This window comes from Grampus griseus (assembly GCF_964374135.1).
Source record: "Grampus griseus genome assembly, chromosome: 9".
Classification (NCBI taxonomy): domain Eukaryota; kingdom Metazoa; phylum Chordata; class Mammalia; order Artiodactyla; family Delphinidae; genus Grampus; species Grampus griseus.
The window spans coordinates 90,199,352-90,343,530 of record NC_139003.1 but is presented as its reverse complement, the minus strand read 5'-3'; the positions used below and the strand labels follow the sequence as shown (position 1 = coordinate 90,343,530).

The following is a 144,179-nucleotide window of genomic DNA, read 5'->3' as shown; positions in this document are numbered from 1 at the left end:
CAGGACCACATTGATCATTCAGAAAATTACAGCTATTTACAGTTCAGATACTTTTTAAATAATGTTTTAGTTAAAGATTATAATCAGGTTTCAGCTCCTCTTATGGGGTGATAAAGTTGTGTCTCTTCATTTCCTCCCCTCCCCTCCTTTCCTCTTAAGAATGTGTGATGATGCATTAGTTTCATGCAAGGTCAAAAGAAACATTGATCATTCTCCTCATTTACGTGCAATAAATAGATACATGTATAACAAATATATTTAAAAACTGCAGATACACCAAAGAAGATATACAAATGGCAAATATATGAAAAGATGCTTCATATCTTGTCATCAGGAAAATGCAAATTAAAACAAAATGATTTTATGGAACCACAAAAGACCCCAAATAGCCAAAGCAATCTTGAGAAAGAAGAACAAAGCTGGAGGCGTCATGCTCCCTGATTTCAAACTATATTACAAAGCTATAGGAATCAAACAGTATGGTATTGGCATAAAAACAGACATATAGATCAATGGAACAGAATAGAAAGCCCAGAAGTAAACCCATATATGTATGGTCAATTAATGTACAACAGAGGGGCCAAGAATATACAAAGGGGAAAGGACAGTTTCTTCAATAAATGGTGTTGGGAAAACTGGACAGCCACATGCAGACGAATGAAACTGGACCACTATCTTATACCATACACAAAAATTAACCCAGAATGGATTAAATACTTGAATATGACCGAATATGAATATGAATATGAAACCATAAAACTTGTAGGAGAAAATATAGGTGGTAAGCTCTTTGACATTGGTCTCGGCAATGGTGTTTTGGATTTGAAAGCAAAGGAAACAAAAGCAAAAGTAAACAAGTGGGAATACATCAAATTAAAAAACTTCTGAACAGCAAAACAAAGCATCAACAAAATGAAAAGTCAGCCTACTGAATGCGAGAAAATATTTGCAAATCATGTGTCTTATCGGGAGTTTATCCAAAATACATAAAGAACTTGTACAACTCAATAGCAAAAGCCCCAAACAATTCAATTGAAAAACAGGCAGAGGATCTGAATAGACATTTTTCCACAGAAGACATTCAGATAGCCAAACAGGTACATGAAAAGATGCTCAACATCACTCATCATCAGGCAAATGCAAATCAAAATCAGGAGATATCACCTCACACCTGTCAGAATGGCTGTTATGTAAAGGACAAGAAATAACAAGTGGTGGCAGGGAGGTGGAGAGAGGGGAGCCCTTGCACTATTGGTGAGACTGTAAATTGGTGCAGCCACTATGGAAAACAGTATGGGGGTTCCTCAAAAAATTACAAATAGAACTACCGTACAGTCCAGCAATTCCAGTTCTGGTTATTCATCTGAAGAAAAAGAAAACACTAACTCAAAAATATATCTGTGCCCCCCCATTCATTGACGCATTATGTACAATAGCAAAGGTATGGGAACAACCTATGTGTCCTTCGGTGGATGAATGGATAAAGAAAATACACACACACACACACACACACACACACACACAATGGAATATTACTCACCCATAAAAAGAATGAGATTTTGCCATTTGCAACAACATGGGTGGACCCTGACTCTGTTATGTTAAGTGACATAAGTCAGACAGAGAAAGACGAATACTGTATGATCTCACATGTGGAATCTTAAAAAAATAAATAAATGAAATTTTAAAAGCTACAGGTTACAGAGAACAGTTTGTTGGTTGCCAGAGGTAGGGGTAGAGGGTGAGTGAAATAGGTAAAGAGAATCAAAGGTACAAAATTCCAGTTAAAAATAAATAAGTCGTGGGAATGTAAGGTACAATGTGGCAACTATAGTTAATAATACTGTCTTGCATATCTGTAAGTTGCTGAGAGTAGATATTAAAAGTTTTCATTATAAGAAAAAATTTCTGTAACTATATATGGTCATGGATGTTAACTAGACTTATTGTGGTGTTTATTTTGTAATATATACGTATATCGAATCATTATGTTGTACACCTAAAACGAATATAATGTATGTCAATTATACCTCAGTTGAAAAAAGAAACAAAGAAACAAACAAAAACACCCACCAACAGCAATAAGACACCACTACATATCTATGAGAATGGCCGAACTCTGGAACACTGACAGCATCCAACGCAAATGAGGTTGTGGAGCAACAGAAACTCTTATATATTGCTGGTGGGAACGCAAAATGGTACAGCCACTTTGGAAGACAGTTTGGTGGCTTCTTACAAAACTAAACATACTCTTACCATACGATCCAGCAGTCGTGCTCCTTGGTATTTATCCAATGGAGTTGTAAACGTGTCCATGCGAAAACCTGCACACGGATGTTTATAGAATCTTTATTCATGACTGCCAAAACTTGGAAGCAACCAAGATGTCCTTCAGTGGGTGAATGGATAAATAAACTGTGGTACATCCAGTCAATGGAATACGATTCAAGGCTAAAAAGAAATGAGCTATCAAATCATGAAAAGATATGAAGAAACCTTAAATTCATATTACTAAGTGAAAGAAGCCAATCTGGAAAGGCTACGTACTATGATTCCAAGTATTCTGGAAAAGGCAGAACTACGGAGAAAGTAAAAAGATCTGTGGTTGCCAGGGGTTGGGTTTGGCGGGGAGAGATGAATAGACAGAGCACAGAGGATTTTGAGGGCAGTGAAAATACTCTGTATATTATAATAATGGATACATGTCATTGTACATTTATCCAAACCTATATCATATACAACACCAAAAGTTGAACCCTAAAATAAACTATGGACTTTGGGAGACTATGATATGGCAATGCAGGTACATCAAGGGTAACAAATGTATCATCTTAGCGGGGGATGCTGATAATTGGGGAGGCTGTACACGTGTGGGGACAGAGGGTACATGGGGAATCTCTGTACCTTCATTTCAATTTTGTCATGAACCTAAAAGTGCTCTAAAAAAAAGTAAAGGCTTAAAAAAAATTTTTTAAACCAAAACACTGTTGATTCTGTCACTAGCCAGTCCTTGTGACCCACGTTTAACTGTCAAGAAAGACACATTTGAGAAATAATGAACTATTTGGAATCAACTTATCTTTCTCTGCATTTCTATGCCAATCATTAACTCGTATTAATTTCTGGCTTTCTAATTATGTATCATCAGACTTATGACTTCTGAGCATTTGCTTGCTCCCTGGCTATTCTAATTCAAAAATAAATTGTATAATGAAATTAATTCTATTTTCCCTTGAGATAATGCATTTTTAATTGCTCAGAAGGGAGTCAAATTAAGAAGCATTTACCCAAAGTAAATGTAGGAGATAATAAAATATTTCCATGGCAGGTTTAATTCAAAACACTCATGTATACCAATTAATTTGGTGTTGCATTAGAGGTATATAGAAGAAGGGGTTGCCCAGAAACACAGCTCTTTTCTTTTGATCTTGTGTATTTCATCTGCCAACAGCTAAGCGACTAGATCCTGGATTTGCCAGTTTTCTTTGTGGAACCATTGGAAATGTGACTAATCCCAGGAGTTTTTGTTCTTGCTTATGTACAGATTGCTCTCGGAAAGTACCCAGATGTGAGCACTGTAAGTCCAGCTTTGTAATACTGTTTATTTGGCAACAGAAGTGCTGTTTGCGGTAGTTAACTATCTTTTTTACATTTGCCATGGTCCAGTGGTGTTGCAGAGCTTTGTGGCATCCGTAGCTAGTGGGTGACAGTCAGCAGATTCTAAAGCCTTTTCAGAACCCTGAAAGAATAGATAATGATAGTGCACAGTGCTGAAATGACTAAAGGGATAATGTTGATGCAATTCAGCGTCCCCAAAACGATTACAGTTCATTTTCTTTAATTAGCTTTTTCAAGTTCTGACTTTAATTCTTTATTGTGTAACTTCTGGAAGATGCCGTTCCGAAAAACATCACCACGAAATCCATCAGAAATGTTTAGACAGTTGTCATCACAAAGAGCCAAAATGTCTGCTTTGTTCTCTACTGTTGACCCTGCTTTGTCCTACACTGATGGTTGCTGATTCAACTTTGTAAGGATATAAATGATTCCTTTTTAAATGTTTGAGGGAGGCGGTTTTTAGCTTTGGGATCAGATAGGAATGGTGTTCCACTGACAGAAACCTGAAAAAGAGTGGGTTAAATGAAGTAGTATTTTCACTTGGAACAGAGACGTCTGGTGGTTTGTGGCTTAGATAACCTTTGTATGTTGACCTTTGAGACTTTGGCATGAAATGGAGTCTTCAAAGTTCGACAAGTTTAATGTATTACCCTACTTGTTATCTAAACCTTCCAAGTTTATTAACATCATACGTTTGCCCCATACGTGGGAAATGCATCTCTTCCTTCAGGAAAGAAGGGACCCCACAATACCATTTTTAGTTTAGTTTAGATTATTACAGTGGTTCTCAAACTTCAGTACATATCAGGATCGCCAAGGGTTTCTTGCTATACAGATTCTAATCCCCCCTTCAGAGTTTCTGGTTAGGTGGAGCTGGGGGTAGGTCCCAAGAATTTGCTTTTCTAACAAGTTCCCAGCTGACGCTGATACTGGTGGTCTGGATACCACACTTTGAGAACCACTCAGAAGAATTTTATTACAACAGGTCAAAGTCCCTGCTAGTATGGAATTCCCAGATAAGGCTCTGAAGCCTTAACTGCTGTGACTTAGCTGTTGACTCGAATTAATTCAGCAATCGTTTCTTGAGTGCCTGCTTCGTGCTCAGCCCTGAGCGACACTGCTAGCCCTGAGACGAGAAACAAAGATAAGTCAGACAAAGACTTCAGAAGCTTACAAACATATGTCAAGTACCTATATAACTCAACCAAGAGGCAGAGAATCTATACTTTTTCTATTTATGCTGTTGGCAATATATGTAGGATTTTTAATGGAAAGCCAAATTTCTTTCATCGTACTATTCCAATTATTCCAATGGTTCTTCTGCATTTTTATTTCAAATAGGAGATTATGTCCTATAACCACCCTGAGTCCTACATAACTTTTGTTACAGGGAAGTCCCAGCCCAATTCACCACATGTGCTATTCCTGTTACCAAACCAAACTTACCAGACACACAGCAAAGCCAATTTCCTGACACCGGCTTGTGGTGAGGGAAATACAGCGTATATTGGAAGGCACCCAAGGTGGAGCCAAGCAAGGAGAATGGGCAGCTTATGCTCAAAATCCCCAACCTCCCAAGTGGCTTTTAGGGAGGGGGCTTAAAAGGAAAGGTTAGGGGTGTGTGTTGCCGGGGGTGGGGGGTGGGGGGGGCCTGATCAGCTCAAGCACAATTCTGTGATTGGTTGATGGTGAGGTCACAGAGTGATTCACAGGGGTCAGCATTATCAATCCTCAGGCTCCAGCCGGTCTGGGGAGGCTACAGGCTTATGGCCATCATGTAGTCAACTTCTTCTACTTGGTGGGGGGTTTTAAGTATCTGCAAAACAACTCAAGGATACGTCTCCTTGGGATGTTATCTATGGCCCTTGAGGAGGAAATAAAGGTCCTTGACTTTGTTTTATGGCTAAACTATTATTCATTTGTCTTGCCTGACTGTTTTCCTTTGTTTCATGCTCTCGCTTCTCTGATTACATTTACTCTTTAGAACTCAGAGAAGGCCTAGGAAGCTAAAGCTTTTCTACAAACAAAAGGCAGAGGCCACGGAGGTGGAGGTGTCTCTCCCCAGGAAGGCCCTGCAGGGTCCTGCTGCATTTCGTTCCAAGCAGGCTGATCTGCACCACCTCCCATCATGCCTCCACCCCAGACAGAAATGGAGAAAAGTCATTACAAGCAATAACAGAGACCCAAGATCTGAATCATAACCCTTCCCTCCCAAAGAAGGCAAGTTACGCCTGCATCTGAGTCAGTAGTGATGGCCCATAGGGTTAGTTATGTGGTGTCTTTTTTGGTGAAGGAAAACACTTTCCCAGCTGTTCTTGGAAAGAGTAATGGAGAACTCCCCCCAGCTCCAGCTAATGGCTAGTTTACCCTGAGAAGCAGTGGTAGCAGTGTGGACAGGTTCTAATGTAATTTAAACGGCTCACCAACCTGATAAAGGCTTCATGTCTCCAATAAATTATACTCTTAAGCAAAGATAAGGGAATACAATAAATGTTTGAATCCAGGTAAAGTGAGACAAAAGTAAACATTTCTTATTGAATCTAAACTCATTGGCATATAGAGACACATTTCTATTAGTTTATTTATGGTTCTCCAAATACTATACTGATGTACATTTTCCATGTGCCATTGAGTAACCATTGCTAATACATGCATCTTAAGGTGAGAAAATGTACTTAGTAAAGATTTTGAATAAAAGAAAAACCTCTTTTATGTGGCTACAAAAATTTCCTATTTAGGATTTCTGAAGATTTAAAAACAGTGTACTGGAACCTCACTAAATAAGTTGTGCCTAAAAATAATAAAAATGACAGATCTGATTGTCTAGATACCACAGTGGAGTGGAAAGAGTGTGGGTCATGGAGGGACATACATCTGACTTTGAATTGCAGTCCTGCCCCTGAATGGCTGTTTGTAAAAAGGGAGTAATGCCTACTTCACAGGATTTGGGAGGATTAAATAAAATAAAGCACATAAAGTCTTTAGAAGAACGTTTGATATATACTCATCACTTAAGAAGTGCTTTCTCTTCCACCTCCTTTCTTTTGTTTTTTTCCTCCATTTCCTGCTCCTCTTTTCCTTTCTTTCCTTTTTCCTCCACTTCTCCCTCCTCCTCTGCCCCCTGCTCCTTTACTCTTCTTGTTTTATCCCTATTGCTTTGTCTCAGTGAGTACTGTCCTGCTCAGAGGAACTACCTCATTGAATCTCTAGCATCCTTTTCACCTCCTGAGATTGAATTTGATCTCTGAAGTGGTCCAGTGTCATTCAGAACCGACACTGTACCTGTGGGTAAGGCTGGTGAACATTGCTCTAAAGCAGTGGTCTGTAACTACTGCTTCTGCAAATCCAGCCCTCTGTCTGTTTTGTATGGCCTGCGAGTTTAAAGGCGTTTTTACATTTTTAAATGTTTGGAGAAGATCAAAAGCAGGATGAAATTTCATGACATGTGAAAATTACATGAAATTCAAATTTCAGGGTCCATGAGAAATGACATTTTGTTGGCTCTCAGCCACGCCCATTCGTTGAGTATCATCTGTAGCTGCTTTTACACAGTTAGGCCAGAGTCGAGTTGTTGCAACAGAGAGGGTGTGGCCGCCAAACCTAAAATATTTATCTGACCCCTTTACAGAAAAAGTTTGCAGACCCCTGTTCTAAAGGAACAGAACACGTGTGGATTTTAATTTGGTTCTGAAGCCAGTTCTGAAAGGGGAGCTTCATGGGAGGAGCCACTGTAGCAGGATTAGAATGAGTTTCGAGCTTCCTAAGGTGGCTGTGTGGAGAGCATTCCAGGAGATGGATGATGAAGTTTCTGGTAGAATTGCCTACACACAGACAAAAATCTCTCTCTCTGCTCTTCTCATGATACCACTAACTCCTGACAAAATTTCGTGAGTGATGACTATATACAAAGGAGTTTTGTTATCAGCTCCCCTGATCTTTCAGACAGTTTTATCTATGAAGCATCCAGGGCGCTGGTCTGGGGGAGACCAGGACAATAAGGTTTCACTCAAACAATCCCTATGAACAGTTTAGACCTACATTTCAGAAGATATCTAATAACAATGTAAACTCCTCCCCTTCTCCCAATTACTCTGTTATCCCTGGGAAATCCGTTGTCTTTTCTGAGCAAGCTGAGAATCCATTGTATCTCTTTTGGAGAAGAACTGACCAGATCAAATATCCACCTTGAAACCCATTATAAAGCCTTTTTTAGAAACAGATTGAAAGTGATCACATATTCCTTGATAGTCCCCCCGATGGAGTCAGTCCTGGCATTTGTGAATAACTGCCTATTGGTTTTCAATTCAACGCAAACAGCTATTCCTGGGAGGATTAGTGATAGAGTGTGTTGCTTTAAAGGAACAAATGACCTGACTAGGAAGGGGTGGGAGGTGGGTGGTGTTCTGCAGCCATGTGGAAGGCACCATGTAACCTGGTCTCCGATGACTGAACCGAGGCAGGAGACAGAGGAACAGAGCCATTAGGTGGACTTAAAGCTCAGATGGTCGAGCCAGACAAGCCCACGAATTTAATAGGTTAATGAACACCATCTGTCAGTTGCATCGGCACTCCTGACTCTTCCTAGGAGCACCCATTTCTCTCTTCTCTCAAAGTCTCACCCCAGCCTCCTGTTCACATCGCTGCTTCAGCCACTCATTGAACAGATGAATGAGCCCTTCTACCACACGACCCTGATTAGCCACTCACTTACTCAGCTGAGTGCTAATTATGTGCCAGGCGCCGTGCTAAGTGCATGAGACACAAAGCAGAAAAAGAAGTGTTTCCTGCCCTCCCCTGGGAGGTGCTAACAGGCTCCCCATGGAGACAGACTTGGAAACGAGTGTCATGGAGTCCGGTGGCCTTCTAATAGATGCCCGTCTGTGCAAGTGAAAAGCTTCTGCTGGGGACAGACCAGGAAACTAACCGTTGCAGTTCCGTATAAACCATGAGTTGGCTGAGCTAGTGTGGGATCCTAAGGGCTATAGGTGCTAAGTGGAGAGTCTGAACATGACTCTGAGGTCCCCAGGCACCTGGGCAGGGGAGTCACATGACCAGAATTTTGGAATGATGCTGTGGAAGCCATGTGGGGAACGGATTGGAGGGTCCTGACTCCAGAGGCAGGAAGCGACATTAGAGCTCTTCGGGTACCCGGGCGGGTGGTACCACCTAGAGAAGGTGAAAATTAGAGAGAGGCGGGAGAGAGATTCAGCTGAACCTGATGGCTTCTTAAGGCGGTGGGGGAAAGGAGAGAGAAGAGCAGATGGCATCCAGCATCCAGCAACCAGCTTGGAGTCCAAGCACATGAAGGTCATTCAAACACTGCACTTTTGTGGGATGAGAAGGCTGGAGGAGAATTCTGGGACAAGAGATCTTTAAGAAACGTGGTAGAATTTGGGGAATGAGAGACACATATAGGATGAATGGAGGAAGAGAAGTCTAAAGGGGGCTGGGAAAGCTCATCAGAGAGCTAGAAAGTGAAGGACCCTGTGGATGCCGAGGGAGGGGAGCACAGAGAGGGGAGCGGCGAGCGGACAACAGCGCCACACACTGCGGAAAGGTCAAGTGAGACCGTGGTAGAAACTGTCATTCCAGATACCAAGGACTTCAAGCTTAGACCTGCAGGATCCTCCCAGAAGTGGCCCCAACCTCCTTTTCCAAATGCATTGCCTTTTTTTCTTTTTACCTCTGCCAAATCGAGCTGTTCTGTTTCCTGTGTGTAGCCCTCAGTTTCCACTTCCTGCTCCTTTTCCTTCCTGGAGGGAACGCTGTAAAGTCCACATCAAATACCACCTCGCATTTTGACTGAACTGGCATTGATCTCTCGCGTCTCTCTGCAATCCCAGCACTTTATCTGTACCTCTCTGTGTTACTAGTCACCTTCTCCCAAATTGTATTCGCGTAATACCTAGGGTTTCAAGTATTAGGTCATATTAAAGACATGTAATCGTCTTTTACTGATGATTTAAAGAATGCTAAAGCCAACCTCCTCCACCACTAAAGTTTAGCTCTTACTGGAAATGTAATGACTTGTAATATGAAATTATGAAAGCTGACTTTCTTAGAATATTCTCCTGTTCTGTGTTCATTTTCCACAGACAATTTTAAATTTGATTACAAAAGGCCAGTCTATACTTAGAGAGTCGAGAACAGATGAGCATTTTAAAACACTGGTTCTCAAACTTGGCTGCACGGTTGGAATCACATGGGGAGTTTTAAAAACACTGACTCTGTTGCCAGATTCCACCCCCAGAGCTTCTGCCGTAATTGGTTAGGAGTGTGGCCTGGGCATTGGGAAGCTTCAGATCATCTCAGGTGGTTCCAATGAGCAGCGGAGTTCGAGAACCACTGTTTTTCACACTGATTGGCGTTGAAGATCGCATCTGTTCCTGGGGATGACTTATTGTTCCTACATTGGAATCTGTGTAGTTATGAAGCAGAAATTTGTCTTTACCTGTAATATATTCTCTCCCTCTCTTTCTTCTCCACTCCAAGAGAACAATCTTCAAAGGTTTTGACTGACAGGGCTCTTACCTCTGGCAGAAGAAAAATACCCATCTCTTTCCTAAATGTCCTGCTTTGGCTAGTTACCAACAAACAACAAAACCTTGAGTACAGAAAAATTTCCATGTGTGACTTGATAGAAAATGCATTTGATTTCATACTGAAATTTGGAGATGCAGTAATGCCATTCATGGTATGAAGGCCCCAGAGTAGCTTTGTTCTTAATAAGTTCCAGCTAAACAAAAATTCCTAATGAAAATAGGTTGGTTACTATCTAGGTAACCAACTATCTGATTTTTTCTAGTAATCATGTCTCCAGAAATAAATGTATAAAAAAGGTTTCTTTCTTTAAAGAGAAAGGAAAGAGAATAAGACAGAAGCACACAGGTATCAATCCGTTCACCCCAGACATTAGTAAGGTCCTCCGGCTTGTGCCCCATGGAACAAATTATTTCCTTCTCTGTTAAAACTCTTAATTTTGGTCATTTCCTTAGAAACAGTATAGTAATATCTTTTGTTCTTGTTATACTGAGTTTGTGCATATCCACTCTTTAGAAAAAGCTAGGTGTACTCAAAAGTACTAAGTAAATCATCACACAGGGCTGCTTGTTATTTAAGATACTTATTATCTAACAGTTCTGTCGAAGAAGCAGGACTGCAGTGACATCACAACTTTAGTTTTTCCCACGGTGGCCCTGGTACTCCCTGTTCTGTAGGGCCAGTTCTCCAGCTCCTGGAAGAAATCTCCAGATTTGTCCCCTTACTGGTGTTTCGTTGCACAGGGAGATCAGCTCGGTGCTTTGTGACTGCCTGGAGGGGTGGGATAGGGAGGGTGGGAGGGAGGGAGACGCAAGAGGGAAGAGATATGGGAACATATGTATATGTATAACTGATTCACTTTGTTATACAGCAGAAACTAACACAGCATTGTAAAGCAATTATACTCCAATAAAGATGTGGAAAAAAAAAACCACAACAAAGTCTTCCAGACACTTGAATCCCTGAAACTCAGTTCTGTCATTATCATGTCGAGGTTAGTTTATTCATCAAAACTGCCAACTTTATCAAAGCAATAGCTGGTGTGGGCAGAGCAGCCCTCAAGCTGGGCAGCCACTCCCGACTGATCTTTCGCAAGTGCCCTAGAGATACCCTCTCTCTCACCTCACATTTGCCACAGGGGCTCTTTCACCTGCATTTTCTGATGGGCAGATAATAAGCCCTCCCTTAGCCCCTGGGCAGCCAGCTGGACCGCCCCCCCCCAGCATCCTTCTAAATCCTTGCCGAGATCCAATTCAAATATCTTACCCCAGAATCTTTTCTTATTCATAATCCCAAGATAACTGGCTTTTCTCTGAACTCTCATGGCATGCTGTGCCGTTCCTGGACCACTGATTTATTTATGGTACGGTCTCCAGTCTTATCTCGCCTGCTGTACTCAGAGCTCTGTAAGAACTCTCATTGTTCTTTTTTTTTTATTGCTCACGATGTACAGGATAAAAAAATGGTGAAAATATTTTTAAAAAATCAAGGCATTTATAAAATGCGTAGTTATGTTATTATCCCATGTACTGTATACTTAAACGCGTTGTCATTGAAGACATAGGGAAATTGCTCAAGTGTTTGTTTGATTTTGTTGATTTCATCAGGTTAAGGGGAAAATGTAGACTGGTGTTTTTATAGTTTTTCACATATTTTTAAATGGAAACATGCAGTCACTTAAAGCAGTTTATCAAAAATAATTTAAGTGGTTCCATGAAGTTATTATCATATCTATTGTGTTATACCAAAGAGCAGGCAGCAAATTACTTATTCCCTTCAGCAAGGAACCCATTTTTAAAGACTGTTGGGATTTTAGAAGGACACGTTTTTTTATCATTTAATTTTTAAGTATATTTAATTCTTCCATTTTAAGAGCTTTTAGCATAATAGGCCCATTGCTTCCCTGTCTTCCCAAGGAAGCTAATTCATTATTTTATTATCTTTGTTTGACCTAGTGTTAGCAGACAGACCACACTAAAACACAGCTTATTAAATATTTAAGAAATCATATTAAGGTGGCATTTGTGTCTTCTCTATAATAGCTGCTAGCTGTATCACTAGATCCTTTATTTCATTACATAAAATACATAGACATCGTTATCGCCATCAGTCCAGTTAAAAATAGGCAAGGGTCGGGCTTACCTGGTGGCGCAGTGGTTGAGAGTCCGCCTGCCGATGCAGAGGATGCGGGTTCGTGCCCCGGTCTGGGAGGATCCCACATGCCGCGGAGCGGCTGGACCCGTGAACCATGGCCGCTGAGCCTGCGCGTCCGGAGCCTGTGCTCCGCAACGGGAGAGGCCGCAGCAGAGGCCCGCGTACCGCAAAAAAAAAAAAAAAAAGGGTCAAACTATTTCCAGGAGCACCATAGGGACTAAGTGTAGGAGTTCTAGATTAACCTCTTCGTGATTTTTGAGACAGTTCAATAGAAAATATTAAATTGAGACACAGAGTTGTGTGCATTCATTATTGTTCTGTGAGAGAGCTCTTTTCCAACTCTTACCATTCTGAGATTTCAGTTCTTTTTATCTATTTATTATTTCTTTTCCATTATGGTTTATCACAGCATATTGAATATAGTTCCCTGGGCTGTACAGTGGGACCTTGTTGTTTATCCATTCTGTATATGCTAGTTTGCATCTGCTAATCCCAACCTCCCACTCCATCCCTCCCCCACCTCCCCTCTCCCTTAGCAACCACAAGTCTGTTCTCTATGTCTGTGAGCCTGTGTTTTGTAGATAGGTTCATTTGTGTCATGTTTTAGATTCCACATATAAGTGGTATCTTATGGTATTTGTCTTTCTCTTTCTGACTTACTTTGCTTAGTATGATAATCTCTAGGTTCATCTGTGTTGCTGCAAATGGCATTATTTCATTCCTTTTTATGGCTGAGTAATATTCCATTGTATATATGTACCACATCTTCTTTATCCATTCCTCTGTCGATGGACATTTAGGTTGGTTCCATGTCCTGGCTATTGCAAATAGTGCTGCTGTGAACACAGGGGTGCATGTATCTTTTTAACTTATTGTTTTGTCAGGATATATGCCCAGGAGTGGGATTGCTGGATCATACGACAACTCTTCAATAGTTCTTTTTAAAAGGAAGTCGCATTTCTCTAATGATTAGTGATGTTGACAGATGAATGGATAAAGAAGACGTGGTACATATATACAATGGAATATTACTCCGCCATAAAAAGAAACGAAATTGAGTTATTTGTAGTGAGGCGGATGGACCTAGAGTCTGTCATACAGAGTGAAGTAAGTCAGAAAGAGAAAAATACCGTATGCTAACACATATATATGGAATCTAAAAAAAATGGTTCTGAAGCACCTAGGGGCAGGACAGGAATAATGACGCAGACATAGAGAATGGACTTGAGGACACGGGGAGGGGGAAGGGTAAGCTGGGACAAAGTGAGAGAGTGGCATGGACATATATACACTACCAAACATAAAATAGATAGCTAGTGGGAAGCAGCCGCATAGCACAGGGAGATCAGCTCGGTGCTTTGTGACCACCTAGAGGGGTGGGATAGGGAGGGTCGGGGGGAGACGCAAGAGGGAGGAGACATGGGGATATATGTATATGTATAGTGATTCACTTTGGTAAAAAAAAGGAAGTTGTGGCACAACTGAATAGGATGGGCTGACAGGATACACTCAGGTGGTGGCTCGTGGGCATCCCACTAATTCTCCTCGGCAAAAAAGAGAGGCTTTTACACCACACACTAAATGTCTCCTTTCTCCCCCACGTCTGAAGTCCTGGCCTCTTCCTGCCTTTTGCAGACTGGCCTTCATTCCGGTGAAAGGAGCCAGAATTGCTGTAGCTTCAGGCTGCAACAGGAAGAATCAATTTATTTGGGGGTTACCAAAGGAAGGATGACGCTGGACTCTACCGCAGTGGAGAGGATGCCAGCCCGCACATAGCCCAGGGGGTGCCATTGACGTCTTTTCATTCTGGTCTTAATTTTATCGTATTTACTATTAAGTCGTATAGATATAAAAATTACCTGATGACACCTAAGACTTTTGTTTTTGATAGTAAGTGTTGGCGCTCTCGCTGCTGAAGCCGACAGTGCGTGCAGCTGATCACGTGAACTGCCCGTGTTCTCTTCCGCATCGGGGCTCAAATGACCTGACTTTAAAACACCCTCTGCCCATACTGATCCTGCTGCTAAATTACAAATAAAACTCATCTCCTTTAGGAAGCATAAAAATGGTGGTGCATCAGTCTCCCTGTAGGGGAGGACACAAATCTCCCACACCCCAAATTCCCGGACAAATATTTTATATATTTCCATATATATACACAGATGTATTTTATATTTGAAGAATATAAGTGTTTCAAAGCATATGAAACAAACTGCAACAGTTGTGAAACCTAAGCCAGTTTGATGTGTGAGCATGGAAAACTTTCATATTTTTTCATGAAGATAGGAACTAAAAACAAAATAAAATTGATTAAAAACTATGATCACGAGGAAAATCCATTGCCACACCCAAATAATGTGTCCAACTTTTTAAGCCATACTATACTTATGCCAGGAAGCCCACCCAGATGAACACCAAATATCTAATCTCTTTACCTTCCATTCTTTATTCAGATGGTTATTTCCCTGTAGTCGGTATAATGGAAAGCACAGCACACAGCCGTTATAAGCACACACTCTCTTTCATGGCCTCTGCCTCTTACTCACCGTATGACCTTGGCAAGATAACTGCCACGCTCTGAGCCTCAGTTTCTTCATCTGTTGAACTGAGAATGCAATTTCATGATTCCTTTTCTGGAATCTTGGGGCCAGATGAGTTTTAGAATTCAGGATTGTTAAAGGATATTTATTTTAGAAAGATAACAGTGCATATACAAGTGTTACATAAAGGCGCCAGCAGCGTCTGGAGCAGCATTCTATAATCAAACACATTAGTAATTCTGCAGTATAACGTGCACAGTCACACTTATGGGATGAAGTGTATAAGCATGTCAGATTTGTTACTAGAACTTGCGTTTTTCAGAACTTTTGGGTAAATGAACCTGCGCCAACCCCTACTTTGAGGATGTCTTTGTTCAGCAAATAGCAATTTCTCCAACAATGGTAGCTGTTGTTTTTATTTCAATTAATGGCAGATAATGTAGACTTCATCTCTTACACAAATTGGAATGTGAATAAAGGAATTCTACTCAACATACCCCTCTGATTCCCATGGGAGTTTTTTAAAAGGCCATCACCGTACTTCTAAAAATGGTGATGAACGTCGCTCTTCAAGATGATATTCACAAGAGGGCAGCAGTGCCTTCTCAAGTAATTTTAGACCCTCATATGTTACTCTGCTCAGAGATGATGGATAATTTAGAATTACAGATTCAGAGCAGTAAATGAGTTTTCCATTACCTACAGTTAAAATTAGTACCAAGAAATTTTTAGCTTTCTCCTTTTTTTTTTTTTGCCTTAATTCTTACTTGAGGGGATAAAAATCAATCACTTTACTAGTTCAGCTACTGTCTGAATGCTCTAAAGGGATTGATGGGGTGTGTGCTAAATTTTGCTTGCTAGCTTATGCTGGATGGGACCTGAGTCCAGGAGTTTTCAGCTCACTGGTGCGCCAGGGTCCACGTGAGGTGTCTCACAAGCAGTTTTACCCGTAATAAAGTATCAGAGTTTGTAAATCACTTAAAAAATAAATGGGTGATTCTTTCAGGGTACCCGCAGATAATATCCCTCTCACTTTCTTAGGTTCTAATATACTTTCTTAAATGGAAGAGAAAGGGAGGGAGTTGTGCAGGAGTGTGTCTTGAATGAATGTCATTCCTCATGTCCTGGCAGGAGAATTTTCTTTTGGGAACCTCTCTTCTGGCATATCTGCCTGTTAATCAAAGTATGTAGATTCTAATCTTTTTTAAGTATGTGTTTTATGTTACATTTGAAAGAGTAATTTTTAAAAAATTTCTTTTCTTGAAGTATGGTTGATTTACAATATTGTGTTCATTTCTGCTGTACAGCAAAGTGATTCAGTTATACATATATATATTCTTTCTCATATTCTTTTCCATCATGGTTTATCACAGGATATTGAATATAGTTCCCTGTGCTATACAGTAGAAACTTATTGTTTATCCCTTCTATATACAGTAGATTGCATCTGCTAATTCCAAACTCCCAATCCTTCCCTCCCCCACCCCCCTTTCCCCCTTGGCAACCACAAGTCTGTTCTCTATGTCTGTGAGTCTGTTTCTGTTTCATAAATAGGTTCATTTGTATCATATCTTAGATTCCACATATAAGTGATATCATGTGGCATTTGTCTTTCTCTTTCTGACTTACTTCATTTAGTGTTAATATAATAGTCTCAGGGTCTGTCCATGTTGCTGCAGATGGCATTATTTCATTCTTTTTTATGGCTGAGTAGTATTCCATTACATATATACACCACATCTTTATCCATTCATCTGTCGATGGACATTTAGGTTGTTTCCATGTCTTGGCTAGTGTAAGTAGCGCTGCTATGTACATTGGGGTGCATGTAGTTTTTTGCATTATAGTTTTGCCTGGATACGTGCCCAGGAGTGGGATTGCTGGATCATATGGCAACTCTATTTTTAGTTTTTTGAGGAACCTCCATACTGTTTTCCATAGTGGCTGCACCAATTTACATTCCCAGCAACAGTGTGGAAGGGTTCCCTTTGAAAGAGTAACTTAAAAAAATTCTTACTGCCAATTGCTTCATCTTTTTGTGGTAAAATAGACATAGTATTACATTTACCATTTTAACCATTTTTAAGTGTATAGTTTTGTGGCATAAGTACCTTCACATTGTGGTACAGTCACCGTCACCATCCATCACCAGAACTTTTGCAGCTTTCCCAGCTGAAACTCTGTGCCCATCAAACACTTAACTCCCCATTTCCCACTCTCTCCAGCTCCTAGAAACCACCATTCTACTTTCTGTCTCTAAGAATTTGACTCCTCTCAGTACCTCACGTGAGTAGAATCGCGCAGCATTTGTCCTTTTGTGACTGGCGTACTTCACTTAGCAGAATGTCTTCAAGATGCATCCACTTTGTAGCGTCTGTCAGGATTTCCTTCCTTTTTTTTTTTTTTCCTTCCTTTTTAAGACTGAATAATTCTCCATGGTATGTATATATATACCCATGTTGTTTATCCATTCATCCATCGATGGACACTTGCCTTACTTCCCCTTCTGGCTGTTGTGAGTAGTGTCTGGGCATGGGTGGAGATAACTGTCTTGAACTAGTATAGTTATTACTTGTGTGTTCAGAGATGCTCATATCATCTTAAAAATATGCCTGTTAAAATGCTAACTTGGCTATTTAAAACCTCAATGTCAGAAATTCGGAATAAATGGCAATTTTAAATTTAAGATTTAACTGTGAAACCCTGATATTTAACCTGTTGCCTACCTGTGAATTATTAAGGTGCCAACCTCTGTATGAATAGGGCTTTGGAAAGGGGGTGCTTGGGCTTTTCTGACTAAGGACCAAACAAGAGCATCACCAGATAGTTTTCTCATGTCAGGGCCTGAAGTCCAGTTCTAACCTCAGAATCTAGAACGTACCAGAAAGGAAAATGGTTGGTTTTCCTGTTGAATTATTTTTGAGTGTCAAAGTGTCGCTCTTCTTATCTTGCTGCCTTTTCCCATATGACAGTCCCTCAAGTAACCACCAAATCGTCTCCTTCCAAAATGGGAATAATGATTTACAAAATAGGGAAGACTGTTATTTGCCAAGCTCATGATACGTTGTGAAGAGAAGAGAGGCTGTGTCTGCTAAAACGTTTTGAATCCTGACAAACACAGAGTGAAGAACCAATGTCTCTTTCAGTTGTAAAGTCAGAGAATGCAGCAAGTAGAGTGTGGTTGATTGCTATGCTGGGAAAGCTTGCTAAGATTTCTAGCACATTCAAACCCTTTTATATGGCTACAAAATTTTATTTATTCTTTCCTAATCCTAAAGTGCTGTGGTGATAAAGGCTGGATCTTGTAGCTATGGGATGAAATAGCATCAGGGTCCTATTTTCAATTTTGGTACAAATTCGAATTTGCTTTCAGCCCAGTTTCTTTTATCTTTCGCTCAATTTCTTTTATGATTTGGGCATATAGGCCTTTGATTATTTACCTAATGAAGTGTATTATTACTCATTACACTTTTGTTTAGCTTTGCATTCATTATCCTTTCAGATACGTAACTGTGTCATGTTTGAGTGTATAACCTGTAGGAGGCATGTCCATCCTTCTTAATGACATCCAGACCACCTCCCCCATCACACACTCCTACCCTCCCCATCAGCTCCCTCCTTCAGCCTGTCTGGAATAAAACAGTGACCCAAGACAGACAAGCCCCTGCTCTCAGAGAGTTTACTGCCTTCTAAAGGGCAGAGGGACATTAGCAAAATAAGCACACTACATTTGTTCAATTACAAACTGAAATCAGAGCTGTGAAGAAAAGAGAGATGTTTCAGAAGGAGGTTGTAGACCATAGTCGTTATAAACATAGACTCTAAAGCAAAGCCATGGCCGGGCCATATTGGAGGCTGAAGCAAAAAGGAGCAAATCAGTAATACTGTCTTGTCTTTATTTAAACTTCTGATATTTCTTCAAATGGGTGTTTTGCATTAATTAGTTTTTCAACTACTGCTTTAAGATATGATTTATCTTGATTACTGAGTTTTTTGGCGCACCCTGAAATTTTGTACCTAAGGCCAGTGCCTTACCTCACCCTCGTCCTTCAGAGCCCTGCTCTGAAGCCAAACTACCTGAGTTCAAGTCCTGGTTTTTCCACTGACTGGCTGTGTGACATTGGGCAAGTTGCTTATACTGTGTGCCTTAGTTTCCTCATCTGTAAATGGGGATAATAACAGTACTTCATAGGGTCATTAGGAGGATTAAAATAAGTTAATATTTGTAAAGCAATAGAGTAGTTCCTGGCACAAAGTGTATTTAAGAAGTGTAGTAGGGGGGCTTCCCTGGTGGCGCAGTGGTTGAGAGTCCGCCTGCCGATGCAGGAGACGTGGGTTCGTGCCCCTGTCTGGGAAGATCCCACATGCCGTGGAGCGGCTGGGCCCCGTGAGCCATGGCCGCTGAGCCTGCGCGTCCGGAGCCTATGCTCCGCGACGGGAGAGGCCACAACAGTGAGAGGCCCGCGTACCGCAAAAAAAAAAAAAAAGAAGTGTAGTAGGGAATTTCCCAACAGTCCAATGGTTAAGATGCCGCACTTTCACTGCTGAGGGCCTGGGTTCAAGCCCTGTTCGGGAAACTAAGATCCCCAAAGATGTGTGGTGCAGCCGAAAAAAAAAAAAGTGTAGTAAAAGAAGATGCCTCTAGACTGTTTCAGATACTGAATGAGTGATTATGAACTGGATCCCATATGTCTGCATTCACCAGGCAGGTTCCCCCTGCCACCCCAATTTTTGCTAAATTTACTCATATGCTCAGGACAGTCTCATAGCTAACGTGGTTATATGTTTTAAAAATGAAGGACTTACTCATTGCATTTCCTCTTTGCCCCTCTTATTATTTTTTACTCTAAAATAAGCAGGGAGATGGTGGGAATTCTAGTCCACCATCACCCACAGGCAAGTGCCTCTTTTGGACCCTTTCAGAGACATGGAACACTTCCTGGACTTGTGTTTTTTTCTCCCACTGAGGCAATTTCAGCCATCTCTGCATGATTGCAGTGTTGGTTTATGGGCTACTGACACGCCCAACGTTCGATTCTTACCCTTGCTTACTCACAAATTTTTTGGATAGTCTTTGCAGAGCACTGCACACAGATAAACAAGCCCCACTTATAAATAAACACAAATAAAAGGGGGACAGGTGATTGGGAGGGAAGGACTGGGAGTTTGGGATTAGCAGGTGCAAACTAGTGTATATAGGATGGATAAACAACAGGTCCTACTGTACAGCACAGGGAACTAGCACAGGGAACTACACTCAGTATCCTGTGATAAACCATAATGGAAAAGAATATGAAAAAGAATATAAATATGTATAACTGAATCACTCTGCTGTACATCAGGAATTAACACAACATTGTAGATCAACGCTACTTCAATAAAATTTAAATAGATAAACAGACCAGCCCCTTGTCAGGATCCCCACTTACAAAATCCACTGCTTCTTTTTTTTTAATTATTATTATTTTTTTATTTTTTCTGTGATGTAATTTTTATTTATTTTTTAACATCTTTATTGGAGTATAACTGCTTTACAGTGGTGTGTTAGTTTCTGCTTTATAACAAAGTGAATCAGTTATACATATGTTCCCATATCTCTTCCCTCTTGCGTCTCCCTCCATCCCACCCTTCCTATCCCACCCCTCTAGGTGGTCACAAACCACCAGGCTGACCTCCCTGTGCTATGCAGATGCTTCCCACTAGCTATCTATTTTACGTTTGGTAGTGTATATATGTCCAGGCCACTCTCTCACTTTGTCAACAGCTTACCTTTCCCCCTCCCCATAGCCTCAAGTCCATTCTCTAGTAGGTCTGTGTCTTTATTCCCGTCTTACTCCTAGGTTCTTCATGACCTTTTTTTTTTTTATTAGATTCCATATATATGTGTTAAAATACGGTATTTGTTTTTCTCTTTCTGACTTACTTCACTCTGTATGACAGACTCTAGGTCCATCCACCTCACCACAAATATCTCAATTTCGTTTCTTTTTATGGCGAGTAATACTCCATTGTATATATGTGCTACATCTTCTTTATCCATTTATCTGATGGTGGACACGTAGGTTGCTTCCATGTCCTGGCTATTGTAAATAGAGCTGCAATGAACATTTTGGTACATGACTCTTTTTGAATTATGATTTTCTCAGGGTATATGCCCAGTAGTGGGATTGCTGGATCATATGGTAGTTCTATTTTTAGTTTTTTAAGGAACCTCCATACTGTTCTCCATAGTGGCTGTATCAATTTACATTCCCACCAACAGTGCAAGAGGGTTCCCTTTTCACCACACCCTCTCCAGCATTTATTGTTTCTAGATTTTTTGATGATGGTCATTCTGACTGGTGTGAGATAATATCTCATTGTAGTTTTGATATGCATTTCTCTAATGATTAATGATGTTGAGCATTCTTTCATCTGTTTGTTGGCAATCTGTATATCTTCTTTGGAGAAATGTCTATTTAGGTCTTCTGCCCATTTTTGGATTGAGTTGTTTGTTGTTTTGATATTGAGCTGCATGAGCTGCTTGTAAATCTTGGAGATTAATCCTTTGTCAGTTGCTTCATTTGCAAATATTTTCTCCTATTCTGAGGGTTGTCTTTTGGTCTTGTTTATGATTTCCTTTGCTGTGCAAAAGCTTTTAAGTTTCTTTAGGTCCCATTTGTTTATTTTTGTTTTTATTTCTATTTCTCTAGGAGGTAGGTCAAAAAGGATCTTGCTGTGATTTATGTCATAGAGTGTTCTGCCTATGTTTTCCTCTAAGACTTTCTAGTGTCTGGCCTTACATTTAGGTCTTTAATCCATTTTGAGTTTATTTTTGTGTATGATGTTAGGGAGTGTTCTAATTTCATACTTTTGCGTGTACCTGTCCAGTTTTCTCAGCACCACTTATTGAAGAGGCTGTCTTTTCTCCACTGTATATTCTTGCCTCCTTTATCAAAGATAAGGTGACCATATGTGTGTGGGTTTATCTCTGGGCTTTCTATCCTGTTCCATTGATCTATATTTCTGTTTTTGTGCCAGTACCATACTGTCTTGATTACTGTAGCTTTGTAGTATAGTCTGAAGTCAGGGAGCCTGATTCCTCTGGCTCCATTTTTCGTTCTCAAGATTGCTTTGGCTATTCAGGGTCTTTTGTGTTTCCATACAAATTGTGAAATTTTTTGTTCTAGTTCTGTGAAAAATGCCAGTGGTAGTTTGATAGGGATTGCATTGAATCTGTAGATTACTTTGGGTAGTAGAGTCATTTTCACAATGTTGATTCTTCCAATCCAAGAACATGGTATATCTCTCCATCTATTTGTATCATCTTTAATTTCTTTCATCAGTGTCTTATAATTTTCTGCATACAGGTCTTTTGTCTCCTTAGGTAGGTTTATTCCTAGACATTTTATTCTTTTTGTTGCAGTGGTAAATGGGAGTGTTTTCTTAATTTCACTTTCAGATTTTTCATCATTAGTGTATAGGAATGCCAGAGATTTCTGTGCATTAATTTTGTATTCTGCTACTTTACCAAATTCATTGATTAGCTCTAGTAGTTTTCTGGTAGCATCTTTAGGATCCTCTATGTATAGTATCATCGTCATCTGCAAACAGTGACAGCTTTACTTCTTCTTTTCCGATTTGGATTCCTTTTATTTCTTTTTCTTCTCTGATTGCTGTGGCTAAAATGGCACTAAAAATAAATGCTAGCAGAAAGCCATGAGTTTCCCCAAAGACAGGAGAAGAAGCAGTGGATTTAGCCACAGCAATCCACTGCTTCTTTCCATGTCTTTGGGGAAACTCATGGCTTTCTGCTAGCATTTATTTTTAGTGCCATTTTACACTCCACTCATGGTGATTCTACAAAGACTAATGTGCTTCTTTTTTTATTCATGCAAAAGCACTTTTTTGAAGACAATATCATCCCCTTATCTTTTATGGCAAGGCTGTTGTGTTTATACTTTAGTAGTTCAAAAAGTAAATGGAAAAAAATTCCTAATTTAAAAAGTGGAGAAATGTACTATAAATTAATTTTACTTCTTCAAAATATTAATGTGAAAGTGGCTATATACAGTTTCAATTTTTAAAAAATTTTGATGTGCACTAATTTATTCCATACAACTGGGGACAACTATAAGCAGGAATTTAATGATCTGTACAGATTTCCGGCTAACCAGGTTATATTTTTGCTACAGTAGATTCTGTATAATAACTGCCCTAAGGAAAATAATGTTATACCATTGATGAAACGAACTTTATCTCATAGTGAATAAATGGGTTCTTTCCTATTTTACTCTCAAGCTTTTAATTAACAGTTTCTAGCTAGAGGGCCACTGGACTGGAACTAGTATTCCCCATTGATGAGCTTTATTCACATTCTGTCTGAGATTATATGTAAGGCTCTTTCTGTCACTTATATAAAGAACCCAAATAAGCTAAACTTTAAATGCATTGTTCCAATTGAAATAATAAAGCATTAAAAATGAAAATGTTTCCCTTTAAGGATATATGTTTAGTGGTCACACTTATTAAAATGTAGTTAGAGTATTTGTAACGAAACCCTCAATAATTAAAAAATCTTTTTTAAATTGAACATTGTTTTACAATGTTGTGTTAGTTTCTGGTGTAGGGCAAAGTGATTCAGTTATATATATACACACACACACACACACATATATATATTCTTTTTCATATTCTTTTCCATTGGTTTATTACAGGATATTGAATCTAGTTCCCTGTGCTATACAGTAGGTCCTTATTGTTTATTTTATATACAGTATTTTGTGTCTGCTAATCCCAGACTCCTAATTTCTCCCTCCCCCACCCCCTTTCCCTTTTGGTAACAGTAAATTTGTTTTCTGTGTCTGTGAGTCTGTTTTTGTAAGTAAGTTCATTTGTATTATATTTTAGATTCCACATATAACTGATACCATATGGTATTTGACCTAAATAACCTTTTATGGTTATTTAAAGAATACCTTTGGGCTTCCCTGGTGGCGCAGTGGTTGAGAGTCCGCCTGCCAATGCAGGGGACACGGGTTTGTGCCGCGGTCTGGGAAGATCCCACATGCCGCGGAGCGGCTAGGCCCGTGAGCCATGGCCGCTGAGCCTGCGTGTCCAGAGCCTGTGATCCGCAACGGAAGAGGCCACAACAGTGAGAGGCCCGCGTACCGCAAAAAAAAAGAATACCTTTATACGAACAAATGTAATCAAAAGTCCTTATTTACATCTACATTCTCTTTGGAAACTGTGGGATTCTCAGGCCCCAGGGCCAGTAGCCTTGACTGAAAGCATGTGGTTGCCAATTGGAAGAGAATTGCTGTGGCTACACAGTGTGCCTCTCTGCCACAGCAAAATTAAAGGATTGCTGGGAGAAAATTCTCCATAGGTTTCTTGCACATCTTGGAAGCAGAGGCACTGGTTACCCTTTGTTCCAGACTCTCTTTTTGGTGATGTTTGTATATGAACCCCCTGAAGAGGCAGAGAAAGTGTTTCCCTCTAAAGCAAAGAGCAGGCACGCTTACAGCCCATTATAAAAGTTTCAGGTTCCCTACGCTCAGAGTTCCTCTCCTGTAATGAATCTGCTGAGTGTACAAGTGTCACCTGGCCCCGTACATATCACCCTGTAGTGACTGGAACCTTGGGAGCCAGGCCAAGAAATGCTGATACCCTGGATACTCTGGCTGTTACAATTGCTGAACCTAATAAAGTCTTGGTCTTTGACCCAGGAGTCTCGTGTCCTTTATGGACATCTCAAAACTGTAGCAGGCTAACGTGTTAGCTTGTGAATGAGGGAAAATCTCAGATCCTTTGCACTTATTGGCAGGAATGTCCGTTCAAAAACAGACAAAGATGATCACCAATTTTTTCTCTGTATGGGATCCCAAGGGGATGGTGGTGGGTTTAGGGATAACACGGCCTGGAGTGTAGTGTATGAATATGCATGGGATGACAGGACATCAATTCTCAATATATAAGGCGGTGTGAGTTGCAGACAATAATTGGTATTTCTCAGCGGGTGAAGGAGGTTGCCTTTTCATGAAGACTTTGTGCACCCAGGGACAAAGAGGTTGCTGGATGATTTGGAATTTTTCTCTTTTGGCTCAGATTCTCAAGAAAAACATTATCTAAATTTACGTAGAGCAATGACTAATTTACCACATGCAATGACTGGCTTACTTTTGGAGGTGGTGGATAATCATAATAATCCTATAACAGCTCATTTTAACCATCATACCCAAGCCTTACCATTTCACGACACCCAAGTCTACATCTATGAGTGATACGGTAGCAGCACTTCTTCGTGTCTACCTTCCTAGCATGGACACACCTTTAAGAAATGGACCTACCCCAAACTATAATTCGAAAAGATACATGCACCCCTGTGTTCATAACAGCATTATTCACAATAGCCAAGACATGGAGACAACCTAAATGTCCATCGACAGATGAATAGGTAAAGAAGATGTGGTATATATATAAAATGGAATATTACTCAGCCATAAAAAAAGAATGAAATAATGCCATTTGCAGCAACATGGATGGACCTAGAGATGATCATACTAAGTGAAGTAAGTCAGAAAGAGAAAGACAAATATCATATGATATCACTTATATGTGGGATCTAAAATGTGACACAAATGAACTTATCTATGAAACAGAAACAGAATCACAGACATAGAGGATGACTTGTGGTTGCCGTGGGGGAGGGAAGGATTGGGAGTTTGGGATTAGCAGATGCAAACGATTATATATATATTATTATATATACTATTATTATATAGAAGATGGATAAACAACAAGGTCCTACTGTATAGCACAGGGAACTATATTCAATATCCTGTAATAAACCTAGTGGAAAATAATATGAAAAAGAATATATATATGTATGACCAAATCATTTTGTTGTACAGTAGAAATTAACACAACATTGTAAATCAACTATACTTCAATAAAATAAATTTTTAAAATAAAAAGAAAAGAAATGGTCCTACCAGACTAGAAGGAAATGTCTTATACTTCACCCCAAATGGTTAAGTTGAGGCCACGCCATCCTGAATAGGGGAGCCAGCATGCAGCCTTTCTGTGACCTGTTATTTCACCAGAAAGAACACTGCAGGATTTTTATATGCCATTCCCTAGGTGAAGGCCCAAGTGGTCAATTTCTGTGTGTTTTGGCATAACACATGATGAAAGAGATAAAAGGACCTCACCTAAGAGAGATATTAATTAAAAAAATATACAGGGACTTCCCTGGTGGCATAGCAGTTAAGAATCCACCTGCCGATGTGAGGGACACAGGTTTGATCCCTGGTCCAGGAAGATCCCACATGCCGTGGAGCACCTAAGCCCGTGAGCCACAACTACTGAGCCCACGAGCCGCAACTACTGAAGCCCAGGCGCTAGAGGACCCGAGTGCCACAACTACTGAGCCTGCGTGCTGCAGCTACTGAAGCCTTCACACCTAGAGTCCAACAAAGAAGACACCGCAAATGAGAAGCCTGCGCCCCGCAGCAAAGAGTAGCCCCCGCTCGCCGCAACTAGAGAAAGCCCGCACGCAGCAACAAAGACCCAAAGCAGCCAAAAAGATTAAAATAAATAAATTAACTAATAAATTTAAAAAAATATACGGGAGTCTTCATGATTTTCTTCTTCACAAGCAGCTAAAGAGATTTTTCTTTGTTGAGATTGGCCAACATGAGGTTGACCAACTTGTGCTGCCCCTCCCCCCATCCATGCCAATGGCGACTATGGCAGATCAGTCCTGGCCTTGTAACGCCAGATTGCAGCCTCTGGCTCCTCCCACAGTCCACCATGAGGTCATTGCCAATTGATTCAGGATGGCCTAGGAGTCTAAACCTATTTGCTCCCTCTCTGTAAACGTTTATGATGGTTCCTTTGGTTTGAGAATCATTAAGCCCCATTGAAAACAACAATGTGAGGAAACTTTATAAAGAACACTCTGGTACTTCTTATACATAAGAGAATAGACTTGTGGTTGCCAAGTACAATGTTGTGTTAGTTTCAGGTGTACAGCACAGTGATTCAGTTTCCATATATGTATGTATGTGTGTGTGTGTGTGTATATATATATATATATATGTATATATATATATACACACACACACACGTATACACACACACACACACACACACGCATATACAGAGAGAGAGAGAATATATGTATTCTTTTTTAGATTATTTTCCCTTATAGGTTATTACAAAATACTGAGTATAGTTTCCTGTGCTATACAGTAGGTCCGTGTTGTTTATCTATTTTATATATAGTAGTGTGTATATGTTAATCCCAACCTCTTAATTTATCCCTCCCTTCTACCTTTCCCCTTTGGTCACCATAAGTTTGTTTTCTAAGTCTGTGAGTCTGTTTCTGTTTTGTAAATTAGTTCATTTGTATCAATTTTTAGATTCCACCTATAGTGATGTCATATGATATTTGTCTTTCTCTATCTGACTTGCCTCACTCAGTATGATCAACTCTAGGTCCATCCATGTTGCTGCAAATAGCATTAAGTAAATGTTGACTATTATTATACAAAAGGAACAGTTTAAAACCTGACCATTTTGAACATGAGGAATTTCAGGAAGGAAGCCAAATTCTGCTGTGTAATTTGGAAAGTGTAAAACAGAGGTCATATGTGAACCTGTTTCCTAAGAGGTGATGGGGAGCGATTAGGGGGACTCCACCTAGTTGCTAAACCAGGTCAAACTGGGGCTAGGTCTCCACCAAGCTGTGCTGTGGAATCATCCATGTCTCACAGAGGGACAGTGAGATCCAGCTACAATGTGACCTGCCCTCACCACTGCATCAAGGGTGAGGGCACTGGTGAGACCTTCGACCAGGTTCAGGGCTATTCCATTAGCCTGTATCCCAAAGCTCCAAGGTTTCCTGCAGGATCCAGGAGAACTGGGGAAAGGAACAGGGTTCTACAGATGATAAGGGAAGGGACAGTTGGGAGTGTGCCCTGAGCGATGTCACATAGGTTTACCTGCTATACACAGCTGAATCCCCTGGAGCCCTGGGTGAGCCTTGGCTACAGCCCATTCAGGTCTGAGCATCTTTCAGGAGGTGGGGCTGAGATGAGCAGTCGGTGGTCGGAGGTTACACAGGTGCCACCGTGGCCCCTGGGAGCACCTGATGGAGCTTCCAGCCTGGATATCTCAGCCACTTCTTGAGCAAATGTAAGGTCAACATTCATTACCTGTCTGGTACTGTTCCTTACACTGTTTGCTTTTGGAGGGAGGAGAGGTGTTGAGATTGCTGCTTTTTCACGATGCCTTGCCTGGGGACAGAGAATAACTTTTTCTTTCCCTAAAGACCCTTAGAATTAGAAAGCTAGAGGCTGAATGAGGGCTTAATCCAATGAATCAGACTGGAAACAGACTCTGATTTCTGATTAAACATGACAACCCAGGGAAAGAGAATTGTGTGTGTTTGTTACAGGAACAGAGAAATGGTCTTTATTTTTAGCCCTAACTCTGGAGACAGTAAGAAGCAGTGGGTTGCCAAGGAGACTAATAAAGGTGGCTACTGTCTAAACAACTGGCGCCAGGTACAGTGAAGCCCTGGATCCTTCAGTATGGAGCATGGATATGTCTCTGAAACATCAGTTTGTTACAACGGTTGGACCATTTTTGGAAAGACCATTTCAAATAAAGGTAGAATAATTCTGGTTTGGGTGAGAGCTAGTGACCTGAAGTTCATTGTGATTTCCCCAAGAGTCCTAGTTGTGCGTGATCTTTTTAATTAAACCAAAAAAAAAAAAAACACCACAAAACCCCAAAACAAAAAAAACACATAATTTAGTTTGTGTAGAATTTCAGCATAATTAGAAATAGAATAATGCAGCATCAAATATATTTTCCTAGGTAAATGAAAAGAGAGCTTTACACAGGAAGTAGAAAAGAAGATGCTAGGCCATATTATATTTTCACGGACATAGCATTAAACTTAGTGGTAACATTAGGGTATGTTTTGGAAACAGCACGTGATGCAATGTGGAAAGACTGCACAGGGGAAGGCCTGAGTGTATTGTAAGGTGAATGATGTTCAGAAGCTCTTTAGGCTGCCAGGCTGCTATGAAGCCTGGCTCAGGTCACTTTCAGCTGCCTAACATGTGTTCCTGGCGGATGGCATCCACCCAACACGAAGACGAGCGTTTCTGATTAAGTCATCCTCTAGGCCTGTGAACCCAGCTCTGCGGAGTGAGTCATTCGTGGAGATGAATGACTTCTCATGTCCTAAGTGGTTTCCGTGTGACAGTTGTGCTCGTGGCGGGGGTAAGGGCTTCAGAGAAACACCCCATGATTTGAGGCAATTACCCAGCGAGGTGCATGGCTGGGAAACGCCAGCACCTGCCAGATGGTGCTAGCAGGAAGCGGGAGCCGGGCGGTGCCTGCTGGGGAAGCTCAGAGTCAGGGCAACGGACTGCTATTGGCTCCACGGCCAGTTTGCACCTGTTAGGAAAGGGGCCAGACCGCTGTGTCGTTCACACGCAGAGGATTTCTTTCTTTGTCACCTTTGGAGTTAGTGTTATTCTCATCCTCACACTTGGGGAGAAAGGACATCAATTCTCATTCCCACCAAAAAAAAAAAAAAAAAAAAGCAAAGAAAGTCATAAAATTCTTTTCTGTGAATATGTTGAATAAACAGAGTGAAATGAGGCAAACAAACAAAATAATATGATTTGATTATTCCTCCTGGAGTCAGGAAATTTGGGGGTCGCTGCCCCAGGGCATCAAGGTGCTCCCCGAGGGGGCCATAGAAAAGAGCCAGTTGCCCTGAGCGCCTTGGAAGATGAGTTGTTTCGGGGTCCCCATGGGCTGTGTTATGTTCACCTTCCTTCCAGCGTGTGCCCCCAAGTCAAGCTGGGAGCCAAGCTTGAGAAGCTGAAGATGTCTGAGAAATGCGTCTTCAGCTGTGACTTAGAGAAGGGATTTGCACCAAGGGAGTTCGTAGTTATGTTTCCAGTGAAAGGAGAATCAAGAGCTAAGCCACGGGGCTTCACGGTGAAAGAATGTGACCCAGAGAAAGAGAAAAGGGAAAACAGTTCTAGGCAATGAAGCAGAAATATTTTCACCCTGTGTGGGTCAGAATAAGCCACTGCGATGCCGTGTGCTCCCTGAGGTGACGGAGGACAGGCCAATGCAGAGTCTCCAGGAGACATGACGCAGCAAAAGAGCGAAGCTGCACATCTAGAGAGGTGTGTCTTGTATAAAGCTTGTCCTGTAGATCTTCAGGGAATAAACAGGGAAGAAAAAGGATGCCCAAGACTTGTAGTCATAAGGACTTGTCCACTCTGAGCTGCCATAGGAAGATTATGGGCTTTGAAGCCTCAGGACTGGGTTCAAATCCTAGCTTGAACTCTCACTGTGAGATCACAGATGAGTCATTTGGCCTCTCTGAACCTGTTTCCTCACTGCATAAAGAGGATAATGTGGTCGCTGAAACAAGGCAGGCCGTAGCAGTGCCCAGGGCAGAGGTGTTCCTGTTTCCCCTGTTGGCCTTTGGAATAAGAGACACAAAGGAGCCCTAGAGTAGGGGTGGTGGGGACCCCAAGGGGCCAGTTGTCCTCCTGGAGCACGAATCTAGAGTGTGAGGCTTTGCACCTCCAATCTAAGACCACCACCCACTTGTCTTAGCCTAGGGTCCCCTAGAAGCTGAGTCAGAGACCAGAACTTGTTTGTTTGGAAATGTCATCTCAGGGAGTAGAAATGCAGAAGAGGGGAAGTGAAGCAGAGAAATGGGAAAAGCCAACACAAGGATGCATGATTATATTGGCTCTTGGACCCCCCAGGGACCTGTGAGGGGGTTTACAAGATGCCCGTCAGAACTGGCCGCCAGGGGATGAAAGGCGGATGCATTTACTCACTGGCTGGAGATTCCCATTGCTCAGGGGGGCGGCCCACAACACTAAGTCTCTGGCCCTGCTGGGTCATGCGTCCTGAATGCAGGGTGGACTCCTGGGACTGTTGAGCTGGAGATGCCCAAGGCAGGCAGCAAGGGGTCCCTTATGAGGGACAGGATGAGGCCGCTGTCCAGGTGCCCCTGTGCAGAGCTGCTCCAGGCCTGCAGGGAAAGAAGACCCCAAACAGCTGGGGCTGAACTTTGAGGAGCCATTGAGAGGGTTTCAGAGCCCTGCAGAAGATGGGTGAATATACCAACTCTCACAGGAATGTCTTCTTTGTCCTTCTGCCTGGAAAGAGGGGCATGAATAAATAAATAAACAAACAAACAAGCCCGCCCGCCCTTGGGCCTTTCAACTCTATGAGTCCCAAAGATAAAAACCAAAACTTAACTGAAAATGACTTGGTTAGTAAAATGTGAATGAACAGAGCAAATGAGAGCAATGGCATTTATAGTGTAGACAAGATGCGGAGCAGAAGAGAGCTACAGCCAGTGTCTACTTAGAGAACAGCAGACCCAGTGTAGGCAGTTGTGATCAACCCAGAAAGCAAAGGCATCGGTGTTTGGGCTCCAAGGAAAAGCTGGTGAGAAGCCAAGTTTATTGATCCTTAGTACCATGACCATCAGCTGGGCCTTAAGTGGTTTTTGTAATGATATAGGAAATCTTATTCAAGATGAAACTTTGGAAGGGATGCCAGAATGGTTTTCTTAGTCTGAGATTTAGAACCCAAAAGAGGACATGGGGAGTCTTTCAAAGAGACTTGGCTCCAGGCAAAATTATACAGTAGATCAGGTTTGTTTTCAGCCCTCCTCTGCTGAAGGGCTAACACCCCGACACCTACTTTGCCTGCATCACATTCACCCTGTGGGAACCTAGCATCCCCACTAGACTCTCAGATGCCTCTACGCTGTCAACCAGTCAGTTTTTAATTGATGCTTACCATGGACCAAGAACCTTGCCAGGAGGAATCAAGTGTGACAACACCCCACATTGTAAGTCTTCCCCTGATGTCATCCTCTGGTGCCCAAGTCCTGGCCGTGATGGCTAGATCATTTGCAAGATTAACTTATACACATCGTGCCAGACATCTTTCATGCTCCCCTTCAGAGCCTCTCAGCCTCTCCATCCCTTATTCCAGCTCTGCATGGCCTCTGAGCAACTTGACACCAGGCTATGTCTCATCTCCCACCCAACGTTCCTGTGTCAGTACCACTGCAGGACCCACTAGGTGTCCATGCCTGGGAACGCACAACCCAGAACGCAGGGGGCGAACCTTTGGGTGGAGCCTGGGGTAACTTCCTCCTTTCCCCACTCCATCCTAGGGCAGGTTCTGAACTGCAGTTTATACGGCTTCTTGGAGGTGTGGTCTGTGAATTGAAAGCGAGTCATGCTCTGCGGCTCAGTAAACTTCTCCACACTGCCTCTCCTTCCGTCTCAGCATCTCTCCCCTTGGATCTCATTCCTCTCCAAGAGTGTATTCCCCGATAAAAGAAGAGCTCATTCACTCCTGCAAATATTTGTAAGGTGCATACTATGGGCCAGACACTGCCTAAGGCACTGTGAATACAGAGATATTTTATACAGAGTACTTATCTGCCATCAGATAAGTACACGGGAGCCATATCATTTAATTCCCTTTCTTGGAGGCCAAGAAATCCTGGCCACATGGCCTAGAGCTGGGCTTGCCTGTATGGGTTAGGAACCCAGAGGGGCCAGAAAGAAATGTAATCCCACAAAAGAACAACAGAGAGGCAAAGGAGGGAAGCAAGCCAGAGCCCATCTGGGAAGACACACGTGGGAAGAGGCAAGAGGTCAGAGGTCAAGGAGGTCAGGAACTGAATTAAGAAGGATAGGACTGGATTGAGAAGTGGAGTAGGGGGGCAAAACAAGGCAAAACCATTCAGGACTAACTCCGGAAAGCAGGGATATCAGGAGTTCCTTCCTTGTGGGTCTGGGCCCTCCAGAAGACGAACCCATTTAGCAAACTCTGATGGGGTGGTAGTTCAGAAAGCTCACAGCTCACAGAGAAAAACAAGTAATCGACAATCAAAACATGAAGCCGGGGCTTCCCTGGTGGCGCAGTGGTTGGGAGTCCGCCTGCCGATGCAGGGGACACGGGTTTGTGCCCCGGTCCGGGAAGATCCCACATGCCGCGGAGCGGCTGGGCCCCGTGAGCCATGGCCGCTGAGCCTGCGCGTCCGGAGCCTGTGCTCCGCAACGGGAGAGGCCACGACAGTGAGGCCCGCGTACCGCAAAAACAAAAACAAACAAACAAAAAAACATGAAGCCATGAATACCCTTGTAAACGTATGCATGGGTTCTTTGGGAGAAGGTTAGCAGAGACGTTTTCCTCTAGAGCTGCTCTGTCCAACAGAACTGTCTGTGATGATGAAAATGTTCTCTTCTGCTCTAGGCAGCCACAGGTAGCTGTGGGTCACTTGAAATGCGGTTCGTGTGACTGAGGAATTGACTTTTTAATTGGAGCTCATTTTAATTAATTTAAATCTAAGTAGCCTCATGTGATCAGTGGCTACTGTTTAGGGTTAGGGTTTAGGATTAGGGGTTAGGGTTTAAGGTTAGGGTTTAGGGTGAGGGATAGCACAGTTCGAGAAGATGGCATCTTTACTGAATGTCCAGGGAAGAGTAGGTGTTATCTAGGCCAGGAGGAGGGTAGGTATCAAGTAGAGAGTGGGAAAAGTGTTCCAGCCAGAAGGAACAATGAGGGCAAAGCATGGAGATCAGTGTGTCTGTTCGTTAGCTTGTGATAGAACAAGGGGCAAGAAAGGGGGCTAGAAAGGGACGCACGGGCTGTGTGTGACAGGCCTTGTCACGTTGACGAAGTCCCCTTTTACTCAGGGTGTGTTAAGCTCTGCGTGTGTTGCTGGAAAATACCACATTCATCTCACGTATCCTCTCTCCAGCCCTGGAGCCAGGTAAATTGACCTCATTTTACAGGGAGGAAACTAAGACACAGAGTTGATTTACCATAACCAATGCAACATAGCTTCTAAGTGGCAAAGTCAGGATTTGAAGGAGGGTCTGACTCATAGCCCATCTTCTTTCCACTTTATCACTTTTCCCCACTCGGTTTTTTTTTTTTTTTTCAGATTCTTTTCCCTTATAGTTTATTATGAGATACTGAATATAGTTCCCTGTGCTCTACAGTAGGACATTGGGGTTTATCTCTTTTATATGTAGTAGCTTGTATCTGCTAATCCCAAACTCCTAATTTATCCCTCCTTCTCCCCTTCCCCCTTTGGTAACCATGAGTTTGTTTTCTATGTCTGTGAGTCTGTTTCTGTTTTGTAAATAAGTTCATTTGTGTCATATTTTAGATTCCACATATAAGTGGTATCTTACGGTATTTGTCTTTCTCTTTCTGACTTCTTTCATGTAGAATGATAGTCTCTAAGTCCATCCATGTTGCTGCAACTGGCATTATTTTATTCTTTTTGTGGCTGAGTAATATTCTATTGTATATATATACGGCATCTTCTTTATTCATTCATCTATCGATGGACATTTAGGTTGTTTCCATGTCTTGTCTATTGTGAACAGTGCTGCTATGAACATAGGGGTGCATGTATCTTTTTGAATTATAGTTTTGTCCAGATACATGCCCAGGAGTGGGATTGCTGGATCATATGACAACTCTATTTTCAGTTTTTTGAGGAACCTCCATACTGTTTTCCATAGTGGCTGCACTAATTTGTATTCCCACCAACAGTGTAGGAAAGTTTCCTTTTCTCCACACCCTCTCCAGCATTCATTATTTGTAAACTTTTTAATTATGACCATTCTGACCGATGTGAGGAAACAATAAAGAATTTACTGTATAGCACAAGGAACTAGATTCAATATCTTGTAATAACCTATAATGGAAAAGAATCTGAAAAAGAATGTGTATATCTGAATCACTTTGCTGTATACCTGAAACTAACACAATATGGTAAATCAACTATACTTCAATTTTAAAAAAAAGAAAAGAAATCAATTCATTATATGATATAAAAACACAGTAATAGTATTACGTCCTTTCTTATAGTTGCGAAAATAAAACTCTAGGATGATAAAGTTTTAAAAAGAAATAGATATATTTAACTTATACTGGAACTAGAATGAGCATTATATGTGAGAGCACGTACCAGGGGAAATAAAGCCATGAGTGTGTCCTCTGAAGTGTGTCTTGATTTGCAAAACACGGGGTATTCAAGTTATTTTTCTTTTTTATAGCTTTATTGAGGTAGAGTTTACATACCACCAAATTTACGCATTTTAAGTGCAGTTTGATGAGTTTTAGTAAGTTTATACCGTTGTGCTAGCTTCACTCAAATCTAGTTTTAGAACACTACCATCACCCCAAAATTCCTTCCTGCCTGTTTCCAGTCGATCTCATTTCCCACCCCCAGCAGCCACTAATCTAGTTCTGATTTTATAGTTTTATCAGATGAATGGAATCACAGAGTCTTTTATGTCTGGTTTCTTTCACGTAGCATAATTTTGACCTTTTACCCATGTTGCTGCACACATCAGTAGTTCCTTCTTTGTTACTGCAGAGTAGTTTTCCATTATATGACTATCCCTCATTTTGTTTATCTTTTCACCAATTGATGGACATTTGGATTATTTCCGATTTTTGTTTATTATCAAAAATGCTGCTGGGACCTTTGCATACAAGTCTTTTTGAGAACATATGTTTTCCTTACTCTTACGTAAATACCTAGGAGTGGAATTGCCGGGTTTATAACAAGTGTATTTTAACTTTTAAGAAATTGACAAACTCTTCCCAAGTGGTTACCTTTTTTACATTTTCATAGCAACGTAGGAGAATTCCAGTTTCTCCACATGCTCACCAACACTTGATATGATCAGTCTTTTTAAAAATAGCTATTCAAATGGGTGTGCTGGTATCTAAGTTGCATTTCCCTAATGATAAATTATACTGAACATCTTTTCATGTGTTTATTAGCCATTTGTACATTTTCTTTGGGAAAGTATCTATCCAAATCTTTTGCCTATTTTTTTTTTATTGTTTCTCTTACTTTTGAGTTGTAAGAGTTTTTCTATATGTTGTGGATACAAGTCCTTTATTAGCTTTATGATTTGTAAATATTTTTCTCCTAGTCTGTGGCTTCTTTTCACATTTCCTTATCGGTGTCTTTTGGAACACACGTGTTTTTAATTTTGATAATGTTCAATCTGTCATTTTTTATCTATCATGTTTTTTCCTTTTATGGATTATACTTTTAGTATCATATCTAAGAAATCTAATCCAAGGTCACAAAGCTGTTCTCTTATTTGTATTAAAATTATTGAATTTCATTCCTTTATAAAGTATCAGGAATCATCTGGGGACTTCCCTGGCAGTCCAGTGGTTAAGACTCTGCGCTTCCCCTGCAGGGGGCTCGGGTTCAATCCCCGGTCGGGGAACTAAGTTCCCCGCGCAACTTGGCCAAAAATTAAAAAAAAAAAAAAGAACCATCTGGATGCCACAACCGTGCCTTGGCCATCTCTGTTTGTTAGTTTTATGCCTTAGTGGTTGGGCTGATGATAGGGATCAAGAGGCCAGGTATACTGTTGTCATTTTAAATAATTATAACTTGGCCCCAGAAGCCTTATATTTTCCATTCTGCTGAGCACAGCCCTCAAAAGGCTCCTTCCTGCCCGTTTGCCATCCATCTCCTCTGACCACCCCAGCGTCAGGTAGCCGTTGAGCTGGACATAACTGATTCTCAGATTATTGAGTTAAACTTAATTGAATCCTCTAAAATTTCCTGCACATTTTATTCTTTGCATGAGAAGATGGCACTCTTTTTTTAAACATTTATTTTATTGAATTTATTTTATTTTATTTACAATGTTGTGGTCATTTCTGGTGTACAGCAGAGTGATTCAGTTATACATATATATATATTTCATATTCTTTACCGTTATGGTTCATTACAGGACACTGAACATAGTCCCCTGTGATGTACGGTAGGACCTTGTTTATCCATTCTGTATATAATAGTTTGCATCTACTAATCCCAAACTTGCAATCCATCCCTACCCCATCCACCTCCTCCTTGGCAACCACAAGTCTGTTCTCCATGTCTCTGGGTCTGTTTCTGTTTCATGAATAAGTTCATTTGTGTCACGTTTTACATTCCGCATGTAAGTGATATCGTATGATATTTATCTTTCTCTTTCTGACTTACTTCACTTAGTATGATCATTTCTGGGTCCATCCATGTTGCTGCAAATGGCATTATTTCATTCTTTTTTTTATGGCTTAGTAGTATTCCATTGTGTGTGTGTGTATATATATATATATATATATATATATATATATATATATATACACTACATCTTCTTTATCCATTCATCTGTCAGTGGACATTTGGTTGTTTCCGTGTCTTTGCTATTGTGAATAGTGCTGCTACGAATATAGAGGTGCATGTATTTTTTCTGAATTAGAGTTTCTGTCTTTTCCAGATATATGCCCAGGAGTGGGATTGCAGGATCATATACAAGCTCTATTTTTAGTTTTTTGAGGAACCTCCATACTGTTTTCCATAGTGGCTATACCAGCTTACATTCCCACCAACAGCGTAGAGGGTTCCCTTCTCTGCCTGGAGCATTCTTGTTATTCTTCCAAGGCAGCGTTCAGCTCTTCATACTGAAGTCTTTCTTCTTCCCTCTTGAGCAGAATTGGTTGCATCCTGCTTCCTGCTGCTAGTGAAGAACATACCACGTTGTTTTACATTTGGTTACGTTCTCCTAAAGCACACTTCCCTCTCCCAAGCCCAGATCTGAGCACATCAGCGACATGAATTATGTCGAATTTGCTTTTGAATTGTCCCCCGCCCAGAGTATCTGAAACTTAATAGGTATGCAATGAATTTTTTTTCTTTTTTTCTTAAATTGTATTAAAACAGACATAAGATAGAAGGTACCATCTTAACCACTTGTACAGTTCAGTGGAATTAAGTGCATTCACGTTGTTATGCAACCATTAGCACCACCCATCTCCAGAACCTTTTTCATCTTGCACAACTGAACCTCTGTGCCCATTGAACAGTCACTCCCCGTTCCCCTCTTCCCCCAGCCTTTAGCATACTCAGCAATGCATACAGGATCACTTGTCTCCATTCAAACCCTCCCTCTCAATGCAAACCAAAAATACACCTTTCAAACATGGCTATTGTTTTCTGGTTCTTATTTGTCTGTCTGACAGCTTAATCCAGTTTGCCAAGTCTGTACATAAGAACTAGGTCTCTCGAACTAGTTAAATGTAGGGACAGAGGGAAAAAAAATAACCAACTTGGATAAAACTCAGAAGTTACCCCGGAGCTGCTATTGCGTACTGACAGATCTGCTGGAGCAATTTCTAGAAGGGTAGTTAGGCCTTCTGAAAACAAAAACAAAATCTTATTTTTCTCTGCAAAACTTAGCAGAGACGTTGGAGGCCAACAATTAAAGTTTTGTACTCCAGCAAAGGCCTAGAACACCCTTTTCAGAAATTCTTGAAGTAGACGAAAACCTAAACTTTGAAAGCGTTCCTCAGACAGGCTAATTGGACATATTTAAGGTGCTGCCCTTGGCCTAGTGAGGTTGGGCAAGGTGGGGGGCCGATGTTTACCAACTTAATCCTGAGCCCGCTGAGCAGGCAGGGAGAGAAAGGACTTTTAAGTTTCTTCTGCCCATGACTGGGTAGCCCCTACACTCACACCCAATACCCAGTGAAAGCCATATCCAGCTGTTCTCTTCTGCTCTGGGAATGTCTCTGGGGTCCCTTGGTCTCCAGCCTTATTCTTGGTGGTCTCCCTTGGTATCCTGTCTGTTACCTCTTTCCTGATTGCATCCTTTACCCAGCGCTTTCACTCCTACAGTCTATCGGCCGCTCTGCCAGCCTTTTGAATTCCCTTCTCCAAAAGATGTTCAGCTTGGCTCCCCTGGACACAGGGATACAGCCAGTGACGCCCAGACCCAGAAGCCACTGCCCAGCATCAGCCAAGGGCCCCCAAGCCCACTCCTCTCTGAGAAAGCACTGGGCACAGACGTACCTTACCTGCTTCCGTCCTACTGCCCTTTGAGAGATTACTCATTTCTGCATTCCTGCCTTGCCTACCTTTATCAGATCCATAACCAGCAGCCTTGTGGAATCTGACGCTTAGCTCTCTTTTTTTCCATTTTTTTTTTTTTTTTCCTTCTGCTGTGGTATCTCAATGGCTGTACTGCTGGTGGCTACTTTATTAGATTCCACTTACATTATAGCAGGTGCAGCTCTCGTAATTCCGAGTAGGGCTGAAAGAGACCTTAGAGGTAGTCAAAGCATGAGCCCTTGAAGAGGGGCTTCTGTGTAAGTGTTTTCCTTAAAATAGTTATGATTCCTTACATGTGCTTAAAACTTTTATTTTTCATAGGTATTTTTCTGACCACCTTCTTTATGAATTACCACAATTTCCAAGCAAAAAAAGTGATGATAATAATAATGTAACTTGGAAATTTCTCACAGCTGCAGCATTTCTTCTTTCATTGCTATGTCTTCGTCCTCCTGTCTCACTTTTTCTTCTTACTTCCCAACTCTCTTTCTGGAAAGCCACAAATATTTGTCTTTAGGAACTCAGTTGACCCACAAAAATTTTGTTCATGAATTACTCAACTGAAGAGCTGCAAAGAGGCTGTAATTCTAGGTTTAATGTTCCTATTAACCAACTTTGATGAAAACCAGAGGCTTTTCTCTTCTGATTCTTCCAGGGAGCTGGAAACTTGGACCAAGAATGCTTTCCTCTGGTTGATGCTTCTAACCTGCTCTTTGAGTTGTTATTTCTTCCACACCATAGCAATGAAATTCCATATTTCTTCTATGAAGTCCCTTTAGGTAGTGATAGAAATAGAATATGACCTTTTTATAGAAAAGGTGGTTCCTGAGAAGGCACACAAACAGAATATTCTAGAGCTTTGACTGTTGGCTTGATTGAATCTCACATTGCAGAGAACAGTGTTTCTAACATTCACGCTTTTGTGTGCTTTGCTTCTATGGAGAACATGGACTCCTGAGGACTTCTGAGGAGCTAATATTTAACTTCCTGGAGACTGAATTCTATTCTAAATGCCAGGAGGAGGATATGCTCTTTGAAGTAAATCTGACAAATTCTCTTCGAAGCAAAGGATCACTTCCTGATTTTTTTTATAAATGCAGATTTTCACGTAGCCTGTTTAAAGAAAATTAGATGTTCCAGGAATTAAATATGAATTACTCCCCTGTTTGGCTGGTAAATCCTTTGTAGTAGAAAATGCATATCAGCAAGTGACTGGGATTTGTTCTTTATATAAAATAGCCTCTAGCTGGAATGAAGGATTTCCAGCTATTTAGTTTATGATAATACACCTTCCCCAGCACTGATAACAAGTGGAAAACACAATTCTTCATGTCATGTCAGACTCCATTTCTCATTTTCACAGTCCCGTTGTGATTATACAGAGCCTGGATACCTTAGCAAAATGCATCTGGAAATGTTACTGTGAAGATTATAGTCATTTGTGACATGGCAGGAGGGACAGCCTTTGGATTTGATCAATCTGGGCATTCTGCCTGCTCGCCCCCATGCCCAGGCCCATGTCTGGGGGAAACCCAAGTTACAGGAAAGAGTGGTTCAGACATGCAGCTGAACGGAAGGCAGAGGAGATGGTTGCAGCCAGCCAGCGCCCACACAGCCCTTGCGCACCACCATCATCCCGCCCCCTGGCTGATCACTGAGAGGAAACAGTGCAATGGCCCTCCTGTAGCATGTGACTTCTGAAACTCTTTCCAGAAAGGCACCTTCAGATTTACTGTGAACCAAGCATGCCCTCTGTGGCAGCGATAGTGGTGCCCCAGAGATATTCACAGGCACTGGATATTTCCCAGAATCCCTTGTGGTTGGAGTCATTGACTCCCTCCGGTCCATGGGTGGTGAGCAAAAGATGTGACGTCACCTCTGGGTGGCGGCAGTTAAGAGCAGGAGAACACGGGGACTCTGGAAGCCACGTATTGAGATGGCTGCCTCACAAAATGGTGGAGCCTCTGTCAGCCTAGAACAGAGCCTCTTGCCCACCCACACGGGACATTTGCAAGAGCGGGGTATATAAACTGTACTGTGCTGAGACCTCGGGGTGATTTCTGCCAGCGGTTTAGGATAATTCTCTATCCAGCTCTTTCTTCTCCCCATCCCCCCAACTCAGGCCATTGAGATCTTGACCCCTGCCATGCGTCTCCACCCTGAATGGCTCATACCATTTCACAAGAATAACAGTTTGCAAATGCCGGCTTCTTATCTTTGACATATGACATAATGTTTCTAGAGTGGCTAGCCTGCCAAGGCATTCCAGAATGCTGTTATCTACTATTAAGTGGCTGCCATGTTGCCATGTGTTGTTGACAAGTAGGTAAGGTAGAGCCCATGGAGAATATTAATATCCTGCGTGGCCTTTTCTGCTGGAGGTTTTAATAAAGTGTTTCTGATCCTTACATCTTTTCGGTGATATTTATAGAAATCTCCATTTACAAGAAGATAAGTCGAGCCAGAGCTTGTTTCGGTGACTTGACAAATGTTTCTGAATATATAACGATCGAGGCTCATATTCAGAATGAAATTTCCATTTCTCAGACTTCACCTTTAGAGCAGTTCCCTACTTTCCATTTTTAAAAATTGGAACTTTGTTTCTGTTTCGTAATCTGAAGGAAATCACCTGGGAAGCGGACCTTGTGATAAAGTAAGAGACCTGTCTCTAAGGCCTGCCTTTCCCCTTCTCCTTCCCTTTTTCTTCAACTCCCTGTTTAGTAGGTGAGTGCGTAGGTGCAGGTAGAAGCCGAGATTGAGCAGCGGCAAATTCTGGTCTGATTCATGAAGATGGGAAGGTAGAGCTACACAGGGCTCCCTCTCACCCTGTCCTCTAGCTTAATTTTTGCTTTTCTGCATTAGAAATAGATTGATATAATCCCTAAGACTCTAAATTAGACATGATCCACAATTATTTTAGTGTAAAAAGTTTTCTTGGATGTCAGTAGTAACTGTTTTCTGTTTATTGAGTACAAGTTTTGTATGAGAAATATAACTTAAGTCTGTGTCCTTTGGCTGGACCAACATATATACAAGGAAGTATATCTAGGAAAAAACAAAATGACATCATTTTAGAGGGAAAACCGACATCACCAGACTATTCATTTAGGATTGCTGTGGTCCCAGCCATGACCTTGTAAGAAGATCTGTGCATCTAAATCATCAGAACTCTTTTTTTTTGTTGGGGGTAGGAGTTTATTAATTTATTTAGAGGGCTTTCTCTAGCTGTGACAAGCAGGGGCCACTCTTCATCGTGGTGCGCGGGCCTCTCAGTATCGCGGCCTCTCTTGTTGCGGGGCACAGGCTCCAGACGCGCAGGCTCAGTAGTTGTGGCTCACGGGCCTAGCTGCTCCGCGGCATGTGGGATCCTCCCAGACCAGGGCTCGAACCCGTGTCCCCTGCATTAGCAGGCAGATTGTCAACCACTGCGCCACCAGGGAAGCCCCATCAGAACTCTTAAATGGGCAAATTAGCATCTTTCTGGTTGCAAGAAATAGCCGATCTGAGTTTATCTTAATTAATTGTTTCAGGTATCTGTGGCTACATAACAAATCACCTCCAAATTTTGTGGCTTGAAACAATTATTTTTTGTAATTCTAAGCGTTTGTTAACCCTCAGATGACTGGCATCTGATTGTTCTGTTCTCAGATGGTTCTTCTGTTGCGTATAGTTCAGCAGGTCACTTGCTCAGCTGATTTTAGCTGGGAGCTCAGTAGGGCCCAAAAAGTCCAAGATGATCTTTCATCTCCCCAAGGTCTCTTTCTACTCTTTCCTCTCACCATACATAGTCTAGCTAAGCTTCCTAGAGGGAACATTACAAGAGGAAAGCCCAGTGTGCAAATGCTCATCATACCTCTGCTCGCATAATCCTTGCTAAAATCCCATTGGCCAAAGCATGTCCCATGGCCAAGCCCGGAGTCATAGTGAGAAGGGAGTACACAAAGGGACACATGCTGGAGGAGCGCTTCCTGTGGACCACTGATGTAACAGTCTACCTACCACGTTAGTGAAGGCTCGTTTTAGCGTTCACACGCTGGAAGAAAGACAAGAAGACCTTTCAACCGCAAGCACTATTCTGGCGAACCTCACAGAGATTTGGAACGTTGTTTGGGATGCCAAGAGTTTGAGAGACCTGGTGATCACAGTGCAAATGGAGCAAGTCCTTGTCATCACCTGCCAGGCATTCCACCAATGCCGTGGGCACTCAGTGACTGTCTGCTTCTACTGACCCTGTTGCTGCCCACGGCCGCATTCTGCTCGGGACACCTCGCATGCCCTGCTTACTCATGGTTTCTCATGCTGCCTTGCCTCTGTGTCATCTTTGGCCTTTGTTCCTGCTCCAAACTGTTGACTCATTCTCTCTTTCCGCCTCCTATTCATGCTCCCCATGAGAAAGGAATTTACTACCACTTCGTTGGTCACTCTCCAGCCCTCTAAAATAGCCAAGTCATCTCACAGGCTCTACATGGCCTTTGGTCAGACACCCACGCCGGATTCTTCTAGCCCCGGTCAGGATGATGGCGTCAGCGCAGAAAGACAGACTGTGAACATGGCAAGCATTGAGGGAATAGTCTCCTCTCTGATCTGTTTAGCTAATTGTGATTGGATTCAGAAGTGGGGGTGAGGAAGCCTTCCTTTGAGAGGCCCTAGTCCCTTTCTCTCTTACTCCGCCCAGTCTTCCTTTTCTCGTCAGCTCTCTCACCCCTGAAGCCGATCCTGACAGCTGTCATCAGATAATTGGCTGGACAAGTGTGGGACAGGTGCCACCCTTGGTCATGGTCGCCATTAGCCTCACCCATATGCACTTTTCATTAAGCATGCTTTATCCTTTGTTTTAGATCTCTCAGTTAATCATCCTTTACTGTTTCCTTTCTTGTAATTGCTGTGTTAAATTAAAGAGGTGTGAAAAAGCCCGTATCCAAATAATTTCGTGTGTTGCAAATAACTAGATTTTATTGAAAGACTTGGCTGTTTTTGATGATCTAACTTCAATGGCAAAAGGGCTTTAAAATTGTTTTCTATATCCAAGCGGTCCTTAAAATATTGTGTGATGTGTGTTTTTAGACCTCTTCATGCATGAAATATCCCTAGAATAATTCACAAAACTTGGTGTTAGTAACCCTTCCAAGGGAGAAACTGGGTTGTTGTGCTGCTTACTTTGAATTATGTGGTCTTTTGTACCTTATGAATGTTGTACCATGTGCATGTATATTGCCTACTTTCTTTGAGGCATTTTAAATATTTTTAGTTTTAGTTTTTAAAATTTTTGTGGTTCCCTTTTTGTTTTAAATTGATGAATAGTTGATTTACAATGTTTCAGGTATACAGCAAAGTGATTCAGATAAATATAGATATATATTCTTTTTCAGATTCTTTTCCATTATACGTTATTATAAGATATTGAATATAGTTCCCTATGCTATACAGTAGGTCCTTATTAGTTATCTATTTTATATATAGTCGTGTTTACTTGTCAATCACAAATTCCCAATTTATCCCTCCTCCCCTTTCCCCTTTGGTAGCCGTAAGTTTGTTTTCTATGTCTGTGAGTCAATTTCTGTTTTGTAAATAAGTCCATTTGTACCATTTTTTTAGATTCCACATAGAAGTGATATCATATGATATTTGTCTGTTTCTATCTGACTTACTTCACTTAGTATGATAATCTCTAGTCCATCCATGTTGCTGCAAATGGCATGATTTCATTCTTTTTTATGGCTGAGTAATATTCCCTTGTATATATGTACCACATCTTCTTTATCCATTAGTCTTTCAGTGGACATTTAGGTTGCTTCCACGTCTTGGCTACTGTGAATAGTTCTGCTGTGAACATTGGGGTACATGTATCTTTTCGAATTACAGTTTTTGTCTTTTCCAAATATATGCCCAGGAGTAGGATTACTGGATCATATGATGACTCTATTTTTATTGTTTTAAGAAACCTCCGTATTGTTCTCCATAACTACATTGCCTGCTTTTAAAATTAACTTTCTGAAAGTGTGTCTTGCCTACAGTGTCCTAGCTTGTGGTTCCTTTCAAAGGCCAGGGTCAACATGTGGTACAGTTCCAGCAGGCCCTGTTCACATGCCATCCAGTGTGAAGGGGCCCCTGAAGTTGTGCTCTGGGCCACACGGGGAAGATCTTCTGTAGATATTCACAAACCATTAGCACTTTGTTTTTTAACATCAGTGACTAAACTTGGTAATTCTGTTTGCTTATTGGCTAAATGCAAAATAAGAGGATATGAGAAGAAGGGCAATGTGACAGGCTGAAAGCTCTAGAACTTTTCGGAAGAACTGGAGCTCTGGGTCTGTCACTTCACATACCTTGTGTGTGTCCTTAAGCAAATGACTTTACCATCCCGCATCTCAGGTTCCTTACCAGTAAACTGGGAAATGAAATAGAGTTTCCCTTTTGGGGTTATTGGCAAGATGAGATAAATTAATACATGGAACAAACTCAGAGTGATTCCTGGCACATAGAAGGTCTCAGTGAATAATGGCCACCATGATTGGTTTTTTCCTCATCTGTTTAATGGGTATAATACCTGCTTTTCTATTTTCTGTGATTTTTATGAATACCAAGTAACATAATCAGTTAGAGTGCTCTGAGTATTGGAGATTTGAGCTATTATCAAGATGTATTCTGTCATCTATTACTTGGTTGAAAAACATCTATTAATTATTCACCTTTCCTTCAGTACTATTCCAGGTTCTAGCTACCAGATTCCTTGCAGAATCTCTATTATGGGACATCCCTTTGGTCTGGGAGGGAATTAGAAACATGTTCCTCTGCTTCACAAAGTTTGCCTTGTTATTTGAAGAGATCGTTACACTCTCTAGAGTCACATAATCCCAAACTCCTTTTTTCTAAGGCGCATTCCTGGTAGTGGAGTTGTGTAGATTTGTGTGACTTTGTTCATGTGTTAATTATACAAAGTGTTTGTCCATTTCTCTCTAATCTTCCTTCCGTAGTCTTAGACTCAAAACCAGTGATTGACCAGCACAAGCACGGGCTAGGAATGGGCATTAGTGTGCTTATTCCTTTTGGTAAATGTTTAACAAAATATAAAAAGTAACCCTCCCAATACTACTCAGCCGTAAAAAAGAGTGAAATAATGCCATTTGCAGCAACATGGATGGACCCAGAGACTGTCATACTGAGAGAAGTAAGTCAGACAGAGAAAGACAAATATATAACATCACTTATATGTGGAATCTAAAATATGACACAAATGAACTTATTTACAAAACAGAAACAGATTCATAGACATAGAGAACAGACTTGCGGTTACCAAAGGGGAAAGGGGTTGGGGGAGGGATAAATTAGGAGTTTGGGATTAGCAGATACAAACTACTATGTATAAAATAGATAAATAACAGGGTCCTACTGTATAGCACAGGGAACTATATTTAACGTCCTGTAATAAACCATAATGGAAAAGAATATATATATACACACATACATGTATATTGATATATAACAATCAGTTTGCTGTACGTCAGAAACTAACACAAGATTGTAAATCAACTATACCTCAATTAAAAAAACAAGTAACCATCCCGAGTTGATTGCTGAAAAACGCCTTTCACAGTCAAGATGATGCCACTTCCAGTTAGCTATCCACTCAGTGAGGCCAGCCGCTGAGGGCTCACCAGAGCGATAATTAGTGTGCCAAAGGGCATCCAGTCACATAAGCATCTTTGTTTACTGGCTTAGAGAGTAGATTGTGTTACACTGTGCAATCAACATTGAACCACCCATGTTGGGAAGCTGAAAAGTACAGACAGGCTAGAATGAAGTGGTAAGTAGTGCATGGCCTTCTGGTTCTAGTGGAGAGCTGCTATATTTTTTTTATTCAAATAATTTCAGTTTTCACTTGAGAAAAACAAAGATTTTCTTTTCTTTCTTAATGACAGGACTTCTTAAGCAACAAGAGAGCTGTGTTTCTTGGGCTTAATATGAATCCTTTGTCAAAACCTTAGGTTTTTCTTTTAAAATATATGGTAAAAATGTGAGGCAACATGTGCTGTATGGTTTCATATGAATTTTAGGCAAAAGAAGTAAGGAAATCTTGAATTGTGTTTCTTTCCTCATGATAAAAAGTTTACTAAAAGAGGGAGATTTTTTTTTCCTTCTGTTAAGAGATTCTGTAGGTAATACATGAAAAGTTGCTTTGAACGGAGTGAAATGAAGTGAAATAGTAAAAGGCTTTCCTGTTTATCATTACTCTGGGTTGTTTTAACAATATATGTGGTTTTCAGTATCAGGATGATTTATATTCTGAAGATGAACCTATCATTTGCCTCATTCAAGCATGCTTTAAAATGTCTGTGGCAAATATTGTTTGAAAATTATAAGCTATATTGTGCTAACATGCCCTCTAGCCTTGACTAAACAAGATGCTGCTATTTCAAATGGGGGTTTCATTCATGCTAATGTAATTGCATTAACCATTTAGTTTTAGTTCACGCTTCTCATGTATGAGAGAATGACCATCCTTTTTCCAAGGTAAAGTAAAAGACAGGTGGGCTCCTGGCAGGGCAGGGTGCTGACATCGGTACTCTGAGGGCAGAAGCAGTGGTTTTTCTTTGTAAGACTTGCAAAGCCCATCGCTCTTCAAGAGAGAAAGCTCAGTTTTCTGTAGCTGTATTTGATTTTCACTGTGACTGAGTGCCGGGGACCTAATGCTGTCCTTGGGTATTGGGTTATTCACCTGTGATGGCATTCATAGGAGAAGTCGGTGATTTTCCATGGGCAGGATTTGGAGGGTGGGCTGGGCCATTGCTTTGTCCTCCCCAAACAGAATCTACACTGGAGATGATTTTGTGGCTATTGGTTTAAATGAACTTACAGCTTCTGAAGAGAGACCACATCTTCATTCCCTGTAGTTCATGAGCTCCTCTCACTGTGAAGATTGACTCATGTCTCTTTAAGTAAGTGTTGTTTCAGTTTTTCTTAAGATTTTTATTTTTTTCTTTATATAACACTGTGATATAATGTGGAATATTTTATTCCATCTATATTCTGAAAAGGCAAAGCAGTTGAATGATACTTTCTTTTACACGACGTTGTGTCATTGTTTTCTCTGTTCTGAAGGATGAGTCGTTAAGGCATCCAAGGAAAATAAATAATGAATGAAAAACTTGGAAATTGTACGTAGTTGCTTACGATCTTACGGGCATTACAATTTCTTAGTACATCTTTTAGAAAGTGTTTTAGTTCTCTGGCGTCTCTTCAGAAAGCTAGGCACTTAAATTGAATAAACTCAGTTAGCTTGACACACAAATCAAGCGGGTATGCCTTTTGTTTTCTTGGTGCTTGGTTCTGTCCTTTTCTCTCAGTATGTGTAGTATGTACCATGGACTTGTTTTAGTGCCATTTGTGCCATTTATGTTAATTTTCCTTGAAGCTTATGTGTAAATTCACAATTAGCGTTTCAACCCAAAAAAAAATCATGAGAGACCTAAGTCAATTCGATTAAATGGTATAGATCTGCTTTGCATGCACAGAAAGACAGTCTGGATTATATTTTGGTTAGAAATGGTTGGGCGAGCTTTTCTACCGGCCTCTCGCTGTTTAATGGTCATGATTGTTTATATATTATAATATGGGAAGACAAATTTCCTGGATCTTAAATGAAACCACACAGTATGGATGTTTCATTCACAAAATAATATTTATATATGTATCATGTCTATGTTTAGCATATTTTTTTGTATTTGTTTAGCAAGAAATGTCCAACTATAATTATAATCCAGTTCAAATCAGAACTCAGCTGCTAGCAAAACACATGTTGTCAGCATTGTTTCATTTTTCTTTTATACATTTAAGCTCTCTTCCATACACAGACATGATATGCCAACTAATTTGATCATATTGACAAGAGTTTGGTTTTTAAACCAAGTAGCGTAAATATAAATATAGCCACAGGCAGACTGTGGTCAGAGTGCCTATCTGAATACAACCTCACCTTTCCCCTTTCCCTCCTTCACTTTTTTTCTACCAATATTTATTTACTCCCTACCACGTGCCAGGCACTGTGATGAGCTCTGGGGACACAATGGGGAACAGGAAAGATGTTGTCCCTACCCTTCGAGGCTTTCAGTTCAGTGGGAAAGATGGACATTTTAAAAATACACGATTACACCAGTAATTAAGCTGTAAGAACAATCTTAGTTTATAATAATGACACCCCTACCTTCGCAAGAGAGCCATTGGTCACTCACACTTCTCTTTATTGATGAGAAGCTGTGATTAAACCCGTCATTCCAGGTAGAGGTCTGTTGTAGGACAGAGGTCTGTATTCCGTGTGCTCATGTTCTCTTGGTACTTTCATGTGCAGGGCATACTACCTTAGGTGATAGGAGAGGAATACAAAGATGGGAGAGGCTCAACCTTTGCCTGAAGGAGTAGGGGAGAGAGTATGCATACCCCCAAAAAAGTCTATCACTGTATCTACCTGTATACTATATGTGATGAATAAAACGTAATTTCAGAGATTCTCAGAGAGTGAAATGCCTTCTAGTTTGAGTGATCAGCTCATGTTGGGTTGGCCAAAAAGTTCGTTCAGGTTTTGCCATAAGATGTTACAGAAACGCAAACGAACTTTTTGGCCAACCCAGTAAACGCTCTATAAAGAAACCCATTGGACATTGTTGAGGACATAGGGTGGAGAGGGCATTCCAGGTAAAAGGAATAGAATAAACCAAGGCAAGAAGTTAGGAAAATTCAAAGCGTACTGAAGGATTGACCCAAGAAAGCAAAGCAGAGTCAGACAATCAGGCAAAAAAGAATACTTACGTGACGATAGAGGGAAATGAGGTTGGTGGGATGAATTGAGACCAGGTCGTTCAAGTTTTTGTATTACTTATTTAAGGATATATTGAACTTTAATTGGGTAGGTCCCATGGGGCTACTCCCAGTATTTAACCAAAGACCCTTAGGAAAACTAATCAGCACTGTTTAGGAGGGTGACTGCAGTGAGGAAGACCTGGAACTCAGAGCCCAGGCATAGCTGTTGCCACCGTCTAGGTAGGAGATGGAGAAGGCCAGAATTCTTGGTGGTTGAACCGGTAAATCAGTGTTTGGGGTTTGAAGCAAATTGGCAACCATGCCCTGAACCTTCCCAGTGGTAATCTCTAGAAAGGAGAAGCCATTAGGCCTCCCCTTCAAAGGCACACCTTCTAACTGATTTATAAGCCAAGTTTTCCTGATCTATGAGGAACATGGTAGCCTCTAATATAAAGCAGATATTTAAAATGGGAAAACCAGAAGGGTGGCAAAGTTGACAGATTTTGCTCGACATCCCTACAAATATTTCTGACCTAATTTTAGCTGATTTATGAATAAATGAGTCTCTCAGTCTTCAGAGTGAAATATTTAAAAGTTAGAGTTCCATTTAGAGTTCATGTATAATACAGAACTGATTTTCTGTGCTGCCGACTTCCTCTCTTCGTTTCCTCCTTTTTTCAAAAGTGCACTATAATTCTTCTCCTATCCTTTTTCAGTTTCCTGCATGAGACTTATTTAAACGTTGCACACACATCTTTTGTGAAAGAAGAAAAGGAAATTCAGCTTGTGGGGCTCAGCGGGAGTTCAGCTAATGCAGCTTAAAATAATGATGCCGAAAAAGAAGCACTTATCTGCAAGCAGAGCACCCCTGATCCTCTTCCTGTGCCAGATGATTAGTGCACTGGAAGTCCCTCTTGATCGTAAGTATTAACGTTGGAAAGCTCTTAGGCCCGGGAGTCAGACCCTCCCCGGCATTTACCATCACTCTGAGCCGTGTGGATGGAGGAGATGTCCGTGTGATCCTGAAAAGTGAATCAAAACTAATCTGGCTTTTACCTTCAGCACCCTGTGTTTATAAAGAATCAGACCCTAGAAATGGCCATTGAATCGCGGACACATTGTCCCTTCCCTGTCATTATCTTTCCCTCCCCTCAGGTGCTTTTGGTGTACCATGGGGGGGCTGACCAGAGAAGGAGTGAATTGTGAGCTACCCTGATCCTCCCAGCAGGCAACTCTTTATAGAAGCAGTCCCGCAAGAAAACTATAGAAATCGCTTTAAAATGATCACAGAGACCCCCCACACACCCCGTTTATCCTGTCCCCGCATCTCCACCTTCTTTCTTCATATGCTAAGAGTGAAAAGGTCATCTCTCAGCCAACCCCACGCCCCTCTGTATCCCCAAACTACCCACGGCTCGTTTCTCTGGATTCAGACAAGGCACAATTCACTTTTGAGTTTTGGATCTTAATATGAGTTTAGAGCTAGGAACTATATCTTATCTAAAGCCTAGTGAGAGGTCTTTGTTTTTAAAACGGTGATAAAAAACCAAGATGTCAATGTTGAGAATGAAACAAGTCTTCGGCAAAATTACTATTTAAAATGGAGCAAGTGGGCTTCCCTGGTGGCACAGTGGTTGTGAGTCCGCCTGCCGATGCAGGGGACACGGGTTCGTGCCCTGGTCCTGGAAGATCCCACATGCCGCGGAGCGGCTGGGCCCGTGAGCCATGGCTGCTGAGCCTGCGCGTCCGGAGCCTGTGCTCCGCAACGGGAGAGGCCACAACAGTGAGAGGCTCACATACCACAAAAGAAAAAAAAAAAAAAAAAAAAAGTGGAGCAAGTAACAGCTACTATAGGAGCCCACCCTTTCCTGAATAAAGTACTGTATATACTGCACTCTCCCTGGGCTGGGTGGCCTGTTTGTAAGAAATAAAGATAATGCTAGGGGCCAACGGGTCACTTTTCCTGCAACGGAAAGCAGAATTTGAAATCTGGACTATTACTGTACTTCAGAATTGGTTTATTCTTCATCCCTAATCAGCATGACCTCTTTAAATCCATTAGCTTCTTGAATAGAACATCTGTTTGGCGAGCTTTCCAAGGTACAAGGAAGGTACACTTTCCCGGGGCGATTCTATTGTTGGGATGTCAGGTTTTTTTTGTTTTTTTTTTTTGCCAATGAGGTTGCAACTGCCAGTGGGGAGACAATTAAGAAGAGATGTGATTGGCCCCATACTTTGTTGACTCCCTTTTCTGTGCATCTTTAGTCTAAAGTGTAAGAAAATGCAACGTTCTCCTTCTTTTCAAAAGATATTCATTCAGTGACCTTAATTTCAGTTAAAAAAAAAAAAGAGATATGATTGGTTAAGCCCATTGGAGTTGGAATGCCTAAGTAAGCATTTGCCCTAATGGATGTGTAGAAGAAAGAGCATTTGAGAGAAATGCTTTTGTTCTCTCTTCTGTTAAATATGTTCCCCTTTAATCTGACTGCTCAGTCTTACAATCAGAGGGAAACAGTCACCTACGGCTAACTCAATTATCGCTGCTAATGGAGAACAGCAGAACCATGATGAAAAGAAAGTCACAGGCAACCCAGGTGCTCCTGCATTAACCTTTGCAAGTAGTAATGACAGGCAGCACAGCAGAGTCATGTGAATTGCATGCTAATGTCATTTCTTCCCTGCCCCTCTTCCTTATCCCCCCTTTCCATGAGCCGCTCCTTGGGGTGGGTACTAGCAAACCCTGGGTGACTGAGGAATTCTGAAGCAGAAACATGCTAGCAGTCTGAAAAGTGCAATTACCTACTTGGCGATTAACCGTAGAAATCTAAAAACCTCAGATCAGTGTTGGATTTAGCTTGGATGGAGCGCTGTCATTGTAGCAATGTCCCATTGTTAGGTATTGTCACCATGTGCGTAGTGATGTCTGGGGTAATAGGATCAGACACAACACAGTCTGTGACAACTCAGATTAATTGTAGATTTCAGCTGTTTTTCAAATTGAATGTAATTACTTGTCCAGCACAACACGTATGGAATGGAATTAGCCATTCCTATTCCTGGCAGAATCATTTTTTGGCCTACAGGATCCCTTTTGTTCTTCCATATGTGGATGTAGAAAGGTCTGCTTCAGGAATAAACAAAACCTTTAATGGGAGTTTCTTTCTCTTGCTACTTCACAACCTCCGTCTTTGCTCTACTGGTTTTTTAGGTCAAATAAAATAGGCAAGATGCCCCTTTTATCTTCAGGGTGCTAACGTTCTTATTACTAACACCTGGTTTTCTTTAATCCTGTTTGCCCACTCACCTGCTGATATTGCTGGGGAAAAAGCAAAACTTCTTGAAGACTGTAAGTGTCTTTCCGTCATTACCAGGCAGTGTGAAAATTTGACTGTGTCTTTGTTTTTGAATGAATGCTGTGAATTAAAACGCACGATTTTGTTTTCGTGACTAACGTCTTTTTAAGTGTGTGTGTTTACTGTGGCTAATCATTGCATTTAAATTCCAAGAAGCAGGTTTAATCTATTCCTTGCATGAATTCTGAAGACTCAGGTATTACTGTCTTTCTTTTACCAGTATTCTGGGCTACTAACTTCTGAGCTTTGTTCACATCTGATGTAACTCAGTGAGAAAATTCACTAAATTTGAAGAGAATGTCTGGTTCTAAATGCTGTTAAAGGCTTGCTGGAATAAAAACATGTCTTTGGGTATATATAGGAGGTGGGTGCATGAAAATGCTTCACCCGAGTTCGCTGTCAAACTTCTTCAACCTGTAGGACTGGGTAGACTAGTGTTTCTAAGTGTCATCAGTATAATGGCCCAGAGAATTTGAGAATTGTTTTGATGTGTGCAAAAGACAGGCACCCCCATTCACATCATCTCTGAGTGGCGTGCTCTAATCTATAACTGCTGCCTCTGACAGTAGGGCAACATCTGTCATCTACCTAAAAAAGTAGTTTTCAGGCATTTGAAAAATTCTTTGATATTAGATTAGCCAGGAAAATTATATAAAACCACCTTTTCCCCTTATTACTTCAAAGCCCTTGTTAGTTGCCAGTTGACCTAAGCACGCTTCAAAGAGGTACATCTAGGTGCTAAACTCTTAGTAGTTATGCGTGGCAGCTAAGCCAGCTCTGTTACAGACACGTGAATAGAAGTTCTGGGTCTGCAACCATTACCCTTGCACCTCTGTCACTTACAGAAAAGCACAAAAAATTGGACTGAGTCACTCCTAAAAATCCCCCTACCCACCACCTATCCCCACCAGTCCCTGAGTGGGAAATTCTAGGCTTCTTTCCATCATCCCAAACTCTCTACTCCCAAAGCCTGAAGGATCACTCCAAAGTGAAGCTGGTCTAATTAAAAATGTTTATAGCTAACATCACTGAACCATTATAGGACTGGAATGTACTAAGAATTTTACACAAATTATTTTATTTAATTTTCCCAGCAACCCTAGGAGATAGATACTACTTTTAAACCCTGTTTTTCCTCTGTGGAAACGAGGGCTTACAAAAGTTAAGAAACTTGCTTGAAGTCTCACAGCTGGTAAGAAATAGACTAGTTCTTAACCACTAGCCCAAACTGTTAACCAGCTTTGGTAACTGCCGGCTAGAAGCATGAGTGTCCTGTGAACAGTGCTAGAGGCTGGGAAGAGCAGCTGGCTAAGGAGGACGAGGAAGGGATGGATCTTGCTAAAGGAGTTGAAATTGACGCTGTGCAGTAGTATCCCGCAGTTAATAGGTGCACAATAAATGATGGCAATTATGAGTTTCATTTTTTATCTATATTTTAGGTGTTATTTGGATGTTTAGTAAGAGACGTCTGGTGAACAGCCCCGAGACTGCAGACAAAGCAAGAGAAGAGATCCATGTTTACAGATTTATAAGGCATTGAACATGGAAATGATCAATTTAGCCCTGGCAACAATTCACCACAGGAAAGAAAGACAAAAGCTGAGGACGATTATTAAGCTTTGGGAAATACTTGATTGACAGGTGGAAGAAGTTTCACAAAGGAAGCACAGAGCATAGGTGGAGAGGAAAGGGACGATCCAGAATATGAAAAATGATCCAGATAAGTCTTTACATGGTAAAGATGTCCTGTACATTGTAAGATGTTTAGCAGCATCCCTGGCCTCTACCCACCAGATGCCAGGACCACCCCCATCCCAGTGGTGACAACCAAAATGGACTCTGGATGTGGTCAGATGTCCCCCAAGGACTGGGGGCAAATGGCCCCTGGTTGAGAACCACTAGTCTGTGTAAACAGCTCTCCTTCGAGTTGTGCAAGGCAGTGGCTTCCACCAGGAGAGTTCGCTTCTCTTCTCTGCTTTGTGCCTTCCTAGTCAAGCTATTTTGCTGCTCTGAGCAACAAAAGAAGTTGAAATGGATTATTTCTCCAGTCCCTTCCTGTTCTACACTCTGTGGTTCTGATTTCACAAGAAGGAAGACGTGGTAATCTTAGAGTGACCTGAACATCAAATGTCCACGTACCAGCTTTTTTCAGATTCAGTTGCTCCAGATCAGAACAGTTTCTCCCTACAATTTGATAATAAATGATCAGATAACACTTTGAAGAGTGAAATGAGAATATTGTTTCCTAAAACAGAGAGCTTCCCAATTCAATTTCTCTTCTAAAGAAGTTTGTTTTATCTTTGCTTCTAGTAGCCACCTACCTCCTGGCTCTAATAAGACATGTCAAGTCTCTAACTTTAACCATCTTTTTCACGTTAGCTTCTCAAATATATTTGTTACCAATGTATTAATTTACATGAGCCCAGTAATGAACTACAAGTCCATAACTCTTTCCCAAGAAAGATGCAAATTTACCTCATAACTTAAATTTCATTGAAAGGCATCATTTGAATCAAAACTATCAGAGAAATTTCTCATTGTTACATCAGAAATGAAACATGTTAATATTAAGCTTATATTGGTAATTATTTTCCCATACTTTCAGAGTGGGGAAATGGGCTTTATGAGCACATATAAAGTTACCAAAAGGGAGTTATACCTTGACTCCAAAGTTTTAGGAGTCTTTTAGCTAGCTAAAAATCTGCTGAGGGGGTGTGTTACCACAGTGGAAATTACTAGAAACATTTGGAGAATATTTAGTCTAGGGTAAGTGATTTTGATATAGAAAAAAGTGATTGCTATTATGATATTAAATGATTTATTTCTTTACATTGTTCTTCTTTCTACCATTAAGTGGTACAACCTCCAACCATTACTCAACAGTCTCCAAAAGATTACATTATTGACCCACGGGAGAATATTGTAATCCAGTGTGAGGCCAAAGGGAAACCTCCTCCAAGGTGGGTGTGCTTTGTGCTGTTATAATATTGATAATAAGCATTGATATTCATGTTGAAGTTAATTTCAGGTCCTGCATATTATTAAAGTATCATTTGTAGGTTCATTGTTTTGTCTCTCTGCTTAATTAAATTCTGTTGGTCCTTCTTAAAAACCCAGATGGTTGCATTTCCATACTGATACCTTTCTGTGATATGCTAAAAAATTGTGGGAAGGTGTGGAAAGAGCCTTCTGATGGCTTTATGACATGGGTAGATTCCTTCTCTATGGGCCTCAGTTTACAGATAAATGTAAAATAAAGAAGTTGAACTTGACAACTTCGAAGATCTCTCCTAGCTCTCTACAAGTCTATAAAATAGCCCCAAGTGGTTTTCCAAACATGGCAGTGTTCAGCACTCAAGATTCTCCATATGCACCTTGGCATGCGCACTGTACAGCCTTTTAGAGTTGGGAGAGACAGCAGACATTATCTGGTCCAACCAGTATATCTTATAGATGGGGAACTGATGCCCAGTAATGCTAGGTTAACCTATCCAAGGTCCCACAGCTCCTTAGTGGATGATCCGTAACTTGTCCAGTAGTATATGGAAATTCTGGAGAGTTAGATCATTATTTTTGAGAGATAATGTGTATTTTTTTAAGTTATAAAGAAGGGAAATTTTCTCAATATTTTATTTCCAAGTTTGTCTATGACGAGCCTTATTCATCTATCACAGACTGGCACCGGAGAAAAAAATTACCAAAGTATACCAAAAACTTCCATCAAAGGATGGCTTCAAAGCAATCTCTTCTGTCATATTATTAGAAACCCTTGAGCACTCAGGCCCTAATGTGATGTCCTTTGATGACACCCCTTTTAGTTTAACATTTAATTACTACCTCCTGTAACTGTTAGGCAGGATTTCTCCATCTCAGCTCTATTGATATTTTGGGCTGGGCAATTTTTTTGCTGTGGAGACAAGAGCTTTTCTGTGCATTGTGGGATACTTTGCAGCATCCCTGGCCTCTACCTACAATAAGCCAGCAGCAGTCAACACCCCTGTCCCCTACCCTAGGAGTTGTGACAACTCCTGCTATAAGGATAAGCAGTGGGAAGGGAAATCCAGGAGGGCTTGGAAATCATGGGAAAGTTCAGAGATTCATGCTTTTGTTAAGAGCGTGGCCATTGTTGATTTGTGACCAGTTATCAAGTATTTGATTACTTGGGCACTGGGACTTTTATATAAGGCAGTCTTTTACATAAATAAAACTGAAAAAGAAGACTTTCAGTTGACAATTTGAAATACTTCCTAAGAAATTTACAAAAATCATCTCTAGAATTAAAAATTCTCAAAATATATTTGATATACAATGATCACTTTTAATAACCGACACTTAAAACACCATTGAGCTCATGTTTCCTCTCCTCCCAACTCATACTTTGCATTTTGGTAACTTGACACTGGTCTGATCACTTTTAAACACACACATATATTAGTACTTGTGAAGGCCTTTCTTCTTACACTTCAGCCCAGAGCAAATCTTTATAGGCAGGTTATCAATTCTATGAACAATGGAGTTTACAATTAAAATGCTAATAAACCTCTAAGAGAGTATGCCTCGGAGACCTACTTCCTATGTTTTCTTTGAAAGATGACAGGCAATCTGTATGCATGATTTCTTTATTGAGTCAGATTTTGGTTAGTTCTAATGAAGACATGTACCTTAGTATGTATGGCCGGCACTTTTTTCTAAGTCATAATTCAATGAAACATTTTAGGTGTGGAGCCTATTGTTCTTTTACTGAATACTAAAATCTAATCGTTATTTAGAAATCCATAAAATTGCCAGGAATTTGTTAGAGAGGAAATAATCCTGTTTTTCTGGGCTGTAAACAAGCTTAATCCTTTATGCGTTGGGCAGTTTCTCCTGGACCCGAAATGGGACTCATTTCGACATAGATAAAGACCCTCTTGTCACCATGAAGTCTGGCTCGGGAACCCTCACAGTCAACATCATGAGCGAGGGGAAAGCAGAGACCTATGAAGGAGTTTATCAGTGTACAGCCAGGAACGAACGCGGGGCTGCAATTTCTAATAACATTGTCATCCGTCCATCCAGTAAGTCGGACCTGTTCACCAAACAGGACCCTTTTTAAAGTATAGCTCCAACCCCAGCATCTGTTACACCATCTAAATACCATTACAAGAAAGCAATGGAATTGATTCCAGTACTCTGAAAATCATCACCCCTTTCCACTTGACCTCAATTCCTCAGCCTAATGCTTTGTCAATCCAATGTGTCTTTTGTACAAGTCCAGAATAAAACACCAGGGGTAAGGAAAGTGTATTTTTCCTCAAATTGATCTAATCATTAATTTCTCATGAATCTTATATTTAAGCATACTCCAAACAGCCAGATGGAAATAAATTAAGTATGAAATGGGTAATTGAGGTCTAAGTGTTATTTCTTTAAATGTTTTTTAATTGAAGTACGGTTGATGTACAATATTTTAAAAGTTACAGGTGTACAATTTTTAAATGTTATACTCCATTCATAGATATTGTAAAATATTGGCTATATCCCCCATGTTTTACAATATATCCCTGTAGCTTATTGTTTTTTAACATCTTTATTGGAGTATAATTGCTTTACACTGGTGTGTTTCTACTTTATAACAAACTGAATCAGCTATACATATACACATATCCCCATATCTCCTCCCTCTTGCGTGTCCGTCCCACCCTCCTTATCCCACCCCTCTACGTGGTCACAAAGCACCGGGCTGATCTCCCTGTGCTATGTGACTGCTTCCCGCTAGCTATCTATTTTACATTTGGTAGTGTATATATGTCCATATATACACTACCACTCTCTCACTTCGTCCCAGCTTACCCTTCCCCCTCCCCGTGTCCTCAAGTCCATTCTCTAGTAGGTCTGCATCTTTATTCCCATCTTGCCCCTAAGTTCTTCATGACCTTTTTTTTTTTTTTTTTTAGATTCCATATATATGTGTCAGCATACGGTATTTGTTTTTCTCTTTCTGACTTACTTCACTCTGTAGGACAGACTCTAGGTCCATCCACCTCACTACAAATAACTCAATTTCATTTCCATTTATGACTGAGTAATATTCCATTGTATATATGTGCCACATCTTCTTTACCCATTCATGTGTCGATGGACACTTAGGTTGCTTCCGTGTCCTGGCTATTGTAAATAGTGGTGCAATGAACATTATGGTACATGACTCTTTTTGAATTATGGTTTTCTCACGGTATATACCCCGTAGTGGGATTGCTGGGTCATATGGTAGTTCTATTTTTAGTTTTTTAAGGAACCTCAATACCGTTCTCCATAGTGGCTGTACCAATTCACATTCCCACCAACAGTGCAAGAGGGTTCCCTTTTCTCCACACCCTTTCCAGCATTTATTGTTTGTAGATATTTTGATGATACCATTCTGACTGGTGTAAGGTGATACCTCATTATAGTTTTGATTTACATATCTCTAATGATTAGTGATGTTGAGCATCCTTTCATGTGTTTGTTGGCAATCTGTTTATCTTCTTTGGAGAAATGTCTACTTAGGTCTTCTGGCCATTTTTGGATTGGGTTGTTTGTTTTTTTAATATGGAGCTGCATAAATTTTGGAGATTAATCCTTTGTCAGTTGCTTCATTTGCAAATATTTTCTCCCATTCTGAGGGTTGTCTTTTCATCTTGTTTATGGTTTCCTTTGCTGTGCAAAAGCTTTTAAGTTTCATTAGGTCCCATTTGTTTCTTTTTGGTTTTACTTCCATTTCTCTAGGAGGCGGGTCAGAAAAGGATCTTGCTGTGATTTATGTCATGGAGTGTTCTGCCTATGTTTTCCTCTAAGAGTTTTATAGTGTCTGGCCTTACATTTAGGTCTGTAATCCATTTTGATCTTATTTTTATTTATGGTGTTAGGGAGTGTTCTAATTTCATTCTTTTACATGTAGCTGTACAGTTTTCCAGGACCACTTATTGAAGAGGCTGTCTTTTCTCCATTGTATATTCTTGCCTCCTTTATCAAAAATGAGGTGACCATATGTGCATGGCTTTATCTCTGGGCTTTGTATCCTGTTCCATTGATCTATATTTCTATTTTTTGTGCCAGTACCATACTGTTTGGATTACTGTAGCTTTGTAATACAGTCTGAAGTCAGGTAGCCTGATTCCACCAGCTCCATTTTTCTTTCTCAAATTGCTTTGGCTATTCGGGGTCTTTCCATACAAATTGTGAGATTTTTTTCTTCTAGTTCTGTGGAAAATTCCATTGGTAGTTTGATAGGGATTGCATTGAATCTGTAGATTGCTTTGGGTAGTGGAGTCATTTTCACAATATTGATTCTTCCAATCCAAGAACATGGTATATCTCTCCATCTGTTTGTGTCATCTTTGATTTCTTTCATCAGTGTCTGAGTATAGGTCTTTTACCTCCTTAGGTAGGTTTATTCCTAGGTATTTTATTCTTTTTGTTGCAGTGGTAAATGGGAGTGTTTCCTTAATTTCTCTTTCAGATTTTTCATCATTAGTGTATAGGAATGCAAGAGGTTTCTGTATGTTAACTTTGTATCCTGCTACTTTACCAAATTTATTGATTAGCTCTAGTAGTTTTCTGGTAGCCTCTTTAGGATTCTCTGTATATAGAATCATGTCATCTACAAACAGTGACAGCTTTACTTCTTCTTTTCTGATTTGGATTCCTTTTATTTCTTTTTCTTTTCTGATTGTTGTGGCTAAAAGTTCCAAAACGTTGAATAATAGTGGTGAGAGCGGACAAAATTGTCTTGTTCCTGATCTTAGAGGAAATGGTTTCAGTTTTTCATCATTGAGAATGATGCTGGCTGTGGGTTTGTCATATATGGCCTTTATTATGTTGAGGTAAGTTCCCTCTATGCCTACTTACTGGAGGGTTTTTATCATACACGGGTGATGAAATTTGTCAAAAGCTTTTTCTGCATCTATTGAGATGATCATATGGTTTTTCTCCTTCAATTTGTTAATATGGTTTATTACATTGATTGATTTGCATATATTGAAGAATCCTTGCATTCCTGGGATAAACTCCACTTGATCGTGGTGTATGATCCTTTTAATGTGCTGTTGGATTCTGTTTGCTAGTATTTTGTTGAGGATCTTTGCATCTATGTTCATTAGTGATATTGGCCTTTAGTTTTCTTTTTTTGTAGTGTCTTTTCTGGTTTTGGTATCAGGGTGATGGTGGCCTCGTAGAATGAGTTTGGGAGTGTTCCTCCCTCTGCTATATTTTGGAAGAGTTTGAGAAGGATAGGTGTTAGCTCTTCTCTAAATGTTTGATAGTATTCGCCTGTGAAGCCATCTGGTCCTGGGCTTTTGTTTGTTAGAAGATTTTAAATCACAGTGTCAATTTCAGTGCATGTGATTCGTCTGTTTGTATTTTCTATTTCTTCCTGGTTCAGTCCTGGAAGGTTGTGCTTTTCTAAGAATTTGTCCATTTCTTCCAGGTTGTCCATTTTATTGGCCTAGAGTTGTTTATAGTAATCTCTCATGATCCTTTGTATTTCTACAGTGTCAGTTGTTACTTCTCCTTTTTCATTTCTAATTCTATTGATTTGAGTCTTCTCCCTTTTTTTCTTGATGAGTCTGGCTAATGGTTTATCAATTTTGTTTATCTTCTCAAACAGCCAGCTTTTAGTTTTATTGATCTTTGCTATCATTTCCTTCATTTCTTTTTCATTTATTTCTGATCTGACCTTTATGATTTCTTTCCTTGTGCTAACTTTGGGGTATTTTTGTTCTTCTTTCTCTAATTGCTTTAGGTGTAAGTTTAGGTTGTTTATTTGAGATGCTTCTTGTTTCTTGAGGTAGGATTGTATTGCTATAAACTTCCCTCTTAGAATTGCTTTTACTGCATCCCATAGATTTTGGGTTGTCATGTTTTCATTGTCATTTGTTTCTAGGTATTTTTTGATTTCCTCTTTTATTTCTTCAGTGATCTCTTGGTTATTAAGTAGTGTATTGTTTAGCCTCCATGTGTTTGTATTTTTTACAGATTTTTTTCCTGTAGTTGATATCTAGTCTCATAGCACTGTGGTCGGAAAGGATAGTTGGTACGATTTCAATTTTCTTAAATTTACCAAGACTTGATTTGTGACTTAAGATATGATCTATCCTGGAGAATGTTCCATGACCACTTGAGAAGAAAGTGCATTCTGTTGTTTTTGGATGGAATGTCCTATAAATATCAATTAAGTCCATCTTATTTAATGTATCATTTAAAGCTTGTGTTTCCTTATTTATTTTCATTTTGGATGATCTGGCCAAGGTGAAAGTGGGTTGTTAAAAGTCCCCTACTATGATTGTATTACTGTTGATTTCCCCTTTTATGGCTGTTAGCATTTCCCTTATGTATTGAGGTGCTCCTATGTTGGGTACATAAATATTTACAATTGTTACATCTTCTTCTTGGATTGATCCCATGATCATTATGTAGTGTCATTCTTTGTCTCTTATAATAGTCTTTATTTTTAAGTCTAGTTTGTCCGATACGAGAATTGCTGCTCCAGCTTTCTTTTGATTTCCATTTGCATGGAATATCTTTTTCCATCTCCTCACTTTCAGTCTGTATGTGTCCCTAGGTCTGAAGTGGGTCTCTTGTAGACAGCATATATATGGGTCTTGTTTTTGTATCCATTCAGCTAGTCTATGTCTTTTGGTTGGAGCATTTAATCCATTTACATTTAAGGTAATTATCGATATGTATGTTCCTATTACCATTTTGTTAATTGTTTGGTGTTTGTTATTGTAGGTCTCTTCCTTCTCTTGTATTTCCTGCCTAGAGAAGTTCCTTTAGCATTTGTTGTAAAGCTGGTTTGGTGGTGCTGAATTCTCTTAGCTTTTGCTTGTCTGTAAAGGTTTTAATTTCTCCATCGAATCTGAATGAGATCCTTGCTGGGTAGAGTAATCTTGGTTGTAGTTTTTTCCCTTCCATCACTTTAAATATGTCTTGCCACTCCCTTCTGGCTTAAAGAGTTTCTGCTGAAAGATCAGCTGTTAACCTTATGGGGATTCCCTTGTATGTTATTAGTTGTTTTTACCTTGCTGCTTTTAATATTTTTTCTTTGTATTTAATTTTTGAGAGTTTGATTAATATGTGCCTTGGCGTGTTTCTTGGATTTATCCTGTATGGGACTCTGCACTTCCTAGACTTGAATGACTATTTCCTTTCCCATATTAGGGAAGTTTTCAACTTTAATCTCTTCAAATCTTTTCTCAGTCCCTTTCTTTTTCTCTTCTTCTTCTTGGACCCCTATAATTCGAATGGTGCTGGGCTTAATGTTTTCCCAGAGGTCTCTAAGACTGTTCTCAATTCTTTTCATTCTTTTCTCTTTATTCTGCTCTGCAGTGGTTATTTCCACTATTTTATCTTCCAGGTCACTTATCCGTTCTTCTGCCTCAGTTATTCTGCTATTGAACCCATCTAGAGAATTTTTAATTTCATTTATTGTGTTGTTCATCATTGTTTGTTTGCTCTTTAGTTCTTCTAGGTCCTTGTTAAACATTTCTTGTATTTTCTCTATTCTATTTCCAAGATTTTGGATCATCTTTACTGTCATTACTCTGAATTCTTCTTCAGGTCGACTGCCTATTTCCTCTTCCTTTGTTTGGTCTGGTGGGTTTCTTCCTTGCTTCTTCATCTGCTGTGTGTCTCTCTGTCTTCTCATTTTGCTTAACTTACTGTATTGGGGGTCTCCTTTTCGCTGGTTGCAGGTTCGTAGTTCCTGTTGGTTTTGGTGTCTGCCCCCAGTGGCTAAGGTTGGTTCAGTGGGTTGTGTGGGCTTCCTGGTGGAGGGGACTGGTGCCGGTGTTCTGTTGGATGAGGCTGGATCTTGTCTTTCTGTCAGGCACGACTGCATCCAGTGGTGTGTTTTAGGGTGTCTTTGACCTTATTATGATTTTAGGCAGCCTCTCTCCTAATGGGTGGGGTTGTATTCCTGTCTGGCTAGTTGTTTGGCATAGGGTGTCCAGCACTGTAACTTGCTGGTTGTTGAATGGAGCTGGGTCTTAGCGTTGAGATGGAGATCTCCGGGAGAGCTTTCGCCATCTGATATTACGTGGAGCCGGGAAGTCTCTGGTGGACTAATGTCCTGAACTCGGCTCTCCCACCTCAGAGGCACAGGCCTGACACCCTGCTGGAGCACCAAGATCCTGTCAGCCACACAGCTTCTCCGGAGAGTCTCTGAAGACCCGGTGGGCTCAGGAGGCAGCTAGCGGCCCCTGCAAGGTCCTACACGAGGTCTCCCTGGTCTCCGGCATCTGCTGGACCCCGAAGTAAGCGGTGACTAGAGAACGGGCAGACTGAGAGCCCCGGCAAGCTGGCTGGGCCTGGGTGACTGCATGGAGGCTGCCACAGGAGACAAGTGGGGGCCTGCGGGCATGTGTGGCCTGGGCCACCGCCAAGCTCTCCTACGGCAGCAACCGCAAGATGGATGGCACGGAAGCCACACTGGGGCCTATCCTTGTAGCTTATTTTATACATAAGAGTTTGTAGTTCTTGACTCCCTACCCCTATACTGCCCTTCCCCCATCCCTCTCCCCACTGGTAACTACTAGTATCTGTGAGTCTGCTGCTTTTTTGTTATATTCACTAGTTTGTTGTATTTTTTAGATTCCACATATAAGTGATATCATACAGTATTTGTCTTTCTCTGTACAGAGACTTATTTCACTTATCATATGCCGTCCAAGTCCATCCATGTTGCTGCAAATGGCAAAATTTCATTCTTTTTTATGGCTGGGTAATATTTTCCATTGTATATATGTACCACATCTTCTTTATCCATGCATCTGCCCGATGGACACTTAGGTTGTTGCTTCTATGTCTTGGCTATTGTAAATAATGCTGCTGTGAACATTGGGATGCATGCATTTCTTTAAACATTTTTATTTCAAAATTTCACTGGAAATAGAGTGACCTCACTATCTTGATATTATTGTGGCTCTTTTTGCAATAGTCAGTACCCACATGCTCTCAACAACCCAAGAGCATGTATTTAAAGGACAGCAACCATTTGAAGTTCTTGTCATTTTTTAAAATGTTTATTATGTATATAATATGTGTGCATTATAGAATAAACCAATTACAAATGAACAAAAAAGAAAGTTCAAAATTACTCGCAAATCCTTTCATTCAAGGAAATTACTATTCTTTCTATTTTTACCCAGGCATATATGTATGTACATGTCGAAAACAAGCTCATTCTGAAGTACTATTTTATAACCGTTTCTGCCTTATCTAGATATCATGTATATTTTATATTAATCCTATAAATAAGTATACAATGTCTAACACTGTATGATATTCAAAGGTGTACATGTACAGTTATTTGTTTAACAAATCTTTTGACATAGAAATGTTTTTCATTCTTTCATGAAGGGCACGCTTGTAGAAAAATTAGTTTGTATCTTCTTAAGGATTTATTTAATATAAATTCTTAGACATGGAATTGCTGACTCAGAATTCATACTACTAATGTCATTTTTTAACACCGTATTTAAAATTTTTTTTGTCGTTAATGTATATAAATTTCGAGTTACTATTTCTCCAAAAGTTTGGTTTATATTTCTTTCTAGTGCTCTTTTTATTTTCCAATGCAGAAATAACTTAGAAGTTATTGTTTTATTTCATTAGGGTCACCGTTGTGGACCAAAGAAAAACTTGAACGAATAACACTTAGAAATGGCCAGTCTTTGGTACTGCCCTGCAGACCCCCAGTTGGGTTACCACCACCTATAATATTCTGGATGGATAATTGTAAGTTTTAAAAATAAGAACTTTCTTTCTTCAAGAGTCTTATGATTATTGGCTGTCCCAATCAATTATTACCTCTTGTGATTCATAAGATGTTTATAAAATGTCTTAGAGATTCTCAGGAAAATAAATCACATATCCTTTCATTCAGTCACTTTATTTTATTGAGCACCTACTATGTACCAGGCACCTCTCTGAATAAACCAAACAAAGGTCCTGCTCTCACTGAATTTATATTCTATGCAATGGGAATAAAAGCGGGGAGAGAAGGAAGCGGAGAATAAATGCATTTAGAAAACATGTGTCAGTTGGCAGTAAGTGCTGTGAAGAAAAATAAGCAGAGTTTTGAACAGAAACTTACAGGAGTGAAAGAGCAAGCAGGCCCTTAAATATCTGGGTGGAAAGAGAAAAACCAGTTTAAGCCCCAAGGGCAGGAGCATCCCTGGTGTGTGTAAAATCAGCAGGGAGGCCAGTGTGCCTGGGCTGACTGACCCAAGGGCGACAGTGAGAGAAAAGGTCAAGAAAGTCCAGGGGCTCCAGTGCGAAGGGCTTTGGCTTTTGCTTTCAGTGAAGTAGGGAGACATTGAAGGAGTGGCTTCACCTGAATCAAAACAAATAGTAAGAGCCTCACTTTGGTTCATGTGTGGAGAACAGAGAGGACGAAAGGGGGAGAAGAGCGTTCTGTTAGGAGGCCAGTGCTGTGATCTGGGCAAGAGTTGACGGGGACTCGGACTTGGGTAGTGGCAGTCAAGTAAGTAAGAAATGGTCAGATTCCAGGGACTTCCCTGGTGGTCCAGTGGTTAAGATTGCACACTTCCAATGCAGGGGGCGTGGCTTTGACCTCTGGTCAGGGAACTAAGATCCCACGTGCCACGAGGCCATTAAAAAAAAAAAAGAAAGAAAGGAAGGGAGGCAGGGAGGGAGGAAGGAAGAAATGGTCAGATTCCAGATATAATTTGAAGGTAGATCCTCCAGGATTTATCGGGGTCAGGGTGGAGGCATGAGACAGAGGAATCAAAGGTAACCCCAAAGTCTAATCAAAGGTAACTCCAAAGTCTAAGACTGAACAACTAGTAAAATGGAATTGCCATTTCCTGAAACACCAGAAGCCCATCAAGGGAAGGAAATCAAGCTGTTCAGGATGTGTTATGTCTCTTCTTTCAGTTTCGTTCTTTTATCCCCAACAACAGCTAATTTTCTTTTAATTTAATTTTTTACTTTATATTGGAGTACAGTTGTTTCACAATGCTGTGTTAGTTTCAGGTGTACAGCAAAAGTGATTCAGTTATACATATACATATATCCATTCTTTTTCAGATTCTTTTCCCATATAGGTTATTACAGAATATTGAGCACAGTTCCCTGCACCATACAGTAGATGCTTATTGATTATCTATTTTATATATAGTAGTAACAACAGCTAATATCGATTGGACGTTTACTAAGTGCCTGTCCCTTTGCTAAAGACTTTACATAAGTTATCTCATCCATTTTCTACAGCAGTCCCAGGAAGCATTTCGGATGACTCTTACCACTTTTTTTTTTTTTTTTTGCGGTACGTGGGCCTCTCACTGTTGTGGCCTCTCCCGTTGCGGAGCACAGGCTCCGGACGCGCAGGCTCAGCGGCCATGGCTCACGGGCCCAGCCGCTCCGTGGCATGTGGGATCTTCCCGGAGCGGGGCACGAACTCGTGTCCCCTGCATCGGCAGGCGGACTCTCAACCACTGCGCCACCAGAGAAGCCTAGACTCTTACCACTTTTTAGATGAGGAAACTGAGGCACAGAGAATTGAAGTCATTCATTAGGCAGTTTAACATCTGTTCACCCCATCCCTATCCTTAGGGAATTGTTTGTTGCTCTGCTCTCCCATCCTTCCACACCTCCCCTTAGCATGTTACGTTGGAGACTAGGGACCAGGGTTTGGGATGAGAGGCTTGTGAGGCATCCTTGTGGAGGTTCTGCCGGGAGACTAGGCACCAGGGTTTGGGATGAGAGGTTTGTGAGGCATCCTTGTGGAGGTTCTGCCGGGAGACTAGGAACCAGGGTTTGGGATGAGAGGCTTGTGAGGCATCCTTGTGGAGGTCTCCAGCAGGAATCAGAGCTACAGCTACATGAATCCAAGGAAGACTCAGGGCTCTTGCCGACAATGTGTGAATGTTAGTGCTGCAGAGATGTTCTGTAGAGCCGGGGACTGGAGGGGAGGATGAAGGGAGGGAGTGCAGGTGGTGAAGAGCAAAGCCTGGGGACTGAGACCAGGAGCCTCCAGGGGCCAAGAACTTAGGGAGCAAAGGAAAGTAGATGAGAAGAAGCAGTCACTTAGGTAAGAAGAAAACAAAAAGAGAGGGTGTCCCCGGGACGAGGGGAAGAAAAAGTGTCAGGAAGACAGAATATCAGCCGGTTCAAATACTGCTGAGAGATCAATTTCCAATCTGACTGAGAAATGAGTATTACATTTGGCAACACGGTGGTTGCTGTTGACCTTGACAAGAGTCCTTTGGGTAGAATGGTGGGAATGGTTGCAAAATATGTGTAGGGAATACATTCTGTTCTCAGTGACATGATTTCCTTTGAAATCACCAGCTGTGCACATTACTGAAGATAAAGTTCAGCTCTCACATTTCATTTCCAGTTTTGACTGTTCTGTATCAAAGCACTCAGAGAAAGTATCACAAAGAAATGGAAAATCAATATATAAATGAATAAATGGGCGAAGATATTTTTCCTATGATCACGTAACAGCTTTTACAGATTTTGAAAGAATAAGTAACAAATCAAATGGAAATGAGTGGGTTACGTGGTCGAGGATAACAGTATCCAAATGTACTGCCAAAATGAGACCCAATATTTGGTTATTGGTTCTTACTCAGAATTGATGACTTTTCCACTTAATAAAGAGGCATATACATGTAGAGTCTCAGAATCATCTGAATATGTAACTTATTTTTTTCACATTGCACTGCTGGCCATGTCATTTACATACATTTTAGGCTGTAGGCAAAGCGTCTGGACCTTTCAAGTGAAATTTCATCTGGATATGAGAAAAAATTCAGATCTGTGTAGCATTCTTCTGGGAAGATGACCTTATCATGGTATTCCTATCTGCATACATTTTTGTCCCCAATGTAATGCCAAGGAACTCCTTGGGCAAAGTGCTACCATCCTCATAAAATGGCATTCCCTTTCATTTGATCTCCCAACACCGGTCCATAATAAAATACAGCAGGAGAAATGGAAGAGAAGAAATGTGTCCCTATCTTTAGCTCTTTGTATTCATGAAATAAATGTACATTATTTTTCGGAGTTATTTTTTAAAACAACCTTTTCCCTGGTTAATGGCTTCAAACCATGAATTTACAACCACCATCCAAACCCCCGTCTTGACCTAGAACTTGACTAACATGGCTAACCAGCATCCTTTCAAGGTCTGGCTCCACATTTCCCTACCTTTTCCTGCCCAAGGGAGCTGCAGGCTTTTCCCCATAATTTTGCATTTCTTGACATTTTAGATAGGGCACCTGCTGCTGTAGGAGCATATCTGCTTGACTCAGACTCGAGAAATCCTCCAGGAGACAAGACACCTGGCCCCAGGCAACTAGGAAGTACAATTTTTCCTGGTTCTCTCACTTCAGAGCTGAAGAACTCTCCCAGTGAACTGAGTCAGATGCTTGCTGAGTCATGCCAGCCAGCCAAGTGTCAGTTCACACATAGATCATTGGTCCCATCTCCCTGAGTTCCTCATCGCCTTAGAAAATCCCCCCTCCACGCCTGAGGCTAGACTGTTCCTTGGGCCTGAGGAGAAGTCGGTTGTTAAATGTGAAACTGGAAAGTCAGAATGCTGATGGTTATTCATTTCACTTTGGAGCCTCTGTGAGGGGCCAGGTGCATTTTTAGGGCTACAACAGTAGACAAAGCAGATGACGGTCTCCGTCCTTCTGGAACTTAAATTCTAGTGCGGGGAGACGGGCTATAAGCCATACGCATGACAGGTAAAGTACATTGTCTGTTAGAAGGTGATAGGTAACACTAAAAAGAAAAAGTAGAGGAGGTGAGGGAGGCTGGGTGTGGGGGGCCTCTGAGTGGCACGTCTGCAGCATTACACCCTGTTGTTAATTGCCTGTTTGCTGCCTGATTCTCCAGTTAGATCCCAAGCTCAGGGCAGGGAACCGGGTCCACCTGACACCTTGCCCAGGACCTAGTTCATCACAGTTAGGTGCTGTCACAGTATAAGGTGTCTGACTGTGTATGTACTGCAATAGATGCAACCCGTGTTAACATCCTTACAAGCTTCCATAATGCACTTTCTGAGATACGTGTGTATCTATGATTAACAATTAGGGATTAACTTAAATGTTAGGAAAAGTCATGCAAACTCTGTAAAACATTTTTTGGTTTATGCTTGCCTCATGAAACCCTTCACTGGACAACTCTAATCTCACCTCTACACCCACTCCAGAGAAATGAGGGTCTGGCAGGTACAATTGGAGTTTTAATACATGTGTCTTTTTTTTTTTTTTTTTTTTACAGTTATTTGCTTTTACTCAAAGATCTTTATAGAGAAAAAAAAAACATTCAAGTGAAGTTCACAGAACTAGTTATTAGTAGATACATTTATCTCACTAATTTGGAAAGTGGCTACTTTGTGATGGAATGATCTAGATGTCTCTCCGCCTTTCTCCAGCCTTTCAAAGACTTCCACAGAGTGAGAGAGTTTCCCAGGGTCTGAATGGAGACCTTTATTTTTCCAATGTGCTCCCAGAGGATACCCGGGAAGACTACATCTGTTACGCACGATTTAATCACACTCAAACCATACAGCAGAAGCAACCTATTTCTGTGAAGGTGATTTCAGGTAAGAGTTCAGTTTCCAGAAACTCTCTTGCCATGATGTTTACAAATGTGTGCAAATGTATGAATTATTAAATCCTACTAGCTTTGAAGTAAACAGGTTCACTGATCAGGAAAGTACCTGTGAATAGTCGCTAAAGTGTTGGCATATGTATCAATATTATAAGGAGCTTGCCTACCTTAAATACTGTATTTTACAGTTTTTGCTGTCATACCATTACTGTTGCCATGGTAACTTCCTGAATCTACTTAGTGTTCTGAGCATTTGTGAGTGCTTTATGCTCCACGATGCCTTTAATTGGGAGTCCTGCTGCTTCGGTTATATATTCACATATTACTGGTTGGGGGGTGGCTGAGTGAATTAATGAAATAGTTCTATACAATGTAAAGCACTGTTTTTACTTGGTAGGGATGGTACTCGGTCAGCATAGGTATATATGTTTGCGTTTGTTGCCCAATACTTTTTTTTACAATCCCCTGCCCCCTACTTTTTGCATTCTTCATAATATTCTGTTTATTTCAGTGGATGAATTGAATGACACTATAGCTGCTAATTTGAGTGACACTGAGTTTTATGGTGGTGAGTTATGGTGATTGTAACTGATATGTCTCCTTCATTGTAGAATTTAGTTCACTAACTTCACCTCCATGGCTGTTTAACCTTATTTCTTTATGAAATTCCTAGTTCCATGTTTAATACCACTAAAATCAATGTATGTTTCATATGAAGTTTAGCTCTGAGCTTTCAAACATGTCACTAAAACGTGTTCCATGTTGTATGTATAATAATGAAAGTTACTATAACTGTTTTCATGTAAAGAACCATTCCACGAGATTTGGAAAAAAAATCTTTCGTGTATGTTCAGAATTACATTTTTCATATTTTGTCTGGCTCATAAGCTTTTCTCATGAATTAAATAAGAGTTGGCAAGGTGCGTTAACTTGCTAAAATACTAACGTCAAAGTCTTAGTAAACTTTCTGCAATTAATATTAAGTGGATTTTGATAGTAAATCATCGTATTTCCATCTGTTTTCACATGACCTTATCAACGTCATATAATTAGCAATAGTATTTCTCTTAGTTTTGTTTAAAATCGAGTGACTGTCTTCAGTGGAAGTAATCTTTTTAAAAATAGAGGATTTAACTTCATTCTTTTAAAAAGAAAAGAATTTGATTTCCTTAACGGAAATATGGCTCTCAGGTATAGAGTCTATACCTGAAAATTATGGGTTCTGGATATGGGGTCCTCTTAATTATCTATAAGGCAGAATTTCTGCTGTATTAATTTTTTACCTTTGAGATATGAAGTAAAAAACATTAAGGTACTATCAATGACCAGAGTAAACAGATCACAACTCCTGCCTTATTTTATTTTATTTTATTTTATCTTACCTTATTTTATTTTATGTTAAAATCCTCCTGAAAAATATGGGTCTCAAAATCATTCCCAAAGTGATTTCAGAGCAGTAAAATCTAAGGAAAACTCTAATTTATCTCCAGTGATACCTTCTCTGGTGTTCAGTCTTTTCTTCTGAGAAATGAGAAGAATTCATATGTTACCTTTTCAGTTTTTATGAGCATCAAGTAGATAATACATTAAAGTGTTGAACACTGTAAAGGGCTCTTAGAACCTCAAGACGGTATGATTTCGACTTTAAGTTTTTCTGAGAGGCCATCAGGAGATAAGGCCACATTGAGGCAAGGACTACATAAAACATGAAGGTAGTCTGTAGGTATCTTCCTGAGATTTCTGACTTGAGCCCTTTTTTTACGTTTTTGTCGAGGAAACCCATTTCAATTGCTTTAAGTCCACCCTTAATTTATGACACACAATTTGCCATACCTCTGCAGTCACTTTCTAGTTGTGTTTTGTTTTGTTTTCCATAAACTTTGCAGTTTTGATATGTTAGATGTCCATCACGATTTATCTTCACGATTGGTCAATGGAATTGACTATAATGTTGTCCCTAGGGTAAAGCAAAATACCCCTTCCATCACCTTATCTTCCAGACAGCTCATTTTCCATTTGACGTGCACACTCATCTTAAGAGATGGATAGTTTGATAACATGATTTTCCTCTCTATGTCTACATTTTGAAAATTTGCCAACTCACCAGAAATTCATAGGACCCTAACCCAAATTAGGGAAATGTACAAGAGGAAAAAAGTTCTTATTATTAGTGCTTGTGGTGCAACCAGAATACTTTCTGCTTCCGGCTGAGTGAGTGATGGCTATTTGCAAGGCAAAGAGTGTGTCTGTTTACCAGATTTCCCAATCAAATGCTAAATGGATTTGCAAAGGGATTAGGTTCTTAGACAGTGAACGGGGCTTCTAGAAATCCGTGTTCATAACTCTGAATGCATATTGATTTTCTCGTTTGCAGCTAAATCACATAGAGAGAGGCCACCAACATTTTTAACTCCAGAAGGCAATGCAAGCCGCAAAGAGGAATTACGAGGAAATGTCCTTTCACTTGAGTGCATTGCAGAAGGGCTGTGAGTTAACTCTGTCTGTCTTGATGTCCACTTCTTACGTAAACATAGTAGATTGGTAGAGAGGCGTTAATATCATAACAAGAGTCATTGTTTTATGTTGATTCCATTAAGCATCAAGAAAAATGTGATAATTCCTTCCAAAACAGGCCATATAAATTTCATGTTATTAAAATATTTTGTTAATAGTGTTCCTTTTGAGATAAGTATCAGTAATCACCTTCTGACTGCTCTGATTATGTAATTCAGGTTATTATTTTGCTACTGTTGTCTAACAAAGCATCTCAAAAATTAGTGCCTTAAAACCCATAGCTGTTTATCACTGATCGTTTGTCTGCAGGTCTGCAGGGCAGCTGTGCTGTAACAGGCTAGATCTGACTGATTTCAGTTGACCCTGTTTGTGCATCTGCTGGGCGGCTCGGCTCTGGGTTCACAGCTCTGGGTCTGCTGGCTATGAGCAGGGCAACGGAGCTCTTGACCATGAGTTTCTCACATCCCTCTAGCAATCTCGCCCTGGCTTGTTCTCCTAACAGCAGAGGCAAACATGGCCTCACAGGACCTAACCTACCTGGCACACTGTCCCAACCCCTGCTTCCTAGTGACCAGTCACCAGCCCAGCTTCTTTGCAGATGTCTCATCTGTGCAGACCTCAAAACTGACGCCACCCCCAGAACACACGTGCCCTTGACAGGAGTCCCATATTAGGAAAACGTTTAAGGCAAGCTTCTCTATGTAGTTCCCTCTTATGCCGGACACAGAGCAAGTACTACTGATAAGGCACATTTGCTGAAAACATTGATTGGAATCTCGGAAACATGTTGTGATCACGTGTTAGGATCTGTGCTGTCTTTGGCCTGGTGACTCCAAGTCCACATTCCTTCCTAGAATCCCAGAATTGGCCTCCAGGAATAATTTTACCTCCGGAGGCGCACGGAGGCCTCTGCTGGCCGTGTCGGGAAATCACACTACTCACAATTCAGTTCCTCAAATATATCTGTTCAATTATTTTTATTCGACAAAACAAATGAAAAAAATCCTACAATCCATTAATTCCACTTGCATTTCTAATGATAAATACATTGTGATCTTCCTGAGGGCGTGGACCATTCTGTTTTTTATCTTTATCTTCCCAACACACAACTCGGTGCTTGGTCTATAATTTAGTCTCAGTAAATGTATTGAATGGATTTTTATTTTACCCTCATGAAAACCTTCTCAAGTCACCAGATCAAAACAAGCATCATTCTGCGCATTAAGGCAACTGAGAAACCTGAGGCCCAAAAGGGTCAGGGATCCAAGATCAGAGAGCAATTTAGGGATAAGGCTGGGATTTTGAAGCAGACCTTTTAACTCTAAGCCTATGTCTGGCTTTTCATCTGCCTCTATAGTTCATGATTTAATAAGAAACATAGGTGAGAAATGGTATGAGTAACACATGAGTTGGGCCTGCTTCTGTCAATTGGTATTTTAAAATATCACTAATAATGAAACTAAAGTAAGAGCACGATTCCTCTAATCACTTCATCAGATAGCCTGTTATAAGATAGGGAGGTGCTTCCATTTGAAATGGAAATGTGTGAAAAGTTCATGAGCACAAATATGTATATCAGCTCTTTCTCTGGCATTTTTAGCTCTAGCTGATAAAAAAAGGATAACTCGGTGTCATTAATTTCATGGTCATTCTTTTGATTGACATAGTCCCTTCATGCAGAATTTTCCAAGAGTGCCTCTAGTCTCTGCATGCAGAATTTTCCAAGAGTGCCTCACTGATCAGAACTTTGAAGAAAATAATTAGGTCCCTTCAGTCAAGTAAGTCTTGCTGCCATTCTCACCAGATCCCTGAAGTCCAAGTTCACAGTGTGCCATAAATTAGGACAGTTCTGCTTGTGTGAAAATGGTAACTTACAGACTGAAGTGTAAGGTTTTGAGCATGACGCAGGAAAGTGTGGTGCTAGGTAAAATCTCTATATATTCCTCATGATCTTTATGTTTGTGACAAGCTCGCATGAAAATCACCCTCAAAAGCAGCTAGGTGAACTTCTTTTCTTGTAATGTTATTGTTTATTCATCTTATCAGGCCTACCCCAATTATTTACTGGATAAAAGAAGATGGAACACTCCCCATCAACCGGACATTTTATAGGAACTTTAAGAAAACTCTGCAGATTGTTCAGGTTACAGAAGCAGACTCTGGGAATTACCAGTGTATAGCCAAAAATGCACTAGGAGCCATCCATCATATCATTTCTGTCACAGTTAAAGGTATATCATTGTCTAAAATACATGGCTCTTGCCTCCATTGAGAATCCCTGAGTCTTCAATCAAATGCCTTTGATTATATTCGATAATAATGTAATTTATATCAACATACATGGCACCTTGAATCTCTTCTCGTTGCTATTTATAGTGCATCTAAATCAGGTTAAAAATTCACTCCCTCGGATCTTCCTTGTAGAGGATTCCAATTAATAAGTGTAGAAAGAATGAAGGAAATAGGAAATCACAGTTAGAATCCCACAGTTATAACTGCTGTAGGCAAGAGCTAGTGATGAATGCTAAAATTACGGGACGGAACTTTAAGGAGAAACAGGATATTTGCATAGCCTCAAAGTGTTTCCTCTCCCCTCACCCCCCAAAAATTAATTACTGAGGCAGGTTTAATATATGTCCACAAATTCTTTGCTCCTCGTGCCTTAAGGAGATGGAGCTTAACTGTCCTCCCCTTGAGTGAGGGCTGGACTTGCTTGCTTCTAACGAATAGAACATGGAAAGCAGGAAAATCATAACTTTACAGTGGAGAAACCTGGCAGACATCACTCTAACCAAGTGATCAAGGTTAATATAACCACTCATAAGCCATGTCAGTATCATGTACTCCCAGATATGATGGACGTCTACAACAGCGGTTACCAGTGGGGAGAGGCAGTAAAGGGGTAGAGGGTTAAGAGGTACAAACTATGATGTTTAAAATAAGCTACAAGGATCTATTGTACAACACGGGAGATATAGCCAATATTTGATAATAACTGTAAATGGAGTATAACCTTTTTTTAATAAAAAGAAGTCATTATGATGATACTGATGGCGGTGGTTGGATGGTGATTATAATCTAAAAATTCAGGAGTTCTTCACTCAGAAATCACCAAATTTGACCTTAGATGGAAGAGCTTTTGTTCACTTAAAACCTTCCCATTGATCTGTAGGAGAATTCAGTAGTCACTGGTAGAAACATTCTCTAGGAATGAGTGCATGTTGAAAATGTTTCACAAAATATTTTAGTTACAGATAAGAAGTAGAGAACATACCTTAGGAGAAATACAAAGATTAATCAATTTAGTAAGCTTGATTTATCCCTGAAAGAACTCAGTTGACTAGTTCTCCTTTGTAAGTCTGGAAGGATGTTCAAGGAAGAAACTCTTCATGAGAAAAAGAGAGATGATGGAGAACTTATAGTGTTGGGCTGGTAATTAACATTGATATGTAACACTTATGACTAACACTGACATATATTCACTTTTCTCCATTTCTGTCCTGAGAATGATGAAAAGAGGATGTTCCTTATTACAAAAAATAACCAAAAAGCTCTTGATTATTTAGAGAAAAAAAAAAAAGATGTTCTACAAAATAACTGACTAGTTGTCTTTAAAAGTCTCGGGTTCATGAAAAACAAGGAAAGAGCAAGACACTTCCAGATCGGAGGAAACTAAGTAAGAAGATGTGACAATTAAACGCAATGTGGTGTCCAGGACAGGGTCCTGAGACAGAAATAAGACATTAGGGGAAAAATTGGGGAACTCCTCATACAGTGTGTAGTTGAGCTGATGGTATCCAATGTTAATTTCTTGTTTTGGTATCTGTTCCGTGGTTTTGTAAGAGAAAGCTGATGAAGGGCTTCTAAGAACACGCGATACTAACTTGGCAGCTTTCCAAAACTGCAAAGCTTTAAAAACTGCTTCCCAATTGTATAATTGCATGTATTCTACAGGGCTCAGATTTTAAATTCACGTTTCTCAGCCCTATCTGTACCTGTAAATTCCTCTACACCGTTAGAGAAATCTGTTACCTCTTCGATGTCTGATTAACGTAATGTAAAACAAGATGACGATATTTGAATCAAAAGGCTCTAGAAATAATACATAGATGTCACTGAGTCTTCTTCAATATTCTTCTGAAAATCTGAAGTGTTCTTTGAAGCATAAATCGAGTCACTCTAAAAAAAATGAAACTAACAAATGTTTTGCAAAATACTTCTTTTTATTAAGATAGTTCAGTTTGCTAGAATAACTTATTTGATTCAATTTTTTGTGGGTTTTTTTTCCTTTCCTCACAAAGCGGCTCCGTACTGGATCATAGCACCTCAAAATCTTGTGCTGTCCCCAGGAGAGGATGGAACCCTGATCTGCAGAGCTAATGGCAACCCCAAACCCAGAATTAGCTGGTTATTGAATGGAGTCCCCATAGAAAGTAAGTTTCCTTGAGTGGCTTCAATTGCAGTATATTTTCGGAGCGTAGTGACATCTCCACAGGGTACAAATGGTGATAAAATAACTTGGCTTAAGGGAGGAAGCCATATATAAGTTAAACAGAGGCACGAAATTACCTTTAGATTTTAATTTTACGACCTTTAGATATAATTTATTATGACGCATCGTTTAAGCTATTTTTTTTTCTTTTTTGGCTGTGTTGGGTCTTCATTGCTGCGCGCAGCCTTTCTCTAGTTGTGGCAAGTGGCGGCTTCTCTTTGTTACGAGGCACGGGCTCTAGGCATGTGGGCTTCAGTAGTTGTGGCACGTGGGCTAAGTAGTTGTGGCACACAGGCTTAGTTGCTCTGTGGCATGTGGGATCTTCCCGGACCAGGGCTCAAACCCGTGTCCCCTGCATTGGCAGGTGGATTCTTAACTACTGCGCCACCAGTGAAGTCCCATTTATGCTATTAACATAACGGTATGTGCTGGTTGGAACTTGGCAATATTTCCTCTGTTTTTTTACATGGATCATAGGAAGAATGACAGGGTGAGAAATAAACATCACTGAAAAGTTCAGATTATCTTCTTTGTTCAAAATGTCAAGTGATTTGTGGAAACATCGCAGGAGTCGGAGGGGATGGGTGGGGAGGCTAGGAATAGAGACAGTGGATATGACCAGAATAAGAAATACAGCTGTCTTAATGTAAAGAGGTTTTCATTCCTAAGTAGAGCCCAGATGTTCCCACGTTCTCCAGTCTTGAAAGGTCACCATCCCATTTAATACCCAAAGAAGAACACATCCTCTGACCCCAGTCCTCTGCCGGGTGCTCCATCTTTGACCAGTTTTCCCTCCCTCCGTATTGCTGAGATCATCCTTGAGCGATACCTATATGGTCCTAGCTGCCAAGTGTCACCTCTTCTGCCACCTTCCCTGGACCACTCCAGCTGTCTCTCAGCCTGCCAGGAACTTGTCCAGGCTGCCCCCCTGCTGCCAGGAACAGTTCCCCAAAGTGTGACCACAGGCTTTCCATCAATCTTCTAAATCACAACAAAGACCAGTTTTACAAAACTTGGTTAAAGGCTTGAGCATAATATAAGGGAATTATAGCAAAGAAAACTTAAAACGGATAATGCGTCTTCCTGCTCCCGGATTCCTAGGCCCATGGCCATTCACAGGGAGCCTACTGCCTTTCCTTTTTCTTGACCCCGCTTACCACCAGCTGCTACTAAGAGGTGAATTTTTGGACATTTTCCCCTTCTTGAAGTTCAGACCTTCTCTTAGACCCAGAGAGAGAGAGAGAGAGAGAGAGAGAAAACCGGTTTCTGTTTCAAACCCAGCCTCAGGTTCACTCTCCCAGTCAGTAGCATAATAATCTGCAAAGATATTCTTTACCCCCAATAAAGAGAACCTTTAGGATTATGACGCAGAGCAGCTTAGCTCCACATTTTGCCTCCAAGCCAGAATCAAAAATTGGTTCCACTTTTACATACCCACAAGGTCCATTAAACTGGCTTTCCTGCAAGTCTTCACCCTAAGATGGACCTGAAAGCTGCTGGCAGATTTTAAATGAGACACGTCCCTTCTTCTCACCATCAAGGTCTTACCACTGCAGGTCTAGAGGGGGTGAGAGACCCGGTTCCATGAGTGTTTATTAGGAGTTTGTGTCACACAACACAGTCCTTATCGGATCCTCAGAAACAGACAGCCTGTGTTTACCGTAAAAGGAAATGTGTTCCTGGGAGAACACCGACACTAAGGAGGCCAGCAAATCGGGTTTGGATATTTCCATTCCCAATTTTAACTAGGATGAGGATCACGAAAAACTGCAGAGAGTATTTTGGGACTGTGCATTGGGAAGCTGTTGCCACTCTCAGAGACAAATAGGTGAAAACTGAGAAAAAGTGGAAGAAAGTCCAGAACTGAAAAATAAGTTTTTTGGTAGAGTATCTGATTTTCTTAGGAATGTGTTCAGAATGGCAATAAAGGCTGGAGCGTGCTCAGCACGTTGGCGCTGTGTTTTGCATCTCAGAGGCGCTGTGCCAATTTATGGAAGGGTAAATGCGCCCCTGAGGTCAGGGAAACTGACAGGTGGGAGGGGACATCCATCATTTCTGAGCAGGAAAGCCAGGGAGCCAGGGAACGTTGGAAAGATAAATCCTCAAGCTCCGCAGCCCCCATGCAATCGTAAGCAGGGGAAAATGGAGATGTAGGTGGGTCAGTGACACAAGGACGAGGGGAGATAAAATAAGGAAGCTGATCTTTCCTCCTGATTGGCTCAGCTTGTGAGCCTTCCAAACGGGGCACAGGTGGTGCCTCTCAGGGAACCCTGTAACTGCAGCTGTAATGAGTTTTGAACTTCTAGGTGTAAAATAAGATTCAAGGGTGTAATGTTCAGCACAGGTACTATAGCCAGTATTTTATAACTTTATATGGAATATCAAATCACGATGTTCTACACCTGAAACTAATATCATATTGTAAGTCAACTAGACTTTAAAAAGTCAGCTTTGAAATTATACTCATAGACACTCCCCTTTAAATGAAATATCGGGGGGAGGATCAAAAGTGAAAAGCCTACATTTTGGGGACGGGGGGGTGCAGGACAGCGGTCCCTGGAGACAAGTGGAAGCTGTCTGCTGTAACCCCGAATCATCTGATTGGGTCCAGAACAAAATCTTTCAAATCAGGTTCCAAATCAGTTCATTTCTTCCATCCCCAAAGTACGTGTTAAGTCCACGCTGGAAGGAAAACAGGAGGCTCAGCAGAGTAGGATCAGAGTTCCACGGTGCCTACAGATCCAGGGCCCCTTGGCCTCTGGTGTGCCTCACAGCAGTCATTCTGGTGGACGAGCAACAAGAGAAACACCGTGCAGCCTGGCAGCAGAGCCAGGGGCCCTGGCCGCCAGGCTGCCCCACAGTGCTGGGAGCAGGTGCTGTGTATTTATACCGAGGTGATGAGAAGTGTCCCTGGAAGGTGTCTTTCTCCACATCTGGTAGCCAAGCTAAAAGTGCATGGATTACTGTTCGGAATCTCAGAACTGAAAGGTGACATTGGGCTTGGGGGGGACCCTCACAGCTGTCTGCACGATGGTACTGCAGGGCCACCGCTGTTACCCATCCCCACCCTCAGCCACTATAGTCCACCTACAGCTTCTGATGAATGACTTCTTGGCTAGACACTGTCTTTTTTTTTTAATTTTTAATGAAAAATTTTTGTAATGTTTAATATAAAAAAGTTTTAAATTGTATTCAAGTATAGTTGATTTACCATGTTGTGGTCATTTCTTTTTTTTTTAATATTTTTTACTTTTGGGTGCGCTGGGTCTTCGTTGCTGCGCGCGGGCTTTCTCTAGTTGCGGCGAGCGGGGGCTACTCTCCGTTGCAGTGCGCAGGCTTCTCATTGCGGCGGCTTCTCTTGTTGTGGAGCACTGGCTCTAGGCACGTGGGCTTCAGTAGCTGTGGTGCGTGGGCTCAGTAGTTGTGGCTCGTGGGCTCTAGAGTGCAGGCTCAATAGTTGTGGTGCATGGGCTTAGTTGCTCCGCGGCATGTGGGATCTTCTTGGACCAGGGCTCGAACCCATGTCCCCTGCATTGGCAGGCGGATTCTTAACCACTGCGCCACCAGGGAAGTCTCTTTGTTGTGTTAATTTCTGTTGTACAGCAAAGTGATTCAGTTGTACATATACATTCTTTTTCATGTTCTTTTCCATTATGGTTTATCATAGGATGTTGAATATAGTTCCCTTTGTTATACAGCAGGACCTTGTTGTCTATCCATTCACTATATAATAGTTTGCATCTGCTAATCACAAACTCCCAATCCCTCCCTCCCCCACACTTCCGTCTCCCTTGGCAACCACAAGTCTGTTTTCTATGTCTGTGAGTCTGTTTCATAGATAAGTTCATTTGTAGATACTAAGTCTTAAACAGCTACGTTCCAAGTGAACGCTACCTGTCCCACCCTGTGTGTACCTCTCTTGATCCAGGAAAAGGAGTAAATGAAGAAGAAAACTGTCCCCTAGTAGGTAGAATTCGAAGAGCCTCGTGCTTCTCCCCTGTCCACCCTGCCCATGAATTCGGATGCCTCTGAACAGAACTGCCTTTGAGGTTTGGGTACCATTCTGGAAACAAGAGACTGGGGCTGAGTTTGCAGCCCACAGATGCATTCAGCAATGACAGGGCAAGGAGGAAGGGTGGCAGAGAGGCACGGGTAGCAGGAAAGAGCAAAATTTATAGTGGCACAGGATTGGCATGGTGAGGATTCAAGGGGAGACTAGAGTAGACCCCAGAAGTTAGCTGGGAGCACAGGCTGGCTTGCTGACACCCTCTGCTTAAGCGGCTGCAGAAACCTTGGGTGGACCAGTTGCCAAGGGGCAGGAACAGGGAATAGCTGTGCTTCTGCAGTATCATCGTGCAGCATCCCAACCAGGTGCCTGACATTGCCGCCAGCTTCAACACAACAGAGACATTATCAGGGCACCACAGTACCAGATACACAGCCTCCCCGCTCCTGACTTGTGGGCAGTCACCTAAGGACATTGCCACTCTCTCCTCCCACCTCTGCGGGCTCTGGCTGCCAAGAGCGCATGAGGACTGTAAAAGGAGAAGCTAGATCAGGAGGGGGAGGGGTCAGACTTGGGTTCTGTTAGCAAAATACAGTGGTTTTTTTCAATATGTATTTTATTTATTTATTTTGGCTGTGCTGGGTCTTAGTTGCAGCATGCGGGATCTTTTTTTTTTTTTAAATCTTCATTAATTATATTCACACCAAACCTCCAAATTCCTTGCATGTGGTAGCACATTCTCAGATCTTCACAATTCAGTTTTTTTTTTAGTAGTTGATGGTTCTTATTTATTTATTTATTAACATCTTTATTGGAGTATAATTGCTTTACCACGGTGTGTTAGTTTCTGCTTTATAACAAAGTGAATCAGTTATACATACACACATATTCTCGTATCTCTTCCCTCCTGCGTCTCCCTCCCTCCCACCCTCCCTATCCCACCCCTCTGGGTGGTCACAAAGCACCGAGCTGATCTCCCTGTGCTATGCGGCTGCTTCCCACTAGCCATCCACTTTACGCTTGGTAGTGTGTATATGTCCGTGCCACTCTCTCACCTCGTCACAGCCTCCCCCTCCCCCTCCCCATATCCTCAAGTCCATGCTCTAGTAGGTCTGTGTCTTTAGTTATGGCACACATGCGAGGTCTAGTTCCCTGAACAGGGATCGAACCCCGGCCCCCTGCATTGGGAGTGCAGAGTCTACCCACTGGACCACCAGGGAACTGCCAGCAAAATACAGTGTTACTGATTTGTGACTGTGCATTTCAGACCTGGCACCTACTGTTTTACACAGCCGGAAGAATTCATTCAAAAAGAGCCTGGGACCTAATCTCAGTATCTTCCAAAGCTCTGTCCCTCCAGGACTGGCCAGGTTACTTTTAACTTTCCTTGAAGCAAAAAACAGACTTATTAAATATGGAATTTGTCCAAAACCACCTAATTTTTTTTTTTTTTTTTTTTGCGGTACGTGGGCCTCTCACTGTTGTGGCCTCTCCCGTTGCGGAGCACAGGCTCCGGACGCGCAGGCTCACCGGCCATGGCTCACAGGCCCAGCCACTCCGCGGCATGTGAGATCTTCCCGGACCAGGGCAGGAACCCGCTCCACAACAAGAGAAGCCACCGCAGTGAGAAGCCCGCGCTGCAATGAAGAGTAGCCCCCGCTCGCCGCAACTAGAGAAAGCCTGTGCACAGCAACCAAGACCCGATGTAGCCAAAAATAAATTAATTAATTAATAATATTTTTTTAAAGGAAAGGGCTCAGTGACATCGCTTATAGGGGATAGAATGCCTAGATGGAGAAGAAAAGTCTTCTCTTCCCCCAGAGATTTGGAGGCTGCACCATTTAGCAGAAATAAGGCAGATACACTCAGATGCCTCTCAAGCAAAGAATAACACTGGAAAGAGCTGATAGCAAAACAAAACAAAAAAATGCAACCGTGGGCTACATAAAAGCTCTTTTAAATGGTGTATATTGTGCTTGATGAATCCCTTCTAGGGGAAGATCGTCCTACTGGCTTTGTGAACTGAACTAGTCTTCCATGTTCATGGTGAGGTAACTTTTTATTGTGGTTAAAAAAAACACATAACAGGTCCTACTGTGTAGCACAGGGAACTATATCCAATCTCCTCGGATAAACGATAATGGAATGTAAAGTAGTTAGCTAGTGGGAAGCAGCCGCATAGCACAGGGAGATTGGCTTGGTGCTTTGTGACGACCTAGAGGGGTGGGATAGGGAGGGTGGGAGGGAGACTCGAGAGGGAGGGGATATGGGGACATATGTATGCATATGGCTGATTCACTTTGGTGTACAACAGAAACTAACACACACATAAAAACAGATTATTGAAAAAAGAATGTATATATGTGTAAAACTGAGTCACTTTGCTGTACAGTAGAGACTGGCACAACACTGTAAATCAGCTATACTTCAATTTAAAAAAAATCATGCATAACAGAAAATTTACCATCTTAACCATTTTTAAGCATATAGTTCAGTAGTGTTACAGTACATTCACACTATTTTGAAATAGATCTCCAGAACTTTCTCATCTTGCAAAACTAGAACTCTATACCCATTAAACACATGGTGATATAATTTTTTTGTTTGTTTGTTTTGTTTTGTTTTTGTTTTCTTTGTGGTACGCGGGCCTCTCACTGCTGTGGCCTCTCCCATTGCGGAGCACAGGCTCCGGACACGCAGGCCCAGCGGCCATGGCTCACGGGCCCAGCCGCTCTGTGGCATGTGAGATCTTCCCAGACCGGGGCACGAACCCGCGTCCCCTGCATCGGCAGGCGGACTCTCAACCACTGCGCCACCAGGGAAGCCCTGGTGATGTAATTTTGAAGAGCTTAGTATTCAAGAAATTTGGAGGGACTCCTGGCCCTCCACTGCCTGCTGGTTCCACAGAGGTACAGTCAGAATGGACATGGCGTGGGCACTGGGAGTCCCCTGAGGAGGCCCAGCACTGAGTGCTCAACTGCTGGGTCCAAATGTGCTAAGAATAACTGACAGAGAAAGGGATTCCCGAAATGCTGCTCTGTGCCAGCACGCCTTGCTGAGATAGCGGAAAGACATTGCTGAGACTATGTGTCAGAAAGGCCCCCGATGGTCCTAGACTTGGGATGTGGGACAAGGAACACGGGCTGCCCTGAGGGATGCTACATTCTCAGGGTACCTGGCTGCCGGCTGCAGCACTAGTCCACTTCCTAGGCTAGTGTGGCGTGTCAGTCCTCAGCTGTCATTTACTGAGGAAATCTATTCTCTGTCAAAGGAATTGCAACTTGTATTTTTCTTCTGGTTAGAAAGAACATGTTCCTTAAGGCCATTTTGAAATCATTAGAGTCATAAACAGCGGATGTGAGCTAAAATGCCAACTCAAAGCATCTTGGCTCACCTATCACTAGTTGAACTAGTTGGAGCATCTAAGATGATTTCCTAAATTAGCTACTGATTGTGGTCAGAGTGTCAGATATACAACTACATACAGAACTGTGTAATAGTAAATTTGTGTGATTTTAAGCCACTAAGTTTGGAGTAACTTGTTCAACATCAGTAGAAGCTAATGCAGTACAAGTAGGCGTGATACTTTGAATATGTGTGATAAAACAAGGATAAATAACTATAGTTTGATTTATTTTTATTATTTATTTTCATTAATAAACCACAGACGAACCCGCTATTTGAAGCTTTTTAAAGTGATAAAGGAGTCTAAAGGCAGTGATAAATATGTCTTAGGTGCCCATCCTTTTCCTGCCATCAAAGAGGAAAAATGGGGACTTCTCTGGCAGTCCACTGCTTAAGACTTCGCCAATGCAGGGAATGTGGGTTCGATCCCTGGTTGGGGGAGCTAAGATCCCACATGTCTTGTGGCTGAAAAACCAAGACATTAAAAAAAAAAAAAAAAAAGCAATATTGTAACAAATTCAATAAAGACTTTAAAAATAGTCCACATCAAAAAAATCTTTAAAAAAAAAAAAGGAAAAAGCATGTTTAGAATGAAAGTAAAGGCTATTAAGTGGTTCAGGGTGCAAGAGCAGTTTAAAAGGAATGGTGCTGTTATTTATTTTTTTAATTTACTTTATTGAAGTATAGTTGATTTACCATGTTGCGTTAACTTCTGTACAGCAAAGTGATTCAGTTTTACATATATACATTCTTTTTCATATTCTTTTCCATTATGATTTATCACAGGATACTGAATATATGGGTGCTGTTATTTAGATTTGAGTTTGATCAGCATGCCGAGACAGACACCCACTACCCCTTTCAGTGTACTTTTTTTTTTAAATTTATTTTTGGCTGCGTTGGATCTTCATTGCTGCACGCAGGCTTTCTCTAGTTGCAGTGAGCAGGGGCTACTCTTTGTTGTGGTGCGCGGGCTTCTCATTGCGGTGGCCTCTCCTGTTGCTGAGCGCGGGCTCTAGGCGCATGGGCTTCGGTAGTTGTGGCTCGCGGGCTCTAGAGCGCAGGCTCAGTAGTTGTGGCGCACGGGCTTAGTCGCTCCGCAGCATGTGGGATCTTCCTGGAACGGGGCTCGAACCCGTGTCCCCGCATTGGCAGGCGGATTCCCAACCATGGCGCCACCAGGGAAGTCCTTAGTTTACTTTTAAAGCCATGTAATGTCACAGCCTAAGATTTAGTGTTCACAAAAAGGAAAATATTGTCCAATAGCACAGCACTTCCAAATTGTTGGGCATGCCTTGGACTGAATTCTCATATATTATATTACCAACCTGTTCCATTCTGCTTCAGTAAGGATCAGTCCTGGTCTTCACATTTTTTTAAGTATTTGAGAGATTTAGCTGAAACTGCTGCCTTTAAGGGAAATCTCACGTAATTTATTTCTACTTCAGCCTCAGGAATTGTCAAAACAAGAAAATACATACTTTCACATTTGATTATTAGCCCTATACTTGCTTACATATTTATTTATCAATCTGTTTCAATAAGAGACTCTTAAAAGACACAGGTTTGGATGATCTAAAGGATTTCTCGATTTTTGGAGTAGATTTTGCTGTCTCCTCTTGATAATTTGCCTTCTCAAAAATAACCATAATTTCTTCGTGAACAAGGTAATGTTTTTCTGAATTTGTATTGCAGTTTACACCTAATGTGTTGCTTTTTTTCCCTGAGGCTCTCAAAATAATATTGAAAAGAATCAATCCATTTAAAACTAAATGGTTATCAAGCATATACCCATGATGATAAGTGATAACTAAATTATAGGAAGGAAAACTGTGGTTTCTGTTGGGTTGTTGGTCTTCTCTTTCTTACTGCATATACCTAGATCAGTCTTCCACTTCCTGTAAATTAGAGTTCAAGCTTTACATCTTTTAAGCAAAGAGGAATGAATATATACTTTTTATTTTTACACCCAAACAGTTGCCCCTGATGACCCCAGCAGAAAAATAGATGGCGATACCATTATTTTTTCAAACGTTCAAGAAAGATCAAGTGCGGTGTATCAGTGTAATGCCTCTAACGAATATGGATATTTACTGGCAAACGCATTTGTAAATGTCCTGGGTAAGCTCTCCCTTTATTAAAGACATGACAAATTAAATTAATGACCGCTGTTGTTTTTCATTCATTCAGCAGAAATATATTAAGCATCTACTAGGCAGTGGCACAGAACTTGGAGCTGTAAGGGATATACAAAGATGGATAAGATACAGACCTTGCCCTAAAGGAAATTACAGTCTGGCCTTAACTTTCTTTCATAACATGGTTTTGACAATGGCAAATTCCTCATTGTAGAGGTAATCAAAGAGGCTGCTCTGTTCCTAGACGGTTACATTGTGTCCAACCCCTCAAAAGGAAAACAGCATAGGTCTGCTGTTCCTAACTGAATGTGATTGCTTGTTCCATCCTTAGAAACTGACAAGTTGAATGACAATTTCATGATTCTGATTTTTGAAAGTAAGTCATTAATCGTAATGTTTGGCCGTGACCTAAGTCACGATGTACATTTATTTATCAATTCATAACAATATGTTTAGAAAACGGTGACATAAACATATTCTGAAAGGGTTGGGTTTATGTGAACATTGTGTTTCTCATATGGGACAAAACTACTAAAATACCAAATTTGTTAAGAATTTATGTGAGAATTGTTTTCATGATGCCGGGAAATTATCTTTCACCTCTGTAAGTGGAGTAGGTTCCCTTTCAAACAAAATTAGGGTCAGGAAGCCAACCAATATGTGGTATTTTTTCCTTCATGCTTGAAATGAAGGTCAGTAAATCACAGGAAGAGCTGAGCCGTTAAGACGTTGATGGAGGGACAGGAAGCAGTTTTGATTCTGGTGCTGTTTTGAGTCATCAGCACTCTGCTTTTTTTCTGCCGGCTTGGATGTTCGCCACCACGCCCCCACACCCACCTCGGTTATTACCCCAAGGTTCTGATGGGCCGATCGTCCAACAAAAATGTATTTGGCCATTATTTTTTGTGCCAGACACTGTGCTGGTTTATGGGGAGGAAACAATAAAAAGTCCCATTCCCTGCCTGCAAGGAACTCACAGTGTAGTTGGAGAGATGGATAAAGAAATCAGTTATTAAAATACTGTGCTAAGGGGAGAGATACATTGGCTGTGCCTTAACATGAATTGTCATGGCCTGAAAAAAAATACAATAAAATACAGGTGGGCCTAAGTGTTTATTTTATTTTAATATTTACTTTACCTTTCCAAAACGTTTTTAGCTGAGCCACCACGAATCCTTACGTCTGCAGACACACTCTATCAAGTCATTGCAAACAGGCCGGCTTTACTAGACTGTGCCTTCTTTGGGTCTCCTCTGCCTACCATCGAGTGGTAAGTAGTGGCCATACCTGTTTGTCATATTTACATTTGCCAAAGCCTTCAAATTTCTCAATATGTGGGGTTTTAGTCAGAGAACAGACAGGGAAAAGGCAAGGCAGAAGCCATCATCCTATTAATTATTAAATGTGTTCACAAATATTTATTAACGACTCACTCTGTGGTAAATACTGTCACATGGATGACCTCTTTGGCAGCACGCTTTGTCCATCCCAGAGGGATATGTGAATGTTTTTGAAAAAAATTAAAGCGGCTGTATTTTGCAGTGCTACGGACATCACCCGGGACGTCATGAATGGTGTCTAGAGGGACGGGTTGGGGGACATTCCTTGATAATAAAATATCATTTGGGGCGGACGCAGGGTCCATAAGCTTAAAAAACAGAATTGCTATGACCAGTGTTCCTCTCCCACTGAGTGTCCTGGCTTGGATCCAGCCAAGCGCCCCTGTATCCTTTCACTCCCTCTTCCGACCATCCCTTTTCACGTACCACTCGTGGTACAAGTCCTGCCACCCTCCCAGCTTGCTTTAGCATGAGCTGAAAGAGACAAGGCCAGGGGAGACAGCAGCTCAGAAAGAATGAGTGAAAGAAAATTGGAACATTCATTTATGGGTTGTCTATCAGGTGCCAGACACTATGTGGGGCTCCACTTCCTGGTGTGAGATCAAAGCCAGGTGTAGGATGAAAGCCCAAACACGGATGCTCGTGCAGAAAATTTCCTAGCAAAGGAGACGGATTAACGCTTAGTTTCACACGGCTTTTCATCCATCCTCACTTCTCCCGTCTGACACTAACCTGGAAGCTCAATGTGGACATACTTTACATGCATGCTTTCTTTTTCTCCTTCCCTGAATATTTGCCTATTTATACTCCCAGAAGTACAACCCTTGTAACCCTGAAGTCAAAATCTCTTTAGAATTGTAACGTGTAGATGGAGTTACAAAGACATCACAGTAGGGGGGAAAGGTCAAAAAGAGCAGTCTTCACTGTGTCTATTTTATTACTTATTAGAGATAAAATAGGTTAATAATGTGTTTATTAAGTTATGAATCTCTTATAATGAAAATTACAAATTAAGTGTTTTGTATTGTCATCCTAATTCTTCAAGCACCATTTATCGCTGAATTCTCCAGTTTGACATCTGTCTTTGCATTAACGCCTCTGATTTACAGGCATGCAATATGCTTGTGCAGCTTCCAGACGTCCCCGACCTTGATACTGTAGTGCAGATTGTGTGGTGTGTTGGACCTTGAACAGGGCATTTCATGTCTGACTTCAAATTGTAATATTTTTATTCCTGTTTGTGATCATTTTCATAATGAAGGTTTAAAGGCGCTAAAGGGAGTGCCCTTCGTGAAGATATCTATGTTTTACATGAAAATGGAACTTTGGAAATTCCTGTGGCCCAGAAGGACAGTACGGGAACTTATACATGTGTTGCAAGGAATAAGTTAGGAATGGCGAAGAATGACATTCACTTAGAGATCAAAGGTGAGGCAGAGGTGACAAACATTTTTTCAGTATTATGAGACTTTGAGCAAATTCTCCAGCTTTTTTTTAAAAAAAATTTACTTTATTGCAGTATAGTTGATTTACATTGTTGTGTTAATTTCTGCTGTACAGCAAAGTGACTCAGTTATACATATATGCATTCTTTTTCATATTCTTTTCCATTATGGTTTATCACAGGTTATAGAGTATAGTTCCCTGTTCTGTGCAGTAGGACCTTGTTGTTTATCCATTCTATATGTAACAGTTTGCATCTGATAACCCCAAACTCCCAATCCTTCCCTCCCCCACCCTCCTTCCCCCTTGGCAACCACAAGTCTGTTCTCTATGTCTTGATTCTGTTAAATTCTCCAGCTTTGGCAATGGATAACGGTAACTTTCCATTTCAGATCCAACGAGGATCATTAAACAGCCTGAATATGCAGTTGTGCAAAGAGGGAGCACGGTGTCCTTTGAATGCATAGTGAAGCACGATCACACTTTAATCCCCACCGTCATGTGGCTAAAGGACCACAGGGAGCTGCCCAGTGACGGAAGGTATTTGAAGACAATTTCTTTCCTTTCTCTTCCTTCTCTCTTTAAGCTGCTCTTGAACGAAAGGTTTATTGTACAGTAACTTGATGGTTATGTTTTTAAAGTTTCTGAAGTCTGCTCTCTCTCCAAAGGAGATATACGTTTTCTCTTCGTGCTATAGAATATTTGGACCTAAAAAGGTATCAAGTTATAGAAATAAGACCCTGACAGTGTTTGTCTGTCTTTGTGTTGGTCTCCTGCGTAATTTAGGATGTGAAAAACCTTTCAGGTCTTGAACAACATCCATTGTTTTCTAACTTGTACGGTGCACTCTCAACAGATGTTTTCGTTCCCATTTTACAAATAAGCAGAAATACGATCTCTTTAATCATCAGAGTGAGCCTGAATCTTCGTCAGTATTTTACAGGACACTAGTTTTTATTTGGATGGGGAGTTTTCATTTTCCCTAAAGCGAGTAGAAGGAGAAGAAAAAAAAGCAGGTAAAGAATTTGAAAGAGCCTGAGCACATTGCATTCCTTTAGCTTGGTATGAAGGAAAGGTCATGCGCATTTTCCAGGTGAGACTCTCGATTTGACAAAGTACACAGAGTCAAAGACGAGAATTTTAGCTGATGCAGAGGGGCACAGGCATCACCCCGACGGGAAGGAGTGTTGTCTGCTGGTTTCTGTGGCTTCTTTCAACTGTGCCCAAATGGTGCCCTGTTGCTTGTAAATGGCCCTTAAAAGAACTATGTGGGAATTTGGGATTAACGATACACACTACTGTATATGAAATAAACAACAGGGGCCTACTGTATAGCACAGGGAACTATATTCAATAGCCAGTAATAACCTATAATGGAAAAGAATCTGAAAAAGAGTATTTTATATATATATATATATATATATATATATATATATATATAAAACTGAATCACTTTGCTGTATACCTGAAACATTGTAAATCAACTATAGTTCAATTTAAAAAAAACAATAATTAATGTCAAATTATTTTAAAATACACACTTTGTTAGAAATTGAGCCAGATGAGTGGTAGCAGCAGAAGCCTAGGAAAGCCCTCTGTTCAGGGTAACTGGAGCTGCCCCCAGCTCAGCTCTAGATGCCTCTGGTCTTAAGGAAGCTCCTATAACTCCAGAGGCATGGTTGAAAGCCATCAGACTAAATGACGTGACATCATTTCTAACCCAAGCTTCTCCCTCATTCAAAATGTTTGCCAACTTTACTCATTATCAAAGTGGCATGTATCGTATAGGATTTTAGCTCTAATGTGCTGCAAATCTTTATCATCTTTCCCTTTTACCAAGTTCACAGTTGCTTTCATGCCAGTAAAACCGTCATTCCAGCCGCTTTGAGCATGTGATAATTACAGGTTCACTGTTGACAAGGACCATTTGGTGGTCGCTGATGTCAATGATGATGATGGTGGGACCTACACATGTGTGGCCAACACAACTCTGGACAACGTTTCGGCCAGTGCTGTGCTCCGCGTTGTCGGTAAGAGCTAGAACACATACAGCACAACTGGCTGCCCTGTTTTAGGTTGAAAGGAAAAATTGTCAGTAGTAACTGTTTGCTTGTTACAGTTTTAGCATTTTATAGGTGAGTTAAATACGCACATCTTTCTTCTTTGAAAGATGCCTTTGAGGCAGTAATTTCAGTATAAATGTACTCTGTAGCAACACTGCAATAAACCGGTGGTTAAGCACATTAGTGATATTTTTATGAGAAAACTGGGGGGAAATGATCTACCTTTATTTAAAATCGAAGGGGTTTTCCCCCTATGTTGTTACTGCATGTTTATCGATGCTGTGTCTCACAGCTAAGCATAAGGCTCAGTTTTATAATCTTAATCATGCTCAGTCTTTGTCTTCTTGTGCTATATTATATCTGTCCACTACTAATTTTGATTAAACTCCTTTATATTACTGTCCTTTCTAGCTCCCACTCCAACTCCAGCTCCCATTTACGGTAAACTAATATGAGTCCTTTTCTCTGTTTTCTTTCAAACAATTTCACACGTACAGAAGAAGTCCGTTACTTTCTTTTCTCTATCATGTCATTGTGTTTCTTTAAGGAAAAGGGCTCTGTCAGGTGTTCTGCCGTGTTGTCCATTTACTGCTATAAATCATCTCTTCATTATAATTCGGGAACTTTTCACTGAATATATTGCCACTCGCTTCCAAGTATTTCATGTGTTATTGCAAAGTCATTTCATTCGCTGAAAGTCCCTCTTGGACAGCATTTCCTTGTAAAGCAGCATAGTGCTTTTTCAAAAGCTATCATCCATATTTTACAGACTGAAAAAGCAATTTCAAATATCATTCCACAACTTAGGTTTTCATTTCAATCGATTAAAAGTTGTTGTGGAGCTTCCCTGGTGGCGCAGTGGTTGAGAGTCCGCCTGCCGATGCAGGGGACGCGGGTTCCTGCCCCGGTCCGGGAAGATCCCACATGCCGCAGAGCGGCTGGGCCCGTGAGCCATGGCCGCTGAGCCTGCGCGTCCGGAGCCTGTGCTCCGCAACGGGAGAGGCCACGACAGTGAGAGGCCCGCGTACGGCAAAAAAAAAAAAAAAAAATTGTTCTGGAAAACTAAATGTTGTTTGGGGATTCCATTTTCAAGAAATTTACATAGGAAAACAATGGATGCTTAATACAACATTTGACCTTTCTATCAAAGAAAACCACCAACTCACTGTGTTCACAGAAGATAAATCACTAAAGAAAGACAAAAAGGAGGACACTTTCACGTAGCATGATTTTTCTGAATCGGGAAGTTAAATCAATTTTTTTCCCGAAATCTTTTTAATTAAAGAACCCTCATGTTTATTCAACATATAAATACAAAAATTAATTTTGTGGTGAAAACTCAACTGAATGTTACATAGTATTATGGATTATGCTGTAGAAGACCTGTCCTTTGTAGACATTTACTGCTTCTTTACTGGTAGGAAAGAAGTGCTTATATTTTTCTATGGCCTCTGGTTCCCCCAAGAACCAGAGTTACTGCCAAGAGCAAGGTCAGGAAAAGACCCAGGGGGAACTTTAACTCTCTAGATCTCAGAAGCACCATTAGAAGAGGCAGACATGCTCCTCAGACACCTTCGTCCCAACAAGCATCTGTACCCTGGTGTTCTCTGAGACTAAACACACCTCCCCGTATGCCTGACTGACTTATACTGAACATCCACATAAGGTTGCATGCCGAGGGCTACCTGCATGGCATCAATTTTAGAATTCCCTTAAAAATACAGGTATTCTTCAGGTGCCCCCAAATCTGTAATTCAGCATGTTTCAGAAAGAACACTTGCATCTTCTTTTAATAGTATGTACATCTGCCTGTATTTGTTTTTCAGCATTTCCCATTCTCTGTTTCCCATTTATTAGAAATTCAGCTTCCGTATTATTTTTCCTGTTTGTGCTCCTCTATGTTTATGAGAAGACACGCACTGAGAGTGCTGGAGAACCATACATGTCCTCCCCTGGCTTTGGTGACAAGGGATTTAGTTTCATTTCAAAGAGAAACAAGCAGAGCTCATTGAGGGGTTCTCTTGGGTGTGCGTGTGTGTTCCCAGCAGCCTCAGCTGTTTTCATTTCCTTTCAGTTGCATGCTCACTGGCCATTACGTGTGCTGTGTCTTTAAATGTCCCCTCCAAGAATAGTATCATGAGTAAAGGAGAACCTCCTAAGGTCGGGCGGTTAACTATGATGTGTGTGTTTGGTCTACAGATGTCCCAAATGCTCCCTTTGACTTAGAATTGACGGATCAACTAGACAGGAGTGTTCAGCTGTCATGGACCCCAGGCGATGACAACAATAGCCCTATTTCAAGTATGTGGTGTCATTTGCTTTTTCACTGATAAACTTAATGATTATTTTCAAAGCACTGTATCCCATGTAATTGAAATTCCTTGCAAAAGATATTTGCTGGCATTCTCTTCTTCATTGCTAATAGAATCAAAACAGTTATTTATGTTCTGTTATTCAGCGCTGGAGTTATTCCTGGTTACGACTTCTGGTTTGGGACACTAATTAGTTGCTGAAGATGTTAATTAAGCAAGTACACTATCATTTTGTGTTTAAGATCCATAAGAATCACTTTCAATTTCTACCACAGTAGGAAGATGTATTGCAAGTTATTCATTTTGCCCATTAATATAGGAGAAAACAATAGAAGGACCAGTCTAGCTATTAGGAAATTGAGACTTGGTGAGTAAAGTGACTTTTCAAAGCCACAGTTGTTAACAGAACTGGGGGTAGACATCAGGTCTCTTTCTTCCCATTAGCCCTGGCTATAAAGTGGCACAGTCACCAGTGTCACCTCCTCACCTTGATGACATCAGCTTAGAGAATAAAATCAGGTGAGGGGCCATGCTATAAAGGTACTGGAAGAGCTTAGTAAAATTAGACTATAGATAAGCTTATAAGTTTTAAAACCAAAAAGGTACTTAAGAGAGTAGACACAAGTCTGTAATATATTACTACCTTCAGGTGTATACTGCAGGAAGACTAAATTCCTTTCCAGTGATGACCTAAGATACTGCTGAAGTGATGTGCGTATTGATTTGTTGCGCCTGCTGGTAAAGCAGACTAGATCCAATGAAAGTAAACAAAAGCGTCCTCTCTATCTTGTGTTCTTTGGTGGTGTTCCTTTCTCAGTGGAGTTTTTGGTCCTTGATCAGAACATGTATTCATTCATGCTGAATCTTCCAGTTAATTCAGTACATTAGCCAGATTTAGCTGGTGAGGATGCTTGGAGACTCTAATTTTTACCCATGTTAAAATGATACCATTAGATTTCAAGGCATTTCTACTCTTTTGTTCGTTCATTCATTCAACAGACATTTATTGAGGACCTATTATGTACCAGGCATTCTTCTAAAACAAAACAGTCAAAACTCTCTGCCCATATGAAGTTTATATTTTAATTGAGGACACAAATAAGATAAAATTAATACGTGTTACGTTATTGTGTATAATGTCATTATATATATGTATATATGTGTGTGTGTGTGTGTGTATATGTGTGTATATATATATATATATATACACACATATACACACACACACACACACACACACACTACTCAGATCTCCTTTTAAGAGAGAACCCACTACAAGGAATGTCAGCAACAGGCTCCATCTGCTGCCCCCTCCCTAGGGATCAGCTGCAGCATTCCCATGAGGCCCCTCTGTTCCTGAGCTAGTCCAGGGACTGAGCACAGCGAGGGTCCTAGATTCAGCCATGCCTCCTGCAGAACTCCACTCTGGGGCTCCTTGCTGACCTGGCTGAATCTATCTGTATTGGAGTCTGAGGCTTTTTCCACACACACCTCCTTCCCCTCTCCTTTCTCAGACGTCAGACCTGCATTACGGTCTGAAGATCTTCCCTGCCGTCTCCTGCTTTCTGCCCCTTTTGTCTTCCATGGACTCTTTCCCAAATAAATCTCCTACACATTTAGTTCTATCTCTGCATCTGCTTCCAAGAGGAGTCAAACACACATATGTCTATACACATGGTTATGTGTGTGTCCATGTTCAGGCCATGCAAAGAACAAAGCAGGAGAAGGAGAGTAAAGAATATGAGGGTCAGGGGTATAATTGCAAACAGGGTGGTCAGGAAAGGCTACCTTAAGCAGGTAACATTCGTATGCAAAACAGTATGGAGGTTCCTTAAAAAACTGAAAATAGAGTTACCAGATGATCCAGCAATCCAACCCCTGGGCATATATCCAGGAAAAATGAAAGCTGTAATTCAAAAAGATACATGCATCCCGAAGTTCACAGTGGCACTGTTTACAATAGCCGAGACACAGGCGCAACCTAAGTGTCCATCAACACATGAATGGATAAAGAAGATGTGGTACATATATGCAGTGGAATACTACTCAGCCATAAAAAAGAATGAAATCATGCCATTTGCAGCAACATGGATGGACCTAGAAAGTATCATACTAAGTGAAGTAAGATGGAGAAAGACAAATATTATATGATATCCCTTATATGTGGAATCTAATAAATAGTGCAAATGAACTAATTTATAAAATAAAAATAGACTCATAGACATAGAAAACAAACTTATGGTTACCAAAGGGGAATGGGGGAGGAATAAATTAGGAATTTGGGATTAACAGATGTGCACTGCCAAACAAGGATTTACTGTATAGCACAGGGAGCTATATTCAATGTATTGTAATAAACTATAAAAGAAAAGAATGGGGAAAAAGAATATAGTTATATACATTTATTTATGTATAACCAAATCACTTTGCTATACGCCTGAAACTAACACAATACTGTGAATCAACTATACTCCAGTTAAAAAAATAATAAATTTTTAAAAAGAAGGTAACGTTTGAGTATGTCAATAAAGACATGAGGAGAGAGGTAGTGAACGCACTATGCAGTTAACTGAAGGAAGACCTTTCCAGGGAGAGCAAGAAAAACAGCAAAGCCCCTGAGACAGGAGCATGTCTCTCGGAAGCCACTGTGGCTGGCTGGAGTGAAATGAACAAGAAGAAGTGAAGTAGGAGAGAAGGTCAAAGAGGCAAAGAGTTGGTGGGTGGAGTGGGATGTGCACTGTGCAGGGCCTTGTAGGCCCTTGTAGGGGTTGGGAAGGAATTGGAGGGATTTAAGTAGAGCAGCAGTCCCCAGTCTTTTTGGCACCAGGGACTAGCTTCGTGGAAGCGTTTTTCCACGGAGGGGGAGAGGGGGGATGGTTCAGGCGGTAATGTGAGCCATGGTTCGGGCAGTAATGCAAGCGATGGCTCAGGTGGTAATGCAAGCAATGGGGAGGGGCAGATGAAGCTTCACTTGCCCGCCTAACAAGCCTAACAAGCCATGGACCAGTATCGGTCCACAGCCCAGGGGTTGGGGACCCCTGAAGTAGAGGAATGGATCACACTGGCTGTTCTATTGAAAATGGTCTAGAGAGGAACAAGAGGGAGAGTGGGGAGACCCGGCAGGACTACAGTTCTCAAACCATGCGTTGAAATACCATACAGAACGTCAGCAAACCTCAGAGGTGCCTCCGGATATTAAGTTTTTGATTTTTAAATGTTGGGTTTTATTTTTTTAATTTAATTTTATTTTTTGGCTGAGTTGGGTCTTCGTTGCTGTGCACAGGCTTTCTCTAGTTGTGGCGAGCAGGGGCTACTCTTCCTTGTGGTGCGCAGGCTTCTCATTGCGGTGGCTTCTCTTGTTACAGAGCACGGGCTCTAGGCATGCAGGCTTCAGTAGTTGTGGAACATGGGCTCAGTAGTTGTGGCTCATGGGCTCTAGAGCGCAGGCTCAGTAGTTGTGGCACACGGGCTTAGTTGCTCCACGGCATGTGGGATCTTCCTGGCCCAGGGCTCGAACCCTGTCCCCTGCATTGGCAGGCGGATTCTTAACCGCTGAGCCACCAGGGAAGCCCCAAAATTTTGGTTTTTAAAAAACACAGTGACATCTCTCAGACACCCCATGAAATACTAGCTGGAGGCAGTTCACAGTTTCAGTATTGATAGTGCTACATCACACTGTGACAGTGTCATATCTCCGCAAAGCCTTTGTGGTGATAAAAAGCAAGTACCATGTGAAAATAAGTGTGAAACAGGAAATGAGGAAGGTGGTGTCAAATCTGTTTACAAGGTTGGACAAGTTATGCGGTGCCCAGTAGATTTTAAGACATAAACACTTATTAGATTATATAGACCTAACTCCTTAATACACAGAGATGTTAGGTATTTCTTTTGACCTAAGGGAGCCATGAAAAAAATTACTGAGACACTAAGCACACCATGAACTAAGAAATTTTGGGAACTTGTGAGCTAGGAGGTTATGCAATAATTCTCACAAGAGATCTTGGTGACCTGGAATAGGCTTATAGGGATGGAGGAGCTGAGAAATGGTAAGCTGAGATTTTGAATATATTTTAAAGGTACAGCCAACAGGTCTATTGAGAGTAAGAGAAGGGGAAAGCCAAGAAGGACTTCAAGGTTTTGACCTGAGTTGTCACTACCAGTTGGGGTGAAGAGCAGAATGAGTCTTGGTCACATCCAATTTGAGATGCTGTACTAGACAAACAAGTGGAATTCTTGAGTAGGCAATTAAGTATCCAAGTCTGCAGTTCTGGGGAGAGATAGGGGCTGAAGATATAAATGTGAAGGTCATCAGTTTATGAAACTGGAGATCACCAGCAAATTAACATAGATTAGAAGGAGAACTCTAAGTGCTGAGCTTCCGAGCATTGCAACACGTATTTCTAGTTCATCTTTGTACCTTTAATTCATATCATGGTACATGGCATGTAGTAGGCAATTTAGATAATGAATATCTAAATACCTATTTTTTGCATTTCTTTTTTTTATTGAAGTATAGTTGATTTACAATGTTGTATTAGTTTCAGGTTTACAACAAAGTGATTCAGTTATACATATATTTTTTTGACATTCTTCTTCTTTATAGGTTATTACAAAATATTGAGCATAGTTCCCTCTGCTATACAGTAGGTCCTTGTTGGTTATCTCTTTTATATATAGTAGTGTGTATATGTTAATCCCAAGCTCCTCATTTATCCCTCCCCCTACCTTTCCCCTCTGGTAACCGCAAGTTTGTTTTCTATGTCTGGGGGTCTATTTCGGTGTTTTTTGTTGTTGTTGTTGTTGTTGTTGTTTTGCGGTACGCGGGCCTCTCACTGTTGTGGCCTCTCCCGTTGCGGAGCACAGGCTCCGGACGCGCAGGCTCAGCGGCCATGGCTCACGGGCCTAGCCACTCCGCAGCACCGGGGCACGAACCTGTGTCCCCTGCATCGGCAGGCGGACTCTCAACCACTGCGCCACCAGGGAAGCCCTCTATTTCTGTTTTGTATATAAGTTCATTTGTATCATTTTCTTTTAGATTCCACATATATGCAATATCGTATGATATTTGTCTTTCTCTGCCTGGCTTAATTCACTTAATATGATCATCTCTAGTCCATCCATGTTGCTGCAGGTGACATTATTTCATTCTTTTTATGGCTGAGTAACATTCCATTGTATGTATGTGCAACATCTTTATCCATTCATCTGTCGATGGACATTTAGGTTGCTTCCATATCTTGGCTTATTGTACATAGTGCTGCAGTGAACATTGGGGTGCATATATCGTTTCAAATAAATACTTATTTTTTACAAGGGTAAAACATGTACATACTACAAAATTTTAAGAGAGACAAGAGGGTAGGTATGCACTGGAAAGTAAGTCTTCCTCCCACCCCTGATTCTCAATTCCTCCGGTGACACCAGTGTTACAGCGTGTATCCTCCAAGAGGTAACACATGTACTTTCAAGCGTATGTGTATGTGTATATGTTATAGTAAATCTTTTTATTTTTATACAACTGTAGTATCCAGCACACACTGGATTATGTTCTAAACCCTACTTGGTTTCACTTAACAATATATTTTAGAAATCATTCTGTTTCAGTACATGTGGAGCAGCCCTATTCATTTTTTACAGCTGCAGAATGTTCCATTGTGTGGATGCATCATAATTTATTTAATCAGTGTCCTATTGATGAACATTTAGGTTCATCAGTGTCCTATTGATGAACAATTGTTTGCAATTAGGTTGTTTCAGTTGCAGACAATGCTGCCATGTGGATTCTTTTTCATGTGCCTTCGAACATATTCATGAGCACATTTATTCAAAATAAATTGCTGGAAGCACAATTTCTGAGTCAAAGGGTCTCTGAGTTATCTAAATATCTAAATATTGTTAGATGTTCTAAATTGTCCTCTATAGAAGTTGTACCAATTTACACTTCCCACAAAGTATGAGAATGATTGTTTCCCTTTGTCATAGTTCGCAAAATGTGTTAAACATTTGATTTTGCCAGTCTTTTTGGTGGGAGAAGGTATCTCTCTGTATTTCACGTAACATCTCCTGTTATGAAAAAATCAATCATCTTTTCGTATGTTTAAACTTTCCTAGGAATATGTGGGTCACTTCTAAACAATTTTAAGGAGCTAAACTCAGCATGCTAGAGAAAGCATACTCTTATTGGATTTGCTTAAGTGTTGAGGACACTAGGCTTCTGAAATCAAAATATTCTAGTGAATTTTTCTTGAAAGTGAGATAATTCATGTTCAGCTGCTCTTGTTAAGATTGTCCTGTTCGTTATCCTCGCAACCTACCATTGGGTGACTGAATTCATGTCTTGGATTTGTTGTGTGTGTGTGCTGTGGCCAGAATTCATCATTGAATATGAAGATGCAATGCATGAGCCGGGGCTGTGGCATCACCAAACTGAAGTCCCTGGAGCTCAGACCACAGCCCAGCTGAAGTTGTCGCCCTATGTCAACTATTCCTTCCGAGTGATGGCAGTAAACAGCCTGGGAAGGAGCTTGCCCAGCGAGGCATCTGAGCAGTATTTGACTAAAGCTGCAGGTAAAGCACGACTTCTGTGATATGAAATAAAATAGAAGGGTTTTCCACTGTTTGCAAGAGACCAAAGTTTACGAGTATGTGGCTGTTTAACTTCTAGAACCAGATAAAAATCCCACGGCTGTGGAAGGGCTGGGATCAGAGCCGGATAATTTGGTGATTACATGGAAGGTGAGCTATGTCTGAAATATTCAACTATATTTTAGAGTGGAAAGAAAAGTTGTTTTTAAATAATACCTGTATTAAAATCCCCTTTCACACATTTTTTGGAATATATACATATATCATATATTTATTAATCGTGTAGTAGGTAAAAGCTTGATCCTTGGAGCCAAAATGAACGGTACAAATCCCAGCTTCGCCACTTAGTAACTGTGTGACTTTAAGGCATTTCTTTACCATCTCTACTGTGTATCTGTGTGATGGGAATAACAGTGAACCAACCTCGTAAGATTAAAGGAGTTAATGCACTTATAACGCACTTAGAATGGTGCCTATCACATAGAATGCGCTCAATAAATTCTAGCTTGTGTTGTCACCATCGTAGAGAACCATCTAGAAGACAGGTACCAGTAGTCAACTTCTACTTTTTTCTTTTTGGCCTGTCTCTATTTTCTGGACTTGGAAAATTAATATATATTTACTTGTGTGATTTTAAAACTTATTTTAGATCGATCCATACATCCATACTTAGATACATACATGTTTGTATATACTTAGATACGTACATGCGTGTAGAAACAGGATAGAATGACAAGCCAATCTCTTTATTTTTTTTTAAAGAAAGAAGTAGTTCACAATTTCAGTCGCCAAGTAAAATAGACAGTGAGGTGCTGTCACACAACCAGGAGCACATAAAGGAAACTATATACCTGGAAAGTTTTATGTCACCTACCCATGACTGTGGAGCCAGAATCTGAGAGGCCTAGGTGGTTTTTACTACTTCAAGATAGAGATTAACCACCTTTGAAATGTTGATCCCAAACAAGCTGTGGATCTCATCACAGGTGAAAAAAACGGACAAAAGGTCCCTGGAGAAAATTGTTCATAGCTTGTACTTGGGTGGCGCAGTGCTCACCGTCTTAAGTCTGGGAATTGAATTTGCCGTTCCAGTAAGAGATGGCACCGCCGATCTGTTTTATAAGCTCTGATGGTCTGGCTTTTCTTGTAGCCCTTGAATGGTTTCGAATCTAATGGGCCAGGCCTTCAGTACAAAGTTAGCTGGCGCCAGAAGGATGGTGATGATGAATGGACGTCTATGGTTGTGGCAGATGTATCCAAATACATTGTCTCGGGCACCCCGACCTTTGTCCCATACCTGATCAAAGTTCAGGCCCTGAACGACGCGGGCTTTGCTCCAGAGCCAGCTGTGGTCCTGGGACATTCGGGAGAAGACCGTAAGTGCCTGATGCTACTTCATGTCTATTTTTCCCAAGCAAAACAGACTTACCAAAGTGCAAGTCAAGGCCATGTCCAGAGGTGCTGAGATTGGGAGGGAGGATGGGAGGCAGCCATGATTTCGCTCAACATTTCTGCATCTAAACAGCCTGCTACATAGAAAATAGGTTCAGCATGTTAAAAGTTATTACTTTTTAAAAAGATATGTTGTTCTCACAAAGTCAAATGAACAGTGCTCAAAAAAAAAAAAATCCATCTATTCTCCATCCTTGATAATACATAGAATCAGGCTGGGGCATGTTTCAAGCCAAAATTAGGAGATGGTGACAGTTTTTGCATGAAATTCAAAATGACATTGATACTTCTACCCCCCTTTCTCATCTTTCCCTAGTCCCAATGGTGGCTCCCGGGAATGTGCACGTAAACGTGGTAAACAGCACCTTAGCCGAGGTGCACTGGGACCCGGTACCTCTGAAAAGTATCCGAGGACACCTGCAGGGCTATCGGGCAAGTGAAAGAGACCTTTCGTGTTCTTTTCTCAGAAACAGTCCGTCGGCCAATGCCAGACGCCCTTTGCTTGGCCGGAGGAGGCCTTGAGAGTTCATGAGGTGTACTGCCTCAGGAAGCCTACCTCTGAAGCATCCCCGCTAGAGCTGGATCGAAATCTCACTGCACACAAAGGGAGAAAAAAATTCTTTCTCCATTTTTCCCACAGATAGTCTGCATTCTGCCAACTCAACAGTTACCGCATGCACGAAATGGGGGAAACTAATGTTCAAAAAACTAGGATGTAATGAAATGCACCTAGCTTTAAAAGCACACTGACTGTGGTTTTAAACGAACAAAACTATGTGTTGAACAAACAAAACTATCCAGAAAACAATGTAGACTTTTGTTTTAAATAGTTTATAGTTCAAGATCATAGAGTTCCAACTCAGTTATTCTTATAAACATCAGTTATCTGTGTTCTTGGGAAGCACAGAAAGACCAATTCATAGTTTTGATTTGAGAGGTGGTCAAAGAACTTTCACACCTACCAAGGCAGTCAAGGCTTTGATTGGTCAAACCCTGACCTCTAGAGGTCGGATTTTGCACTGCATCATGTTCAACTTGGGGTTTTTGGTTTTTCTTCCTCCAAGATTGCCAGATTCTGTATTTATGTTGATTTCTCTTGAAGGTGCCTTTAAACTCCTAAGATGACTTTAAGAGGACTTAGTAAACAATAGTTCTGGATTTCTATCCGAAGTTAATCAACACTTTATCTCTTCAAAATCTGTGTCTCCAATTTCATACCAAAAAATAAGTATTTTTAATTAAGTGATGCAGTTTGGCATAGTGAGAAAGCCCTAGACTTGAAGTGGAGGGTCTTCTTACCTCTTGATAGCTCAGGGGCGCTTCTGTACTGTAGGAATAGTAATAATAAAAGCTTCACTGTGGTTTTTAGTATTAAACTAAATGATATATTGTACATGAAGTTGTATTAACTCTGGAAAAGTACATAAATATTGGGCAGTAATTTTTGCCGTTAGAATATTTTACACAAGTAAAGGACGCTTAAATCCTTCTGTATGGGTCTCATGCTGTTTCACTTCTTTGGTTTATTTCACTTAGACTTCTCCAACAACATAGCATAACCGAGCTTCATCACAATTTCTTAATTTCCCTCATTACCTATGCCTTCTACTCACTTGCCTCAGAATTGATATCTGTCAGTTGTTCCACTAGTCTAAAGTGTACCAAGGGAACCTTCTGGGAAAAAAAATAATAATAAAACTTTAATTTTGTGAGCATGAGGATTCTGTTGGCTCTGTTGTCCATCCCTGACTTTTACTCTTGCTGTTTCAGATTTACTACTGGAAGGCACAGAGTTTATCAACCAGAAACAGACGCCATATTGAGAAAAAGATCCTCACTTTCCAGGGCAGCAAGACTCATGGCATGTTGCCTGGGCTGGAGCCCTTTAGCCACTACACACTGAATGTCCGCGTGGTCAATGGGAAAGGGGAGGGCCCAGCCAGCCCCGACAGGGTCTTCAATACCCCGGAAGGAGGTAGGGTGGGCGTGTCACTGAGATCCTAGCAGCGTGTGGTGCATCCTGAGAGACTTTGCGTGACCGATGGGCCCCCAAAGAAAGTATATTCTGGAAGCCAAATGTGATTTTCCCACAGATGAACACAGCACACACAGAGCTGACAGAGTGTCAGCTCATCTAGGGCCTGAGGGTGTGGGGAAGGCTTCAGAGGATTCCCTAAAACCCCCTTTCACTTCACTTAAAATTTTTCTCCACAGTTAATCACACGGTCAAAAACCTTGCTAATTTTTTTTAAACTTTTAAAATTTTTATACAACTTTTTTTTTTTTGGCTGAGCTGCATGGCTTGCAGAATCTTAGTTCCCCGACCAGGGATTGAACCTGGGCCCTGACAGTGAAAACTCCAAGTCCTAACCATTGAACCACCAGGGAATTCGCTATTTTTATACAATTTTTAAATGTTACTTTCCATTTCCAGTTATTACAAAATATTGCTTATATTCCCCATGTAGTAAAATACATCCTTGAGCCTGTCTTTTTTTTTTTTTTAACATCTTTATTGGAGTATAATTACTTTACAGTGGTGTGCCAGTTTCTGCTTTATAACAAAGTGAATCAGTTATACATATACATATGTTCCCATATCTCTTCCCTCTTGGCGTTTCCCTCTTTCCCGCCCTCCCTATCCCACCCCTCTAGTTTCATTAGGTCCCATTTGTTTATTTTGTTTTTATTTCCATTTCTCTGGGAGGTGGGTCAAAAAGGATCTTGCTGTGATTTATGTCATAGAGTGTTCTGCCTATGTTTTCCTCTAAGAGTTTGATAATTTCTGACCTTACATTTAGGTCTTTAATCCATTTTGAGTTTATTTTTGTGTATGGTGTTAGGGAGTGATCTAATTTCATACTTTTACATGTGTCCAGTTTTCCCAGCACCACTTATTGAAGAGGCTGTCCTTTCTCCACTCTACATTCCTGCCTCCTTTATCAAAGATAAGGTGACCATATGTGTGTGGGTTTATCTCTGGACTTTCTATCCTGTTCCATTCATCTATCTTTCTGTTTTTGTGCCAGTACCATACTGTCTTGATTACTGTAGCTTTGTAGTATAGTCTGAAGTCAGGGAGCCTGATTCCTCCAGCTCCGTTTTTTGTTCTCAAGATTGCTTTGGCTATTCAGGGTCTTTTGTGTTTCCATACAACTTGTGAAATTTTTTGTTCTAGTTCTGTGAAAAATGCCATTGGTAGTTTGATAGGGATTGCATTGAATCTGTAGATTGCTTTGGGTAGTAGAGTCATTTTCACAATGTTGATTCTTCCAATCCAAGAACATGGTATATCTCTCCATCTATTTGTATCATCTTTAATTTCTTTCATCAGTGTCTTATAATTTTCTTCATACAGGTCTTTTGTCTCCTTAGGTAGGTTTATTCCTAGATATTTTATTCTTTTTGGTGCAATGGTAAATGGGAGTGTTTTCCTGATTTCATTTTCAGATTTTTCATCATTAGTGTATAGGAATGCCAGAGATTTCTGTGCATTAATTTTGTATCCTGCTACTTTACCAAATTCATTGATTAGCTCTAGTAGTTTTCTGGTAGCATCTTTAGGATTCTCTATGTATAGTATCATGTCATCTGCAAACAGTGACAGCTTTACTTCTTCTTTTCCGATTTGGATTCCTTTTATTTCCTTTTCTTCTTTGATTGCTGTGGCTAAAACTTCCAAAACTATGTTGAATAAGAGTGGTGAGAGTGGGCAACCTTGTCTTGTTCCTGATCTTAGTGGAAATGCTTTCAGTTTTTCACCATTGAGGACGATGTTGGCTCTGGGTTTGTCATATATGGCCTTTATTATGTTGAGGAAAGTTCCCTCTATGCGTACTTTCTGCATGGTTTTTATCATAAATGGGTGTTGAATTTTGTCAAAAGCTTTCTCTGCATCTATTGAGACGATCATATGGTTTTTCTCCTTCAATTTGTTAATATGGTGTATCAATCACATTGATTGATTTGCATATATTGAAGAATCCTTGCATTCCTGGAATAAACCCCATGATCATGGTGTATGATCCTTTTAATGTGCTGTTGGATTCTGTTTGCTAGTATTTTGTTGAGGATTTTTGCATCTATGTTCATCAGTGATATTGGCCTGTAGTTTTCTTTCTTTGTGACATCCTTGTCTGGTTTTGGTGTCAGGGTGATGGTGGCCTCGTAGAATGAGTTTGGGAGTGTTCCTCCCTCTGCTATATTTTGGAGGAGTTTGAGAAGGATAGAAGTTAGCTGTTCTCTAAATGTTTGATAGAATTCGCCTGTGAAGCCATCTGGTCCTGGGCTTTTGTTTGTTGGAAGATTTTTAATCACAGTTTCATTTCAGTGCTTGTGATTGGTCTGTTCATATTTTCTGTTTCTTCCTGATTCAGTCTTGGCAGGTTGTGCTTTTCTAAGAATTTGTCCATTTCTTCCAGGTTGTCCATTTTATTGGCATAGAGTTGCTTGTAGTAATCTCTCATGATCCTTTGTATTTCTGCAGTGTCAGTTGTTACTTCTCCTTTTTCATTTCTAATTCTATTGATTTGAGTCTTCTCCCTTTTTTTCTTGATGAGTCTGGCTAATGCTTTATCAATTTTGTTTATCTTCTCAAACAACCAGCTTTTAGTTTTATTTATCTTTGCTATCATTTCATTCATTTCTTTTTCATTTATTTCTGATCTGATCTTTATGATTTCTTTCCTTCTGCTAACTTTGGGGTTTTTTCTGTTCTTCGTTCTCTAACTGCTTTAGGTGCAAGGTTAGGTTGTTTATTCGAGATGTTTCCTGTTCGTAAGGTAGGATTGTATTGCTATAAACTTCCCTCCTAGAACTGCTTTTGCTGCATCCCATAGGTTTCGGGTCATCATGTCTCCATTGTAATTTGTTTCTAGGTATTTTTTGATTTCCTCTTGATTTCTTCAGTGATCTCCTGGTTATTAAGTAGTGTATTGTTTAGCCTCCATGTGTTTGTATTTTTTACAGATCTTTTCCTGTAATTGATATCTAGTCTCATAGTGCTGTGGTCAGAAAAGATACTTGATACAATTTCAGTTTTCTTAAATTTACCAAGGCTTGATTTGTGACCAAGATATGATCTCTCCTGGAGAATGTTCCATGAGCACTTGAGAAGAAAGTGCATTCTGTTGTTTTTGGATGGAATGTCCTATAAATATCCATTAAGTCCATCTTGTTTAATGTATCATTTAAAGCTTGTGTTTCCTTCTTTATTTTCATTTTGGATGATCTGTCCATTGGTGAAAGTGGGGGGCTAAAGTCCCCTACTATGAATGTGTTACTGTCGATTCCCCCTTTTATGGCTGTTAGTATTTGCCTTATGTATTGAAGTGCTCCTATGTTGGGTGCATAAATATTTACAATTGTTATATCTTCTTGGATCAATCCCTTGATCATTACGTAGTGTCCTTCTTTGTCTCCTGTAATAGTCTTTATTTTAAAGTCTATTTTGTCTGATATGAGAATTGCTACTCCAGCTTTCTTTTGGTTTCCATTTTCATGGAATATCTTTTTCCAACCCCTCACTTTCAGTCTGTATGTGTCTCTAGGTCTGAAGTGGGTCTCTTGTAGGCAGCATATAGATGGGTCTTGTTTTTGTATCCATTCAGCCAGTCTGTGTCTTTTGGTGGGAGCATTTAATCCATTTACATTTAAGGTAATTATTGATATGTATGTTCCTATTCCCATTTTCTTAATTGTTTTGGGTTTGTTATTGTAGGTCTTTTCCTTCTCTTGTGTTTCTTGCCTAGAGAAGGTCCTTTAGCATTTGTTGTAAAGCTGGTTTGGTGGTGCTGAACTCTCTCAGCTTTTGCTTGTCTGTAAAGGTTTTAATTTCTCCATCAAATCTGAATGAGATCCTTGCTGGGTAGAGTAATCTTGGTTGTAGGTTTTTCTCCTTCATCACTTTAAATATGTCCTGCCAGTCCCTTCTGGCTTGCAGAGTTTCTGCTGAAAGATCAGCTGTTACCCTTATGGGGATTCCCTTGTGTGTTATTTGTTGTTTTTCCCTTGCTGCTTTTAATATGTTTTCTTTGTATTTAATTTTTGACAGTTTGATTAATATGTGCCTTGGCGTGTTTCTCCTTGGATTTATCCTGTATGGGACTTGCTGTGCTTCCTGGACTTGATTAACTGTTTCCTTTCCCATATTAGGGAAGGTTTCAACTATAGTCTCTTCAAATATTTTCTCAGTCCCTTTCTTTTTCTCTTCTTCTTCTGGAACCCCTCTAATTCGAATGTTGGTGCGTTTAATGTTGTCCCAGGGGTCTCTGAGACTGTCCTCAGTTCTTTTCATTCTTTTTTCTTTATTCTGCTCTGCAGTAGTTATTTCCACTATTTTATCTTCCAGGTCACTTTCCAGGTCACTTATCTGTTCTTCTGCCTCAGTTATTCTGCTATTGATCCCATCTAGAGTATTTTTAATTTCATTTATTGTGTTGTTCATCGTTGCTTGTTTCATCTTTAGTTCTTCTAGTTCCTTGTTAAATGTTTCTTGCATTTTCTCTGTTCTATTTCCAAGATTTTGGATCATCTTTACTATCATTATTCTGAATTCTTTTTCAGGTAGACTGCCTATTTCCTCTTCATTTGTTAGGTCTGGGGGTTTTTATCTTGCTCCTTCATCTGCTGTGTGTTTCTCTGTCTTGTCATTTTGCTTATCTTACTGTGTTTGGGGTCTCCTTTTTGCAGGCTGCAGGTTCATAGTTCCCGTTGTTTTTGGTGTCTGTCCCCAGTGGCTAAAGTTGGTTCAATGGGTTGTGTAGGCTTCCTGGTGGAGGGGACTAGTGCCTGTGTTCTGGTGGATGAGGCTGGATCTTGTCTTTCTGGTGGGCACGTCCACGTCTGGTGGTGTGTTTTGGGGTGTCTGTGGCCTTATTATGATTTTAGGCAGCCTCTCTGCTAATGGGTGGGGTTGTGTTCCTGTCTTGCTAGTTGTTTGGCATAGGGTGTCCAGCACTGTAGCTTGCTGGTCGTTGAGTGAAGCTGGGTGCTGGTGTTGAGATGGAGATCTCTGGGAGATTTTCGCTGTTTGATATTATGTGGAGCTGGGAGGTCTCTTGTGGACCAGTGTCCTGAAGTTGGCTCTCCCACCTCAGAGGCACAGCACTGACTCCTGGCTGCCGCACCAAGAGCCTTTCATCCACACGGCTCAGAATAAAAGGGAGAAAAAGTAGAAAGAAAGAAAGAGGGAGAGAGAGAGAGGGAGGAAGGAAGGAAGGAGGGAAGGAAGGAAGAAAGAAAGAAAAGAAAGAGGAAAGAGGATAAAATAAAGTAAGATAAAATAAAATAAAGTTATTAAAATAAAAAATAGGGCTTCCCTGGTGGCGCAGTGGTTGAGAGTCCGCTTGCCGATGCAGGGGACACGGGTTCGCGCCCCGGTCCGGGAAGATCCCACATGCCGCGGAGCAGCTGGGCCCGTGAGCCATGGCCGCTGAGCCTGCACATCCGGAGCCTGTGCTCCGCAACGGAACAGACCACAACAGTGAGAAGCCCACGTACCGCAAAAAATAATAATAATTATTACTATTATTAAGAAAAAACATTTTTTAAGGAAAAAAAGAAGCGGACGGATAGAACCCTAGGACAAATGTTGAAAGCAAAGCTATACAGACAAAATCTCACGAAGAAGCATACACATACACACAAAAAGAGGAAAAGGGGAAAAAATAATAAATCTTGCTCTCAAAGTCCACCTCCTCAATTTGGGATGATTGGTTGTCTATTCATGTATTCCACAGATGCAGGTACATCAAGTTGATTGTGGAGCTTTAATCCGCTGCTCCTGAGGCTGCTGGGAGAGATTTCCCTTTCTCTTCTTTGTTCACACAGCTCCCGGGGCTCAGCTTTGGATTTGGCCCTGCCTCTGCGTGTAGGTCGCCAGAGGGCGTCTGTTCTTCACTCAGACAGGACGGGGTTAAAGGAGCTGCTGATTCGGGGGCTCTGGCTCACTCAGGTGGGGGGAGGGAGGGGCACGGAGTGCAGGGCGAGCCTGCAGTGGCAGAGGCCGGCGTGATGTTGCACCAGCCTGAAGCGCGCCGTGTGTTCTCCCGGGGAAGTTGTCCCTGGATCCCGGGACCCTGACAGTGGCTGGCTGCACAGGCTCCCCGGAAGGGCAGGTGTGGATAGTGACCTGTGCTCGCACACAGGCTTCTTGGTGGCGGCAGCAGCAGCTTTAGCGTCTCATGCCCGTCTCTGGGGTCCGCGCTTTTAGCCCCAGCTTGCGCCCGTCTCTGGAGCTCCTTTACGCAGCGCTCTTAATCCCCACTCCTCGTGCACCAGGAAACAAAGAGGGAAGAAAAAGTCTCTTGCCTTTTCGGCAGGGCCAGACTTTTCCCCGCAGTCCCTTCCGGCTAGCCGCGGCGCACTAATCCCCTGCAGGCTGTGTTCCCGACGCCAGCCCCAGTCCTCTCCCTGTGCTCCGACCGAAGCCCGAGCCTCAGCTCCCAGCCCCACCCGCCCGAGCAGACAAGCCTCTCATGCTGGTGAGTGCCGGTTGGCACCGATCCTCTGTGCGGGAATCTCTCCGCTTTGCCCTCCGCACCCATGTTGCTGTGCTCTCCTCCGTGGCTCCAAAGCTTCCCCACTCCGCCACCCGCAGTCTCCGCCCGCGAAGGGGCTTCCTGCTGTGTGGAAACCTTTCCTCCTTCACGGCTCCTTCCCACTGGTGCAGGTCCTGTCCCTATCCTTTTGTCTCTGTTTATTCTTTTTTCTTTTGCTCTACCTGGGTACGTGGGGGAGTTTCTTGCCTTTTCTGAGGTCTGAGGTCTTCTGCCGGTATTCAGTAGGTGTTCTGTAGGAGTTGTTCCATGTGTAGATATATTTCTGGTGTATCTGTGGGGAGGAAGGTGATCTCCGTGTCTTACTCTTCCGCCATCTTCCCGATTCCCCCTTGCACCTGTCTTACCTCCAATAGTCTGTACCTCCCAGTCCCTCCCACTGGTAACCACTAGTTCATTCTCTGCATTTGTGAATCTGCTTCTTTTATGTTGTAATCACTACTTTATTGTATTTTTTAGATCCCACATATAAGCACTATCATACAGTATTTATCTTTCGCTGTCTGGCTTATTTTACTTAGTATAATACCCTCCAAGTCCATCCATGTTGCTACAAATGGCAAAATTCCATTCTTTTTTATGGCTGAGTAGTATTCCATTGTGTGTGTGTGTGTATGTATGTATATATAGATAGATAGATAGATAGATAGATAGATAGATAGATATACCACAGCTTTTTTATCCATTTATCTGTTGATGGACACTTAGGTTGTAGAATCTTGCTAATTTGATGCTGACTTGGGTCATTAGCTTTCTGACCTGAAGCGAGTCATACAATTTCTCTAAACCTCAGTTACCTTAGCCAGAAAGCATGAGAACTAGATGTGATCACCTAAGAAAAACATCTAGAAAGGAAGAGAATCCTCTAGGTTGTAGTTTACTTCTTTCTCAGTGCACCTTTGCAGTTCATGCTAGCATGGAACTGAGTTAGAAGGTTGGCCGTCTTGACAGAATGTGTTGGGAAGAGAATGGAAGCGTCATTGCAAGTGTGGGCCATGCAAGGGGTGGAGGAAGGGAGAACCACACACAGCTGATGTGGGAGCGGGGGCCGGAGGGGTCAGGACACGGACACCTGGGAGCCTAGTGGATGAGGAGAGAGGACCATGTAGTAAGAAAGGCACCAGCATGGCCTTTGCTTATCTTGAATTTTGCCTCAAGCCAGTATTGAAAATGATCCAGATAGCTGCTGTGGATTGCTTAGGTCTTTTTTTTTTTTTTTTTTTTTTTTTTTGTGGTACACAGCCCTCTCACTGCTGCGGCCTCTCCCGTTGCAGAGCACAGGCTCCGGACGTGCAGGCCCAGCAGCCATGGCTCACGGGCCTAGCCGCTTCGCAGCATGTGGGATCTTCCTGGACCGGAGCACAAACCCACGTCCCCTGCATTGGCAGGCGGACTCAACCACTGCGCCACCAGGGAAGCCCGGGTCTTTTTTTTTTAAATAAACATTTTGGTTACAATTTTATTTTAGAGGACAATTCTTTTTTATTAAAGTATAGTTGCTATACAATATTATGTAAGTTACAGTCTTTTTTATGACTGAGTAGTATTCCACTGCAGATATGTACCACATCTTCTTTATCCATTCATCTATTGATGAACACTTAGGTTGCTTCCATGCTTGGGCTATTGTAAATAATGCTGCTGTGAACGTTGGGGCGCATGTATCTTTTTGAATTAGTGTTTTTGTTTTTTCCGGATATATACCCAGGTGTGGTTAAAAGCAGGTCACAGACAAACCCTGTCCTGCCTCCTGGTTGAAGGGCTCATGGTGTTGGCAGCTACCCAACAGCCTCTGAGAATCGTCTGTGTCCACCTCCCGTCTCATTACAATGCCTTGTCCTCAGCCTCGTTGCTCCTTGGAGGCTTAGGGCTCCTTCCACTAGAGGCTTTCGCTAGTGAGACCCTGCACTGGCCCTTTACGTGGCTCAGGGGAAGGTGCCATAGAAAAGAGAACCAGGGGATTAAAGAACAGACAGGAGAAGAGTAGTCTGTCCAAAGGTAAGAAACAGCATGGCTCCTTCAGGGAACAGTAAGTCAGGCAGCCGAGAACGGTGAGAAAAGGGAGGAAGGTCAGCTAGGGAGGACCAGAATGATGGATGGTGTTAAATGCTGTGGATGTTAACCCTCAAGCCAGAAGCTCTTAACCTGAGGATGGTAGTCTCTTCAGGTGTCGATGAATGGGTTTAAGGAGCTCCATGAACCCCCTAATATTATATACAAGGTGCGTATATTTTTCTGGGGAGAGTTTGTGGCTGTCATCAGATTCTCAAAGGGGTGATTTGCGGAAGCTTAGAGCTATGGGCCAGGACTGTTCTAGGCAAAGGCCATCGAGGGTCTGAAGGGGGGCAGTGGCATAGCAGGGTGGGTACAGCAGGATTTAGTGTCCCAGGTGATGGTGGAAATGAGGCAGAGGGGGAAATTCAGCTCGACTGCCTGGTTTCTGGCTAGAGGGACAGGAGGGTTTAGGGAACATGGTAGGTTGGGTAGAGAAGGTCACGATCGTGAGGGAGGGCTGCCATCATCCATCATGCTCTGAGGAGGTGGATAAAAGACCAGGCATGTTTCTGCTGGTAATTTGCCAGCCTCTGCCACGGACAACCTGACACCCTGCACTCCTTCCCCAGAGCCAGGGGTGTGCCAGCACCCGGGCTGTTGTCCATCACTACGAGCTGCCGGGCGTCTCTCAGCTGTCCGGATAAGAGCTTCTCTGCGCTTGGGGCGGGGGCTGGCTCAGGCCCAGAGCCCGGCAGCCAGGGTGTTCTGACAGTTTGGAGACACCTGATTTGTTGGAGAAAACAGTCTTTAATAGCCCAGAAAGAACATAGCTGCTTCTACTCAACAGTCTGGTTAGAATAGTTCCACTCAGTCACTAGTTCACTTTTATTAAGACCCCATTCACGAAACAAACAAGTACCATCTCTTTTAAAACCATTGGTTTGGGTCCATATAAAGGCAAAGCCCTTATGTATTTGGAGAGGATGGTTTTAATGAATCTAAATGGAAATGGTGAGGAAAAGCGCAACAGGTTTCTATTAACGTATTTTCAGCTGAGTCAGGAACAAAACTGAGTTACAGAGGACAAAAATCTTGGGGAATTCCCTGGCAGTCCAGTGGTTAGGGCTCCACACTTCTGCAGGGGGCACGGGTTCGAACCCGGGTCAGGGATCTAATATCCCGCATGCCGTCTGGTGCAGCCAACAAAAAAAAAATCTTGATGAGTTGTGTGGACCTGGTGAAATATTTCACTTTAATACAGTTTGAAACATTCAGAAACCTTTGTGTTGACTGTATGTCTCATTTGAAGTCCCCAGCGCTCCATCCTCTTTGAAGATTGTTAATCCAACGCTAGATTCTCTCACTTTGGAATGGGAGCCACCAAGCCACCCGAATGGCGTTTTGACAGAGTACACCTTAAAATATCAGCCAAGTAAGTTACGGGGAGAAGGTAACAGGGAAATATGGTTTACGAAGGAAAGAAACTGTTATCTTAAAATACAAACGGGGTATTTCTTTACAGATGTAGGATATATACATATACCTTCAAGTGTCATTCTAGAAGGAACTTCAAATCATACTTTTTAAAGAAAAATGACATGTGCTTTTGAAAATTAAATAACGTGTAGAATAATACAGACCTTGAGCACGGGGTTTAGGTGCGTGCTGTCATTATGTATGTAGGCGTCATGTATTGTATAACCAGCGAATGGTAAGAAGAGGGGTTTCTTTGGCACAAGGCCTCTGAAGATGAGATTTAGGGTTATCTAACAACCCATGACTCCACCTGCAAAAACAAAGACATGAGAAATGCTATTGCGATTCCACCAGAAAATTTTCCCAGCTTAGAAGCCCATGGAAAATGTATTTCCCCTTGTTACACCATATTATAGGATTTTTTTTTATGGTTTATCCCATAGTTGATTTTTTTATATTTAAAACGTATGCAAAAACAAAATTAAATATCTATGTATATATATTTACATATATACATACATATATTAATATATGTATTTGTATTAGAATCGCAGTGTGGACCTTGAGATTATCTTTTTAAAAAAGTTTTATTGGAGTATAGTTGATTTATAATGCTGTGTTAGTTTCAGGTGTACAGCAAAGTGAATCAGTTATACGTATACATATATCCACTCTCTTTTTAGATTCTTTTCCCATGTAGGCCATTACAGAGTGTTGAATAATGTTCCCTGTGCTATACAGTAGGCCCTTATTAGTTATCTATTTTATATGTAGTAGTGTGTGTATGTCAATCCCAATCCCCCAATTATAGGACTATGTAAGGTTATCAATTATGTCGGACAAAGAGTGAGTAGGATTACAAAAGTCAGTGTAGTCCAGGTTTAACATTTTTGGTTGACACATTTATTTACGGTAGTATTCCTACAGCAATGAATGGGGAATGCACTTTGTCCTTTTTTTTTAATGGAGGTAACATTGGTTTATAAAATTATGTAAGTTTCACGTGTACAACACTGTATTTTGACTTCCATATACACTACGGCGTGCCTACCACTAAATGTTTAGTTTCCATCCAGTTGACCCCTTTACCCATTTCAACCTCCTCCCATTCCCCTTCCCTTCTGGTGACCATTGTTCTGTTCTCTGTGTCAGTGTGTTTGTTTTCGTTTGGTTTGTTCATTTATTTTATTACTTTATTTTGTTTATATTCTTATTGACAGTTAACAGCACCCATGAATTAGGCCCTCTGGTGGATTTGAAAATTCCTGCCAACAAGACCCGCTGGACTTTAAAAAATTTAAATTTCAGCACTCGGTATAAATTTTATTTCTATGCACAAACAGCAGCAGGATCAGGAAATCAAATAACAGAGGAAGCAATAACAACTGTGGATGAAGGTAAGATGGGTATGTATAAAATCCATATAACTAGACGTATCGTGAGACAAAAATCTTTAAGTTTATGCTTTTTCTTTCCTTCTTACCATGGAAGTATCCATGTTACCCAATTAATAGAAACGCTTATTTGTAACCTCTCATTCTGATACATATATATAAGCAGCTATTTAATTCATACTGGAATAATGATTTGATGTTTGTTTTTTAAGTCCCTATGAAATTTTTAAACTTACAGTAAAATATTGAGGTGAGAGTGGGAAATTACAGTATTTTGCCACACTTAAATTCAGAGTTCACGGCAATGTTTTTTCCTATCTACAACTTTACATATATACACACATACACATCTGTGTAATACACACACGCACACACAGACATGCATACGTATACACAAATAAATATATGTAACTGTGGTTCTGATCTTGATTCACCAGAAAATAATTTGCTAGTCTACATACTAATTTAGGTTTTCTAGCAAGGATATCAAAACAGTTATTAAATAAAGCATTTACTTTGTGTTTGAGCATGGGACTTCATAGTTTGCTATGCCATCTGGTACAGAAAGCAAAAGAGCCCCATTAAATGTATTTAGAAAAAGAATGAACACTTCCTTTACTGCTTTTAAAAATGATTTTGAAAAACTTGAGATTCGATGAAAATGGTCAAAAGCATTGTAAAAGATTTTGCATGTCTCTAAATTGTAGAATTGCTTAAGGCTCATTTATCTGATTATCTTCCATAGCATAAGAAATTGACATTTTTACCCCAAAATTGGTTTGAAATCTCCTAAGCCTTCTTACATAATAGGCAAGTATGAATAAAGCACTTTAAGTAATGTGGGGATTTGATTACTGGTAAGTTTGGGAACAAAAACGTACCTTTGTCCCCTGTACCTGATGTGGTACACTCCATTCTTCTTGCATGCTTTAGCATTTTAAGAAGTGTTTTTATGTAGCTTTACATGCTAACTATATAGTGTCCTATTTCTGTTTCCCTTCATGAAAGCTGGTATTCTCCCACCTGATGTAGGTGCAGGCAAAGGTAAAATCATTCAACTGCATGACTTTCTACATGTGTGAAATTTGCCATGTTAACCGTGGGGAAGTGCAGCATGGGTTAAAAGAGAAAATGTTTAAAATAAGCTTTGAAGCACCAAAAGGAAGATGAGATCCTGCAAGATCTTGACTTTAAAATTCATGTCTAGTCCTTTTTACAAGGAGAAAGCCACCCATTGAATTCACCTTTTCTCAAGACTTATCCCAGGTCCAAATCCTAATCTTGGCTTTTAGTGCTATGTCCGTGGCTAGACCAGACAGGACCCAAACTGTACCTTTGCCACAGACCCTCATGATGGTCATGCCGTCTATGAAGGGTTCAGAAATGTTAGTCCTGTGATAAAAACAGCCAGTCAGAAATCAGACCAACCGAGCTTCCTGTTCTAATCTGATTTACCTGTACTCCTGCTAGACACAGTGCACACGTTGCTGGCATCACACTACACTGTCCACCTGGAATTTCAGCTTAGCCGTACTCCAGCTGCCCTGGGACTGAAAACCTCCCCAGTGGGATCCCCTCTGACCAAGTGTTCAGGCAGCCCGCATGCTCTGCTCAGCTGTGTTATTCCATTTCTGTCTTCGCCAGACTGCTTAAGTCTCCTCCTGGGGCAGAGCCGACAATCACAGTGAATTACTCTTGTTCTCCTGTATTGCTCACAGCTCTCTGGATGAGGAGGACTGGTTGGGAGAATGGTGCCGGAATGAAGTGTAGTATTTCTTCCACCCAAAGATCCCCCAGTCTTAGACTCTTGGCTATTGGTAGATTTGTCAGCTTTTTAGGGAGCAGTGGAGGCCGCCCTGCCTCACATGGCACTGTTCTCATATAGAGCACCCCTGGCCAGGGATTTTCTTGGGCTTTGACAGACTAAACAAGTACAAATTGGAATGAAGAAAAAGTCGACCAAAAGAAATAAGGGCTTTGCCCTAAGTTGTTCAAATCTTGGGAGCTTAGGCCTGGTCGTATCTTCTCTTTTCGTACAAATCTTATATTCAGAGTCTTGGTAAATTTTAAAATGTAGATCAGGTAGATTTGGGAATGATTAAATAAGAACTGTAACCATTTTCAATCATCTTCATAATGTTTTATAGGTGTTTTTACCCTTGAAAGAACAAAGTTGTAAACATTCAAAATGTTTAGATCGTGGAAGGATGGAACCTCTCTTTTATAAGTGTGCTTCTTTCTGCAGATGATTAGATATCCATTAAAATCCGTGGTGGTCTTACAATAACTTACTGCTGGGTTCCCCTTAGACCTTTTCATGGAAGCGTTCCAGAGAAAGCGTCGCCTCTTTCCCTGTGCAGCGGCCATGTCGCTGGGGCTCAGCCTAGAGGCAGTAGCCGATTACTTGAGCTGCAGCAGGGCGGTTTGTGTTTTCCGTTGACTTGTCATATTGGAAGAGGACGTGCATGCCCCTGGAAAAAAACATCACCCGCTGATTTTAACGAATTCAGACTAACTAAAAGAAATGTCAGTTAATATAGTTGAGGTTTTACTGTTTGATGTTACTAAATTGAATTGTGAATTACTTCTGATTATAGAGACAAGCAAAAAGAGAGTCTCCGAAGGTTCCTAAGCCCCCAGTGTTGAATTCTGGTGGGACTCAGATAAAAAGAGAAATGGTGTTTCAATTTTTTTTTTTAAAGCTAAATCTAACCTTCTTTTCTATATTGTTTCATTTCATAGTGCATCAGTAAGTGAACATTGCTTACATAAAATGATAATATTTTACCATGATGAGACTTTAAACTGCTTGAGAATAATTTTTCCCTGGGTTTCCCTTCCTTAAGAATATTTCTTTTTTCAATCTAGGAATGAATTCTGTCCTCTTCTCTGTTTTCCTTCTTTGTGTAGAGTGTAGGGACTCTCTGGGAGACAAGAAAGATAAAAGTTCTCCACAATCCTTCCCAATTTTAGTATTTTTAATATATCTTATATATATATATTTTTAACCTTTTATATTTTAATTTGAAGCAACACGAAAGAGAGTAAGTAAGAGATGAACCATTGAGAGAAAAGAGGTGTGATATCCTTGGCTATAGAAGCATCAGCCTCTAGGGATTTTCACTCACTTCTGAAGAGAGGAAAAGAGATGGCTTGGAGTTTACATTTTTAAATTTTCTTACAGATTTTAAGAGAGGTGAATGAAACCCAAGCTTCCAAATATACAATTACATTGTGTACATTTTGTATACAATTACAAAATGATTATCTAAACCATGAAGTAGAAGCCGGGAGAGTCCAGTTAGCTGTATTGTGCCAGGCTTACCCTTTTCCTTACCGTTATCCTCAGTTTGAGCATGGAAATAGGTACTCGAAATCTTCAGGAGTCACTTCCTTTGGTCTGTGTCTTTGTTTGGTCAAAACTCTCAATATCGGTGTAAGAAACAGTAGATGTTTGGCTCCTTTTGTTCAATTTCTTTGTCCCTTTAAATAACTTCAGGGTCTGGGGTTCTAGGAAGTAGACCTGTGAATGCATCTATAGAAATGAATTGAAAACACGCAGATACTGGATTTGACTTATGGTCCCAGTATTGCTGATGGATGGACACTGCTTTATCTGTGGGTTATTATCTGCTTTCTCACCTTGGGACCAGTCATCAGGACACTTTTGTCAGGTGACTAGTTGGGGCACAGGAATAGGGAGAAACTAACTGGAAAGTCAGGAACTGAACCTGGCTCTTGACCTAATTAGCAGCCGACTGTGGTTGAACAGGACAGAGCACAGGAGGGCACTGAGGCGCTGGTGATGAATCCTCTCTGTGGTCAGACTCTCACTGTATCATTATACCAGAGTCCACTGCACAGCTACCACTTAGGTCAAGAAAAAAGGCCAGTGAGTAAAACTCAAGTTTAAAGTTCACAACTTTATTTGGCCTGAACCAAACCAAACCGAACAAACAAACAAAACAAAAATCTCCAAATATATAGAAGTTTCAGTCAATCAACAGCTCATGTCTACCTGGCCCATAAAAACCATCAGCCTTTTTAAGGCACTGTGTGTTAGCACAGTAAGGCAGACTCTGCCTTTGATGTGCTTACAGTCTGGCAGGTAAGACAACACATAAAAAAAGAGTGAAAAGAGATGGAATTTGAACAAAATGTTACCTGAGCTTAGAGGAGTGAGCCATTTATTTTGCCAAACAGGATCAGGAAAAGCTTCCCAAAGAAAGTAATATTGAACTTGAAGGACGGATAGAATTTTGGCAGATGAGTCAGGGGGGTGGGGTGTATAAATTCTTAGGAGAGGGAATAAGCCAAAGCATGGGGTTTAAAAATCCACAGGATGTTTGGGTTATACCCAGCGGTCCACCTGCGAGCAGAGGTAAGCCATCCACATTTGAAACAGAGAAGTGACAGGATCAGAGATGTAGTTTCGGAAGCTAAAACGTAGGTACCCACGCTGGTGGGCTGTACAAAGAAAGACTTAGAATAGGAAGAGAGATTAGATACAGATTTAAGAAAGCCTAGAGGAGAAAAGACACTAGCACATCCAAGGAAACATTGCCTGGCATGTCATAGGTGCTCAGTGAGAGTTAGTTCAGTAACTGCATGAGTGGGTATTAAAAGCAAGGAAGGTTAGAATTCTCCATAATAAAAGGGGCCAAACCGCATAACCTTAGAAATTGCACTGTCTTCTCTGGGTGTCTTTAAAAATAAGCTGAGGGACCAGAGCATGTGAACGTTTCTGTTGAATATGGTGTAGCTGGCAGTAAGAAATGACTTTGTTACCCGGTTTTTAATTTGGGGGCTGCATTTGAGGAGATTGAGAACATTTTCAGGATGTACTGTGGATCATCTTGGAAAATAACTTGACCCAAATAAATGGATCAGATGTATCTGAAAAAATCAGAGCCAACCATCAACCTATATATTTTATACGTAACTAGGAATCTCTTTGGTTCGTGTTATTAAATACAAGGGACATAGTAAGTTCCATTGCGTATGTTATTTTCAGGTTGTGGTACCTAAAACTGTTCTTTACCCACGACTCGTAAACAAGAGTAATAATGAATAATTATATTCCAGTGTTTAATGGATTCCCAAGTCAGGCGCTCTACTACATCCTCGCCACATCTACTAGAAGATGGCGTAGCTTTAGTTTTCAGCAGTGTATGAGAACCCAGTGCCCCCTCCCTAATGAAGTGTGCTCTGCACGTAATGAGCTGGGTGGCCAGTGAACGTTTGTGACAAAATGTTGAATATAGTCCAACTTTCTGTTTAGGCCTTTATCATGCAAATAAATATTAAAAAAAACAAAAACAAAAACTGTGGGTTTAGAAAAACCAATACTTGGGAAAGGTTGAATCTATAACTTGGATAAATTTTAAGGTATTTAAGTTTACCGAAAGATTCATCTTGTGAACCTTAAAAAAACAATCCTTTCCATAGTTCGATCCAGCTATTTAATATATAACAGTTCTTTTTAGAAATATCATTAGAGAAACTCAATAATTTCACAAGGCAAGGTTGAGATCAAGAAGCTTCCTTTGTATCAAAAAGATTTAACTCAATGGGAATATATGCAATTAAAATGCAATCTGATATCCAGTCGATTTTTCTTTGAGGACGTTTTCATTAGTTCTTCATTTTCACTGATTTATTTGACATGACCCAACTTATAATCATCGAAAATGGTAAACTGAAGCACCCTAGATTTTGTCTTTAACTTATAAAGTGTATTTTCCTTTCTGGAAGCATTAAGTCACTTCTGTTCCCTTAAAATATTCAAATGTGTTGTTTTTGCAAAATTTCCATAGGCAAAGAAGAATGGAGGAGAGAAACTGTAAATGGTTCTCGGAGCTTCTTTGGGTTATAGGGTCTAATGCCAGGAACAGCATACCAAATTCAAGTTGGTGCTGACGGGGACTCTGGCTTTGTGGGTTCAGAGGGTATGTTTGAGACAGGCCCAGGTGAGGCACACACCACGCCCGTTCTGGCTCCCAGTCAGAGGTGAAGCCACCCACCGCTCCAGCTGGAGGCGGGAGTGCTGGTGGAGCTGTGTTTTGGGTAGGGATGTCAACTGTGCGGCCCAGTTGGGTGGGGAGTTGGGTTCTTAATTGTCTTTGGCTCTTTATATCAAATGAATTCCAGAATTGAGCACGTCATCTTCTAATCACACAATTGCCAAAACCATTACAAAAGCAGAAGGAAATATGATTCTTAACCTACATGATTTGGGTGATTTAATTTTTCACATCATTTACATGTCTAAACTTTCCCTCGGAGTTAGGATGGAATTTTTGAAACGCTTTAGAGCTGAAATAACTCACTGATAAAGTCACAATTTTTTATGCCAGAATGGACTGTACTCCAGCAGAACCCTGCAGTTTGGGTTAGACAACTGATGCAAAGAACGTTAAACTGGTATAGAGCAAGAAATTGTTCAGTGCGTGTATTCCATTATCGTACCATATTTGACTGCCTGTATATATTTTAGTTATGTGAACATTATCACAATACACAAGGACATTACAGTTTCTAAAATAAAGAAAAAAGTTTCTAAAATAAAGAAAAATGTTCTTGTAAGATGCAAGAATATTCCTATTTACTCATAAGAGGGAAAACAGTCCACACTTGCTTCAGTTTTAAGAAGGGTTGCGTGGTGTGTGTCCATTTTGTGATTCACAAAATCATGTTACCTTCAGTCACTTCATGCATTCTTGGGGGCATGTTGAATTTCCTGTAGAAGCTTTAGGCAAAAATGTATTTTTTTGTGTCTTTCCTTACCCAAGCATTATGATTTTTAATATCATTTCTTCTAATTTAGAAAAGATACAAACATGAGTGGTTTTTTAAAACAGAAAGAAACCAAAGGTAATAGTCAATAACTTATTAAATAAAGGTAATATTAAAATACCTTATAAAAATATTCATGTGCTAAAATCATAATGCTTAAGGAAAAAAATTTTTTTCCTTTTTTTTTTTTTTCTTTGCGGTACGCGGGCCTCTCACTGTTGTGGCCTCTCCCGTTGCGGAGCACAGGCTCCGGACGCGCAGGCTCAGCGGCCATGGCTCACGGGCCCAACTGCTCCGCGGCATGTGGGATCTTCCCGGCCCGGGGCACGAACCCGTGTCCCCTGCATCAGCAGGCGCACTCTCAACCACTGCGCCACCAGGGAAGCCCTTTTTTTCCTTTTTTTTTTGATTTTCATATCCACTTGTGTACAGAGTTCTAGGAAAATACTGTTCTAAACTTAAAAGAGGAATACCCATTCACAGCTAGTGTGATGAGGTGTTTGTTATTATCGAGAGATTTTAATTTCAAAATACTAAAAACTCAAGTAGATATTCTGCCCACATTTACAGCTAGAATGCTAATAATAACAGCCCTAGCATTTATTCAGAGCTAATCTGTACTAGGTGAATGATTTTCTTGGCTTTTCTCATTTGGTCCTTACAACAATCCTTTGAAGGAGACAGTGTTGTTACCCACTCACACCTCACGTCAATGACCAGTAATGAGAGATAGAGGGCCTACCCTGTCACCCAGCTAGAACGCAGAGAGCTCAGCCTTTCAACACTGAGGAGAGGCTCTCACTACACCCCCTGTTCAGGGCCACAGAGGCCCACATCCCAAGGGGAACAGGTTGTCTCAAAAATGACCACTCTGTTCCGCACTTGGGGCATCTTTCCAGCACCCTTCATGGCCCCCGTGTACTCCCCACCTTGCAGATCTAGCTAGAATTGGATTCCACCCACAAAATCAAGTTGTGGCATATTTTTTTGGTCCTCTTCTAGCACAGAGGGCAAACCCTTTAGAAAAACATTTTGTCTTCGGTGTTATTATACCTAAAGTAACAGCTGCAGCTGGCAAGGAAGTTCAAGATGAACAACCATCATGGGTGGGCCATTCTTGTGTGCCAGTGAAGGAGAAATAGGACAAGGCCACAACCACTTCTCGTCACCTTTGACGTGAGAGAATGAATATCCATTAAACCCTAGTGACTTTAGTTAACATATTACCTCCAGGAGCAAGTACTGTTAATCCAACTTCCGTGTGCTTCCGGTTTCCATGTCTGTCCTGTAAGGATGAACTCCAGGGCGACAGTACTGTCTTCTGCTGCTCTTGCTTTTCGCTCCTCCAGCTAGGTTTTGAGGTGTGAATGCCAGTACTTGGCGTGGAAACATACCATCCTGGCTGATTTTTTAACTCTTTGCGTGAATGAGCTCCTTCTCTCTGAGTTGCGTATTTCAGGAACCTAGACTGGACTTTCATCTGTGCTTGTTTTATGAATCTTCTTAGCGTGACACCGTCTCTGCCTTTGACAGTCTGGATTTTTAAGGTCTATTTCTTAATTTCTTTTCCTGTGGCGCACACTGGAAAACAAAGGGGACTAGAGGCGGTGTCCTGGTGTCATGCTTCTCACCCACACTTTTGTTAAGACCCCACCTCCTCTTCTTGCTTTCTCCCCTCCTTCCCTCAATCATTATGTCTCTTCTCTCCTTTCACAAAAGATTTAGAGCAGATTTGCTTTCACTGGGCCCAACAGTTGGGGTGTTTTTTTTAGTGGATTGTGTTTTTTTGGTCAACTGCCTCCAAACTTTGGCCAAGGTCCTTGTTTCCCCTTTCTAAACATTTCTAACTACTTTAACGGGACACTTTTATACATAATGGGTTCTTCAAAAATAGCCATTTATCTCACTCTTTTTCTTCCATGTTTTTAAAATTCTTTTTAGTTTTCATTTTACATTGGAGTATAGTTGTTTAACAATGTTGTGTTAGTTTCAGGTGTACAGCAGAGTGATTCAGTTATACATATATTCATTCTTTTTTGGATTCTTTTCCCATTTAGGTTATCCCAGAATATTGAGCAGAGTTCCCTGTGCTATACAGTAGGCCCTTGTTGGTTATCTATTTTAAATATAGTAGTGGGTATACATCAATCCCAGTCTCCCAGTTTATCCCTCTCCCCACCTTTCCCCTTTGGTAACCTTAACTTTGTTTTCTAAGTCTGTGAGTCTGTTGTCTTCTGTGTTCTGTTATTCTAAGTACTCAAGGACGTTTTCCTCAGAGACCTACTCCCACACAGCACAGGTTAAACATGAGACAACAAGCAATGTGATGGAGAAGATTGTTGTTAAGACTAACTTCTAGGAAACAAAATCAATTTCATGGCCCTGGCTTCTTTTCTGTTTTCGGATTCTTTATATTTGTCTGTTTGTTTAATGTGTTGCTCTATGGCTTATTCAAGTAATACATGAATATAATTTTACTGTAAAAGGTTTTTGTTGTTGTTGTTGTTGTTTTGCGGTACACGGGCCTCTCACTGTTGTGGCCTCTCCTGTTGCGGAGCACAGGCTCCGGACGCGCAGGCTCAGCGGCCATGGCTCATGGGCCCAGCTGCTCCACGGCATGTGGGATCTTCCCGGACCGGGGCACGAACCCGTGTCCCCTGCATCGGCAGGCAGACCCCCAACCACTGAGCCACCAGGGAAGCCCTGTAAAATTTTAAATAAAGGGACAATCCTCTGTCACTTTCCTACCCAATCCTACTATATTACCCACCCATTGAAACTCAGATTCAAGAAGAAAAAGCCTCACAGGCTTCATTATGTATGTGTGTGTGTGTGAGATGCACAGTGGTGGCCATGACTTGGGTTTGTATATGTATCTCTAGTTAAGATGATTTTGGAATGTCCTGGGAACACTTGGAGCCTCTTATAGTCATTCTGGGCTTCAGATCCCTTTTTATATGGATGGGAAATCAATAGAAGCTATTTTCACTTACATAATTTTTGTTTTATATCAACTTCTGGTGCGTTTGTGTGTGTGTATGTATACGTGTGTGAGCATGCATACACGTGCACCTCTTAACATACTGTGTCTGCCCAGTCTTCAATAAATGGGATAGTGACGTATTTGAAACTTTTTTCTTTAGACATAGGGGCAAAAATTCAAAGTCAACTTGGATGTTCCTTTATCAGCTGTCAAGACACATTTCTACTTTGTTCGTAGTTGCATAGCTGCAGACTGCCAGCCGGCAGTTCAATTTTGACAGTTACCATGTCTATTAAGACAGTGTCTGTGCTAATACTTGAGGATCTTATTGCCGTTTGCCCTTATCAGTTGCATTCAATTAGATGAAAAATGTAAATGTAGATACTATTTATTAAAGGGCTGTAAATCATTAAGCATATTAAGAACAAGGACTCTGTAACTTCAATCAAATGCTCCATAGACTTACACCAGTTGATTTTTGGTTCAGTTTCAAAGAAAATGTACATATCAGAGACCATGTGTGAATCGACAGAACTGTGTTCCCAGAGAGTATGTACTGATGGACTTTTAAAATATTTCAAAGGTAGAAAGTCGCTACAACATTTTATTCTCTGTAAAGACTTCTGCAGAGTTGATGCCTGGACATCAGTGCATTATAGCAGTAGCACATAATGGCTGGTACCATGTTCTTTGGAGTCCGCAGTCTTGGGTGAAGCTCCAACTCTCAGGCACGGTCTTTACCCGTTCTGAGCATGGGTTTATTCCTCATGCCTACCTCACAGGATTTTTGTGAAGGCTGAATGAGATTTTGCCCTCATCACAGTGCCTAGTGTAGAATAAGTTCCAAAATGCTAGCTCTCGTTATCATTGTTTTCATCTTCATCCCGATGATGGTTATGGTATGTGTATGGTAGGGGAGCCCTGCCCATCCTTATGTTTCAGTTGTATCTAATGATGATACAACTCAAAACCCCGATAACCAATGAGACACAAGGGGCTATTGGGGAAAGGCTACTGGCAATTTGATTTATATTCCAGAGAATGTATTTCCACTTCTCATTTTATTTCTTCAACACACATCCACATATTTTTCACATTTCTCTTCACACTTGATTTTAAGCATTTCATTTTTCTCCCTATCCTTTGGGTGGAGAAAAAAGGCAATGAGGTGCTATTTTTGCAGCATAGAGCAGAACCTGGGATAGGTGTCGCCATGCTTCTTTCTGCATCCAGCAGTCACATACATCTAACCCAACCATGTTAAATGGATTCAGAAGAAATTGAATCAAAAAAAATGATATAGGCATTCTTCTGAATTAAAAAAAACGAAAACCTTTTACCTTGATTATGGTCAAAAGAGAAAAAAATCAAGACCTTTTTTAAAAAGATTCATACCAGTGTTTTCAACAAATTCTCATGGGCTTGTCTGAATAGCCATTGATGCTGCACTTTGTCCCATTTGATTGACACTTTTGAATAATGCTGGTAATGCTAATTATTCTGTGTTTTTCTTAGGAGATTTGCATACTGTGATTGGTTGAATAAGGGGCTTCACATTATTTGACTCAAAACAGAATAGAGGAAGACTTAAAGTACATGTATACATGTGAATGAGTATTTTCTTTCTAAACTGGCCACTTATTCCGATAATGATACCACTGATCAAGATATATCTCAGAGTCTTTTGATTGGATTCTGAACGATATTGAATATTGCTTACTGATCCTGTGAGGGTAAATAGGATTTTTCAGAAATTTCCCCAGATCTTTCAGAACCAACTCTTATAAATGAGATGAATAACAAATGAGATGAAAAACAAATCTAAGTAATATTTTGGGTGCAAGTCGAGATGTTATAGAAAATAATAAGGTTGGTTATCTTATGTGGACAGGTTTCACGTGTGGAAAGTTTCCTTTTTAAACAGAAGGTTTCCAACACAGTTGGAAAAGTTGCAACATCATTGCAATGATATTTTAGCCTCCCAGAGTGGTTCCTTTGAAAGAAAAATACTCAATTAGATGTATACTTTCTGTTCTGTTTAAAATGGTTTTCTAGTCTTATCATTGTACTTAATGTACAATTTATCCCAAAAACAATAAAAATTTTAATTGATTTGGGACTGTGTTTCTGTTGAAAATATATAGTGAAAATAACTATGAACACAATGCTCAGCAGGGTTTGTTAGCATTGAATGGTGTTAGCAGTCGGATTTCTCTATTTGAATTGTTTTCATTATTGAAGATTTTTCAGAGTTAAGTATTTATGTAACTCCTGATTGATAACTGACAGATTCCAAGGCGGGGCCACATGTAAAATATAGAAAAGCTTATGTACTATGGCAGTTTTTTTTACTACAAGTGACTACAACAGTTGTCACCGCTCCCTTAACCCATTCACACTGACGCCATTGCTTTGTTTTCCAGCGATGGCAAGCCGGCAGGTGGATATAGCGACGCAGGGCTGGTTCATTGGTCTAATGTGTGCTGTCGCTCTCCTGATCTTAATTTTGCTGATTGTTTGCTTCATCAGAAGAAACAAAGGTGGTAAATATCCAGGTAAGAAAGAAAGATTGAAATTGCCGTATAATGCTGCATGATGAGCCATTAAACTAAAAAGAAATCATGAGAGTAATCACAGAGATTGCAGTAAGTGTATCCTCCCGAGAGCCATACCTTTGGACTTTCTGTTCAAACAATTTTTGATCCCTTTGTACGTAATGGAAGACTCAACATTGCCAAGGATCAGAAGACACTTGGGGGAGCAGATGAGTCAGTCCTCTGACGGTCTTCGTGACTCTGCTTCCTTAGGCTTTACATGAGTCATAGGTGCTGAAATAGCACCTAAAACCAACAGGCAGAGGGAGAAGGTACCTCAAGTTTTCCAGAGGAAGTGATGCATGAACTGGATCTTGATATCATGTTGTGTACTGTTGCTTTCCCTATATGGTTAATGTTTTGTTCAATTTAGTGGATCCAGTGAATTTCTATTTTCTTTACCTGGCCATTTCCCCTCCAGTGGCAGAGAAAAAATCTACAAGAAATTAGATTTACAAAAACAATTTGTAACCATGGATATAGTTAATAGATAGATTGGTAAAATAGAGGGAAATCTTAGAAGCTTCAGACTTATTCCTTTAGCAGGTAAGAGACTTGTGCCAAAATGCTTTTTTTTTTTTTCTGCGGTACGCGGGCCTCTCACGGCTGTGGCCTCTCCCGTTGCGGAGCACAGGCTCCAGACGCGCAGGCTCAGTGGCCATGGCTCACGGGCTCAGCCGCTCCGCGGCATGTGGGATCTTCCCGGACCAGGGCACGAACCCGTGTCCCCTGCATCGGCAGGCGGACTCTCAACCACTGCGCCACCAGGGAAGCCCGCAAAATGCTTTTTATATGAAGTCAACTTTGTATGTTAATTAGATGTTCATTCTACAAATTTACCTCCAAGAGACTAGAACATCAAAATATATGCATAGGGGGTTCCCTGGTTGCCTAGTGGTTAGGATTCCGGGCTTTCACTGCCGTGGCCCGGGTTCAATCCCTGGTCAGGGAACTAAGATCTGCAAGCCACGTGGCAAGTAAATAAATAAATAACCACATGATACATCTGGTTGTATAACTCTATGGTGTATAGAATTATTTCCCACTGCTGTATATCTCATAGAGTGCACTCCTGAAAACGTTGAATAAGGAAACACAGGATCAATAGATAATAATGTCATTTTGGAATTTTTTTTAGTTAAAGAAAAGGAAGATGCCCATGCGGATCCTGAAATCCAACCTATGAAGGAAGATGACGGCACTTTTGGAGAATACAGGTGAGCCCGTGCTTCTCAGCCACCCTTCATCCTCCCTGCCTTGAACAGACACCACACTCAGTCTCCTTAGAATGGGATTCAGCCAGGAATGCACTCTGCCTGGGATTTCCTATTTATCTCAAAAATTAGTTTAGAAACACTTGCGTGTCTAAATGTTTACACACCCCGCACAGTTAAAATAATCTCACTTTCATTAAAAAATAAATTTCCATCTTAGTGGTAGGTTTGGAGATGGAATATCTTCCACTCTGTCCTATTTTCCAGAGACCCTTGCTGTAATTGATCAACATAGACAAGCTGGTGTGGGATAATAAGAGTTAAAACAACAATAAAGACCCTACAAACCTGCATTGTAAAGCAAACAAACTATCCTTGTCATTCTCTAAGCAGTGCTTTTGTAAAATTTATGTTACTCTTTTTCATCTTGGATTTGAAGCCTTTTTTCCAAAACAGGTACCTGTACCCCCTCCTATTAATCGTGAAATGATGACCAGGCTGTTTTAGAAGCCGTTAATTATTAAGAAATATCACAGCCCTGGAGGCAGTGTATTAACTCACAGGGTTTTGCTAAAACATTCCTGGCTTGGCTCTGTCTTTAAGGACAAATTTAATGTAACCTGTGTGCTAAATACTTTTTTAAAAAAAAAAAAGGAAGAAAGAAACTGTTTAAACAAAGATATTCTTGCCTAGGGGGTATAGGTCTTTTTAAAGAGAGATAAGTGTTTACTTTAGATATGTTCAAAAACAAAAACAAAAGATATATTTATTCATTTAAAAGATTGGGATCTTGGTGTTCCAAAAGCATACATCTATTAATCAATGCCTTTGCACAGTGTTCTTTCTTTCTATAAGCCTCTTGTTTATATAAAGTATAATCTTTTAAATATGCGCTGAGCCGGTACTGAGGCTTTTTTTCATATCCATTATTCAGTGATCAACTTGTAAAATAAACCCTAATGATATTCATTATATCCAAAGAAATAAGTAATCAAAACAAGAGCAGAAATGAATGAAATTGATGACAGATGCAAGAGTTTATTAATAATGTTAGCTGCTGGTACTTTGAAAAGATCATAAAAATTTTTTGCTGGAAGAAAAGGCTGTTAGGTAAAATAAAATATGTCACTATTGTGATTGCCAGATGACATTTACAAATAAGATATGTGTCTTAATTTTCACCTGTCTCTAGAGCTCATTTTTGGTGTTTCCATGTCAATATCACAAGGGGCAAAATAATGCCAAGGATAAGAAATATGAGAACTGATTGAGAAAAGCTGTGTATTTTTCGACAAAATTAGATTCACGCCAGTCTCCACGCAGATACAAGTGTTTTTCCTATATATCTCGGCACCTCAGCTTTCATTCTGATCCCCTTTTCAGAGGAGATGACTGATTTTTTAAACTCTTCAGAATTCTGTATCTTAGGATACAGAAAAACATCTAGTGAGGGTTGTCTTGATGTCAGATGTTGACTCTGAGACTGAAAGGGTATGAAAACCTCATCAGCATCCCCACCTGTCCACCCACAAGGTTTTATAGCGCATTAAAGCAGCCTGCAGATGGCCACAGCCTAGGGTTGCCAGGCCTTAGGTTGGGTGAGTTGAAACCTTTGCTGATTTCATTCACTCTTCTACACGGTTTCTCCTGTAAAGCAGGGGAGCTCATAATTACTAAATAACTTGTTATTTTTAGTGTTCCTGTGACTAGAATTCTACCCAGGATATGCACACCACTCCCTCATTTGTAGTGCTAAAGCTGGATCTTTAATATAACCTGAAAATATCACGTATTTGCATGAACTGAAAACAAACCATTGCACTCCATACAGAAACATGGTGATGGGTTTCTCTTCTGCATTATCATGCCCAAGTGAATCTGGCAATGTACTGCTTACTCCATGCATCTCAAATGTCAGCTTGCTCTTAGAGTGATGTGAAACCATGATCTGATGTGATATGACTTTCTCAGAGTCCCTCTGCTGCCTACTCCATTAAAACGTGATTGAAATTGAAGTTGACTGTGAACTCATCTGCAATCAAGAGACTTAGTTTTACTGGCAACTCAGCCACTACCCTTGATTTCTTTAGATTTGGCGTTAAATCTGTCTCATTTTTTTCATCTATAAAACGACAGAGTTGTTGAAGTACGAGATGATCTCCAAAGAGTTCTAGCTCTATGATTTCTGTGCTCCTTTGCAAACTATCTGCTAATGAGTTTTAATGTGATTTGGGGTTTCAGAGCAGTACACGGCAAATATGTTGTTACTGGCCTCATTGTTACTGTGTTTACATTTATTTGGTCATATTTATTTCTCTTGGTGTTAATTCATATGTGAGATGTTTGTGAAGCATTTTCAAATGGCTATCTTTAGCTTATGCCTTGAGTTTCTCAGAAGAGAAAGATTTTTCCTTGGGCTTACTGAGTACACACACATTGGTTCATGTATGAAGAAAAAAAAACCATGTTATTCCATTGATCTGGGAGTTGCCAAAGGAAATAAGGTTCTAACGGGTGTCTTAAACCTGAAACACAACTCAGTGACTTTTTTTCACTGAAGCTGAAAATTCATAAGGACAGTGTCACAAGTGAAATCACTTCTGAAAACACCCAGCCACCCTTTGCTACAGAGGTGGCTTCGTCCTGTGACTTCCTGACATGACCTCAGAATTTTTTCCCTTTGGCTTCTTTTCTACTGAAAAAAACGAAAAGACCTTTCATTTCATAGATGTCATAATGAACGAAAATGGTTCCAACTGTTTATTACAGAATTTTTTTAATAATACATTTAAATGTCACTCTTCTCCCTCAGTCACAAGAGTCCCTTCTCCGCTTTGTACCTTCTAGAAATGTTGAGTTCTGTATTATTTATTGATTCTTATTCTTTTTCATTCTGAAAATAAATTAATATGCTGATCACACACAGACACACACAAAATCAGGGCTATCGCCTAAATGTAAATGAATTCTGTTGATGATTTGCTCGTTCTCGGGCTTGAAGATGAAACCATTTCTACATGGTTGGCTCTGAGCCAGCAGGTATTTCCTAGTGCAAAGAGGGATGGAACTTCAGTGGCCAAATTTGACGTTTTTTTCATGTGCTCTAATCTTGTACCCTCACTCCAACACCCACCCCCAAGCAGTCACCCTCTGGTGGAAGCCTTCAGCTTTCTTTGTTTGTTTCTTTAATTATACAGAGAGTAGGATCTGCACCCTTACTAGCATATAGAAAAATCAGAGAAACAATGCAGCCAACCGTGTAAGTATTTTTTTATTCTTCAGATCCATTCCTTTAAAAACCAGAATGAACGTAGGTCATAAGCCATATGACCATGGTACTTGAATTCATACCATAAATGGAGGCTCTTGGCGTGGGAAGCTTGTCACATGAACTTGACCCCGCTGCAAGCATGTTAACCCGTGCTCGTAAGGCTTGGATGCTGTGAAGGTGTGATGCATTTGTTATATACTTCAAATTTATTCTGCTCACGGACATAAGCTGATATGTGAGCAGTATAAATAGTGACAGACTTTCACAGGGAGTGTTTGGGTCGTCAGTGTCAAAAAAAAACCCTGCAGTATGGTTTGGCCATGGTAAGATGGTGACTACAGGAAAATCAGACCCAACGATCACAGATGTATCCATCGTTGCCGCATTTTACTCAGCAGACATTCAGTGGATACCTTCTGTGTGCACAATCCTGAACAAAGTGCTACTGAGAAAAAGTGAACTCCCGAAAATTCATTCTTTAGGGTAAGGGAAAGGAAAGAGTATGTTCCGATGCTTTGTCTCACATCATAAAATTGATGAAGGGCTTCCCTAGTGGTGCAGTGGTTGAGAGTCCGCCTGCCGATGCAGGGGACACGGGTTCGTGCCCCAGTTCGGGAGGATCCCACATGCCACGGAGCGGCTGGGCCCGTGAGCCGTGGCCGCTGAGCCTGTGCGTCTGGAGCCTGTGCTCCGCAACGGGAGAGGCCACAACAGTGAGAGGCCCGTGTACCGCAAAAAAAAAAAAAAAAAAAAATTGATGAAGAAGAAATGAAAAACATGTTAAAGTTAGAATTTTGAAGAATTTCCAAAATGCCCACAGTCTATTTTATTGTTATTTTACAATGAATTCATTCAGCCAGTATTTATTGAGTACCTACTGTATGCTAGGCTATGGGGATATTAAAACCAATAGAATGTTATCTCACTAGTTTATAGTCTAGTGAGGGATGCAGGGAGGTGAAAGAACAATCTGAGCGTAGTGTGAAGAGTGCTAGGAAAGGGAAGGGATACTGCTGCGGCACCAAGGGGGCAGGGGCAGGAAGCCAAAGCCAAGTGCACGGCCTTGAAGGAGGTGGCACAAGAAATCTTCCCAGAGGCAGTAATGCAGGAGCTGAGCTTTGAACATTCCTTTCATGGCACAACTTATAGCAACGAATAAAGATAATCGTGGATGTAAGTATCAAAAAATATATTTTATGGCTGTATATACTATTTTATGACTGTTTTATTACTTATTTTGAAATTTGTTCTATCTTTGACATTCTAGGCTAAGAACATCTGACACCTCCTGTCCTTAAAAAATTCTTATAAAAATGTAGATTAATTTTTTTAAGCTTTGAATACTGTGTAGCTAAATAGGGATGTGACTATTCAATCATCTTCTGTAACTTCTAAATTCCTCTCATTTGGGAAACTATCCTTTCACACTTAAACTTGACCAAGCAACTTCCCTTGGCACAATGTCAAAAGTAGTTGACTTACTCTTTCATTTGAAAATTCTCTTTCATTTGGAAATTCACCTTTGAGTTGAAAAGAGGCAAGCACTCATCCAGACTTCAGCAGAGACTTGTCACTGCTCATCACATCTGGAAAGTTCTAAGTGTGTGTGTTATACAAGCGATTTCTTAGAAAAAATATCTCCCTGAGGTGGGGTCTGGAGTGGAGAGAAGAGGTGTGATGGCAGGTGGTGATTTTTTAGGTACAAATCACGTGCCGGGCACTGTGCTGGTGCCTTATATACATTTTTCTCATTTAACCAGATTGTAATTCCTGAATTAGGACATTACATCACACCACTTTCTAAAAAGTCTTAAAAAGATCTTGAGATGCCTTTGAACAGCTTTTTCTGGAAAGACTCTGTTTGTGGGTAGAGCATCCCTTTTCTTCTCTTCTTTCAAGCACAGCCCATGTTGCTGTAGATTCTCATTCACTATGGCCATTAAGCTGGAAAGGATGTTTCCAGGGAGCCCCTTCCCTGGCCATTATTCATGACTGGTGTGATTGTGTGTATAAAAATCCAAATGAATCTGAAGGAAAATATTAGAATTCATAAGAGAGTTTAGTGATGTTGCCTGACACAAAATTAACATAAAAGTCAATTCTATTTCTTTGTACTAGCAAATGATTGGAAAATAGGATTTTAAAAATGATTCCAGTTATGATGACATGAAAATTTGATGTAGGAATAAAACCAAAAAAAGATGTCCTTGTATTCTATTCCACTGATCAATTTGTCTACCTCTGCCCCAAAACTACACTGTCTTAATACACTAGCTCTGAGTGAGTCTTGATAGCTGGTAGGTCAAGTCCTCCAACTTTGTGATTCTTCCTACAGACGTTTTAAGATATTCTTGGCCCTTTTCATGTACATATACATCTTAGAATCAGCTTGCCAAGATCCACATAAAAACCTACTGTGTTTTTATTGGAAATAAATTGAATCTAAAGAGCAATATAAAGAAAGTTGACATATTTACCATGGGTCTTCCTGTCCATAGTTATGGTATATCCCTCCTTTTTATTTACCTCTTATTTAATAGCTCTGAACACGAGTTTCATTTTCATGGGGGTCTTACACATATTTTTGTTCAATTTGCTCTTATCTACTTCATATTTTTACAGTAGCCAAAATGGAATTATTTTTAAAATTTCATTTTCCAATTGTTTGCAAGTACTTAAATAAAATTTACTTTTATGCTAATATAAGCAATATTACTAAACTCTCTTTTTATTCTGATGTTTGCCTGTAGGTTCTTTTGGATTTTTTACATACATAATCATATCGTTTATGAATAATGACAGTTCTTTTCTTCTTAATACACGTCTTCTATTTCTTTTCCTTATCATATTGCTTAGTACTTCCAGTGCAGTTTGTTTGTTTGTTTCTGGGTGGCTGCATTGGGTCTTCATTGCTGCACGCGGGCTTGCTCTAGTTTCAGCGAGCGGGGGCTACTCTTCGTTGCAGTGCACGGGCTTCTCATTGTGGTGGCTTCTCTTATTGTGGGGCACAGACTTTAGGCATGTGGGCTTCAGTAGTTGCAGCACATGGGCTCAGTAGTTGTGGCTTGTGGGCTCTAGAGCACAGGCTCAGTAGTTGTGGCACATGGGCTTAGTTGCTCCATGGCACGTGGGATCTTCCTGGACCAGAGCTTGAACCCGTGTCCCCTGCATTGGCAGGCAGATTCTTAACCACTGCACCACCAGGGAAGTCCCTCCAATGCAGTTTTGATTAGAAGTCCTCATTATTATTTCTGATGTCAAACAGAAAACTTTCAACATTCACCATCAAGGATGACATTAACTCAAAGTTTCTTATAGACACACTTAATCAGATTAATGAAGATACTTCTGTTCCCAGTGTATGAAAGTTTTTTTGTGAATGTGTGTTGGATTTTACCATATACCTTTTTTCTAAATCTACTGAGATGCTCATAAAATATTTTTCTTTTCTTCTGCTAAAATGGTGAATCATATGGATTGGTGTTTAAATGCTAAAACAAGCCTGCATTCCTGGAATGCAACCCAACCTGGTCACGATATATTATCTTTTTAGCAGATTGCTAAATTCTATTTGCTCATGATTTCTTTGGGATTTTTTTCATCATTTGTGTTCATAAATGAGATGAGCGTGTAATTTTACTTTCTCAGAGTGTTCTTGTTGGTTTTAGATATCAGTGTTATACTAGACTCACAAAATGATTAAAGGAGTGGTTCCTCTGATGTGTCAAACTTGAACATGTCCAAAGCTGAACCACTGATCTTTCAGCCAAAACACGCTGTGCTCCTGAGTAAGCGTAATTCCATCCTTCCTGCTACTCAAACCACCATCAGAAAATCCTGTTGGTGCCACCTTCACAATATGTCTATAATGACCACTTTGTACCACGCCCAGTGTTCCACTCTGGCCCAAGTCATAGCCCTCTCACTCCTGGATTATTGCTGTAATTCCCCCAGCCCCCTAGAGCAGGGGTTGGCAAACTTTTTCTGTAAAAGGCCCGATAATAAGTATTTTCGACTTTACAGGCCGCACAGTTTCTGCTGCAACTCTACAATTCTGCTGCAGTGCGGAAGCAGGCAGAGACAACACATAATAAATGGTCACGGCCCAGTTTTGCTGTAGTTTGCCAACTCCTCCCTCTAGGGTAGGCTATTCGTAACACTGATGACAGTAATCCTTTTTTTTTCCTATAAATTTATTTATTTTATTTATTTATTTTTGGCTGCGTTATGTCTTCGTTGCTGTGCACGGGCTCTCTCTAGTTGCGGTAAGCGGGGGCTACTCTTCGATGCGGTTCATGGGCTTCTCGTTGTGGTGGCTTCTCTTGTTGTGGAGCACGGGCTGTAGGCGTGCGGGTTTCAGTAGTTGTGACTCGCAGGCTCTAGAGCGCAGGCTCAGTAGTTGTGGAGCATGGGCTTAGTTGCTCCGTGGCATGTCGGATCTCCAGACCAGGGCTCAAACCCGTGTCCCCTGCATTGGCAGGCGGATTCTTAACCACTGTGCCCCTCCCCCCCCACAGTAATCCTTTTAAAATGTAAATCAGATCATGTCAGTCATCCATTGAAAACTCTCCAGTGACTTCCCATCTCATCCAGAATTAAAGACAGAATCCTTACAATGTCCTACAAGGCTCTGATCTAGCTCTATTACCTCTTTTACTTTAATCTCTCTCTCTCCCTCCCTCTCCCCCACTCTGCCCCCCACCTCCCTGTGAGCTCCTTTGCCATTCCTAGAACAGGCTTGCCCCACCTCAGGGTATTTGCACTGCTGTTACTCCTGTCATAATGGCTCTCCCTCCAGCTATCCACCTGGCTAACTCAACCCTTTTAAGTCTTTGATCAGATGTCACTTCTTAACAGGGCCTTTTTTGGACATCCTATTTGAATGTCAGTCTTCCATCCCCTCCTCTGACACCTTCCGTTGTCTTTACTCAGCCCTATATTTTCCATAGCACTAATCACCTTCTGACACACTCTGTAACTAATTTTTTAAATATGTTGATTGTCTGTATTTTCCCCTACTAGAAGTAAGCTCAGTGAAGTCAGGGCTTTAGTCTGTTTTGTTTCCTGCTCTATCCCGAACGACTAGAACATTATGTCTTAGAGTAGGCACGCAGTAAACATTTATTAGATGTATGATGGATGGATGGATGGATGGATGAATCAAAGAAATGCCATAGACTAGAATTTCCTGGAGTGTACACCTTGGAACACTAGTTCTACAAAGCAGAATAATACTAATAGTTGGAATCCAGGTGACAAAATTCTGCTCACTATTGAACTCCTCAGTAGAATTAAGTGTCTCACCAAGTCATGGGCAGTATTTCACAGGAAGTATTCAAGCACAGCCTAGAAACTAATGATTAAATTCCAAAAATGTGCAAGTTATTCTTACAGTGGGTTGGAGACTGGGTGCTATGTTCCCTACAGTGCCCCAAACACAGGCCACCCCAAGGCTCTGTGATACGTCCCCAGCTGTTTATTAAAACGATAATATCATTTATTTAATTTGTGACAAGCACTTGTGTATTGCTAAAACAGGTAATTTTCAAGAGCGTATGCCAATGTCATGTGAAGCCAGTATTATTTTCAGTCTTGAAATGTTCTCCTTGGTGAAAAACTGGAGACCCTAGTAGAAATTATCGGCCAAAGAGCCAGAATGTTTGTGCATCATGAAATATTTGTATTTTGGCTAAAAAAAAAAAAAAAAAAAAAGAGTTACTCTTCAAAGAAGAGGGAGCAGTTAAATCCTGACACAAATTCCTAGGTGAGATACTGCAGCTCATGGGACCTGTCTTTTACATGAAATCTTTTTTTTTTTTACTAATGTTGTTTATGTTTCCCATTTTGCATTTGTTCTTTGAAAGAATACAAAAGATGTCATTGCCTTTTTTTCCTTTTTTTTTTTTTAAACCAAATGTTACTTGTTAGGGACTAAGTATGCGTACCTAGTTACTTGACCATGTGAGTGAATGTCCTTAAACATAGTGATTACTCTGCTACTTCCAGATATTGTGCTTAGGGGTTCAAAAGAGACATAAGCAAATATAGAGAGAGAGTCCTACACATTTTTATAAAATTACACTCCTCAGATTCCACACTGCGGAGGAGGGAGTAGTAAGGTAAAAGTGAGGGCAGGAAATCTTCGCTTTTGCATTTGATGTGCCATTAATAGTACAAATGTAGCGCTCTGAAGTTAAAGCATGTCTCTTTCCAAATTAATAAATCTTTACCCATTAACTAAAATTCTTACAGAAAAAAAAATACTGTATATGATCAGTATGAGGATTTGGCTTTTCTTCTTAGGCTATTTTCATTTGTTTCTTCTGCATCCTTTTAATGGAATGTCTAGGTCTCTTGAAAGGTAAGGTTCAAGTTTACAAGTCTGGCCTGTACTCAGTAACAAAAAGATTTGAGATGCAGGATTTTGCTTCTTGCTCAGAAAAACAAAAATCCATACTTCACACTTAACCAAAATCATTCTCCATTCATACCCAAGGAATCAGAGATATTATGAAGTTTAACGTACTAACTTCTCAACTTGTCATAAGCTTTTACCCCCTTTCTAATTCTATGAAAGTAGTGATGATTTTCAGCTTTTCTCAGTTCTTCCTTTTGTAATGCTTGTGATGATTTCTGAATTGCTTCCGAATCAGTAGCCAGAAATCTGTCATTGATATTGACATGCACCCTACAAAGCCATCCACCTACCGGAGACTTCATGATTAAACCATTTGTGCACTTGCCTTTCATTCCAACCGTGTCCCGGTCTTTGGAGGCCACCTGACGATTAGATTGGGCTAGAGGAGCTCAGGGCTCCAGACGCTTTCTCATCATTTGCACGCATGATCTTTGGGAACCAAGCCTTTTCCCTAAATGCCAGTCTTGATGAAAATGTTTTCTCTTTTTTCCAGTGATGCAGAAGACCACAAGCCTTTAAAAAAAGGCAGTCGAACACCTTCAGACAGGACTGTGAAAAAGGAAGATAGCGATGACAGCCTAGTTGACTATGGAGAGGGGGTGAATGGCCAGTTCAATGAGGACGGCTCCTTTATTGGACAGTACAGTGGTAAGAAAGAGAAAGAACCAGCCGAAGGAAACGAAAGCTCAGAGGCACCGTCTCCCGTCAACGCCATGAATTCCTTTGTTTAATCTGTGAGCTCTTTGCCAATATCCCACTTTTCTCAAATGTTTATCAAGTATTTGTCGGTCCGCCTTCTCATACTTTGAACATTGAGGCAGAAAGTCTGTGTTCTGCTGTGTGTTCATATGATGAGAACCATCAAAGCAAGAACCTAACTCAGTCAAATGATATCTTAATGGGAACTGCAGTGCAAAGTGCATACTTTTTCATTCAACATAGGTTATCTTGATTTCCTGAGAACTGATAAAAAATAACACAGTGTCATCAACAGATCATGTTCTTCCCTCTTCGGGATACAGTTCACTAGGATGCATGAAAAATGCTTCACCTTTAAAGAATATACCTGTGTACGTTATTCAAACATGGGTTGGTACTTTGTTTATACTCTCCTCCGCTGAACCCCTAAATATGAATTCCGTTTTCATTGTCAAGAGTGTTACTGTAGTATTCTCTAGAACTTCAGTGTCTTTGTGGACATTGTCGTGAAATTGGTGACTCTATGTCTAGCTGTCATTAGTCTTTTGGGGAGACTGTTAGGCACAGTGTGTACAGTCTCTACTTGCTAAATGCGTTAATTATGACAGGTGCATTTGCTCATGCTTATGAGACGCTCTTACCTGCTCTTTGATCCTGTTACTCCACAGACTTCTTAATCGTCCAGGTATTACAGCGGCACAGTGTTCTACCTTTTACATCCTCTCTCCTTTCAGTGCTTTTTAGGCATAAACAATGCGTATTGCAATGCATCTTGGCATTTGTGGCAGACCGAGAGAATACCAAACAGATCACTCCAATTCGGTGTCAAAAATTATTCCAGAAAGCACAGGGCAAGACACATGCAGTGCCTTCAGACGATAAGCATTCCACAACGTACCGCCTTCTGTATCATTCGGTACAGTCGACTCGGAGTCCTAGATTACTATCATTGTCTAAAAGTAACTTTGAAAAAGCATAGTTCATGAAAACTGCAACACTGAAAAAAAAAAAGGAACTGTGAAAATAAAATTAGGAAGATAGTTTATTTTAAGGGGCATGATTTCCCCCATAGGTATAAAAAGAAAAGCTTTATCACCAACTGGAGCAAGTGATGATTTTGTGGTCTTTTATGGGTCCTATTAATACAAGTCACATTCAGTAAGAAAGATGTCAACTTGGTAGGTAGAAAATTTTTACAAAAACAAGTTATTCCAAAACTAACAGGATACAACAGCACACCAACAGGAATATATTTTCCTCTAAGTCTCTATGTATGTGGCAGCTTTTGAAACTCTGCAGCATTAAACAATGTGTATCAAATTGCATGGATGCCTTGCAGAATCTAAGAAGTCTGACAAGTGCTAACAAGGCCAACAGTCAAAGGGATTACATCTCCAGTTTCAAAAAGAAGCATATATATTCTATCATATTCATAAATAATATCTATCAAATGGTTTCCTTCCAAATATGAAAATCTATAACAACCTATGGTTGAAGGAATGCTCAGTTTCATTTGCCAATAAATTGGTTTCTCATAACTTGCATCAAGTTTAATTTTAAGTAAAGCTTTTTATATGTAGATATTTTGTTGAATCTGTAAATACACTTAAAGTGTAGATGCTATATGCTTATAGGTGTTACGTACAAATAAACAGGCCAACGATGTTTATGTTGTACTGTATAAGATGTTAGCTAATTAATACAGTGCATGGGATTGGAAAGCATTTAATTAAATGCCTTTTGGGTTTTTATTTTCCCTTTTTGCTGTGAAACTGAAAGAGTGAACTATTTTCCACATTGACAGCAGGTTTCTAGAAGAAATCTTCAGAGCTTTGCCTAAGCACAGTTTGAAGTAATCCCAGGTAAAGATGGCCCTACCTAGTTTCATATCTCCAATATGCACTTTTCACAGATCAACCTTTCTAGTGGAAATCCAGAAAGACAAAACAGGCTGCCTTGGCATCCGAGAGCACAAAGATAAGTTACTTAAAATTTGCCAGTGTGTGCGGGGACAAGAAAAGTACAGTGTTTCCTCTTCCATAATGGTAGATGCTAAATTTGTGCATGAAGGGGTCATTTCTGTACTTGTGCAACAGAGTTTGTATTAAAAATTAAATGTGGTTTTAAAAGTCCCTCTCTCTTTTGTAATATATCATGTTCCTAGTGGAGTGTGAATGTCCAAGTAATGGTATATGTAACGGTATAGGCAGATGTGACTGGATTTCCGTCAAAAGAGTGACTATTAGGGCTTCCCTGGTGGTGCAGTGGTTGGGAGTCCGCCTGCCGATGCAGGGGACGCGGGTTCGTGCCCCGGTCCGGGAGGATCGCACATGCCACGGAGCGGCTGGGCCCGTGAGCCATGGCTTGTGCTCCGCAACAGGAGAGGCCACAACAGTGAGAGGCCCGCGTACCGCAAAGAAAAAAAAAAAGTGACTATTAAACAGTCATGATCTCTTTGTGATTTTTAACTTCTTCAAACCTAGATTTCCTAATGTTTTATTTTATTTTATTTTTCTATTGGCCATGCTGCGCGGCTTGCGGAATCTTAGTTCCTCGACCAGGGATCGGGATCTTAGTTCCCCGACCAGGGATCGAACCTGGGCCCCTGGCAGTGGAAGTGCAGAGTCCTAACCACTGGACAGCCAGGGAAGTCCCTCCTAATGTTTTAAAATAGCGCAAATTTTGCTTTTTGCTTTTAAAAGGCAGAGGAAATTAAATGCAAAACTGGACGCAATATAAAAGAGAGCTAATAAAAGAAGGGCATATCAAACATTGTAATGCAAAGGCAAAGTAGATATTACCAGCCTTTAGAGAAACAGTCTGAGAAGTCAGGTAATGCTTCCTTTCCTGAAGCCTGACCTCTGCAGGCCTGTTTGCTGGTGCCTTTGGTCACCCTCTCTTCTGCCCTCCTGGACCTCCACTGTCCCCGGCCACGGCAACTGGATTCCATAACCTCTCCTGCTTGATGACACAGTTTGGGCGTTGACGAGTATCACTCTCGGGTGTGTCATCCACCCGCTTCTCAACAGCCCAATTCTTCACGTGTCTCACACCTGTCCAGCTCTGCAAACAGCCAAGACCTGGCTTGTTCCTCTGTTCCTCCACCTGCCCTTGGTCCCCTGGTCCCAGCTTTCCATCCACAAGACCTTCCGCTGGCACAGAGCTCCCTCTCGCTATACAGTTACTTGGATAACAACATGATATATACATCAACGTAAGATGCTAATAGACCCTATGTAGACCTTGTTATTAGTCTTTTTACCGTGGAGAGCATTCACTTCTGACAGCAAGTCAGGGTCTCGTCTACACCGCGGGCCAGATTCACAATCTACATCCTCAGGCCACGTCATCAGTCACAGCTCTGTTTAGCAAGGGGGCTGGCCAGTTGTAAACCCTGACTACAAAAAGCATTGGTCTGTGGATGCCTTCTTGTTCAGATGATTTATAATGGCCCTGGTTTCCTTTTTCTTTTTCGTAAATTTCAAATTTTATTGAGGACCTATGATGTGAAAATTCTCCCAAAAAATGTAATTGATATTTCTGTATTTTAAAGCATAATGATTAATTTTACTTTCATAATTTAAGTAATTTTAGCAAACTCTTATCATTCAGTTCCTTAAGATCTGTATTTATACAGTTGACTTTGCAGGGTGACGAAGAAATTAGACAATTGATATAACCCAGTGTAACCTCGTTTACTTTTAGTGTCTGATAAAATAATTGGAAGTAGCTCGTGGAGGCAAAGGAAAGAAATGCAGAGAACTGAGAAGTTTCACCTGAACTGAGCAAATCTCTCCTGCTCATGAGATTTTTCTACAAATTACCACCAGAGGGCTCCCGTACTTTATTCAATGCAAAAGAAACTGCAGGAAAACGAAGCCTCTGGAGAAACAAGGCCGACCACCTTTGATAGTCAGACTGGGTCTGATCACGCAGAAAATGATTGCCTGCTGTAACCCGGGAAAATGCAGTTAGCAGCTTCCTCTGACGAGTTCACGACCTCCAGGGAGTACGTCTGTGTCACCTCGAGCCTTGTTAATCTCCTCCCTCGTATTGATTGTGGCTGGGTGGCTGACAGCCCATCAGCAGGGACAGAAGGAGGAGTAGTGGGCCTCCTGGCTCCCCCTAGATACCCCCTCGCCTGCCAGGTGGTGGGGCTGAAGGAGGGGCCGGTCCCGAAAGTGGTCCCCCGTTTCTCCCGATCGTGCCATCTTGTCTGCCACCAGTGGTTGATGTCCTGTGGTTGGTTAGCACAAGAAGCACAGTTTAAGCACAGACAGCTTTTCTTTTTCACTTTAGAAAAAGCAGCAGAGGGAAGGAATACTCGCAGAGGATTTATATTAAAGAAACAAACAAGCAAACAGTTCCCAGGTTGAGGTAGAAAGAGACCAGCGTTTACCTTCCAGCTCTGCCATCAACCAGCTGTGGAAC

General features: G+C 40.9%; 1 protein-coding gene across 20 annotated transcripts; it reads left to right on the top strand.

Annotated features, from left to right (window-relative positions):
- Positions 1-50,449: 50,449 nt before the first annotated feature.
- Positions 50,450-139,780, top strand: NRCAM (neuronal cell adhesion molecule; the record flags this gene model as incomplete). 20 transcript variants are annotated; one of them, XM_082662297.1, is made up of 28 exons in its annotated part: positions 50,450-50,558; positions 52,967-52,984; positions 55,846-55,951; positions 57,852-58,048; positions 65,625-65,747; positions 70,423-70,593; positions 71,113-71,166; positions 72,976-73,087; positions 75,162-75,346; positions 77,417-77,548; positions 86,996-87,139; positions 88,315-88,426; positions 89,758-89,924; positions 90,332-90,479; positions 91,845-91,969; positions 92,414-92,443; positions 94,202-94,303; positions 100,684-100,881; positions 100,979-101,049; positions 102,050-102,275; positions 102,668-102,783; positions 104,122-104,326; positions 114,214-114,336; positions 115,601-115,777; positions 116,783-116,818; positions 127,976-128,107; positions 129,285-129,363; positions 139,543-139,780. In XM_082662297.1, 28 exons carry the CDS (start codon positions 50,450-50,452, stop codon positions 139,778-139,780), a joined length of 3,636 nt encoding a protein of 1,211 aa, XP_082518423.1. The 20 variants fall into 20 exon arrangements, with proteins under 20 accessions (XP_082518423.1, XP_082518421.1, XP_082518410.1 ...); XM_082662295.1 differs by having other exon boundaries at positions 71,113-71,169; XM_082662284.1 differs by having other exon boundaries at positions 71,113-71,169; positions 115,601-115,786.
- Positions 139,781-144,179: the final 4,399 nt, after the last annotated feature.